Genomic DNA, 143082 nt, shown 5'->3' on the forward strand with positions numbered 1-143082 from the left:
AGGGTGAGTCAGCTATGGGCTGTTTCAGAGACATTGTGCCTACCTGTTCAATTTCCTTATTGCTGAAATATCCTCCTGGTGATTTTACCATTCTATGTACATTGGCACCTAAAGAGTGAAAGAAAGAAAGAAAGAAAGAAAGAAAGAAAGAAAGAAAGAAAGAAAGAAAGAAAGAAAGAAAGAACAATCAGGCTATATGTAGTTGTTTCTCTTCTTTGGAGACCCAGTGGATGCGTGCGTAAAACCTTGCGTAAATCGCGTAAATACGTACCCATTCTTTCTGCGATCTCTGCAACGCGCTCTCCCCAGATTCCGTTGATGGCCACGAGCACGCTCTCCCCGGGCTCCACCGTGTTGAACACAGCACACTCCATGGCTGCGTGCCCGGAGCCGCTCATAGATATAGTCATGTTGTTCTCTGTCTGAAAGGCGTACTGGATCCCTTTTTTGATGTCATTCATAATCTATGAAACACAATGAAAGCGTGATGACCACAGCACCGTCTCCAAGAATTTAGGTTTATATACTCTGAACAGAATCCAGACAGCGAGTACGTTTGTCCGCCCAACACTTTAGAAATATTCAAATATATGTATGTACATTACGTTTGTGATGTAAAGTTTAAGCCAAATTTGTCAGATATTGATTTCAGCGGGTGGGTAGAACTCGACCTGTGCGCAATTACGCACAAACTGTTCTGATCTGTGACCCCATACAAATATTGATATTTTCTTAGTATGAAAATAACAGAAAATTGAATTATTAACATGAATGGTTACAGCATTTTTAATTTGAAATTGGTCCCATTAAACCTTTCAGTGGTGGGAAAATTGCTTTACCAATTTTACCTAAGCAAAAGGAAAATTACCACAGAGCGTATTTTAGGATTTACTGACACTCAATGGACCTGGGCCTCCAAACTGTACTAAAGTTAAGAAAAAGTATTTTTCCACCTGAAAGAAGCTTAACTGGAGGGAAATATAAAAAAGCAACTAGCCCGACTTTACCTCATACATTTCCGGGTGCAGGTGACCAATTATCGGCCTGCCCCCTGCGGCTAAGACGCGTGGAGGAACGTTTGAGGGTCCCGGTCCGAACAGGTAACGCAGCGGAGCCTCCAGCGGCTTGAGCATGCATGCGGGCGGCGGGATGGTGACGGAGGACATGGAGCGGTCCAGTCGCTGCAGCAGGGGCGCGCACCTCCCCGCCAGCGGACTGTCGAGGGCCACTGCTGCCTGTTGGGCGAGCTGCGCGCTCCGGCTGAACAAAGCCCGCTGCATCACGGCTGCTGTCCTGGTTCCCGAGAAGCCTGCACCGAGTGAGACGGAGAAACTGAGCCTGGCTGTGAGGTTTGGGTGAAGATTTAAAACAAACAGGTCTTTGACCTGTTGGCCACGGGACGGTGTGCCTCCCCTTATTGCCAACCCTGCCCCTGACTTCAGGGCAATAACGGACACAGTAGCATATCAACTTATTATAGTAAATGATAAGAAAAGGTGTTTGTAACAGTAGATTTTTGGTTAACTTCTGTAAATGGCACCAGCATTTTAAGTTTTAAACTTATGAAACTTTCAATACTGGTAAAGTACTCAAATAGAGTCTGAGCAGCTGGTTATCGAGACACGTTTCCCATTTGGATCAGCCTTTAAGTGGAAATATACAACACAAATCATGGGCATTATTATATATGGTCCAGCCTATACAGTGTCCAGACTTCTGATATCTATGTGAAAAAGAAACTTTTTAAACAAAATATCTTTACCAGGGCTGTATTTACATTTACAGAAAGTGCCTCCAGTGCAAAGACTCGCAGTGTTGGCACTTTTGTTACAGTCTGGATCCACCAGGACTGATTACTGTGACTCCTTAAAGCACCTTAAGGACTCTTGAACTCTTGTAGAGAGGTGAAGACCTGAACTTGGCAGCCTTGAACCAGCTTAGGTTAGTTTGTGGGTGGTTTGTTGGTTTTGTCTGCCGCCACATGTCACACAGCAGCATTGGGTTTGTGAAGAGGAGTCTCCTCTCAGGGAGCCAATCTGCTCCCTCAGAGGAGGAAGGGGGGGCAGGCACATGTACAGCCCCACACTCACAAACAAAACACACACACACGCACACACACTACTGTTTCAAATGTTTTTCAAATGAAACGTCACACATTGGTCCAGTTTCACCCTCAGAATAAGTGAGTAGAATAGAAAATGATTCAACTTTAGTTAGAGACAATGGGCACTTCACACACACACATACATCTCCAATGTGATTTTATCTGTGCAAAGTGTAGTACATTCAAGCCTTAAAAAAAATCATTTTCCAGGTGAAATTAAAAATACAAGATTGGTTCCTTACAATGAAAAGAATGTGAAATTAAAACCACGTCCTCCATGTTTCACATCAGTCGTTTTCACATGTTTGGTAGTATCTGTGTGGGATAACATCAATATCACATCTCTATTTTTAGCTTGAATTTTGTTTCACTCCAGATTTGTATGTACAGAGTTGTCCAACCCCTTGTAGAGAGGCCGTATTGTTAATGGAGAGAGAGTTGTTGTGGCTTATAATTGTGGCACTGTCTATGGAAACAGCTTACCATTAACACATCAGTGTCAAACATTTACTTTATCATTTTAATGTTATGTTAAAGATTTATTCCATTCAAGTGGCATTTTGCTTTATCTTATAAATGACAAGAAAGGAAACAAAAGTTGAATTTAGCTACACGAATTAGAGAGATGATGTTTGTTTTTCTGCCTTTTGTCAGGAATTGAGTAGAATATCTGAAACTGTTTTGTAACAGCGAACAGGCCCCTCTCTGAGTCAGACTGGGTAAATAATTACACCACTGGTAAATACATGGGACTCTCTCTCAGCGGCCTTTGAACTGGACTGCACCTTCAAAATCTGCCCAAACAGAGCGGGAGGAGGAGCTCGGGAGGGATGGACACAAAGAGAGAGACAGCTGTGTTTATATGCAAGATCATCCATAGAGGGCATCATAACAGTGTCAGTACTGAGGACATTAACATCCAAAATGGGATATTACGCACACGGTCCCAGGTTAAATTTGATTTCTAAACACCAAATATAAGTAGGCAGTGCGTTATCTGAAATTCTGATTATTACTGTCCACATGGTGACCCTGATGCTTCGGGAATGGGAGCCATGGAGTAAAACCTAGTATGTTGTAGTTTGTGGTAATTTAACTCAAAACATTTGTATTGTGGGTAAAGCTTTACCTGAGCACAATCTGAATTGAAATAATTAAACTCGGCATTTTAACACAACTAATCTTTGCAAGGCCTCAAAGTTAGTGAATAACACTGGACCCTGTAAAGGTCCACTGAATGGGCCCACCCCTAATCTGCTCCTACTAAAAATATGTGTTGTGCTCTCTCGCGCTCCCTCTAACATTAACACCTGCAGAACATTTGAGCTTGATAGTTAATCAGAAGAGGAAGATCTTCACTGACTAACTTTTTATGCCTAAACAAACTAAATAAATCAACTCTTTCTTTTCATGACTGAATACACTGAACACAGTTTTATACTGTTTTACTTTGTTTATGTGTGGCGGACCCTGCCACCTTTCTAGCCTCAAACAGTGGTCTGGGGACCTTATTTTCTTGTTTATTCAGTTGTGGAAAAAATAAATATTTCTGAGTTAATTACTCATCATTAATGAGTCATTACTCATCATTAGTATTCTAAACTTTATTCTGAGTATGAATTTCTTCTCCAAAACTTCATAGTGCCCCTTTAAACATGTTGATCATTACATTATTATGTGGACCTATTTTGGGTCAGTTTCCCTCTTTTTCTTCTCTTTTCTGGCAATCCCGATTTATGTGCAGGTCCTGGCATGGCAAGGAAATGTCCTCCTACATTAGTTTAGATCAGTACATTTCTCAGGTCTTGTGGCCAGCTGCCGTTGGTCCACCTTTGACATTTCGATGTTATGTAAAAGAAAACAAAACCAGATACAACATTTAGCTTTTGCCTTCCATACAGTCATGGTTCACTACATGCTGCTTTAGTTTGACCCTCTGAGACAGGTGGTTCACAGCTGATGTGACAGATGTGTGATGGCAGCTGTGGGTCATTTTCTCCAGTCTTTCTCCTGTCTAGTCTCACTCTGAACCTCTAGTCTCCTATTTTCACCCATATATTGTCACTCTGGGTGCTCTTATCCATCCCTCCACCTCCCCCCTCCTCCTCCTGTGGTGCCTCTGTGCTGCATCGCTGTGCCTCATGGCTGCCGATGATGCTGATGCTGATGTCATCACTGCCTCCCAGCATCCCTGGCTGACATGCCACAGCAGCACCGCCATTTTCCCTCGGTTCAGACTGACTGACGGACCGACGGACAGCCTGACGTCGCGCGGCTGGAGCATCCCGCATCCATCCTCCTGTTTATTCATCCGGCCGTCGCTCCTCCCTCCTCCTCCTCCCTCCTCCTGTCTCCTCCTGTCTCCCACTCCTCGCCTCTAATTGACGCACCGCTCCGGCAGCAGCCCACCCAGCGCCGCTGCTGAAGCCGAGGCTCACGTCCCCCTTTCTCTCTCTCGCTCTCCGGCGGATTCTCCATGTATGGATGCGTCAAGGAAAGGGATGCTGTAGGCTGACGACAGGAAGAGAGGAAGACAGAAAAAATAATTCAGGCTGCTGAGGAGATTGAAGAAAGGAGGGAGCGGAGGATTCCTGCTTTTGAATGGGCAGAGGATTCACCCTCTGCGGTCGTCGACGCTGAGCTGCTGAGGTAAGAAACGGCTCCTTTGAGGTGTTTTTCGCGGCACAGCATCGCAGCTGATGGGTGTCACGCCTCGGCGAGGACGGTGCGTGTGCGTGTTGTTGATTTCGAGGCCTTTTGGGTAAATAAGGACGCTGCGTCAGGAGGTTTGATGTCAACAATTGTCTTTAAAAAAAACAAACATATGAGCACAGATGACACCACCTGCAGCCTGAGTGAAATAGATGAACACACGAGCTAATAGAGGATGTAAATGTGTTTACAGCTCTGACCTCCTTTCTGACGCAGTGGTAGATGATGTGGAGTCTGTGGCGTTTGTGTTTACGCGGCCTGTGTTTGAGGTGCGGCAGGCAGAGCAAGATGGAGGAGGCAATATTTACATGGCAGATGAATATTCGCTGTCTTTACGCGCAAATGTCCCCTCAGGATGAGTGTCCTTCAGCTCATTGTAAAGATGTTCAGGAGGAATTGTGTTTGGCATCGATCCGAGGCTGAGTTGATGGATGTGCGCCGCGCAAAATACGCAAATAAACCGTTAAAAAAAAATTCACTAAATCTCCTGGTGATGAGCAGAGAAAACATAAAAGCCACCTTAAAAAGATTCAACACAAGTGAGAAGCAAATTACTGCAGAGATGCTGTGAAAAAAACATCACAGCTGATCCCAGACATTTATGAATGTGTGTTATTTTCTGTGAGGCAGAGAGGGGATCCAGTTTCATCACAAGGCCTCCAGCCTTCAGTGATGGATGAGGCCAGGGGATGATGATGATGATGATGATGCCGGGAAGAATAAGCAGCCATTTTATTGTGGAATAACAGGGATGCTGAGGATCTTCCTGCCAAATAATGACCCAGCGTTTTAGTCAGCGTGTTTTAGGGAGCTGACTGAAGCCAAACGGACTGATTCAGGGCCTGGAAATGGAGGACCAGTCGTAGTCTGAGCTGTGTGCTGAAGCTAACAAGGCCCCTGTCCTGAATGTTGAATTATAATAACAACAACAGACCTCAGATAAATAATTTAAATTACCCCAAAACAACAGGGAAGCCCTGTTTCCATCCGACACGTCTCTGCTTGCGTTGGTTTTTTAACCCCTCTCATCATCTACCTGTGCAGGTTCCAGCTGTGTGTCATCAGCTCTTCTCCTCGCTCAAACACCCACCTGCAACATGGCGGGGGCTTCAGTGAAGGTGGCGGTGAGGGTCCGACCCTTCAACTCCAGAGAGATGTCGAAGGACAGCAAGTGCATCATTCAGATGTCAGGAAACACAACAAGTGAGTTCAAATCTGAGTCGTTCTTTGAGTTGAGCTGAGGTGATGTGGCCGTAACCACCAACTCTGATGCATCTGACGTTTGTGGCTATGTGCTGCATATTATGACCACACTTTAATGGCAGCAAGATAAGTGCATGTCAGTCTTGGGGACAGATTTCAATTATTATACTTTCATATTTTTCCTATTTTGGTTAAAGCCACAAGTGGTGGCTTTAACCAGTGGTGTTGAAAGTCCCTCATACACTTCAGTCCCTTCACTTGGATGTTTGTTTTTTTAATTGCAGAAAGATTTTAGTTGCAGATTTTGACACAAGAAGGCTGTTTTCACATCCACCTACTAAAGAGGGAAAGTCTCTCTGCGCTCGCCGTGGATCTGAGTTTAACATGTGGGACTGCAGCTAATGATGACTGTTATGATGAATGAATGAATGATTATCCTTTTAATCTGCCGATCATTTTCTCAATCAGTTGATTCATCTTTTTTCTCTGTGAAATGCCAGAGAATAGTGGAAAATGGCTAGTATTATTTTCCAGGACCTGGGCTGACATCTTCAGATTGTTTGTTGTATCTGATCCACTGTGCAAAACCCAAAGATATTCAACTCGTTATTCAACCAAGACAAAAAAAGCAGCATATTTACAGATTTAAGAAGCTTGAACCAGTAAATAATTGGAATTCTTGCTTGGAAAAAGATTTGATGGATTATCAAAATAGTTGCCACTTAATTCTCTGTGAATCGACTCTGAAAAAGACTCTGACAAAGTGACTTTATTTTAAAAAACTGAGAAAACCAATGACCTCAAAATGGCCATCATTTTTAAGCTGTTAAAACTTTTTAGCTCGTACAACTTAACCCATCTCTGCAACTACAAGGTCTATTTGAATAATCAAGGTATCATAATAAAGGGAACACTTGAAATATGTGTTCAGATGTGCAAGTATAAGTATATATGTCACTGGGTCTGAGTAAATTAAGTTGGCACACAGCATAAATGAAAGATTTTTAAAACAAATTTCCTTTCCCCCCCCTTATATGTTACCATAGGTGCTCAAAATATAGCCAAATTGGGCTCCGCTCGGGCTTAACAGGTTAAATATAATAGTCTGCTTTACTTGGTAATTCTGAGGTAATCTTTTAAAAGTAAAATCAACTTTTAAAGTTTAGTGTCTCTTAAAGCCTCAGTTGCAAAGACACTAAGAGTGGACTTGTCAGTGAAGCAGGAGAAATCTTTTTTTCAGCACTTAGACTTTTGAAATGTAACATATTTACATATTCATAGATGCTGTTTGTTTTCTAATGAGGGAGAAGGAGTAGATGTAATCTTAGGAAGGTCTAACTGGTTAATTGAACTTCTTTTAAGGGGTCAACCAACGTGTTTTTTTCAATATACAGATACCGATACTGATTATTAGTAGTCAAGGAGACCAATAAACAATAATTCGAACTGATACACATTTGCAGTAAAAATTTAAATCTTAGTGTCAAAGTTGAGAATAACCAGTGATGGAATGTATAACGAACTTCAATTGACTCAAGTGTTTTACTTTTACAATTTTGAGGTACTTTACTGAAGTATATCCATTTTCTGCTACTTTAAACTTCCAATCCACAAAATGTAGTTAATAACTTTAGGCGCTAGTTACTAATAAGATATAACTTGTGATGGCGAAAGGATGTTGCATCAGAGCCAAAGTAGTGCTTCCTAAATTAATTAATTGTATCGGCAATAGGGCCCAATAATTGACCAAGCTGATAATCAGTCTACCCCTATTTCTTTTTAGTAAAACCTGAGCTGAAGAGTATTTATATATTTTATAACATGTCGGATGGGGGCTTTAAAAAAAGAAAATAATCTCGGGGATTAGTAGGCTAAAAGCGATGTATAAACACCAACTTTAACCCGGATTATCTGTTCTTTTTGCAAACAAAAATGTATGTTGTCAGAAAACAATGAAAATTAGGAGGAATCATCAGGAAATAAGATATGATACATATCAGATACATAAAATATACCATGCATGCATACTGTATATAATCTGTAAAATGAATTTGCAGTGATATGTTCCTTCCTCTTCTTTAGAAATATTACTCTAACTGTATTCTTTGATACTATCCTTTGTCTTTACTCCCTAAAAGAGATGAATATAACTGACTGAAAAATGTAACTGAAACGTTGAATACTTCATGTTAGCTGACAGGAAGCCTCCAAAGAAAAAAGGCTCTTTAGTAATTTTCCACTCCGCTTCACAACACATTCATGTGAATAATTGAGACAGTCTGATCGAGCAGCTCTAAGGTCACGTATGTTTTTAATGTCTCGCTCGTGATTTCAGGGTGTGAAACACAGAAGCGCAGCGACCTTCATGCTCCTGTTTTGATCTAATTCCTGTGACCTACATCGAGACAAGTTTAGCTTTTTCACCTCCAGTTATTTATCTTGTAGACAGCTTTGCCCTCCGGTAACAAGAGAGTGGGCAGGGAGGCATGCAGCATCTTGGCAGCTCGAGAACGAAACAAAAGCTTCAGTCAGGCCTGAAGCCTGTCGGTGTGTGTGTGTGTGTGTGTGTGTGTGTGTGTGTGTGTGTGTGTGTGTGTGTAGGATGTAGTGACCGCCGCAGCTCTCCTCTCATCATACGAGCTGCAGGGACCAAAAAGACCTCGTTGTTCTGGTCGGGGCCAGACGAGGGGTCAGCTGATGCAAGTGTGTGTATGTGGAAGAGAAAGAGGGAGTGTGTCAGAGCCTATTGTGGCTGTGTGTGTTTGTAATGACCTCATTAGAGCCAAACTTTCATTATTCTATCTGAGTAACTTCTCTGACCGCTGAATGTGAGGGCTCATGCTTTCCAACAGTTGTCCTCTTATATTTTTCTGCTTTGTGATCACACTGCTCCCCGTTATCTGCTAATGGATGGATGGATGGATGGATGGATGGTCACGCTGTGTTGTTTTTGGCTGAGTGCATGTTTCAGCAGGACCTTGCTGCTGCTGCTGCTGCTGTAATGAACTTGTCCACAGGGGGCGATGCAGTGGATTCAGTCTGCAGCCAAAAGGACAGCTGCTCTGGCTCAGTTCTTGTTTCATATTCTGCTCCCTCCTCTTCCCCTCCTCTCTTTGAAAAGGATGAGTGATGCATTTAAAAACTGCTGCTTTTGACCCGCACTGTAGTGTCTCTGGTCAGATTACTTCAAAGTGTGGGCCTCATCTCTATGTTGATGCAGTTTTGACACTTTAAATGCTGGTAAATCTGCTTTAACTCGAAGGCATGCTTTCATTTAGCCACAGTAGTATTGCATTACTGTGTATATATTTTGTTCTAATCATGATTTGCTGTTATTTGGTGGTTGAAAAAAAAAAGTAATGGGACATAGTGACAACAAACATCACAACTTGGAATCAAACCTTGCCCACTGTGATCACAGTTCAGACAGATTAAATGCATTTTAGCTACCAGTCAACTATCTGTAGCTCCTCTATTTATATGTGTTGGTGGTTCAAGATCGATTATTTTCCTTTAGAAATAAGCACATAAAGGGGCAATGCGTTTTTCTCCACTGACATCAAATGCAATCACCGAACTCTTAATGATTTTAGATAAGACGTTCGCTTCCCAACTCATAAGCAGAGGGGAAACAGTGATTGAATGACAGATAAAATATGAAATAAGACAAAGGAAATAAAGAGTGAATGTAATTATAATAAGGCAATATACACTCTATTCAATACATTTAGATTTATGCTTCTTTTCAAGACATTTAACACAATTATAGACACTGAACACAGTTTGAATGAGAGTCTTCCCCTAAAATGATCAGTCTTGTTCTCAATGAAGAGACTGAAGCACCCAGTGATTTCTCTACTTGCACAATTTAAACCCAATATTGCATTACAAATCGTTCTTTTTTGGCACAAGCTTATCATCTGTCATGCGAGCTAAAGCTCAATCAGTAGATTGTGGACGCCTTCAAGATCCATCACAATCTACAATGTTACAGAATTTTCTTTTTTAGAGACCAGTAAATGATTTTGACTGTTGTACTAAGAGTTTTGAGAACACGGAACGTTTTGGAGCATTTGGCAAATAGAAACAGAGTTTTCGCAGTCACTTTTCCCTCAAAACGGTGCCTCTGTTTCCAACAATTGCATCAAAACAACCAAGAAAAGCTGTTTGTAATCAAGATGACACTGCATAAATGAATGAATTGATCATGACGGAAAATATTTGTTAATTTATATTGAATTTGTGTGTGTTAGACGATAAAGGTACTGCGATGGTGCAACGAGACGAATGAGAGTGTTTTGAATTGAAAGGTTTTTGACTTAAATGTTTCCACAGTTTGCAGTCTGCAGGTTACGTAAAACGGACAGTAAAAAGACCGAAAGGAAACAATGTTAAGATTGTTAGAGTGACTCTGTTTCGGATGCCTCTAACTGATCTGTCTTCTTCTATTTTAGCGATCCTGAACCCCAAACAGCCGAAAGAAAACAAGAGTTTCAACTTTGACTATTCTTACTGGTCACACACCACGGTGAGTTTCACTGCATCACTAGTCAGAGAAGAAATGTACTCATTTGCTCTTAAACAAACCAAGTATTTAACTGGGGAAGAAACGCATTTGATTGAGCAACAAGCGTGTTTTGATGTCAGAGAGACATCAAAGCACTAAGACCGAGCACATATTCATGCTGTGAAAAATGCTAACCCGCCGCCTCTCTCATCTTTTTGCCTTTATTCTCTCTGTCTGCAGCCTGAGGACATCAACTATGCGTCCCAGTTGCAGGTGTACAAGGACATCGGAGAGGAGATGCTGCTTCATGCCTTTGAAGGCTACAACGTGTGCATATTTGCATACGGCCAGACAGGAGCGGGCAAAAGCTACACCATGATGGGCCGACAGGAGAAGGACCAGCAAGGAATCATACCTCTGGTAATACAGAATACACGGCCGGTCTATAATTAAACACAAAATACAAAAGGATTTACGTATTCCTGCTGACAGAGAAGCAAATATCTTCTCGTCTTTAATCTTTAATGAGACCACAGCAGTGAAAATCTGTTCTACATCTGTTCTTTGTAGCTGTGCGAGGACCTATTCACCAAGTTCAATGGCAGCAATAATGACAACAGCATGTCTTACTCTGTGGAGGTGAGTGATGTCAAACTTTAATGTTCACGTGTGCTATTTTTCACATTTCCGGCTCTTGGAGGCTTTTCTGGGCACAATTTGTCTCAATCATGAAACAAGTCTGTACAAACCCGAACATCTAAGACTATAAAAGTATTGAATTAAGTTCTGATGTCTTAGAGCATAAATAAATACATATTTGTTGTATCAGATAATCAGAGGCTAATTCAATTGATTTGCAGTCTTTTATTGCCACGGAGCCACCAACTAGTATTGATCACCAGTTAAAAACTCATACAAAACGTTGTATAACTCAACCAGCTCTTTGGCGGTGATGGAATGTAACTAAATATATTACAAGTTAAGTTAAGTACAATCTCAGCTACTTGTACTTTACTCGAGTATTTCCATTTTCTGCTACTTTATACTTCCACTCCACGACATTTATTTGACAACTTTAGTTACTAGTTACTAGTATTTTAAATCAATTTATTTTATTGGTAGTTATTGAATTCAGGTCAATCACTGAACTCAGCACTCACCAGAGACTCCAGTCCTCTCTCTTCTTCTCCCCCCTCTCTTCTCCGTAATGTTACGTTCATGAAGTAAAGTACATTTCCCCTCCAGCTCCAGTCCACGGTCAACATTTCATTTCACAAACACCCGACAACGGAGGTCACCTCCGCTGGTCACTGCTACAGTCAGGTTGATAAACAGGAGTGAAGCTCCGGATCAGAGCAGAATCTGATGTGACTTTGGGTGTTTATTCCTCCAGGAGGTCTGGCTCTGCGCCCCAATCTTTTCTCTAGAGCTGGCTGGCTCCACTTTGTTATGATAGAGAGACTCTTTGCGCCAGAACTGACATATTGTGCATTTAACTTAGTTTAATATCAGATACTTTAAGACTTCTACTATTCGTATCGGTGACTGTCACTTTTACCAAAGTAATATTTTAACACAATATCTTTACTTTTATTTAAGTATGACTTTTGGGCACTATTTAAAACTGCTCTTTGCCTTCTGCAGGTGAGTTACATGGAGATCTACTGTGAGCGTGTGCGTGACCTGCTGAATCCCAAGAACAAAGGAAACCTGCGTGTCAGAGAGCACCCTCTGATGGGACCCTACGTCGAAGATCTGTCCAAGCTCGCCGTCACTTCATACAACGACATCCAGGACCTGATGGACTCTGGAAACAAGGCCAGGTAAAAGAACGAGACTGAATGGACTGTGGAAAACATGAGGCATTCAGTGGCTGGAACAAATGATGGATAGAGCAGATAATGAGTCAGTAATACGCATTGAATGCAGCGTTTTTCCTTTTTTTCAGGACTGTGGCTGCGACCAACATGAATGAGACCAGCAGCCGCTCCCACGCCGTCTTCAACATCATCTTCACGCAGAAGAAACACGACATGGATTCGGAGAACACATCAGAAAAGGTGCTGACAACAAGCTCAGCTCAGTCAAATCTCCCTGTATGACAGAAATAAATGATGTTTTTCTGCCTCTCAGACAAATAAATCAATAAGAGGAGGAGTTTTCTTTTTCTGAACCTTGTTTCACCACAGCAGCCTCAGAAGAGATTAATAATTTTATTACCTTTAATGACCCGAGTGGAGGCCGTCTGTGGCGTTGTTATCTGATGATTGTGTTGTTGTATTGATTGATAACCACGTATGATGCTCCCCAGCCAGCTCTCTCGGTGCATTTACAAGTGAAATATGTATGCTGCGGTGGATGTTTTATCTCCTTCATCTTATTTTGAAAATATTTTGTATCGTCACAGGTCAGCAAGATCAGTCTGGTGGACTTGGCCGGCAGCGAGAGGGCCGACTCCACCGGTGCTAAAGGAACCAGACTGAAGGTGAGAGGCAGCTGATGTTTAAGGTTGCTTTAATGGTGTTACTGCACACTCGGAGGACACAGAAACATTATTAAAGATTGTTTGATAGCAGTATTTCTAATTTAAAATGTTCTCGTGAATAGATGGAAAAAAACTTGATAAAACTGACTTTTACTTCTTTGTATTTGCAGGAAGGAGCAAACATCAACAAATCTCTAACTACACTGGGGAAAGTTATTTCAGCTCTTGCTGAAGTGGTATGTTTTTTTGTTTTTTTTTAACACTTCATAAAAATACTCTGGTACAAACTCGTATTTAATGTTGTTTAACAAACGTTGGCATCTCTCTTCCATTTTTTCAGGACTCAGCACCAAACAAGGTGAGTAATACCAACTATCACAGATTTTAAACAGCAAATACAAAAAATTCAATATTTTTTTAAGCACTTTTCTGGTGTGATCAGCGGAGATATTGTGTTTATTTTGTTTGCAGAACAAGAAAAAGAAGAAGGTGGAGAGTTTCATCCCCTACAGAGATTCAGTCCTGACTTGGCTGCTGAGGGAGAATCTGGGTAAACACATCTTACATAAACCTCAGCTTTGAACACGATAAAATAATTTTGCTATCTAAATTATTGCATTGTCAAATGTTCTTGTCATTCAGGAGGAAATTCTCGCACAGCCATGGTGGCCGCCCTCAGCCCCGCTGATATTAACTACGATGAGACCCTCAGCACCCTCCGGTGAGGGAAAATATCAATGAATGCTCTTTTTAAAGATCATTGAAATCAGATGCTTCTTTTCTCCGTGAATAACATTTTGACGATAATGTCACGTGTAGAACAGATGAACTGGTTAGATTTTGAGCATTTTGCTGGATACATTTGCATATTAGTGAGGAAAATGGGTTAACCCTAACCCTTTCCAGGTTTATTTCTATCTATATTTGAAAGGATTTTATAGGATTTGTTCATATATCATTTATAATCTTGGCAACATTCGATTATTTATGGCTGTTGACAATATTCTCTGATTTAGGAGCGATGGAGATATTCACGGTGGTATCTATTAACATAGTGTCTCCCCTTAAGCTCATATTGTCATTAATTAGTCCTTGTTACTCAGTATGCAGATGCCAAGGCATCATGTTTCATAGCCTAATGGTTACATGTCCGCCACGACCTCCGTCCCTGCAGGTATGCTGATCGCGCCAAACAGATCCGCTGCAACGCTGTGATCAACGAGGACCCCAACAACCGTCTGGTACGTGAGCTGAAGGAGGAGGTGGCTCGCCTCAAAGACCTGCTGTTTGCACAGGGCCTGGGAGACATCATCGAGAGTGAGTGTCCCTCAAACAAAACACTCGTATATCCACATACACGCGCAACCTGAATTTAGATTTTTTGTGTGCAGTTTATCTTCTGACTGTACGTGTCAGACAGAGGATGATGGTTTAACTTGGAGTGTGGGTGTCGCTCACGCTCATTCTCTTCTCTCCTCTGTCCTATCAGCGTATCGCTGCACCGGCCCCGACATCACTGGTTTGAAATGTGTGTATAACTCGAGCAAGCCTGCGCTTTGCAACTAATAGAAATGAATCCCGAGCCGGCCTTCTTCCTCTCTTACCACACCAGAGACCGAACTAACAAAGACTATAAATGACGACATTCAGACAAGACGTGAATCAAGTGAAAGATATTTAAAACCAACATGATTATTTAGAGCAACACAAACAATAATCAGAGTTTAAACCTTGTTGCTGTAAGTGACTTTTATCAGGAATTCTGCAAAATGGCCTCCTCTTTTCTTTCCTTTAGTTCTGGTTTCCATGGCAAGATGTGTTTTTTCTCTCTCAGCCTCTAAAAACTTTCATCCTCAATAAAGCAAAAAATCTAAATTGGCTGATCCTGTGGTTCATTAAGAATCTGAAAGCAGACAGAGTCAAAGCCAGCTGATCAGTGATCATGGAAGAAAGGACTGACTGGGAGGACGCCATTTTGGTTCTCTGTGTGTGGAGCTGATTGGAGCTATGAGTCAGGTGCTTAGAGGCTGTGCTGAACAGTTGGAAAACAAAAGGACATGCAACACATAAGACAAAAGACAACAAATCAGGCTGTATTTGATCTTCATGCATTGTAGTGATGAATATATTGTTGATTTTCTTTCTCAAAACATTCTCATGCTTGCGAGCTTGTCGTCCACGTGTATTTCACTGTCAGAGAAAAATTTGGCATTTTGTGCCCGCTCTCAGTTTGAGTTGCTCTTTTGTCTCTGTCTGCGATGGCTTTGGTAAGCAAATGACCTCTGCTTCTTTGATCCATTATTTGAGCTTTCTCTTCTTTTTTTTGTACTCCTCCCCGTTGTTCCCTTGTTGTTTTTTTTCCTCCTTCTTATCTGTTTCTCCGCGTGTTCCTCTCAATCCCTGATGTCTCTCCTTAATTACCCGGCGTCTGCTCCTACCTTCCGTCCGTCCGTCCTTCCTTTCTTCTTTCCTTGCTCACTTCCCATGCGACGCCTCTCTCTCTGGCAGACCTGTGCGATTACAAGAATTTTGTGAATAATCGCCAGGCTGTCAATCAAAGGGGTGATCTCTCCGCAGTGTCCAATGCCATGACAGGAATGAGCCCCTCGCCCTCGCTCTCGGCCCTGTCCAGTCGCGCCGGGTCCATCGCCAACCTCCAGGACCGCATCTTTAGCCCGGCCAGCGAGGAGGCCATCGAGAGGCTCAAGGTAGGAAGGGTGATGGTGAAACTGTTAAGTGTGTGGGGAGGTTCGATATGTGCTTGCAGACAGAAGTGAGGTGAGTTTGGATGAGAAAATCAAAAGAAATGTGGTGGAAAGGCTCTTAAAAATCCATGATTGAGCAAAGTTAATAATTCCAATTTGAGTGTGCTGAAGTTTAAATCTTAAAATTGCCAACAGGAAACGGAGAAAATCATCGCAGAGCTCAATGAGACATGGGAGGAGAAGCTGCGACGAACTGAGGCCATCCGTATGGACAGGTAAGTCAAACATAATCATGCATGAGTCATGGTGTCATTGCGTGATCAGAATAATCTCCTCCAAGAAATTTACAATATGTTTAGCCTTTTAAAACTCCCAACAGCCTCATCTGTAGTTGTGTCGTTAATGGGCTAATTAGCAAATGTTAGCATTCTAAAATGCTAAACTAGGATGTTGAACATGATAAATATTACACCTGCTCAATATCAGTGTGTTAGCATTGTCATGCTGAGTATGTTAGCATGCAAATTAGCATTGAACTCAATCTACGGCTCTGTCAAAGTACAGCCTCAGTGAGCTGTTAGCATGACTGCAGGTTTCAGTTGTGTTTTCTTTGGTTAATTCTAACAGCAGGGCTTTTTTTATGAAAATTACCATAGTCTAATAATCTATTGACGCATTAATTGCATTTTTATATTCAACTTTTCATAGAAGCAGCAGTCCATAAATGAGTGACATAGGCCGAGTATCTTGTGAATTGAACAGTGGGTGTTAAAATTAACAAGGGTAGAAGTAAAGTCAAAGGCAAAATATCCTTAAATTATACCTTTTGAACTATTTTTACCTTATTCTGTAAATTATATGTTCTGGTGTTAACTGTGTGATTGCCTCCTGCAGAGAGGCCCTGCTGGCTGAAATGGGTGTCGCCATGAGAGAAGATGGAGGCACTGTGGGCGTCTTCTCCCCGAAAAAGGTGAGATGCTTTTCACTGTTGCACAATATTTACATTTATCTAACCTCACACAAACACTCAACCATATTTGTCACGGTCGCCCTTTTAGACCCCTCATCTGGTGAACCTGAACGAAGACCCGCTGATGTCAGAGTGTCTGCTGTACTACATCAAAGACGGCACCACCAAGTAAGGTTTTAAATTTTGAGATCTAATCTAGATATTGTGCTGTTTCCTGAGACTCAAATGGATTATCTTCCCTCAGGGTTGGCCGTGAGAATGCCAAGACTCGCCAAGACATTGTTCTCAGTGGCCATTTTATCAAAGATGAACACTGCACCTTCAGCAGCACCACAGGCCCTCAGGGAGAAGGTAAAGGATGCCAGTGCCAAATGACAGTGTTACATAAACAGAACATATATGTATACATGTTGAACAATAAGAAAGCCATGGTTTATATTGTATATTTATCAAATACTTTGTTGTAATAGCTGTATAATCTTGTCCTAAACAGGATGTGTCATCCTGGAGCCATGTGAGGGGACAGAGACGTACGTCAACGGGAAGAGAGTGACCTCTCCTATTGTTTTGCGGTCTGGTATGTTTGACGCTTTATATTAGTTTGTTAGAGAACAGAAAGTAATTGTATCCAGAGGCAAAGCAGAAAATACACAACACAAAAAAGGAAAACACAAAATCATCAATACCAACGTTTAATCAGGTCTAGTCTGTAGTTTAGTTTTTTATGCCATAGCATTTGAACTTTTCCATTTGACTTTCTAGGGAACCGCATCATCATGGGGAAGAGCCACGTGTTCCGCTTCAATGATCCAGAGCAGGCTCGTCTGGAGCGAGAGAGGACGCCGTGCGCTGAGACGCCAGTGGAGCCGGTTGACTGGGCCTTCGCTCAGAGGGAGCTGCTGGAGAAACAAGGCATCGACATGAAGCAGGAGATGGAGCAGAGGTGTGTGGAGAAGAAACTGAGTTGATGATGATGATTGGGCTCACTGTATTACGTTACTATTCACTGATCTTTGGTCATATTACTGTTTTAACTTATAGTTTTGAATCCCTTTCAGGCTTCAGGAGCTCGAAGATCAGTACCGCAAAGAAAGAGAAGAAGCCAGTAACCTGCTGGAACAGCAGAGGCTGGTGAGTGCGAGCTGCATTTAATAAAGAAGTTCATTTTATTTACCAGTTCTAACACGCCCATTCTTGATCTGAATCTTGTGTCTCCTTTCAGGACTACGAGAGTAAACTGGAAGCTCTTCAGAGACAAGTCGACTCTCGGTACCTGGAGTCTCCTGAGGAAGAAGAGGAGCCTGAGGAGGAAGGTGATACTGTCACTTTTACTGTCACAATTATCATTATTATCTGAATCAGGCGGCTCTTTTCTTTTCTGGTCAAAATGTATTCACCCATGGCTTGTGTCGTGCCCTCCAGTGCCGTGGACGGAGCGTGAGACTGAGTTGGCTCTGTGGGCGTTCAGAAAGTGGCGTTTCTACCAGTTCACCTCTCTCAGGGATCTACTTTGGGGCAACGCCATCTTCCTCAAAGAGGCTAATGCCATCAGTGTGGAGCTGAAGAAAAAGGTAACGCAGCACTGTGAGATTATGTTTTAGATAAACAGAAAACAGATTTTTCCTACTTCCATTTTGTTGTAAAAGCCTTAAGATTGTCTAAAACCTGTCCTTTGTTGTTTCCTTGGTGTTATCCCTCTTTAAAATCACAATATCTAGATGAGAATAATCTTTTTTTTTTAAGTCAGAGTGCAGATTTCTCACCATTTTCATGAAGAGTTAGCTCTTCAGTCCAGACTGCAGGCAGAGTGCTGATTAAAAAGTGTCTGTCAGTGGCCATTGACAAAACTGAGATTAACTGGATTTGCATCAGAGTGAGTCTGTCTCACTTGATTGTCTTCCAGTGAGTCATCATAATGTAATACACGGCGCTGCATACTGAATATAAAATTGCTGCGGCAGAAGGCAGAAATGACAAAGCATAATTTTGACTTGTTTTAGGCCAAAATTAACTTTCACTGCTTCATGTCTCACTCAGTTTTTGATGAGCCCTCCAAGCTGCTTGTATTACAAGGAGCAGAAGATCAAGCTCTTACCTTAATGCTGGATATTTTCTGTTTATTGAAGGAAGATGTTACAACGTCAGACCTGCTCTTTCTCCTCTCTTTGAGACAGGATGCAGGAGGATATGAAACAAGCAGTCCCTAATGTCTTGTTTCTCATGTCGTCCACAGGTGCAGTTCCAGTTCGTCCTGTTGACCGACACTCTCTACTCTCCCCTGCCCCCCGACCTGCTGCCACCCTGTGTGGCCAAAGAGAGGGAGAGACGACCTTTCCCTCGAACCATCGTAGCCGTTGAAGTGCAAGATCAAAAGAACGGAGCCACACATTACTGGACTCTAGAGAAACTCAGGTACAGTGGTTTTGTCAGTTATGATATGTGTTTTTATTTCAGCTCTGTCTCTATATCTAGTTTTGATCCATGCATCAGCACATACACTTAAGATATGTTGGCCCTTAGTTAGTTTTTTCCTCTTGTTATACTGCCCCCTGCAGGCAGAGGCTGGACCTGATGAGAGAAATGTACGACCGTGCTGCAGAGCTCCCCAGCAGTGCTGTGGAGGACTGTGACCACGCTCTGACTGGAGGCGACCCCTTCTACGACCGCTTCCCCTGGTTCCGTCTGGTCGGCAGGTTCGTCACCGACTAAACACCAGCGAATGATATTGATTTTGATTTAAATCCGGCTCTTTCATCGCTCAATAGTCGCTTTGATCACATCCTCCTTCTCCCTCAGGGCTTTTGTGTACCTGAGTAACCTGCTGTACCCGGTGCCCCTGGTACATCGCGTGGCCATCGTCAGTGAGAAAGGAGAGGTGAAAGGCTTCCTCAGAGTGGCTGTGCAGGCCATCTCAGGTACAAGTAGTCTTATCATGGCATTGGCGCTGCTCTTTTGACTTATTATGTATTTAGAATGATTGTGAAGCTGGTTTAACATCTCGTCCTCTTGTTTTGTCTCACTTCAGCCGATGAAGAGGCCCCTGATTATGGCTCCGGTGTGAGGCAGTCAGGCACTGCCAAGATCTCCTTTGAAGACAAACAGTTTGAGAAGGTACGACTGGGCCAGTGATTTGTACTGGTATCAGTTATGACCACTAAAAGTCAGATATAAATGATCGGGTTAAATAATCTGAATTTCTTAAATGTTCGTGTTTGATGTGAACAAATAGATAAAAGTTTCTCTCTAATCATAAAGCTGACTGTTTTACCGTCTTACTTCAGTTCCAGACCGAGTCGTGTCCTGGTGGTCTCTCACACTCCAACACCTCCCAGGAGGAGCTGCGAATCGTGGAGGGAGAAGGACAGACCGCAGACATTGGAATCTCTGCCGATGAAGTCAACAACAACACCTGTCCAGGTGAGGAGACAGAAAGCGGCAACATCCAAGGCGAGTCAATCCCCATAGACCCCCATGTTAAAATGCACAGCAGAAATAATGTTGTTTAAAGTCTGGTATAAGGGGTGATTTATTTATATAACTCACTCGTTTAAATTATATCAACTTTTCATGATTAAGGGCACGGCCACTTTAAGTGACAGCTAGCCTTGAATAAAGAGGATGGAGGAGTTAAATGGAAAAGTTAAAAGTACATTTTGAAGTTGACCCAGCTAAAGTTAATGGTACACCAGTGTTGAACTAAATCCTTAAATGAATAGGATAATTATCTAAATTAGCATTTTTTTTCTTCCATGAAGCCATCGAGGCTCCGCAAAGCCCAGTCAAGAGTACAGGTCTGGGTCTGGATCTTCCTCTGGACCTCTCCCCAGAGAAAGCTCTGTCGCACCTGAAGATCGGCAGCACCTTCACCTTCAGAGTCACTGTCCTGCAGGCCTCCAGCATCTCGGCCGAGTACGCCGACATCTTCTGCCAGTTCAAGTGAGTTCAAGCACCAAAGTGCTGTATAATGTTATTTTGAGACACAGTTCCAGTCCTTGTTTTCGTCAGAAATCTCTTGTGAAACATCTAATAAATCCAATCCAATACAAAAAAATACAATAAAAATGATACATCACTTTAAATTCAGTAAAAATTATTCATCCAGTTCAACTTTCTACTCTTAGATAAAAATGGCATATTTACACCTCTTAATGACATTATGTTGCTATTAAAAGCTCATATCAAATTGTTTCAGCACAAGATTAGCTGCAACACAAGATTGACTCAATTTTCTAATTTACATCAGTATGTATTAAAATGTTGGCTGATTTAATGGAGTCACCTTTTTCAGCTTCATCCACCGCCATGACGAAGCTTTCTCCACCGAGCCGCTGAAGAACACAGGAAGAGGACCTCCGCTGGGCTTCTACCATGTTCAAAATGTAAACACTAAACTGCATATTTAGACCCATTATCAACAAATAATAATGATTACTGCTACTGAAATATTTGTACTTGTCTTTTAAAGTATTTCCTCTCTTCTCTGTTAGATCACAGTGGAGGTGACAAAGTCCTTCGTGGAGTACATCAAGACTCAGCCCATCGTCTTCGAGGTGTTTGGTCACTATCAGAAACAGCCCTTCCCTCCGCTCTGCAAAGACCTGATCAGGTCAGGGAGAAATTTAACCTTTAATTTCCTCCAATTGATAATTTTGAGGTGTCAGTTTCAGATGATAAAAAACTTTCCTAACGTTTTTGTTTCTCTGTCTTTTAGTCCACTGAGACCTTCCAGGAGGCAGTTCCCCAGGGTGATGCCCTTATCCAAACCAGGTTAGCACTGACATTCAGTGTGTCTGACATTTAACCACACATTTAACCACCTTTGAGCTCAGTCTCATTTAGTCTGTCACTCATTCATCTGTTCACTCTTCTTTCCTCCAGTGCCGGCCACAAAGCTCAGCACCCTGACTCGCTCCACCGCAGGACCTTGTCACGCCAAATACGACCTCATGGTCTTCTTTGAGATCTGCGAGCTGGAAGCTAACGGAGAGTGAGTCAGTGTTTCCACTTTGTATCACAAAGCGAGGCACGCGGATGATCATGTGCACAAAAAAACTTTGTCTGTTTCTGCAGTTAATCTAAAGGTCATCTCAGTTAAAGAATTTAAAATTATTATTAATGTGCTGATTGTTTCCCTGTTTCTAGCTACATCCCAGCTGTTGTTGACCACAGAGGCGGGATGCCCTGCCACGGCACGTTCCTCTTACATCAGGTCTGACCATTTAACACCATCATGTTTCCAGATGTTTCTTGTGTCTGTGTTGTAGTTTAATATATTTTTATCTTCACCACCGGAACAAAAAGGTTTTTCTTCCCGTCTTCTCTCTCGACTCCACAGGGCATTCAGAGGAGGATCACAGTCACCATCGCTCATGAAACAGGAAATGATATCGAGTGGAAAGAGGTGAAGGAGCTGGTTATCGGTGAGTAATAAAGACGTTTCGAACACATCTCTGGCCAAGATGGTTTGACTTCAGTGGGAAGAAATCTTTAGAAGGATATTTTCTCTCTTATCGTGACTTGTTTGTCTTCAGGTCGCATTCGAAACACACCAGAGGCCGATGAGACCATCATAGACCCAAACATCCTGTCCCTCAACATCCTGTCTTCTGGATACTTCTGGCCAAAACACAACGACAAGTATGACTCTGAGACTGAGTATTAATTTACTTCTCTGTCTGTTTGTTTACTACTTGATATTCAACAACAGCTGTCTTCTTTCAATGTGTTCACAAACCTGTGTAGGGAAATCTGTATGGAGGACCAAAACTGCCCATATTAAAAATCACTAACTAAATGAATAAATTAATTAATATGCCATTAAATAAGCCAAAAATAATATTTTAAAAAATAATATAGGCATGAATTAATTTCTAAAATCTTACACAGATTGATATTTTTGTTTTAAAAGCTTCTGCATTTATTTGCCGTTATATTAATTACCTTATTTATTTACTTTCCCATTTGATTTGAAATTTTCAATATTAATTTATTGATTTTTTAAATGTATGTATTTATTTATTTATTTATTAATTATTTTCTTCTTTGCGGTACCCCCTAATTTTTTTATTTTTTTTTACCACAAACATATTTATTTCTGTGTTTTTTTGTTTAGTTTTTTACATTGCTTTTATGCATTTCTGCTTCATTATGATATATCAGTTGCTTTGTTTAGTAATTTAACATTGCTTCAATGTGCTTTTTATAGTCGAATATAGTTTGCCTTTAATCAGGGCTGGGCAATATGTTGTATATATGATATATTATATTGTTAGTGAGTTAAAAGTGTTGTTGTTCTTATCTTAGTCTCTACCCACTTAGTCATTATATCGACATTACTGAGGATTATTCATCAAATATCTCATTGTGTTAGTATTTTATGAACGTACCATTAGTCCTCCATACAATACTGTCGCAACATCCATATCAAGGTATTTGGTCGCCTAGTCCTGCCATTTATAAAATTCTTTATAAGAGATTTTTAAAATATCTACATCTATATCGTGTATCCAGACCTTGCCTATGGATAACATAATATTTTATTTTCAGGCCATATTGCCCAGCCTTACCTTCAATGCCTTTTTCTGCTTGCACTGATCAGTATTATTTGCTGAGTTCAAACTTTTAACAGCTGCAGTTAAAAGTTTCTAACTCGTGTCCTGTTTCTCTTTATTCTTTGTTAACGGCAGCGTCTCCTTGGGAGTTGATCATAGGTATAAAATGACAATCACTTTTTGTCTCTTCAATATTTATTTCTGAGAACAACATGTCCATTTGCTCTTAGGATTTTCATAAAGTTGACTCTTCTCTTCTTCTAAAAATCATGCAGATAGATGATGACATTTTTGTTTGTCACGCTGCAGAACTTTCTACCGTTTTGAGGCAGCGTGGGACAGCTCGATGCACAACTCTCTGCTGCTGAACAGAGTCACTCCCTATGGAGAGAAGATCTACATCACCCTCTCTGCTTATCTAGAGGTACTGGAGACAACAAGTAATGCTAGTGACTCATTTTACTTAATTTGTTGTTTGTAGAATTAGCCGTAGAAATTCATCTCCATCATAATCAGATACTTGGCGGGCTGATTTGTCACTGTCTGATGTATTTTAACTAGATGGAGAACTGCACTCAGCCAACAGTGATCACCAAAGACTTCTGCATGGTGTTTTATTCCCGTGACGCGAAGCTGCCGGCCTCTCGCTCCATCAGAAACCTCTTCAGCACCGGCTGCCTCCGGCCCTCTGAGAGGTACAGATTTATGGATTCACACAGTCAGAAATGTGTTGGTAGTTTCATTAATTACGTCTCACTTCTCAACACTTTTGAAATGTTTTTCCTTCTCAGTAACCGCGTCACTGGAGTCTATGAAGTCACCCTCTGCCACGTGGCGGACAATGGAAGTCCAGGTGAGACTGAAATCAAAGAAAATAATCAGTAAAAATAACAAATACTTTCCTTTGTTTGTATTTTTTAACGCATTTTATAAAAATCTTTCTTATTTTTACTTTTGTCCAGGCATGCAGCGTCGTCGCAGACGTGTGCTGGACACCTCTGTGGCGTACGTCCGAGGAGAGGAGAACCTGGCTGGATGGAGGCCTCGCAGTGACAGCCTCATCCTGGACCACCAGTGGGAGCTGGAGAAACTCAGTTTACTGCAGGAGGTGATCTAATCTAATAATCTTCTCTAAAACCTACTTGAAATGTCAACAGTCCAAATGAATCTCCCTTCAAGCCTTTTCGGACCACAACAGCTGATGTGAAATTTGTACCTGCTGGTGTTTTTAGGTGGAGAAGACCAGGCACTACCTGCTGCTGAGGGAGAAGCTGGAGGCGACTCTGCAGGCAGGACAGGACGCGCTCTACAAGAGCAGCGACATCAGCGACTTTGCAAAGAGCCCTGTCCTCAGCCACAGTCCTGGCAGCAGCCCTGCCCTCGACAGCCCCAACCAGAGGCAGAGGGAGCTGGCTGCCAAGGTGACCGCTGCTCTCTGAGGCCTCCAACGCTTCATCTCACTTTAACTATTCGTTCTGAAATTGTTTTGATCCGATACAGACTTTATTTAACATTGTCTGAAAAGGTCTTTCACTTTCTTCTTTCCAGTGTCTGCGTCTTCTGATGCACACCTTCAACAGGGAGTACAGCCAGGTGAGCAGCAGTGCCAGTGAGAGCAAGGTGAGCCCCAGCCTAGGCCCTCTAACCCGGCCCGTTAATCCTTCTGAACCTTTACCGCAAAAATATTAAAGCCCCGCACTTCAACCATTCTCTTCGTTCATTATTCTATCATTTTTCCTGCACAGATTCCTCTATTTTTTTTTACATTTCATTCTTCCTTGTCCCATCTTCTGTCTTCTGTCATATTAACCACTCAGTAGACATGAGTCAAATATTATTCCTAGACTTCGTTTGAACCGGCTGGATGAGAGACAATATTGACTCAGGTCTACTGCTTCACTCTGTCTGCCACAACCAATGCATCCATATCTCATACCTTAAATTGATTTAGCTTCTCTTTTGCTCCTTTACCCACCCTCATCCCTCCACTTTAGACCCTGCGAGGCTTCCACTAACCCAATGTTACTCCTGCATGTCCTCTTTAACATGTTAATCAGCGAGGGGCTCTTAGATAATGAGGATTTATATTATAATGGTACAGGAATGGTTCTACATTACATTGCTAGAAAATGACAAATTGTCTGATTGAACTGTTCTCTGAATGCATGTCTGTGTCGTACGTGCTTAATTGTGTGCCGGTTTGTTTTGTCTGTATCTGTATTCGTCCCTCTGGTCTTGTGTGTGTGTGTGCGTGCTACTCCACGCACGGTTTGTCGTGAATGTGTCTCTGTGTGTGGTTGTGTGTGTTTTAGCTTTCTGAGATGTCGGCGTCGCTAATGAGAGACTCCTCCTCGTCTCTGAGCACGCTCACTCCATCCTCTACCTGCCCCTCACTGGTCGAGGGACATTATGACATCAGGTATGTGATGCTAATGCTGCTACTCATCGCAGTATCACTGTAATACAACGTATAGATCTGTCAGGTTTAAGATACCTCGCTTCACTGTGCTTCAGGAGATGAATAAAATGTAGGTTCTTCTTTGTTATAATCATGTTACATTAGATAGTCTGCACGTCTGTTGATTACAGTGCCTTCTTCGGTGACACAGTAGATGATTTTTGCTTGACTGTCCCAAAACACTGCATCTAAGCTTCGATTTTCCTACGTTTACTCTGAACAAACCATTGTTGTTGCTGCCTCTGTCAGTTTCTTTCCAGGAAAAGTAGGATGCCGTCATAGGTGTATAGAAAATGCTTCTGATGTGCTAAATGACTCATGAATGATTCCAATTGGTGATATCATCACAAAACAAACACGAGAAGTTGGCCGTGGTGCAAGTAATTCAAATATTTACTTAAGTAGCAATATCACAATGTAAAAATGCTTTATGTGTGAAGGTTCTGCATTCAAAATCTTACTTAAGTGAAAGTACAAAAGTATGATCAGCAAATATACTTGAGATATCAAATTACACAGATTAGCTTCTTTCAGAGTGTTAATATGATGTAAAACTCCATTATTATCCTAAAAAAACAAAAAACAAAACAACCAAATGTTAATGAAGTCACCATTAATAAAACTGGTAAAGTTAGACGACTAACCTACTTTGATATTCAGAAGAACATATCTTGGCATATTTATACTTGTGACAAAACTTAGTTAAAGATGTAATCATTGACAAATCACTTATTAAATAAACCCAATTATATGTAATCCATTTAACCACAATCCTGCCAGTAACTGAAGCCTTTAACTGAATGCAGTCAAGTATGTTCCTTTTGTCACATTATAAACACTTTATTCATGTTGTGTAGACACACTGAACCCAGTTCAGGAGCTTCAACACCAGATCTGGACCCGTACAGCCCAGTGGACAGAAAGAAAGCTCTCAGAGGATGCACCTTTGTTCCTGACATCCAGGAGATTCGTGTCAGGTCAGACCACACACAATTATTAATCCTGAGTCACTGTGGTTGAACATTTTATTAATAACCTGCAAACTGTTTTCCTGTGGGGAACAGGAATTAAGAAAAGTTGTTTCAGTTTTTCTTAACATTACGATTTCTTTATCTGAATGCAGCCCCATTGTGTCAAAGAAAGGCTACCTGCACTTCCTGGAGCCCCACACCAGCGGCTGGGTGAAGCGTTACGTGGTGGTGCGCCGGCCCTACGTCTACCTGTACCGCAGCGAGAGGGACAGCGTTGAGAGAGCCGTCATCAACCTGTCGTCTGCGAAGGTGGAATACAGTGAAGACAAACAGACCTTACTGCGGGTACGACCCAGCTTCGGTTCAATAATAACACTTCTTTTTAAATAAATGACCCGATTGAACTTATTTTTCTATTTCATATCTCCAGACTCCCAACACGTTTGCTGTGTGCACTGAGCATCGTGGGATACTGCTTCAAGCCACCAATGATAAAGAGATGCACGACTGGCTGTACGCTTTTAACCCACTGTTAGCTGGCACCATCAGGTAAAGATAGAAGATGATACAGAGGAACTGTAGAGGGGTAATCCAACATAACACAATGTAATCACACATAAATTTATTAGTGGCATAATAAAAACACCATTAAAATGTTTATTTTGCTTGATTCAAAGAAAAAGGTTTAGTCTTTAGTCTTCTGTCTTTGATCTCCTCTCCTCAGGTCAAAGCTCTCCCGGAGAAAGTCGGTCCAGTCGGCCCCCGCTGCTCAGAGGATGTGAGAAGTGAACCGGTCCGATGGAAAACAAGCAAACAAACAAAACAATACAATCTAAAAGCTCCACTTACCATCCTGCTCTAATGAACATAGACCATATAAACATTATACAACTCATTTAAATAACCTTCTATATGATGACTGTCCCAGTCCCAAACATCACTCGATCGCTCATCCCAAAACCCAACGAAACCGTCTTTTCTCTGTTTTTGCAGCCGCCACCTGAAAACCCTGCATGGTGTGATTCCCCCTGACCTTTAGAAGAAACCTAAGACAAACTAACCACCTAAACCTGTTAATTAACTTACCTGTGCTGGGCATTGGGACTAGTTTTGATTAGTTTTCATGTAGAAATCTGCGAGGCTACTAGTTCCCTGTGTATAGTTACCAGAAGGTCAAGTCCCTTCTTCATCATAGTAGCTGAAAAGTAAGTCCCCAGTTTGAATCAGCCATTCACGTATTTCTAAATAACGCCGTCAGATGAGGAGGAAAAATGACAATAGCTCCACATGTATCCATCATATACTGTGCATTACCTCAGTTTGGATTGGCTTGGTGCTCTACAGCATAGAGTATTTGTTTCACTGCAGAGGTTTCAGATAAAGAACAGATCAGTCGTTTCAACTTTGAAGTAGCATGAGGGATTTGTTAGGACAAAAGGGTGAGTTGTTGTTAGTGTCGTTTCCTTTTCTAAATGAGTTTGTTGACTACACTGAGGCAAAATAATCCATTATCAGGAGAGATGGCTCGTGTCCTTGCCTTTTTTTAACATGATCCCTTGTGCTTAGAACCACAAAGAATATCGTTATTTATCGTTGCTATCGTAGGTTCTCTGCACTGTTATTTATTGTGACAGGACCACTGACCACTTATGTTGCATGGCACTTTATTGTCTTTATTGAGTTGATGTGTTGTATCATTCACACATTTGTTCTTACCAAAGCTTTATTTTATTGTTTTAAATCTTTCAAATCATTGTCCACTTGTACAGTTGCATTAACAGATATTTGGGATGTTAAATGAATAGTTTGACATTTTGGGAAATAAACGTATTCGCTTTCTTTCCGGGCGGTAGGAAATGAGAAGATTGACACGATGCTGTATGGTAAGTATAAAGCTACAGCAAGAAGCCGGTTGGGTTAGCTTAGCATAATGACTGGAAACAAGGGGAAACGGCTAGCCTGGTTCTGTCCACAGGTAACAATACCGGCCTACCAGCACCACTAACAGGGCAGTAATTATAATGTAAATTAAAATATGCTCGCAACGTTTCCCTTAATATATAATATAAAATTATGAATTATAAAATGTGCCATGCCATGACAGACACCCGCGCAACGCAGTCCGAAGTAATCATTCGCAAATGTAATCATATACATGCAGTAAATAAACTTACAGTGTACTGCAGTTCTGTGTGTGGTTTGTCCAAGTGGTGTTGCCGTACCCCAGAAAAAAGCTGCTGCACCAAAGTTAACTTGTAAATATGTAAATAAAAAGGACAATTTGCTCAACCTTGGTAACAATACCTGCATCCCTAAGCTCTAATCTTTACCATTATGTACAATGAAACAAGAAAAGGGAAAAAGGAACAACAGCAATGTAATACACTACAATCCACTATTCGACATTAATGTAAAAACAACAATAATAATAATTACAAAAAGTTGATCCAATGTGTAAATGACTTTTATTTTTTTTGTAAATGGCAACAAAGTTAGATTTCTTGTCTCGGGAACCCCCCCCCCCATTGCAAATTGGGGCCCCCCAATTTTGACTCCAATTTCTACGGCCTTGTCGTCTAAAGCTCACTTAAAAAAATGTATATATCAATTTTTTTGCCTAGCTTTCACCATCTCCAGTCGTTATGCTAGACTAAATCACTTCAGCACAAACACCAAAGCGTAGTATCCTTGTAAAGACACAGTCCCGTTACTGATGTGTTGCACTAACTTTTCCTCCCTCGGGGAACACTGGTTATATGCGTAACCTCCACCTGTACCCTTTGGCAAGAATGCGAAGAAGCCTACTGTATTTCCCAAACTGTTTCTACAAACTTATCAATGACACCTAAATTGACCTAAGATGTTTTACATGATAAATACACCAGGAGGACAGCTGTACTGTAGATTGGTGGTTTTACTTTAAACAAATGAGCGCTTGTTCTGTCCGTTATGGGTCAGTCGAGTTGCTGCATTAAAGTTTACTTTTAAAGTCTCGTCTAGTAGCTAAATAGAAAGTTGTAACTGACCATGGACCTGTAATCTGTCGAAGGCAGTTGCTTTGAGCGGGCAAGAGCGTTGTCCATGCACCAGATAGTGCCTCCCTTTCTTCACCTCTTTTTCGTCTCTCCCTCCTTCATCGTTGTCACTGAAGTTAGTCACATGTGTCCAGGATTAAGCTTTTATGTAGAGTTAAACTAGATGCTTTTTTTCATATCGATGATCTATGTTAATGTTTTGGAGAGTGAATATTATCAATGATGCTATTATAGTATGTTGGTACAGCCTGTAACAGTAGAGTACAGCGTATATCTCATTATCATTGACCGTAAATGTTGCATTTACAGTAAAAGCAATGCCCCCCCTCTTAGCTCTTAGCTTTTGTACTGTAGCTGCTAGATATTTGACAGCCTGATGCTTGTGTCGGAAACCAGTACAGTATGTTGAGCTTGGTGCTGACTTTTATGTTCAGGGATGGTTTCTAGTTTATTTTACCTGCAATATGTTATTTTCCACTATACCAAGATGACCCCAAGTGTTAGTTAATGTTGGTAAATGAATAACATGCCAACCTGCTGAATTTGTGTTGTACTATCTGCATTTAAGGGGATATCATCTATATCTGAAGAACATCCTCTATCAAAGACGTGGTCAGCCAACCATTTTGTCTTTACCATTTTCCTCTTGTCAACTATCAGCCTGACGTATAATCAGTCAACAGAAAGTATTGAGGAGTCTGTACGCCACGGGCCAGCCAACCTGTTGAGCAATGCAGCCTGATACTTTCAAAATTTTGTGATTTTATTTCACATTTCACTTCAGATTTGTTGGTACTTTGTGCTTCTGTGATTTTTAGAATTATATTCTGTCTGTTAGCAAAGCATTTAATGGGATTGTGGCATTTATTTCTGAATATTTTGGGTCATCTTGGTATAATCAACTTAAATTGTTTTGTAAAAAACTCAAAGATATATACTGTGTGTTGTCTGCTGGAACAGAAGACAAAGGAAAGTTTTATTTATAAAGTTTTGAAGGATGGATTATGTTATTATATTATTATGTTATAATATATTGCACTCATGCACAAAGCATCTTTATTTGCTATGATTTTCTATGATGATGTTTTTAAGAATGTATGGAAAAGACTGGCTTGTGTTTAAAAAACATTTTACAGCCCTGTCCTGACGGGAGAAGAAGGTTATATATCTGATACTGTGTCATTTTTGCTTCAGCAATCAAACCACCAACAAACCGCTGCACCAAATTGCATTGATTTGTTTTAGTTTAAAACTGGCGGATGACTTGCAATGCTTCCAGCCCTCATAGTTCAGGGTATCATGTTAAGGAATAAACACTTTGTGAGACAGTTTTAGTGCACCGGCCAATAATCGTTGAAAGGTAAATGAGTTGATTATTTTATATTTGGCCGCTTTTTAACTGTCATAGCTCTGGATCGATGCATGCAGGTCCACTTATCTTCTGCTGTACTCTGTCCCTCTCTCCTGCCTTACCCCTTTGCTAATGACAACAGCTTATCTCCCCCCTAAAGTGCTTCTTGTAAAGTATTGTCATTCATGATCCTTGTAATGACTAACTGGAAACCTTCCTCTTGGCTCTGTCTTGTATATAAATGGAGATTTTCTGTGTTGGGTCTCATCACACAGATGATATTAACTCTCTCTTCCTCTGTATACCATGATGAATAAGAATAACTAGGCCTGCTGCTTCGTCAAGTGTCACCTCAGAGTAAAGAGAGCTGATCTGGGATCAGTTTTTGCACATTTCAGCTCAGTGTGGGTGAGGTGGCCGTCGTGGACCGGGTTGAATATCCCAAGGTCTGCTCTTTTGCTCGGAGCTGCTTGACAGAGGCAGAAACAGGTCCAAGCCTGTGATGAAGTCTTTATCTCAGTGCTCACGTTTATCTTTTGAGTGTTCTGGAGTTCTTTCTCATGTCTGTGGACACGTAACAAAAGTTGTCAAGAAAAAAATAAGGTGAATAAATAAATGAGTGTTGAAACTTATGAAACGTGTTAGTGTGATGTGTATTATTGTCGTCTTTATCAATTTTTGTTCACATTTCTAATTACACACCATGTGCAGTAAACCTTATATTATCGGAGATGGACGAGTCAATGTTTGCGTTAACTTCTGTGATGATTATAATTTTGCATCACTATTGTGCACGGTATCAGTCAACTTGTGGGACTGCTGTTTCCTTATATTGTCCTAACAAGCTGCAGATACATCTTGACATCTACAAGACAAAAGCCATGAATGGCTTAGTCAATTTCTTTAAAATTTTACAACTGTAGGAATCTTTTTCCACAATAATTTTAATCTTATTCACTATCAAATTTAATTTTCAAGTCCATTTGACTTGTCTGCGCAATATCAAGCATGGCCTGACTTTGCAATAACAGAATTAGACCAACAGATATTGAATTCCTAAATCCAGATCTGAGGCTGCTTTTATTCCTCCCTTTCAACAAGAAAACATTATCGTCCATAAGCAACTGGAATGGTAACATGGCATCATAAAGTGAATATGTCTTACCCAGTAAGTTTACAAAATCTATTCAACACTTCTAAATATCTCAAATAAACATGTGAAGTGTTCAAATGAAAAGTGTTTTTTTTTACATGCATAGGAGCTTGTTGAACCACTGAGTCCTGCAAATTTTCCCTCCATAGCACAATTATATTGCCTCTCCTTAATGTGTTTTGCTCATTGTTACTTCAATATGATTTTCACTACTCAGATAATGCATGCAGCTAACAAGTATTTTTATGTCTTTAAAGATGTTGGGAGGGGATCTTTATATCTTGATCTTCTAGGTTTTTTTTTTAACCTATTCCTAAACAGCCTTTACTCAGTTAAAAGTGACCAAAAAAAGGTGCATTTTTCATCCTGAGTTGGTGTGACTACTTCTGTGCAGCACAGTATGTTTCTCAGTTGATGTAGCAATGTCCATCATCTCATCATGTTTACCACGTAAAGAGAGAAAAAAACATGACCCTGACAAGGCAGTGTTCCTGCTGACCAAGCACCTGGATAAATGGATAACAAAACATAACGGTCTCCTCATGTCTGTTGCATAACAGTTTGTACTTTCGCTGAGGGTGAACACATGTGCATGTGCCTGTGTGAGACTGTCCTTCTGCGTTTGTGCAGCCTTCCATTATTGATTATGTACTCACCATGTGCTCAGCTGCAACAAGGCCAGTCAGACTAATCCCCTAATAACAGAGGCAGAAATACTGGGCTAGACACAAAGGCCCTGGACTGAGTGAGGGGCAGCTGCCTCCCATCAGGCACTGAGGTTACAGTAGACTATTGATGAACAGTGAGTTTGGTTAGATAAATGAAGGTCTTTTCTATGGAATGAATGTTGAATATTTAACTATGTGCTGCGCTTCTCTTTCTATACTTCTGTCTCGCTGTCATCCTGATGTCACAATGTTTGTACCAGGTACTAGACCAGCTCTCTGTTATAAAACTAGGTCCCTAAACCTTCAAGGTGTTATTTTAGTATTGATTTAAATAGGGACTGCTTAAGCTGGTAGCGAGGAGACTCACCTAGCTTCTCACTGCCTACGTCCAAACGTCTACCCTGCTACCTCTGGCTTGGCACCTGACTTGAATAGCCTTTAAATCAGACCGACCACCAGCCACGCCGGTTAACGACAGCTCTCCTCTAAATGATCTGAGCACTTGGTATGGTGCTAGGATGAATTTTAGGGGCTTTTTGTAAACCCCTATGGGACTGTTTCAATTCGGTAGGCTGGAGTAACCTTTCAGAACCTTTAAGATATTTTGCACACTTATCACCTAACTTTTTACTTCCATCAACGAGACATAAAATCAGTGTCCACACCTTCTACTTCAACTACAGTTGAAGGTTTATTACAAAGTTTTAGCAAGGGCAAAGCATATAGCTCAATCTTATTTCAATTACTATCAATCATTATCAAGAATACCTATTGATAAAGATCACAATTCAGTATATAATAAAGATTAGTCTAAAAGAGCTGACTAACTGGAGGGGTGTTGGCTGGCTCTCCAGAACATTGAGTCCACGTAAGAAATAGCCTATAGCACGCTAAATTTATAATCATACACTATTTCATGTATGTAATAGCCCTGTTTACTGTGAGCCCAAGAGTACATAACAGTTAGCATAGATTAGAATATTAGCAACACATTTTAGCCAGAGATAGCAAGGCTAGCTAGGATAGCAGTAAGTTGATAACAAATAAACAACCACAAAAAAAAACTATATTAAAATGAGTTCTAAAAGATAGTATAACAACAAGGCCATTTATGAGGAGTAGATAAATTATGTGTGTCTGTGGCTGTGTCCGAAATCACTCACTTCTCCCTATATAGTGCACTACATAGGGAGTACGCCATTTTGTAGTGCTGTCCGAATGTCTAGTGGGAATTATTATACCCTATATAGTGGACTCAAAGTATCCCACAATGCATCGCGAAAGGTAGTGTGCAACCGATGGTCACTAACCAAGCAATATTTACCATCATGCATTGCGTTGAGAGAAAAATGGCAGACGAACGCTAGTCCACAACCAGCGTTGATGTACGACGTTTCAACTGTGCGCTAGCAGTGACGTAATTAACGGCGCCTGAGTAGTGTCCGAAAGTGCTTTTTTCTTTCTGCTGATGAGCTCCCTATATAGTCCGCTATGTTGGACTCCCTATGTAGTGACTAGGGAGTAGGAAATGAGTGAGTGATTTCAGACACAGCCAATGTTTGCTTGGCCACAAAATGGTGGATATAACAGCGTTAGCTTAGCTGCTATGGAACTGTGCCAGTAGGGGTTGCTATAGCAACTGAAGGCTGCAGCTGGCGGCAGAATCAGCTGAAGTAATTAAATTACAAAACCACAAGTTGCTCCAAAGCCAAATCTCTGCGCCCCAAGAGGTCAATAACTCGTGCTACACGAAGCCACGGTCAAGCAGCCGTGGATATAGTGTTCCTGTCATCTTGTGTCATAAGTGTGACACACACACCATCTGAGCTCCTGAGGAGGTGTCCAAACACGAGCACACACTCCTGCCTCACCAGGGTACAGTATGTTACTCCTACATACATTCACTGAGCTATTGTCCTATACTTCCAGGTGCAGGTCACCCTATCCCACTTCTTTAATTATGCACACTAAGAAGGGCCCCCATCTGAGGTTTGGGTCCAGGCGGCGCTGCTCCTTGGTCTTACTGTGTAGTGGCTGCCCGAGAGGAAAGAGGTCTCTGGACTTTCTACATTGCTATTAGTCTTTTTTTCCATAATTATTTTATTTTTCCAGCATTTTTTCCCTAGCATTCATCCACTGTCAGATTGTCTTTAATTCCACAGTTTCTGGACCATATTGTAAGTACTGCATGCATTCTTAAAGCATTTAGATTATTACTATGAAAGAAATCCATAGGCTGCAACAACTAATTATGTGAGATTGAATGAAAATTTGTAACATCTTAAACTCAAGGGAAAAAAGGTGAAATATTGGCATGTGACAATAGGATTTTGAATGTGAGGTCAAACTTTTCTTGAACACAAATAATTATCTAATTTGTATTTTGGATGGATGGCATTGTAAGTTGACCTTTCTTTAAGCAGTAAATTGAGTAAAGATAAAATGTCTTCTTCAAGGGGGTCCTAGCTAAAATGGACAGCAATAGCAATGAGTTGCAGGTAAACAACACAAGACAAACAATTCAGTGTTTTAGTTGCAGGTATATTGATAACCATTGCCAGTTATAGGTGGAATAAAAACACTGGATTGGTTAATGCACTCAATAGAAAGTATATAGTATAAAAACATCAAATATCTTACAAGCTTAAGGTAATGTATGCTGTATAAAACATCTTCAAAGCCACTAATGAGGCATACAACTTCTTACAAGGCATCTAACGAGAAACATCGTAATTGCTCGTGTAGTATTGAGACTATTGTTGCTTGTGAATCGGTAGATTACCTGAAGCAGGATATCATGTCTCTCCAAACTCCAACACGCTTTCTCCTGCACTCTGTGTGGGCTACGCTACTTTCACTGACCGGGGTCCTGTTTCACCACGTCTTGTTTTTGTTCCAAGTACTACAAGCTGTGGCCTGTGTTCTTTACATTGAGCATGTGTGTGTGTGTGTTCGTGTGCGTGTCATCAAGGGGGTCTCAGTCTCTTAGAGGATTACTCTGGAATCGTTTAAACCTTGTGATGCTCTGTGTCACGTTTCTCTCCTGGACAGGTCTTTCTTTTTCTGCTCACTTTACCTGGTTGCTGTTACTGTATATTGCCGTCATTCTTCTTGTTGTTTTTTTAAGAAAGAGGAGCTCCTGCTGGTTTGAAACCCCCGACTGTGAATGAGCAGAGAACAACATGGAGAACAGCAAGGTGACCACTCATTAGTGCAGGGACTGATATAACGGGAGGAGACTTTAACCCGTCGCACACAGCACAGGTGTCATTAATAACGTTACTAACTACTGGAAAGGAGCCATGATTGATAATAACAGCTACACCTGGGCTTTTCCTGAAATGACAGGTCAAAAATAAAGTATGCAAGACCAAAATGTATCCATCAACAACAGGAAATGCTTGTGAAAAGAAGAGACCAACTGTAACAATATAACTGTTACTGTAACTATACAAAAATAATAAGAAGTTGTGATACAGTATGTATGTGATGTGTAAGTGTAAGAAAATCACAAAACATCAGCAGGTGAAGAAAAGCTCTTTGTGAGAAAAAATGTGGACCTGTCCCTTTAAGCGTGGCTCACCCCTGCTGTGTGTGTGTGTGTCCCCAGCAGCCAGTGAAGGAGGTGCTCCCCCTGCCTCGCCACCCTTCTCCACTTCCTGTGACCTCTTCCTCTCTGACCCCTGCTGCCATTTCAAAGAAACCCTCCCCGGGCTCCATCCAGCATGTCCAGGTGGCCTCCTCAGGTGATCAACAGACAGAGAGCACATATTTGCATTTCATTATGAACATATTATTTATGAATTTGGTTACAATCATTATACACTGAAGGTAAAAAAAAAAAAATACGCTCTGTAGTCAGCCATGTTATTTTGTTATTGTCTATTTATTCATATGTTATATGATTGAATATATACTGGAAGCGTCTTGCTTTTTTCTGATTATTTGTATTAGAGGCAGGCAACATCAACAGCAACAGTGACACTAAAATGAGCAAACAATGCCCACAATGTTCAAAAAACACATGAAATGTATTTAACACATACCTGGTATTAAAATACTGACAAATTAAAAAAATTAATGGTTGACCTTTGGTCTTTGTTACAGTTGTGACATCGTTCCACCATCTGAAGCCTCCAGAGAGGGATCTCACCCTCATGTCCCACATGAAGTCTATGAAGTCTCTGAGGCACGCTGGATTCACTGCAGTCTTCACGGGACAAACGGTGAGCTGGCTGACCATAGAGATAAAAATAAACCCTGTATAAAGTAAAATAAAACACAAAAAAAACCCCATAAAGGGTGAAGATATGGGTTGAAAAAAAATAATGTTCTAGTTTGTCTAGCAATTTCCACTTATTCTGGTTAGTAAAGCATTTTTATAGACCCCTTGTCAAGCTAGCTAATTAAAGCTAAATCTGTGTTGAAAACGCAGTTGAGTTGAAAACTCCATCTTCAGCTGACCTTTTTTTTAAAACGAACATTGATATAAATGTTTAAGATATATTCAGACCTTCTGGGTTTGAAAAGTGAAGCTGGTGCAGAAGTGCTTTAAAAATGCAGTCTTTCTAATGGCCAGCAGGGGTCGACTCCACTGGTTGCAAAAAGAAGTCCGATTGTATGTAAGCTTATGTGAAAATGACCCCACTTCTCACTTGATTTATAACTTCAGTAAATAGTTTCATAATGAGTTTATGTTCTCAATTGCTTTCTTCAATACAGCATGATGCTCAGTTTGTCAATTAAGGTCCCGTAAAGTATGCATGAACAAAGGTATTAAGGGCGTGGCTACCTTGTGATTGACAAGTTGCTACCGTGGCCTATCCTCCCCAGCTCCACCCTTTTGTCCAAATATGGTAATTTCTAGCTGCCGAAAACCAAAACTGTGACAGCCATAATGCCAAACTCAAGGCTTCAGAACAGTAGTCCACAAACCAATGGGTGACGTCACAGTGGGTTTACACTTGGCTGGGGACTATGTGAGGTCACCTGACAGGTCCATCAAAGCTAACAGGACAAAGTCAGTCAAGGGCAGTTTGTACATGGTAGGTCTAGCTAGGCAAAATAAGTGACAACATAACAGTGTGGATGGACCATGGTTTTTTAGGGCCTCTGAATTCATGCTGTTTTGTAATAAACATACGGTATATATTTAGTTAATTTTGCATGACATTTAGGACCCACTGGTGCGCAGCTATTAATCATAGAGTTATTCCTTCAGAGAACAAAATAAAAATAACGTATAAAGATCATCAGAAAATTGACTTCTGTAAAATGTTTATGATGGTATGATAAAGATGTTATTCCCTCAAATGCGGCTCCAAACTCACAGTTTAGCAGTGACACTCCGACTGTCGTGTGTTGAACGCTGACAGAAGCTTGACAGTGAGGAGCTGTTGGAGGAGGTACCCATCGTCGATGTGATCCTCGCTGACATCGACTCCCTGGTGCCCACTCACGATGAAGCCGGCTGCCCCATAGCTGAGTGGAAACGACAGGTGATGGTGCGGCAGCTGCAGGTCAGGCTGCAGGATGAGGAGGAACAGAGGAGACAGGTACTTATCTGTGCTATTGTATTGTTCTGGTCTGGATGTGCTATGCATGAGCCTGTAGGGCTGTATACAAGTGTATTTTAATGCATTTTAACGTCATATGTACTGTATATGTTTTATTGTTTTTACAAAAAGATGTTTTTGTGTAGACACATTTGTAGAAGGAATAGTTTGACATTTTGAGAAACAGACTTATTTGCCTTCTCGCCAAGATTTAGGTATGAAAACTGATACCACTGCCATGTTTGTCTGTTCAGTATGAAACCCCAGTTAGAAGCCGGTTAGCTTAGCTTAGCATTCTCGTCCCTTCCATTATCTGCCTGTTACTGTTTTCAAAATCCCTGGAAACAACAACAGCAACTTCCGAGCCAGCAACCTACACGCTGAAAATGGCAAGTTACCCTCATCCTTACTTTGGCAACACTAATGGTATGAACCTAAACAAGCTAGCAGCTCTGAACTTTTTCCCCTGAAACAATTTTGCAGGGGCACCATCGCCGTCCTTGGTTTAGCGCCACCCAAGACAACTGGGATTGGTTCACAGAAAAACAAACCAGTCAAAGCATGTTTTCTCCAGCCTGACACAGCACTGTGAAGATAGGCCTGGCTATGCAAGACTAAAAGATCACTAATTAAGTTACACAATGTTTGTTTGACTTTTAGAAAAGCCAAGTGTAAAAATGTCACGTTGTGGTTTTGTAGGTGGCTATTTCTTGGCTGGGAGCAGTAATTTCCAGCCTCATGATGATGACACAACCTCAGGAAGTCAGCTCTCCCAGCCAAGAAAAAGCACAGAACACTGTAACAACGTGCCTCCTCATCTATCTCTTGGCTTATTTACCAAAATGTTTCACAAAATAATCTCTCCGGATTGTTTTGTAAAATCTCATTTTCCCTCTAACAGGACACGGCTAATGGCTGCACACCAGTGGATGGCTGGAAGTACTCACAAACCCACAACGCAGTCCTGGGGCCCTTTGGCGAGCTCCTAACAGATGATGACCTGGTTTACCTGCAGCAGCAGATCGAGACTGTTTCACTGCAGAAGCGCTGCCAGGCCTATGAGCTGGAGCTGACCAGGCTGACCGAGGAGCTGAGGTCAATTTTACCAGATCCGATCGTCAACATCTCGCTTAACAAAGAGGTCCTACAACAGATGGATGCAGAGGGGAAAATCCAGTTCACTTTGCCAGTGTGGTGCAGTCGTGTCTCGGAGATCGTTAAGAGTATGTCACTGCTGGTGGCTAATCTGACCCAAACCACAGAGGAAGGGGGTGAGAGGAGGATAGTGGAAGGCATGATGGAGGGGATGAAGGGTTTGCATGGGGTCAGAGATAGTTTAGGAACTGATTTAGGCCAGGAATTGGGCCAAGAGATGGTGACAGCACATGGTGAGACCTCTAGTGGATGTAGGATTCCTCTTATAGGGATGGCTTCAGCCTTTAGCCATCGTCTAGAGACCAACAGCTACAGCAGAGCACGGAGGGAGAGGGTGGAGAGGGAGATCCAACAGTCTGGGGTGTCTGTCAGAAACCTCAGATCCAACTTTGAAGGTCAGATTGGTGCAATCTATCCCTTCGCTGGGGTTGTAAAAGGAGGCCCAGTAATGTTTGGAGCCTCGGGAGTGAACAACCAGAACGCCAACACAAGCCTCAACTGTGGTTCGAACAACTGTGATCCTCCAAAAACACGTATACCTGTGATGGAGACTACCAGCTTACGGAAAGAGCGAATAGTGGTCCTTTTCCTGAGCCACTGGAAGAAATCTGCATATGCTATTTCAGTGAGAGCGGCGAGGCAGAGACAGGGACAGGAAACAGTGTCAGGGAGAGTGACAGGAGCGTCGCCCCCACAGAGAATCACTTCCATGTTTCAATTCTGCCAACAACGAGGTGCTGTGGACAAGATGCTAAACTCCTGGAGGAATAAACTAGAGCTCAAAGATGTGCAAAAGTCATCATTGTCCTTCTCTAACTCTTCACAAAATCCACCTCCTCAAGAAGCCTACTCCCCGGAACAATTCCTGCCAGACGTGGATGGTGTCGCAGTGAGCCACGATAGCTTGACCCTCGACCTCTTCATGTTGGGATACTTTCACATCTTAGAGCAGGAGCTGTCACCTGAGGAGAGGAAGATGAGGCACCTCCTCTGCTTCGAAGTCTTCGACCATGTCGGCAGTTTCCCCTGGGAGGTGGTGAGGGACTTCCACAAGGCTGTTCTCCAGGAGATCCGGGCTGGCAGCCGACAGTGGAGCGACGGCTTCGAGGACATCAAAGTTCGCTTCTTCGGGGACTCAAGACCGTGCCGCTGTCCGTCACCATCGCCGTCATCATTGTTGTCAGACTCCAGACTCGTGCCCAAAGTTATAGTTCAAACTGCTACTCCAGATGAGTGTGGCAGTGACACAGACTTCTCCTGTTTCAACAACGAAGACATTTGTAAATACATCGACCGCAGCTTTGCTTTCTGGAAAGAGAAGGAGGCCGAGCTGTTTGATTTTGAACATTAGTGAGGTTAAGGTTTTTGACATTTTTGCAAAAAATCATGGTAATGTTAGTGTGTTTATTTTGGCTGACTGACAGGAGTTGAATAAAATTCTGCTCAGAAGCATTTTTGATGCATCATTCTTGTAAACTTAAGTTACTGTATCCAATTAATCCCAGTCAGTGACACACATCTAATCTTTCTTCACAAACAGTTTTTAGAATGAAAATAATGTCTGTAATTTCCATTTAAAAACAACAACAAAACTTTACAATTGTATACTTTAAATCTAAATCCACTATTCTCATAGTGTGGCTCCTTTTTACAAGCTTCCTCTAGTGGTACGCATACAGGAATCCCAGATATGTTCTTTGAAAATCGAAAGTTAGTTTAAAAACATATCAAAATCCATTGCCACTTAAAGGACCACTCCACTGATTTTACATGTCAAAGTCAATTTTCTAATCATATTAGGTACTAAACGTGTAAAAACACAGTGTGTCTGTGGCTCTGGAGGAGGCTTGCAACTCTAGTTGGACATGACATCCCTTAAGTAAGCATATGTTTCCCTGCATTACAGTTTAAAATCTAATGAAAGATGCAGTTGCATTAAGGGAAGTGAAGCATCCAGAGTTTTCCAGAAGTTTGACTAACACTAGGGCGTAAAATCAGGATTTCTCTGCCTCGGCTGCATCAATTTCTACCACTCTTCTTTTAATCTGCCTCCCCCAAATTAAAGTCCTGTGGAGTCAGTTTAAAAGTTGCAGTGTTTTTGTAGTTGAGTAAAAAAAAGTATATGAACACTATCAGAAGTAAAAGTACTCGAGTAGAATTGTGTCTTTCAGAGATTTATATCTCTATGTTATAATTTTGAATTTACAATAAAAATAACTGATTAAAAAGGACTAATCTGTTTGTTATTTTAAATGCTTTATATAGTATTGGGCACTAATACATCATATTTTATAGGATCATTTGAAATCCGTAAATTCACAATACCTCCCAAATCAATATAGTGGAGTAAAAAGTATGTTTATCTTATAAATGGAGTCAAGTAGAAGGTAGCAATAACTAAAAATGAGTTACTCAAGTAGGCCTCAGCTACCGTTGACTTTAAGTGTACAGCATTTGAGTAAATCTACTTAGTTACTTTTACCTCATAAAGGCTACTTTCACTGTAATTGACCAAATTATTTTACCTTTATGTAACACACATGCACACTGTTATCTAAGACATGAGAGACTTGAGTTTTGTCTTAGGTCCAACCCAAAGGTGATGATTCAAATAGGTGAGGTCGCGCATGCGCACAAGCTCCCCGAAATTGACAGGAGGATGCTGAGCTGCATTCCCATCATTCTGTGAGGAGAGGAGGATCCCCCCTGCGCACCCACGACGGAGGAGACGCCGAGCGATAAGAACATATATAAAATAATACAAGTTGAGCTCTTTATCTGCCACCATGTCAGCCGGAGGAGATTTGGGGAACCCCCTGAGGAAATTTAAACTCGTGTTTTTGGGAGAGCAGAGCGGTGAGTCAGTCCTTCTCGGGTGGTGGGGAAAGGTTTGGGCTACTCTTCCCTGATATGCGTATATGCTTGAAGGCCATGTATGTAATCCGTGTTGGTTTTTTTAGTGGAAAGTTTCATCTGAAATCGAGAGGATGTTGCTGGCTGGCTTTGGATGGATTTGACGCCCAATGTGCGACTGAGGAAAAAATCTGATTAACCGATGAAGGAAAAAAAAAACAAGAAAAGAAAAAAAAAAAAACCGCATGCATGTAAAAATGATGAAGTCTCACCTTTTAATGATAAATGAAAAATAACAGAATTGTTATGAATATCCTCGAGGATGCTTTAGTTGCAGCAAATCGCTTTAAAATCGCATCCAAGCAGGCGATATGAACTGGGATGTTTTGATATGCTGCAGTGACCGACAAAATATGCTCAGCCTGTTTTCAGCTTTATTTCAGCCACATCTCTTATTTCTAACACGAACACACCTTTGTGAAGCGACATGACAGTGTTTCATATTGCCTCCATCACTCGTGTTTTTCCCTCTATAGAGGAGATAATAAACAGTCCCCCATGTGTCAGTTCGGGACACACCCTAGGCTGGCGATGTCTGTAGCATCTCTTAAACCTCGCAGTCTCCCGGTTCGGTCCCCATGAATAATCAAATAAAAACGGACCTGACAGCGCCACAACGTTATACCTTTTATTCAATAATCCATCTATTCCTGGTGGGAACGACTGTGTGTGTGATTTGATGTGATGTTGCACAGATTCGGGAGGTGCTGATCGATAATGGTCCAGCCTGAATACGTGTTCAGACATCAGACATCCAGAGTGGCAGCAGAGGAGCTCTTATATCCCATAAAATACAGCAGCACAATACACAGAATCAGGCCTAATGTGACAGCAGGCTGACCGGTGTTTGTGTTGCATTGTGATGCTTCAGTGTGTGTGTGTGTGTTTGTGTGGCCTGTACTGCAATGTTGCTGTCCACGGTGCTGAATCGAGGCCTGGTGTGGCCACTGCCCATCGCTGGCTTCAGAGGTACTGCTGTCTGCATGAGAGCCCGGGGCCTGCTGGAGAAGTCCTGTCCTCGCTCATGTGTGGATCTGATGTAAAATGGAGCTAAAGATGGTGCTGGGTGGGATGTAAATAAAAATTCCTGCTCACGAGGCTCACCTTCATCCTGTGAGAAGTCACCAGCGAGCTTATGTGCACTGATAAATATCTAATGTGTTTTCTGTCTCCGTCTGCCTAACGATGGCCTTGTGCATTTTTAGGACACAACTTCTCTGCTGGTAATTAACAGCATTCGTCGTCACAGTAAAATAGAGAGTAGAACTGAAACAGTTAGCCCACTGATGGATCAGTTAGTCGACAGAAAATCAATCCACAGTGATTTTATGATTGTATTTTTATTAAAGTTTATATTTATAGGGGACAAGTGTATATATAGCATGGATCAATGGCACATGCCGCATCATTTCTAACCAAAGGCAACATCGGCATTTATACAGTAACACAAAACTCAACAGGAAAATATAAACAAAACAGAACAAAACACATAACATATCAAGGAAATATATACAAAACAGAGCAAAACACATAACATATCAAGGAAATATAGACAAAACAGAACAAAACACATACTGTTACAAGAAAAATAGACAAAACAGAACAGAACACATAACATATCAAGGAAATATATGCAAAAAAGCATAAAACACTTTACTAAACAAGATAATACAATATATACAAAACAGAGCAAAACACATACTTAACAAGAAAACATATCTAAAACAGCACAGAACACATTACTCAACAAGAAAATATAAACAAAACAGCACAAATATCATAATATCATGCAATGATATTCATGATAATAAAATAAACTGTTCAAATCATTATATTGATCAGATCTGTCACCTATTCAGGGGATGCAGCTTCTTCAGTGTGAGGATTTACCTCTTTTCTCTGTTCTGTATCCCTGTAAACGTCATATCTTTTGGATTTTTATCACAGTCGATCAAACGAAACGAGGCATTTGAAGTTATCAACTCGGACTTTAACAAATTGCAGCAGGCGTTTTCTTAACTTTTTGACATTTCATGGACTCATTTGGTTAATCCACTATCCACTCCCTAATTTCTCAACCCTTAAACAGAATGAAATGTCATTCTTATGTGCTTTAGTTTCGCATTATTGACATTATTTATACTGTGCATTTCTTTGATATTTTGACATTTTCATCCGTGTAAAAAATTAGGGTGTTTTGGCAATAAGTTCATTAAATTGACTAAATCTGTGTCAGATACTGATACAGATAATTTTAGTCAAATTTTACAACGTTTAAGTCTGTCTTTTAAACCGCCTGATCTTTCTTTTGAGAACAGAAATGTCACCTAATTATCACGTGTTACCATTAGAGAAATTACCTCTAGAGAAGCAAAACTGTGAGAATATATCCGAAGATTTTAGGGTTGTTTTCTTTCGTATTTGGAAAAAGGACAGCTGTGAAGGCTGCGATGATTTATCAGGCAGATTTTGTTCTCAGGTACATGAGCTGGCTCGTCTTTTATTAGTTTCTACTCTTCATATCGTAATCTAATGTTGAAATTCTTGCCTAATTGTTAATTTGGTAGTGATGATTACAGTGGCAGTGGTTGAATGTCTACATGTACATTGTCATGGAGGAAAACAATGGACAACCATATTCAGGGAATCGTGTTTTTCATGTGTTTGGAGATTCTGTGAGATTCTGTATGATCTGATCTAATGCTGATCTGCCTCTGTTCTCTGTTCTTCCAGTGGGGAAAACATCTCTCATCACTAGATTCATGTATGACAGTTTCGACAACACATATCAGGTGAGACCCAGAGCCAAAAAGATCAGTAAAGATAAGAAACTTTAGTATATTGTAATGCATGATATACTGTCTGCCTATGGTTAATAACTGTACTTAAGACAGGATAGTGAGGGATTTCTCCTTATATCAGCTCTATTACCACTTTTCTTGTTATATTTTTTAAACAAATTCTCTACCAGTCCTCCTACAGTGATGAACAATGGGACTAATCACACTGTAGGTCTCATATATATTTAGCCTGTATTGTACAATAGTGACTGATTAACAACTGAATGATATTACAGTGAAACGCCTGCTTGATATACAAATTGCAGTCAGGTTCCATGTAACATGAGTTTGCATAAATTATTTTATTATGTGAATGCTGTCAGTCATCAGATGTGAATGTTAGTCGAGCAATATTCTTAACAAGAAAATACAAATGATACTTTCCATTATAGAAGTCAGGTACATAACAGGTCTGAATGATTGAGCCCTGAGGGCAGAACAAATGAAATTAGTTTTTCAGTCTGATTCAATTTCTGTACTTATCGGCTCTTTTTTTTCCTGAACGGCTTTTTGTATTTTTCCTTCATTTAAACGACGGTCAGTCTTGCCAGCAACAACAGATGGTGCAGGGAGACATTTAGCCTTTAAAGTCTGATGATTTTTCCCCCCTCTTTTGTTCTTTCCTCACCACAGGCGACCATTGGAATAGACTTCCTATCAAAGACGATGTACCTGGAAGACCGAACAGTAGGAAAACCTTTATATTCTCCTTTTAAAACTCACACGTTAAGACAAATTCATGTATGTGCCCTTTCATTTTAGCCAGTCAAGATCCAAGTTAGAAATGTCCCAATTTCCACTCTGTTTTCACTAATCCTTGATTTGATTTGCTTAATTACTGCTCTCTTCACAGACTAACACGATTACCCTAAGGTTATTTCTGGTAGCTTTGGCGCTTTGGCTTTTCCAGCCATAAGAAGTCAAAGCCTTTCCCATGGATCATCTACTTTAGCTAGTATTAATACTAGGTCTTTGTCAGGATATTATGCTCTGTCAGCCTGCACACGCTCTGATACTGGCTTATCCCGTTGGATGCATACTTACAAAGCCCTTACATCTGTGTAGTCTGCGTGTAGTGTGATGGTTAATGTTGAGACAGCTTCAGGAGGTGTGTTTGTGTGTGTGTGTCAATGCAGGTAAGGCTGCAGCTGTGGGACACTGCTGGACAGGAGCGTTTCAGGAGCCTCATCCCCAGCTACATACGAGACTCTACAGTAGCTGTGGTCGTCTATGACATCACAAGTGAGCATAAACCTGCTAATTGCACTGTTTTGAAACAAAAAAGACTGGATGAAATAATAAAATAAGAGTCTTCTCTCCACAGATGTGAATTCATTTCAGCAGACCTGCAAATGGATTGATGATGTCAGGACAGAGAGAGGAAGTGATGTCATCATCATGCTAGTCGGCAACAAAACAGATCTGGAGGAGAAGAGGTGAGTATGTTTGCATTCAGCTGCAGTCAATGTTTTCTTAACCGAAAGCATCAACCTGTCAGCGCTGAATAAATTAGCCGTCGACGGCGTGATGCTGAAGTCTGGCCCCGATTTTCCCTGCAGGCAAATCATGATCGAGGAAGGAGAGCAGAGAGCCAAAGAGCTGAACGTCATGTTCATCGAGACCAGTGCCAAGACGGGCTGCAATGTCAAACAGGTGATCCCTGCAGTTTCACCATATTTCGCAGCATTTTGGGCGGCAGTTGCTCTCAGCATTTCTGCCACTGCTGCGTCCCTCCAAGGTGATCGAGTCACCAACGGGGATAAATCAAATTAAATATAAATATGTGGAGGAGTGTGTTAGATAGGGTGCACATCCGACCCTAGTGAATGCGGGACGAAAGGAGCAAGCGCACACTTGAGATCATTAACTCATTTACAAGTACACGATTGAGGTACTTGTACTTTACATATGTTAAATTATTCTTCTATTTCACTACAATTAGGTTTTTTTTTTAATTCCAATACATTTATCCAACAGCTACAGTTACTAGTTATTTTATATTTACAGATTTTACATAGAAAACAGATGATATGGATATGAAATATGATTAATTTAGCTATTTGCAGACAATACTTTTGCCTACGTAGTACATGTATAATGAATGCAGGACTTTTTACTTGTAATGGAGTATTTTTACAGTGTGGTTTTGCTGCTTTTATTAGAGTAAATAACCACTTCCCTTCCCTTCCTTTTCCTTCTCTCTGTGCATCTTCTTTTCTCCTCTCCTCCCTCCTCTCCTCTCCTTCTAGCTGTTTCGTCGGGTGGCAGCAGCCCTACCTGGAATGGAAAGCTTGGACGATGCAAATCCTGAAGGCAGTATCCTTTACAGCCGCTGTGACTCACTGTGTCGACAGCAAAAAGAGCCAAGAAAGAGGCAGCTTATTTTTAATCTCTTAGTGGTTGTTGGCGCTGGTACAAACAGACCGCCCAGCCTACTGTCTGCTGAGGCATTAGCCATTAAACCTTTTCTGCTTAATAGGGAGGAAATGCACAGAGCCAGGAAGATTGTGTGGATGCACAGGTGTAGCACCACGTAGTGGCTGTCTGGGAAGTGACATGCACTGAAGACATGATGGATGTTACGTAAAAGAAAGCGAGGGATTGAAAAAAGAGATTCTCACAATTACACATGAAACTTACTTAACGTGTTCCTCATCTGTAGAAATATATACACAGCCAGCACTTGGCTTTGGATTACAGTCTGAAATTACAGTATAAATATTTAGTTCATATGGTATCAATAAAACACGTACTGGGTACCTTTTCTGCGACAAATATGTACAAGGACAGGAGGGAATAAAGAGGTAACATCCTTGTGTTAAAAAGGACTATAAATAAATAACACTGTGCAGAAAGTTTTTTTTTAATTATTGAGAATGTATTTATTATTTACAGGTCACAGTTATATGATTACATGGGAACAAACAGAATAGGTGAACAGTGTTAACATTGCAATTAAAAACGGAGCATTATTGTTGCTTCAGATCAAAACATTATGCTGAGCTGTGGCTTTAAAATGGTGAAATCAGGAAAAACAGTTGTCTCTAAGGCTATGGACTTCTTTGTCCTGTATATCAGATTATTAAAGGGAAATTCCGTCGATTTTACATTTGCATTAAAGTCCGTTTACAGGTCTTTGGGAGTTGGTTGGGGCTGGAAAAAAAAATCTGAAGGTGTGGATTTAGAAAGAAGTGAGTTTACCAGAGCTTTGTAGCTCACTACTTATCTGTGCTTGAGGCTAAAGGCTGCTAAATCGTTGAAATACTCTTTTAAGGAGCTTATACATATTATGAACAAACTTATCTGTGTTTAAGAGACAAAATACACAAACTGTGAGGTGAGCTATTCCCCATTTTAGGGACAATGAAAGACAATATAGTATATTTTATAAGTAGTTATAAATGCCCTGTAAGTATTCCAATGGTACACTGTATGTACAAATACATAATAATAATAAGCATAGCAACAACAACGACAACTACTACTACTACTACTACTAAGGTGAATAATGTACTTGTTACCCGACTTAATTTATTTGATAACTTTATTTTCTAGTTATCCATCAGATATATTATATAAAGTTGTTAAAATAAGCTCCACCTTTACCAGCTACAACATTAAAGTGATGATCACATACTCCAATAACAATACTATATGATATTTCATTATTCTGAAGTGGGTTATCCTAGTACTTTTATCCCTGTTTATTTGACAGTGTAAGGTCATAGAATTTGACTTTTTCCTCGACCACCTGACTTTTCCTTAACCGGACAATTCCCAGTGATCGACATCAAGCTGGACAAACCGGCAGAACCTACTGTCCCCGAGGGCGGGTGCTCATGTTAATGCAGAGCTGAAATCGGACAGCTCCCTTCACACCATAGGCTTGTTGTGTTGCTTACTACTGGTTAGCTTCCAGTTGACTTCTCTAATTGGATATAGGATGCGGGCCTTGTATCTGATTGGACAAATCAAATGTTATCTTTCAGTCTTGTTCAGTTGTAAAATATTGTATACTTTGTCAATATGTAAGTGACTGGAGGAGAAAAGGGAAAAAAAAAAACAACAAAAACAAATGTTGAAATGAAAACGAACAAAAAACAGTTTTGGAAAAATGATAAAGGGGGAAAAACGGGACAACCAACGGAATTCTTTTCGCTGTTATGTTTTGTATTTTTTATATATAAAAAGGGAAAGCACCAAAAATGATGCCTAAACATAGAAGGAGAAATAGTGGAGGGGTCGGCCATTTTTCTAGATGGCCGACCACGTCTGAATGTCTGCAGCACGCATGCACGCTGATCTGATCTTTGACCTTTGACCTTTGACCTTTGGCCTGCCCTCCAGGGTCTCCGCACTCTGGAAGGAGGTTGACTATCTTAGAATGTTTTATAGCATCTCTCTATAGCATCTCATGACAAAATGTAACTCATTTGATATTCCCACAAGAGTCAACTTCCAGTAGGTTCACCTAACAGTAGCTGTGAAAAATGTGGCACTCTATCTCTCTATGGGTTTAACTTTTATAGAACAAACTGTACTGTGGTTAAAAAAAAAAAAAAAGAAGTAATAAAAAGACAACTTACTATCACAACTCCCCCTCCCTCCAACCACTCCTCTGCTTTCCTGTCCCTTCTTTCCTCTTTAACCTCTCTCCTCTCCTGTCTCCCCCTCCCTCCATCCCGGTAATACACATATAACGATCCACTGTAATGCACTGCACTGTATATAATAATGTAATATGTATGTTGTGAACGTCCCTCTGTAGAAGTGGTCCTTGTTCACCAGTATGAATAATGTAATAATGTTTAATGATTAATAAATTACAGATTAAAGGGCTTCACTCTCCTAACCATCCACATTTACCTGGTAGCAAAATGATCTTCTACTTGATGTTGGATTATATTTCCGGTTTGAATCTTAAAAATTTAAGTGTTGTACATCCATGTTTCTTTTACAATCAACAAAGTGAAATAGAGGATGGCAGGTTTTTTGTGATATTTCACACAAGAAGGTATTTATGCTTTCAATCACACCCTATCTTCACGTTTTACAATGCTAAAATAGGGTTTCTCATATTGGAATAGGATTTTTAATGTGAAATATATCTAACATAGGCTTTAATTATCTTAACACCTCATTTAAATAGCCTGCATCTTAGCTAACATTAGTAAAACGAGGGATAACCAACACACCATCCTGCTACTGATGGCTAACGTTGACTAGCTTAATTCGTTAGCAGAGTTAGCTACTTTCTTTGACTGAAATATATTTTATCTTAGAGTGAGAAAAGGCATAATCAACAAGCCATTCAATGAATCAATTAATTGTTTACAGTGATCATTTCTGCCCGCCTGTTGCAAAATTCCTGAACTCCCTGTGGAGTCTGTGTCTGAAAACCTGATAGTTAAGGGGAAGTTGAAGTGGAAAGAACCTTTTAAGAAGGAAACTGTCACTGTGACGTGTCAGGTCGCTTGCACTCAGCTCTCCCTGATGTAAGAGGACAGGTATTCCCCTGGACGGACAGCACGTCATTCGATCCCCCTGAGGGGTCAACAGGCGGACGGAGGCAGTTAGTGCTGTTGGTGGACGGATGAACTCCGCAGAGACAAGAGGTCAAGGGTGGCCTCGCTTAAAGGGTGAAACCTTCATTGTGAAGTTTGTGAAACTCCCAGTACATATGCATTAGTGTTATATTTATTTAAACATGGACTAAAATAAGAAACACAGGAAGATATGGAAGAAGACCTGAAAGATTGTTTTAAACACATGAGTCAAGATGTCCCACATATTAGTCAGCATGAATGGTGCACCTGTACTGTATTTCCTTCATTGAGATGGACACACCTCTTCCATCCAAAACACCACTGGTATGATCTCAGGTGCTCTCAGGTCCGAGTCACTTTGAATCTTATTTACACCCAAAGCACATCATGTCCAGAGTGGAAGCTTTTAGGGACACAAACCTTCGCTCTCTACTGAGGGAGCTGCGGACTGATATTGCCATGGCTGTAGACGACCCTTTCCCTCTCGTCTATGGTCTGGCGGACAAAAACATCATCACTGACCAACTACTGAAGGTAAGTAGATATGAAACTTTTTAGTTTGTTTGCTTTTTAAACTAATCACAAGCATTTGCATTAATAGATTGGATCTTTTTTGTCTACAAAGTAAGTCAGATGGATTTGTCCCATTTGAAGGCAGTGTTGGCCATCTCTATTTGATCCTGGAATGCTTTCTTAGATTATAACATATATTTGAAGGAACAGAATTCATTTATCTTGTGATTTTTTTCACAGGACACTTTGGAAAGGGAGGGCAGAGAAGGGATCCACAAGGCCATGTACTCTCTCCTGTCCTGGTTGTTGGAGCAGAGCAGATCCACCATCCAGGCTTTCTGGAGCAACTTGTCCAAAGACTACAACCTGGACAGCTACCCCAAACTGCAGACGCTGCTCACTAAACTGCACTCGAGTATGTCATGTTCAAGTTTCACCTAAATATTTCTCTGTCCAAATGACTGAACTGGGTCTTTGAGGTAGGACTTGAGTGGGGTATTTTTCATCTACTTATATACTTTTGGATATAATCTCTTATCTAACTGATTTTTCAGCCCTGTTGAGCCAAATTCACTTGTGTCTGTTTGTCGGTTGGTTGGTTTGCTTTGTCATTTCCACGAAACTTGGATGGAGGATGAGTCTCGGCCCAGAATAGACCCCATTAACTTTCGGTGCAGATGCTTATAAAGCCATAGATCTAGGATGTTTTTCTCACTTTCTTTAACATCGCGAGATTGGATGTTTTCTGACATTTTCGTTAATGTCTCAGTGAATAATGCATGGAACAGAATACAATTTAGTTTCAAAGTACAGTTCCTGTTATTTAGATATGTTACATTTTCCAAACAGTTGAAGAATTTGTAGGAAGTAGAAACTATCATTTTCCACCACAGCCCTGATCTATCCTCCCTGACAGAGTTCTGACTATCAGAGATATCAGAAGACATTTAAAACAATTTTTATTTTGAGCTATTATTTATTTATCATTTCTGACTTTTTGTTGACAGGACGGGATGCTGCAGGTTCTAGAGGTGAGAAGAGATCCTCTGGAGGCCATAAAACACCTCACAACAAGAAGAGGAGCCACGATGATAGAGTGACAAACTCACACGATCAGCAACCGCAGTATCATGCCAAGACAAGCGACGGACCAGGTTTTATTTCTCATCACACATCTCTTCTCACTCTGTCTTCTAACCCTATCACAGTGGCTACTACAGCCCGTTCGACAGATCTTTATGCCCTACAAGTTGCTAAAAACGAATGAAATATAAAATGGCAAACAACTTGTTTTTTGATAGTGAATAAAAAATATGTTGTAATGTTTTCTCCAGGTGGTAAAGTGAAGCTCTACAGGGTGAAGAGTGAAGCTCCAGCCCCACAGCCAACATCTGGAAATAGTAATTATAAATCAAACATGTTTTCAAATATAGACAGATGGTGGCTGAATACTACAAACACATTTAACTTTTGTTCAGGTGTTCAGCCGGTGTCCTCCTCAGTACAGATACCAGTCAATCCATCTTCCTCCTCCTCGTCCTCGTCCTCGTCCTCCTCTTCCTCAGCTAAGCTGCCTGTCAGTCATGAAGCCAGAGAGAAGCTTCTTATCAAACAGGTGTTTGGCTCAGATGATAAGTCACTGGGTGAGTATCTGTGTTTTTAATTGGTCACAAATGTTGATAAAACTGTCCTGTGTTATCAGGTCATTACAAAAGTCTTTGTCATTCAACAGGATGTGCCAGAAAGTGCATAAAAGTCGGTGGGGAGTTTTACTCCTGTCGTCAATCAGAGGAGATAAATGAAGCGTCCAAGTCCAAAGCTGCTAAGAACACGTTTCACCACAGGGGGGAGACAACCACAGACATGGTAGACGATCCACTCATTCACAGCCGCCTGATTTTGAACATGTGTGTGTTTGCTTTTTGTCTTATATGTTCTACATTATCTACACGTTGAGGTTCATTATAATGATGATGAGTGTGCGGTGTGTAAGGACGGAGGGGAGCTGATCTGTTGTGATGGCTGTCCTCGAGCTTTTCATCTGACCTGCCTGGACCCTCCACTCATATCCATACCAAGGTATCCATCTATCTGTCTGTGTAATTTTGTCAGTATATACTGTAGGCTGAGGGGTCGGTTTATACAATGATAATGACGTCAAGTACAGTCAACAACAGCAAGGAGATTAAGAGAGAGAGAAATCCCCCAGACTCCCTTATAAAATCGCTTACTTTTGTGAGTTGTTAAGTTAGGGGAAACTATATAAACTTTGTGAAGAGCTGTTTCTCAGAAATGTTTCATTATTTGGTCCTTCTTGTAAATTCGACATATGTTATAGCATCGTTTATGGGGGTGCTCCTAGTTCCTGCATCCATGATTGTAGGCTTGTGTGTGTGTGTTCAGGGACGCAATGTTTTTTTAAAACTATTTTCTCTGAAAAGAAGGTTTCAATGTCACATTTATAACCTTCAGTGGTCCTTGGCAGTGTGAGTGGTGCCGTGGCAACAGAGTGAAAACAGAGTCAGCCCAACTACCTTTACAAGTAAGTATATGAAGGATACAATATAATACTGGTCATGCTGAATATGTACATGTATATTTTTGTATTTCATTTCCATTTTTGAATGAAAATCTCTGCACGCCATCACTGAATATTTTCAAATTAAAATGCCTTTTTTGATGGTAGTATTAGAGTGATGAAAATAGCTGTGAACGATCTGTTTCCTGACATAAACCTGTCATCTCTTGTAATTTTTTTATTTTATGCAAATGATGGTGGATGTTGCTCCCCTTGTGATACAATTTAAATGTGCTACAAGGAATCTGATCTGAAAAGCTTATTTTCTGGCATAATATAGTCATAATATTTTATATTTCAGCCACTCATTGCCCAGTCTCAGCAAACAAACACGAACTCCAGTGACTCCATCACAGAAGTCTCTTTCTTCTCCTCGCTGTCATCCTCGTCTCTCACCGGCGTCACACCTTCTATAAATGGGACCAGCGGCAGAAACCAGGTACAGACTCAAGACTGTTTTTCTTATCTTTGTGATAGCCGACAACCTTTGCACATTTTCCATTTTGTAATTTTGTGTCACAAAACAGTCCTGTTTGCTGAAATCTATAAAAATGTTTAATGTAGTGCTCAGGCGGAGAGCTGGTCAGCGTGAGGGAGGTGTGTGGTGTTTGTCACCTCGCAGGAGGAGACCTGACTCACTGTCTTCAGTGTCTGGGGCGTTTCCACGCACACTGCCACTTCTCCAAGTAAGACATCCAGCCTTCTCTACGACTGCTGTAGACCCTTAATGAAAACAACGTGTATTCTTTCCACTAGCTTGGCAAATCCTAATCTCAGCCTCAAAGTGATGCTCATCAGTGTGTTCCTACTGGCAAAGAACTTCCTGTGGATTCCTGTTTGTGTTTGTATTGATCAACAATGTGCATTAAGGGTGTGTGCTTACGGTGATAATTATGCAGCTAATGGTGACTAATGGATTGTAGATGGACATCTGCAGCAGGGTATACAGTATAATGTGTACTGTAAATGAAGATCAATGATTTTACAAAATGCAAAAAAGGAGATACAGATGACAAATCAAACCAATGCAAATCCATCCATCCACTTCTTTTAAGCCTTTTCAGTGTTTTATAAAAGTTGCGTGATCTAAAAAATAAAGTCCTTGGATACTGGTAATGTAGCCCCATGTCACATCTAAACAGTTTGGTTTTCTGTCTGAAATGGTCTGAACCGCTTCCTCTGTAATCCCCCAGAGTGTTTGAAGTCACATATTGATTGACAGTAACATTACACACCACAGAAAACAGTCTGACTCACTCACAGTATCCCTGTGTTTGCTAGAGGCAGATCCATCTGCTTGTCCTGCTCCAGGCCTTGGGGCGGCTCTGCGGAGAAGGAGGCTGAATCCAGAAGCTTACAGGTGGGTCTGCAAATGTTGAAAACAAAACCTGTGTATATACAGATAATATATACATTATTATACGTCATTATGTTAATAGTAATCTATGTAATCTTTGCTGTGTGTCCAGCTCGCCCCAGTGCTTCAAAATACACTCGGCCATGATCAGAGCTCTTCAGTGCCCGAGCCCGTCCTCCATAAAGATGAACTGGACTCCATCCTGGGAGACGTGAGTGAGGCTCAGTTACATGTCGATACCACAGACATGATATGAATATGACCAGAAGCATGCCAGACACAAGATGGCTGCATTTCTTATCAGACGGAGAACGAGTTGTCATGGTAAAATGCAGCCATGAAGACCAAACAATAACTGATCAGGAGTGTGTTTGTGTTGTTGTCTAGTTTGAGTCTTCTGTGAGAGAAATCTGTGTACACACATTAAGGAACTTTCTTGTTTTATTTTGTGGGTTTTTTTATTTTTGTAGTTTTCACATTAGTATAATTATTATTGATGATTAATATATACATATTTTTACATATCCTGTACTCGGATGTAGATGAATTTAGAGCAAATAAATAGGAAGAGGTAGCTAATGTAACAAATGTACTTTCTGCTATGTACAGTTTGTCTAGATGTGAGAGGAAATAAGGATTGATTGGAATATAATACTTTGCAAGAGGCTAGATTGATTTATAAAATGTGAAATGTTAAGTATTTATTTATTTATTTTACCATCAACGCACCTGCTTCTTGGTTGGTAAAGGGCTTTTTGCTCTCAAAGTGGACATGTATGATCCTACGGAGCAGACTGATTAGGGCTTCATTTTTACCTCATCCTTGTTATCAGTTTCAGATTTACACTTTACACAGAGGAAATGTGGCTGTGCTGACAGAGTGACCTAAAAATTAAAATTGTTCCCCCAAACTGCAAACATAACCCGATATGATTCGATAACTGCTGTAATCTGGTAAAGATTGTTGCTATGTGATATCACTGTTGTCACTGACATCATACACATCTGCCAGATGATGTCACCAGGACTCTGATCCTACTATTTTTTTTTTTTCACACAGCAGGGCTCCATCGATGGCATCTTACAGTGGGCTTTCCACAACATCTCTCGGCCTCTTCCAGACTCTCAAGGATGCTACCAGTGACAGAGGGACGATCGGTCCCGCACTCATGCATGAGCTCAGACATAGCTAATTAAACAGAGACCCCTGAATAAAGTGGAGATTATTTTCTTGTTTAAATTAAATGTCTAGTAGTGATTGGTATTAGATTGAACATGGAATTATTTATTTTCATTTATTCATTCATTTCATTTATTTATTTTCAAGTGAAAAAATTGCAAATTAAAGGATGTTAAGGTATTAAAGGATGTTCTCGGGTTGTTGTGAGTTCATGTACAAACTTAAAAATATACTGCAACTGAACTTGTTATGACTATCATTCACAAATGATTGTACACTGAAACACACCATAATGGCAAATAAAGTTACCATTAGATTTGTTTTGAATTAAATCTGTGATTTTTTTTGCTTTTTAAAAAAATATTATTGTACAAATTCATGCACAGCTGAGTTGTGTACAATGTCTCTATACGTCTAGTGGGCATACTTATGTCATGTTGTCGACATAAACTAAAGAGTGTCTATTTCACTGTCACACGTGGCTGGATTAACTTGTTACGGGTCACCATGGAAAAAAATCTTCTGACCTTTCATCACCCTTCCCGCATGTGCAACGCACCCTATTGCCTCAAGGTCCCCATTAAGCCCAGTGCAACCAGCCCTCTTATATGCTGGAATTATGCTTTGTTAGTCTTCCAGAATTTGAGCAATGTATTTGCTAAAAAATAAAGCTCTTTTAACTAGATTTCAAGATCAGGCCGTCTACAACACATGGCCACTGACGATGCAAGACATGCTTTAGTTGATATTGCACCTAAGTGGTACAAATTTGTCATTTATCCAATTAAATAAACAACTGACATGCAGTGATCGAGGGGTCCCTGATGATCTGGGTTTGTCTCATCCAGTTGGTGATACATATAGCTGTACATATTTTTTAGTAGGATGTTGTCTTTGAACAAAGGACATTGCAAAGTTGGAGCAACTTAAGGTTTTTCTGATCATCCTTGTGACCCCAGTGTGTGTGTGTGTGTGTGTGTGAATCATCACACCATAATTGTGTAGGACATGGGGTCAGCACTGATGTGGGAGAGCTGGCAGCGAGCCTTCTCTGCTCAGGCCAAACTTTTGCTAACTTGGCCAAACAAACTGCACGCTGTGTTTTCATGTGTGTGAATGTGTGTGTGTGGAGAAAAACTGGGTAATAATAATAATAAAAACAGCTATAAACTTTATGTGTACAGCACTCAGAACAAAGTTACAAAGTGCTTTACATGCTGAACCAAGATTAAAACATCTCAGGACTGCGATGAGGCAAATAAGATGAAAACGGTAAAAATTATAAAAAAAAGAGATGTTGGACATATAACAGTGTCCTAGTGTTAATAGAAATAAGATAAGTTCACAGAAGACTGTCACCAGGTCACCTTTAGTGTTGAACCAGGAGTTAGGAATAATTTAAAAATGAACTGGTAACCAGTGAGGAGAGGCTGAAACAGGACTGATGTGATCTTAAAAGCCAAGCAGCTGCGTTTTGTAACAGCTAAATGCTTGAGATTGTTTTTGGCTTTGCCCTGAGTAAACTGAGTAACAGTAATACAACCAAGATGATATAAAAGCTTGAATGACCTTCTTGAGATCAGGTCAAAGGAGAGAAAGGACCTCGTTTTGGAGATGCTCCTCTTATTTTTAAATAAAAGGTAACTGTCAAATACTACACCCAGGTTTCTGGCTGCAGGTTTCACATTTGCAGACAGGCAGCCAAGATGTTTCTGTAAAATAAAGTTGGGCTTTGGAAGACCAAGATGAGCAATGACTTCAGATTGGTTTCCCGTGAGCTGGAGAAAGATTTAGCACTGTCATTTCTGAAAGACATGCACACATATGTGCATACATCTACAGTGGTATGAACAAGACAATGCAATCTCCCATGTGCGCACGAAGACGAAGAAATGTCTCTCTCGCTGTGTGGGACCTGCAGGAGGATTCACATTCACACGTTACACCAGATGGTTTCAATATGATGAGGTTTGCATGCTGAGAAATGCCTCTGTTTAACAGGAATTCCTTGAAGACTATCACTTAGATGTGGAATGTTGTTTTTGTCATGGGATTCGAGAGTTTAAGCATGACTGCCAGAGGGATGGAGCTCGGCCAGGCAGCACACGGATTCTTCTCCCCTCGGTATTCGGTTGCCATGGCTCTCAGCTCCTATACAGACCCAAAACAGAGGATGAGAAACATGCACGTTCCAGTGTGTGTGTGTGTGTGTGTGTGTGTGTGTGTGTGTGTGTGTGCATGTGCATGTGCATGTGTGTCCCTCTGTTTGTTTATGAATCCCACTTTCTAAATGGTTCATGAAACATCCTGCATACTTGAGGGCTCTGTGTCCTTGCAGGGAAAGCAACATCACTGACAGAGAGACAACAGTTTTCTTTGAAAATGTGCCAAAGATGAGAGGAAGAAAATCAAACAATGTTTAAGGCAATGAGTTAATAAATTGGACATTAATTTGGGTCAAAGAGTGTAAAAAGTAAGTTAGCACTGCTACATTGTGTCCAACTTGCAGTCCTAATGATTTTTCTCTTCCTCCCGTCAGATATTTTGCACAAAAATCAGCTTATATTATTATTTTTTTACGGTGTAGGTCTCAATCGTGACACTTGCTTTACTATCACAAAACTTTCTCCTGGTTCTAGTTGCATACCATATGAGAGACCACATGGAAAAACTGATAAATTATCCCAACAGCCCCCTCTTTTCTCAAAAGGAAGAAAACCCAAACACGTTCCCACCACTAGGTGGCATCCGTCTGTGACTGATTTAGTAAACCTGTCAGATTGATCACAATGTGACAGGAGAAGTATTTCCTTTAACAAAACAATGCTTGTGTTTGTAGAAAGGTGGGAATTACCCAGATTTCATCAGAACAAAAGAAACTATTTCCAACACAAATAAACTGTATAACACAAAAACTATATTGAGCATGAAGACAATGAGTTTTTATTATCTTTAAAAGGACAAGTGTTGGCAAGTAACTAAGTATATTTACTCAGTAATGTTCACTGAAGTACAATTTTCAGAAATGTTATGCTAATTTATGCCTCTACATTATGTAGAGACACTTTGAGAACAAATAAAGTGAGACACGTTCTGCTGTCGCACTGGTTGGCAGAGTACTACTCGTATCTCGGTGGAAGAAATGAGCAGAACCTTTATTCTAACAGAACCAGTCAGAAGTAAAAAAGAAAGTATGAATACAAATAAACTGCAGCTCACTACCCCAGCAAACTCTTCTCCCTCCAGGAATTTTCGTGAATGAGCCAGCAGAAGTATGTTTTTCTTCTCTATCTTCTATTAAAATAAAATCATGACTGACATTTACTACTAAAAGATCTTGACACATCTTCTGACACGGACTACACCTCACATATGTCTCTTATGAATATTTATCTATTCAGATAAAAGCAGTTATCTATAGCGTTATCTAGCATTTACTGATCTGAGAGCAAAAAGGATTAAAAGCTTAGACTTTAGACACTGTCAGGTAGACATGTGGTGGTATGTATTTCACAGCATTCCATGTATGATTCTCAGTTCATCACCCCTGTTGCAGCATCTTTTCTCTTATCTTTGTTATCTTATTTCCTGCTGCGCTGCATTCCTATATGATGTCTAATGAGGCGGAAATGTCACAGAGATTATCAACAGTATGAGCAGAGTATTGTCTAAGGTCTCTGTAATCACATAGGCACTTTCATCTAACACTGTTTTAAAGATTTAGCTCAACATCTTGGGCAATGTGTTTGTACCCCCGTATATCATCAAGAGGGTTGATCAAACACTCACATGTACAGTAAATAAATGCACAGTTAGCTTGGCTTAGCACAAAGACTGGAAACAGGAGAAACAGCTGGTCTGCCTATGCCCAAGCGGCCTACGGCACCTAAAAAACTCACTAATTAACGTGTTTCTTGTTAAATCCATACAAATACCTCACATTAAAAATGACAACTTGGTGTATTGGTGAGTAACTTCTAGTAACTTCCTGGTTGCGGCCAAGAAATAGTCTGGCTCATAACCCTCCCCCCATAAAATGCTGAACTATTCCTATAAATAATTTGAATGTAGTGAATTATGAAACACATTCATCATGCTTAGTCAAAATCTGTTGACCTGTACATTTCTAGTGCATGAACAGGCTGATGAATAAACATTTTTGAATGTATTTTCAGAGTGTTTCTCAGATGTGTGAGAAATGAGTGAGGAAAATGGAAAAACATAATAATATTGTTAGTAAGACACATATATACACCCACGTTTCTGTGTCAGTGTGAAAAGGTTAAATTCTTCATACACACACACACAAACACACATCCTGTTACGCCTCCGTTGGTCACAGGCCTGGAATTCTTTGGAAAAATATGATAGGTGAAATTCCCACGCTTTGGGCATCCTCTCCTCACATTTTTTGGCACTCCATAAGTGTGGGCAGCTCTCCAGTTTGCGTCCCTGCGGGGGCCACCGATGGTCTGAGGGTTTCTGGAGAGGTGACTTCCAGTCAGGACCCTTCACTCTTTGTTCATACTATTGTTGTGGACAGGAAACTGCGAGAGGCCCTCCTTTATCTTGGCACAAGGTTTCAGAGCAGAAAGTGTCACTTCTCTGAACCACTGAGTAATAACTGCACGGCACCGAAAGAGAATTTGGAAGCTGTTTGTATCACTAATCATTTCTCAGTTCCCCTTTAAAGATATAATATGTAATTCTACGCTAAAATGTCCCTCAGGAAAACAGTGCGGTTAGGGTTACCTAAGTAACCCATGTTACGTTATGTAAGTCACTTTACAACGATAGTAAGTTAAAAGAACTCACTGTTGACTTTCAGGAACAAGAACAGCGGCCTCTTGAATTAAACTCCTTTTGCTTGTTTAACCCAACCGTCAATCCCCCGACCTCCTCCCTAAACAGGCTTATCGCTCTTTTTACTACTTTACCTGACTTGATCCTTTGAGCTACTTTGTTGCAGCCACTGGAGGTCGCCACCTAAAAACAAACTTAAATATGAGTCGTAATTAGCTGCTTTCATTTTCGGCCTGGTCGTTTTCTTGATGAGGACAAAACAGTTGGATTACCTGACTGTACATTAGTTGTAAGCTTGTGGGCAACAGCACACAACAAGGCTATGTGTGTCTGTGTGTTTGCATTCAGGTCAACCTCTCGCGTCAACTAGGCACTCATCAGAGACTCCAGTTCTCTCTCCTCTCTGTAATGTTGCATTAATGAAAGAAAAGAACATTTCCCCTCGCTGCTGCAGCCAGCTTGACAAACAGGAGTGAAGATAAATGCACGAGTCCAAAAGTTAAAGATTAATCTCTGAGCTCTCCTCATGTTGGTAAACGGCTCTGGATCAGGGCAGAATCAGGAGTGACTCCAGGTGTTTATTCCTCCAGGGGGTCTGGCTCTGCACCTGACTCACTCCTCCTGAGCCAGCAGCTTCCATCGTCTTTCGACAGAGACACCCCGAGCAGCATAAATTGTATACTATGCATTTTAGAAACTTTTTCACCACTGCTAAAGGGGATCAAAATCCAAACAAAGTACAAGGGGAGAAAAGATAACATGATCTCTCTGCAAAATAAACTAAATCAATAACTAAACGTTTGAAATTTCAAAGGTATGCGTCTCTAATTTTCCTGCTATACATCTGAGAGGCGATACCTCCGTCTCCTTTGTAGCATTTTGGTTGGCTGAGATGGTCCAGACCCAACATTCCTGCGTTACATAAGAGTGGACTGAAGTCAATAAAGGTCTGAGTTCTTATTTGCGTTCCTGATCTCACTGAGGTAGATCAGAACATACTGTTAGCTGGGGGTGAATACACTGCCAACACACACACACACATACACACATACACACACACACACACACACACACACACACACACCACCACCACCACCAACACAGCTGTGTCACATGCTTTTCCCACTCTGCCAAGAAACATTTACTCTCTTCTCTCTCCTGAACTGAAGTTTCCACATTTTAGTAAAGTGTCAAGGTAGGTTTTCCTTCCTGGTTTGAGTGATGCTCCGTCTGTAACCTGACACAGAGCTGAAGTCAAAAACAATGATCTCTGTGCTCGGCTTTACAATCGATTAATGCCTTTTCTTTTTCACCGTGCGGTCAAGAACCATCACATTGAGTAAAAGGCAACACAACAAGATTAATCTGAGAAGACAGCGGCTCCCGGCATCTAGCTATTTGTCTAGACGTCTCCCTAATTTGAAGTGGTTTAGAGCAATTTATTAAAACTCATGAAGTCACTGTCTGTGGTCGCTCTCTTGTCTCTGCCTTTCCCTCGCTGTTTAGAGTAATATGGTCAGCTCTGAAGACAAACATCTAAACCTCTGGTTAGAAAACTCCTCTAACTCTCTCCGTTTGTGTGTGTGTCCCCTGAGGAGGCCAGATAATGATACGCTGGCAGGGCAGATTGCAGGGTTGCCATTGGTCTGGAACTGTAAACACAGCGGAGAAGGCTCGTTAGGACATTCCAGAAAGGTCCTCAACTGGGAATTCTTGGAAGAGCTTCTCGTGTGTTTGCATTCTTCCCTTTGGGGCAGCAGCGCTAACAGCGTCTGCTGTGATCACTGCCCTGTCCCGAGCGAGAATTATATGAGGACAAATGAAGGCCAGCAGATTTGAGCATTCCTCTGCAAACTGTGAACTGGACAGTGGTGACGCAGGTACAGCCGATCATTTCACTGCGGTCAATGTTTTTCCTTCTTTTTCCACGCTGAAAATCTAATTTTATACAAGATTAATCCAGTTACGTTTCTTCAAAGAACACATTTCATGTGAGGCTAACTGTTGGACTGCAGCCACAAGTGACAATCAGGTCGAATGCTTAAAGCTGAACCAGTGCTTGACATTCAGTTAGCATGCTATCATAGGAGTCGCACATTACCTTGTTTTAGCTAACACAATTATATATGTTTGAGAGGAAGAATGTGTCATTTCTTCTCTCATAAGTTAAATATCACCACTTTAAAGCTGAAATAATGACAAATGGGTCAAACGACAACTTGGTGAGTAAAAGGGGACACTCACAGTAACAAACTCAGTTGATTTATCCCCAATTATCACAACTCTAATCTTTCAAATTTTTGTTTAAAAGGCCTGCAATGTTATTTTGGGTTCAGTGTCACTCGTCTCATCGACCTCCAGCAGTTGTCATTAAAAAAAGTTAGAAAAACCCACAGTGCACTACTTCCCAGCGGGAAACGCCTGTCAGACAGAGTTAGCGACTAGCTTGTGAACATATGGAGCGTTTAGCAGCCTAAAAGCCAGATATGTCCCCAGTGAGTTGGTGGAGACTAAAATAAAGCTAAAAGAGAGTGAATATGGGACCAAAACTCATCAGGCGTAAACTCAACTCCGAAAGCCGACCTGAACTGATGTAAGATTCCCATTCTGACTTATCATCCCAGTCCTCCACTGGTTGAGATGTTCACCTTATCATCTTCACGAGGCGATGACATGACTGGGTTGTGCTCTCATCTTTTTCCACTGGCCCTAAGTGGGAAAATAATGTATGTCTGCTTTTAATCTCCAAAATTTTACCCGGCAAAATAGACTATAAAAAAATGACATCAAAATGTCAATAAAGTCAGAATGTGGATCACGGTTAAACATGAAATCCTCTAGATTCTTATCACAGATTTCATGTCTTTGCATCAGGATGAATCAAATCACACGCCCAGGCTTCCAAAAATGTGTTTTTGTTAAGCTAAAGTGAGGTCATCTCAGCACAAAGGTGACCTCAGTGTCACATGTAGTGATACTGTAATATATACCAGGGTCATTTCTTCACATTGATTTGTTCTGAGGAAATTCAAGCAAGCGAACTGCCGTATGACATAACTGAAGCTGCGTCACTATGCTGGCATTTCAAAAAGTAGATCAGATAACTCGTAAGAAATCCTCTCAAGTGTCATTCAGCATTAAAAATAATCACTTGTTAGTTGTTATTCAGTCAAACAGCCGACTGTGTTTTCATTTTTTATCTCAGTCAGGCTCAAATAAGATCTTGACATGATTACAGATTTGTTTATGGTCAAATGATAATACCAGATCAGTGACGGACATTACAAATAAGTGGATAACAGACAGAGAGACGTTCTGTCAACTTTAGAAACATGCTACTGATTCTGCTTGTTTTCCAAGAACATTAACTACACAGCTGATCCTCTGACAGCTTTATCTATCTGGGTCAAAGCACAATGTGACTTTTCATCAACTTAAAGAGATTCAAATTATTTTTTTCCCCCCCAGTTGGTATTGTTGGCCATTTGAATACATCTCAGAATAGATCATTTTCCCTCTGGCCTTTCCCCCCCCCCAGCCTTAAAAATAGACAGTCTGTGTAAAATAAGACAATGAGCTTCTTTTAGTCGACACAATAGAGTCTCTGTTTGTCAGCAGACACGTCCAGGCCTTGAGTCGCAACCATTAACATATCTCACAGCTGAATCATCATCACTTACTGGTAGTAACACCGAAGTTCGAAGTCATCCGGAAAATAATGAATATTTCCAGTTGACAGTTTAAGAAATCGTTTGATTTGAACAATAGGCTTACAGCAAGCCAAGCAGACAAATAAGCAGCGAGACAGGGACTTAACTGTTTGATAAATGATGTTCTGGTTTGTGTTAAAAGGTGTCACAACACATGACTGATTGTTTTACACTGGGAAGAAGTTGTTGGGTAAATAAATAGTAAATTTATAGTTAATCAAACCTGATTTGCAACTGATGTTTACAATGCTTACTGTAAAGAAGAACAGTGTAGTTTGTCTATGAACAATATTTGGATGGCCACTGGTTGCAATTGATGTTTAGAAATCCTTAACAAATGCTTAATAAATGGTTTATTAACAGTGAAATAACAGATTAGTCAACTGTAAACTTACCATTTAGTTATAGAATTTTACCCAACAGCTTTTCCCAGTGTAAAACAATCAAGTTGAGGTAATGTCTGTTCGTGAAAATAAAAGATATATAGAGCATCTAAAAACATAATAGTGAAATGGATAGTTTAAGCAATCCAAATAAAAAAAAAAACATAAGTTAAGAAAGATAGAATATAATGTGACGTCTGAAACAGACTTATTGTTACGACATGAATTCATAAATAGACCACTCATCTTAGAAGGAATGAGACGCGAGCCTGACGAAACACTGGACCGTCTGTGTCGATACCAATGTTGATATTTGAGAATCTCATTGGAAATCTGATGATGGTGCACCAGCCACAAATGTTTTTTGGACATAGACTTCCTTGACAAGGATGCCTCCCACTGAAGACAACATCAGTCCATAGTATTGGTTTTCAAACTTTTCATGGCAAGCCAAAATCTCAATCGACACGTGCAAAACACCTTTTAAAACTTGTTATCTAATCACTCTGTACACATTTATTTTTTGGTTCCCTGGAATTTTTTAAGATATTGAATTTTCCTTTGTATTAGGAAATGAATGTGTACAAATGGCTGATTTAGTAAATTCAAAACTAAGTCATTACTCTATTAATACTCTATTTTCAAGGTAAAATCCCATTGTACTGGGATGTGTGCTGCGTCACACCATTTGAGGACCACTAGTCTACAGCATCAGCTAAGCCAATGTGTTGATTGAGCTCCACTACAAAAAAAAGCTTTTAAAACAAAAGTCAGTAATAATATAAACTAAATATCAGCGTATCTGTTATTATATTATAATGTTGATGTATTATAAAGCACTATGGCACAACAGACACAGTCTAAAATGCTTCTCTAAAGCTTAAAAAAAGAAAAAATGGCTCCGCACAGCTCATCTGGCGTAATCCAATTCTCCGGAGGCCACTTTCCGTCAGCATGGGGTGAGTAGATAATGAATGAATTTTCGATTTTGTATGAACTTATCCTTCCATCTGTCCAAAACCTTTCAAAGAAGTTCAGTTTGGTTGACATTTGGTGCCTGTGAAGGCCATAGCATCGTCACTTACATCAGTTCAATCCTCAAGTAATATAGTATAAAGTAAAAATGCTGTCATTTTTGTAGTTGAAGTCAAGAATGTGGAGTATGTCTAATGGCAGTACAGAGTTTGAAGCTTGTTGCACAATATAACCATGTGGTGTTGCACAATGCCATTTAATGAACACTGTTATTGCACAATATCAGCCTGGCAGTTGTGGGAGTGCAAATAGCAGAGTAGTGACTAAGTCAAGTCATACCACTGGATAGATCCCTGTTTGTTTCACCTGCAGGCTGAATGTAAACTCTCTCGTTAAAAGATAATTAAACTTTCACCGTATCATACAGAGAGAATATGTGGTAACACTTCAAACTGTTGCATCATAATTACATTTCTCTCTCGAATTTTTAATCCTTACATCACCTCTCGAAGATAACCTACCTGCTCACCCTCTCTCCTCACCCTTAACTGAACCCTCACACACACCCCCATCACGCCCCCCCCGCCTCCCACCATCCCAGCCCACATTCCCCTCATTGCTTCTGGACCATGGAAAGCCCCTGGTACATTTTCAGAGCTGCTGAGCACCCTATACAGACACAGAGCCCTCTCTCTCTTTCCACCGAGCCGCCGGCCAAAGCCAGCCATCAGATCACATGCTATGTGCAGCCTCAGCAGCAGAGGAGCGCAGCTATTTGCTGGGGGCACACATGCTGGGGCCCGAATGAATGACTGGCATTCTGGTGACCTCCCAGGATGGCAGCCGACCGCTGGGATGGAAGGCTGTTTTAGGACAGGGTGTCATGGCTTGTTGCTGTGTCATTCGTCTGTGGTAGAGGCATGTTGTCTCCGAGGCAGAAGGCAGCAAAATATTTTCACACCTCTAAAGGACAGCTTGGGCTGGTATTTATAAAGGGCCTCAGAGCTATGCAGCAGAGTGGTGCGGTTTTGCCCTGAAGATGGGGATGACTGAGGCTTTAAAAGGATCTCTTTTGTGATTCAAGAACATTTTTTTCTATTTTGAGACACTAATAAATCTGGGCTATTAGCCACAGCTAAGCTTAGCTTCTTGCACAATAATGTGGCCTTCTTAAAAACTGAAAATGTTTGTTTGTCTGGCTGCTAGCCCCTGGTAGATTAGCTTTCATTATACAACTTTATGGCTTGTTTTCCATCTTGACACTTGACCTGACTTGAGATTCCTGTCACATACCAGAAGTACAGTTACTTTAGGCGAAGCAGATGTGTGCAGCTCTGCGTTTACTCAAAGAGGAGCGAAAGAAAAGAGGCGGCAGAAAATAGGGGATGGGAAGAAAAATGGAAAAGGGAACATCATTACAGTGACACTCAGCTATTTGCCCTCAGCGCTGTATGAGTAATACGTCTGAGAGCAGAGGCCAAATATTCAGAGTGTTTTGAGACAGTAAAGTTGCCATAGTGATGTCAACATGTAAATCTCATGTGTTAAAGGTGTGACATGTAAGCCTTTTATTACCCAATAGCAGAAAATTCCCATAAAATCTATGTTGAATTGGGTTGCTGGTGAATACCTCAACTATTAGTTCACCAGGTTGAGAAGAATTTGTGTTTTGCAGGAATTTCTTCCGAAGCTGCTCTAATTAGCTTGCTCACTCCTGTCTCTGTTGTACAGCTGTTTTGTCACCGTCTCCCAAAATGACAGTATGCTTGGTGGGTTAATGTTACGGTCATCCACCTGCCAACAGATCTCAATAAAAGCTTCTCACAGCAGTGTAAAGTGAAAGCTTCCAGTCAAACGGTTTATTTTAGCCCTCCTTTCACTTTTGAATGCTGGTAATTTCCACGCAGCAAAGCACAACACAAAGGAAGACTTCTCAGATATCATGACTGAGGAGAAAAATGTGGATTTTCCAGTTCTGCAGACAGATGGGGTTGGTTGGGTGCATGTGGTCTCTTTGAAAACACACCTGAACATCACAGATACTGAAAAAAAACAGAAATTTAAATCCTGATATTGAATTTGTTATATCCTCCACTGTAAGATGTTTGCAGTGGTACATTGCAATATTGCTGAGTCAAATTAAATCATTAATGTTAGAAAATGGGCTTATGTGCCTTCTTGCTGAGAGTTAGATGAGAAGATCCACGCCGCTCGTAGAGTCTGTTCACACTTGGTGTCAACATCCGTCCTGAGTGATCCAATCACAGGTGGACAGATAAGTCTAAGTTAAGGTGCGAACACCCATAAGACGCGTTGAGGACGCATTTGAGATCAGATCACATTCAGAGGTGGTCTGGGCCACACATGACCACATGTAGCACATGTGTGCTGGGCCACATTAAAGGACTGCCTACTCCACTGACGTCCTCCACGAAACAAGAAGAGGAAGAAGAAGAAGCCACAACAACAGGCAGGATGGATTACACACTGTCTGATATCCATGTGATTCACAGTAATGCAAAATATGTGTCTGGGCTCTTCTATCCTGCCAATGTTAGGAGCAGACATTTGTGAACACACTGTTTCAACTAACAATTGAACTAGTAACCGCAACGTCCCCAGACTCCCTTACAAATCTTGTGATTTAAAGAGTTGTTGAGTGACGAGAAACTTCAGTATTGTTGTTAAATGGCTACACGAAAATCATTCATTCAAAATCATTCATGACTTCTTGTAAGTTGGGCATAAAATTTAATACTTTAAGTTGTTTCTTCCTGTGCCAATATAGCCAACTGCTTTGATGCCAGTCTCCCTTAAAAAAACGCTATATTTTGAGACTTGTGTCAGGAGAAACTTCATTAGCTTTGTGAAATACTCTCTACAACAAAAGGCCCTATTTGGGCCTTTTTGTAAAATTGGCAAAAGTTTTACATGAAGATATTTCTTTATTTGTGTATGAAATCTGTTTGTTCCATTGATGTAAGTGTCGATGAGCATGTTAATGCCATGTGTGAACTGATGGGCGTAAAACGGTTCTCTTGAAAACTTGAACACAACGCAAAGACTACAGCTGATAGCCAACTAGCTTCTGTGCCTGCGTGAGAGGAAGAAACTCACCATACCACCAGGTGGCGGTAGTTTGTATTCGTCATTCAAAAAGGGAAGTCTTTGGACTGCTCTCTCACCGATGAGCTACGCTGTTGACAAGGGCCAACTAGTGCCAATGACGCAGGACCAACCAGAAAAACTATGGCCACAGGCACTCACAAATGGCCTCGACATTGATGGTGCGTCAGGGCCCTCAAACATTGTGATTTCATGAGAACTTTGACACATTATATCTCCTAGAGTGACTGAAGTATGAAAAGGTATAAGTTGTGGTTTTCCTCTGATTCCAGACTTTATGCTATGCTAAGCTAAGCTAACCAGCTGCTGCCTGTAGCTTTCAGTTTTACTGTACAGACATGAGATCGGTATGGATCTTCTCATATAAGTCTTGACAAAAAACAAATAAGTGTAATGCCCAAAATACCTAAATTCTAGGCAACATCTTGTGCACAGAAGTTGATTGACTACTCTCATCTCCTTTCAATCAGCTGTTCGAGGTCAATGCAACAAACCTGCCATGTCTCCGACTGCCCCACACATCTGTTTTGTCATCTTTGCACACTTAACAGATTCATCTCTTGTGAGTCACGTCTGAAGTCTGTTTGTTGTAAATGTCTGGAAATTCCCTTGAACGCAGCTCAACTTGCCGCAGCATGCAGCGATTCCTCCACTCTTCGCTTTAAATAAATAACTCACCATTAGCCACTTTCTTTTCCTTTTATATTTCTCTACAGGTGTCTGAAAGGAATGAGGTCACATCATGCCCGCCTGCTTGCCTCAACATAATTTTCATCGGGCATCACAATCCGAGCCGTTGCGAAATACGAATACATGGGAAGCTCGTCGTCAGTGGTTTCCTGAGAACAGGATACCACTTGAGCGCAGCGCACCTTGTCCTTGTCTATTGTGTACTGTGTGAACGAGGAAGCCGTCCATGGATGTGAGAGCCGAGGAGAGGAATCCATCCCGCTCCTTCCAACGCTATCAGTTACATTCCTGACCAATCCTGCCATATCAGATGACCTTGTCTGCTATTCTGTGTCATTCTTTCCCACACAGGCCGACACTGCAACATGCATCCTGTTCTATCCGGTTCCTTTGACTCGTTCTCAAGCCGGATACAGACATCGTAGTCTCTGATCATCCATGAGTTCAAAGCAATCTACAAACTTCAAGATAAAGCTAGAGACTAAGAGTCACACATCTCATTGTTGTGTCTTTAATTTAGCGCAAATCTCTCCTCATATAATCAGTTATTTAAAGTTTGACGAGGGAAACAGCCTTCAGCCTATATATTGTGACCCGATATGATCTTAATTACAGGGTGATGCAGGCCTTATGTATTACAAGGCTGTTGAGTAGTCGACTCCACACTGTTCTGAAGATGGTTTGTTTACAACTGAAAGGAAAGTAACGGCTCTCTTCATTATGTACTGTATATATTTAAACACGTGAAGCCTCATTTGCAAAAAAACAATATTTTTGAAATTCATTAAACACAACAGGATTGGTTGAAGATAAAGGTGGATGAAGTGGGTTACAATAACAGTACATTTTTCAAGTTGAGCTCTTCAAAGCAACAAAATATAACTTCTTGAGAAAGACAGCAGAGTCTCATCTCCAAATTGTCAAATACTGAAGCTATGGATTGGCAGCTCAGGGGGTCATGAGTCAAATTAAATAATTAATTTGACATATTCGAAATTGGGCTCATCTGCTTTCTTGCTGAGAATCAGATGAGAAGATCCACGCCGCTCTTTGAGTCTGTTCACACTTGGTATCAACATCCGTCCTGAGTGATCCAATCACAGGTGGACAGATAAGTCTAAGTTAAGGTGCGAACACCCACAAGACGCGTTGAGGACGCACAGAGGTGGTCTGGGCCACATATGACCACATGTAGCACATGTGTGCTGGGCCACATTAAAGGACTGCCTACTCCACTGACGTCCTCCACGAAACAAGAAGAGGAAGAAGAAGAAGCCACAACAACAGGCAGATGGATTACACACTGTCTGATATCCATGTGATTCACAGTAATGCAAACTATGTGTCGGGGCTCTACTATCCTGCAGATGTTAGGTGCAGACATTTGTGAACACACTGTTTCAACTAGCAATTTAACAAGTAACCGCAATATCCCCAGACTCCCTTACAAATCTTGTGATTTTAAGAGTTGTTGAGTGACGAGACACTACGGTAAATTCTAAATCATTTATGCCTTCTTGTAAGTTCAGCATTAATTCAATAGCTTTAGATGTGTCTTTCCTTGTGTGAGGCGTCAGTTTGTCACTGCAACATAATACCAGCCTGTCTGTTTTCGTGTCTAATGTGCAAGAAGATGCAGATTGTCAAATACTAAAGCTTTGGATTGGCAGCTCGGGTCAGACGCCAACTGAAAGACAGTTTGGAAAACACTAAAAACTTCTTCAGATTGAACATTTTCCAGTAATTCTCTTTTACCAATGTACAACATTTGCTCACATTTCATTACATAGTACGTACTTGCCATGTAATTGGGTCAGAGCAGCTGCTCCTGGGTTCAGACTTATTTGCCAGAAGGTAAATTAATCTGCCTTTCATTTAAGACTTTACAGGTTTACTGTGCAAACACGCTGTGAATTTATAACTGAAACTTAATCCAGACATGTGGCTGATGATGCGTTCAGCTGATACTTTAATGGTGCTGATTGCTGTGAGCAAATGGTTTTGAAATATTGTATGCAAATTAAATGAAACATGAAAAATAGAGTTGGGATAAACTGGTTTTGCTGTGAAGTTTGTAAAACAGATATTGTATGTTGGCATTTGACAGTCAGTGTGAAGTATTTCATGTGTTGCTTGTTTCTGTTGACAGCAACTGTACATACAGGATATAAAAGTATTTCAGTGCCACTTTTTCTTTCCAAATCAATCCATTAATTAGTTACTAAAAATGAATCAATTCATTAATTAAGCCATTTCGCAATGTGTGTTGAGAGATGGTTTGGATTCTGGGCTAGGCAGGATGTGTTTGTTCCTGTTCAGTGGGTCTGAAAAATCTATTTCTGTATTAAGGAAATAGAAAAATGCAAGTCTGAACACGAGCAGTGAGTTCATTATTTAGGACGGGGAGAAAAAGACCCGGGAGCCTTTTGGGAAACAGCCAAATTGACTGAACTGAATAAAAAGTGAAACCTATAAACAAGAAAAACTCATCTTTGTCCTCTTTTCTCTGTATTTACTGAAAATTCACATAATAGCAGAAAAAAAAATTGTGTAATAAATTAACTATAGGCTACATGTAGTCTAACGTTGGTGTATGAACGATACTGAAACAAAGTTTATCATAGTACAGTTATTAATCTTACATAGCCACAAGTAGATACAACATCTGAACAGCTGTGTTTAAAAAGAAAAATAGTATTAAAAATATGTTTTGTCTTTCTTTCAGTCGCTTTCAAAACAAATGCACACGCTAGTCAGATCAAGTTATTGAAGATGGTGGTGCTAATACCACTTTTGCCCACAGGGGCTGCCAGAATCAACAAAAAACTAATGTTTTGTGGCTCCTTTACATTCTGAAAATGTTATATGATAGTGGCTTGATATGAGTTTTCTTAGAGAGAAGTTTATTATATATTATAAAGGAAACAAAGACGGTTAGCATTCAGCTGTGTTAAGTTTTGCCAACATAGTTTGCTGGTGTGATATTGTAATATTTTAGAGCTGTTAGGTTGGATGTTTGGAATATAAGTACATATTGCTTTTACGTTACAAACTAAAACTGCAGTAGACGTACAATGTTTGCGCCTTATATTGCATCATTATGTTCTCGATTTAAACCTTGTACTGGACACACAGCAATGAATTTGAAATGAATGTAGTTGCATAAGAGTTAATGAAAGAGCTTATTTACAGTAACAGAAGTAGTAGTTTGTGTCTTTAAGAGCCCCCCTCTGTTGACACACACACAGATTCTGTCTTCCTGCCTCCTCCCTTTGACAAAGGCATTTTTATACTGACTTTAACACACAGCTCAGATGAGTAAATTTAGAGTCAGACTGTTTCCAATTGTGTAACTGGTAGTTTGACTACACTCACTGTTGCCTCATTTGTGCTCATGTTTCCACTAAAACCTCAAGAGCAATATGGTTTTACTGTGCAGAGCAGCAACACAATTGTGTTTTATTTATTCCTCACTGCCACTCTTCTTTGCACAAATTACTCATGACATTGGGAGTTTTTTGTCTGCTTCAGGGCCTCAGACAGTTCGAACATTTGTGGCACGCCATTTTAGATGCTCATCTCCTGTAATGACTTTTTGAAAAAGCGTCCATAATTTTTCAAAGGGTCAGCCCTGCATTCCTCTGGAAGTTCACAGGAAGTGTGGCACAATGGAGGACAAAATGGCCAGAGGCGTTGTCCACCAACAGAGACACACACATGCTGACACACACACACACACACTCACACACACAGGGAGGGAGCAGAGGAAGTCGTGAGGTGGTGTTAAATGACATGACCAGACTTTTAAAAAGGTGGAGACTGCGCTGCTTCACAGTGTGGATCTGAAATGCAAACATGTTCCACTTTGCTGACCAGTCGCCTCCCTGTTAGTGCCGCCCACAGAGACGCAGTGTCTGCATGTTTTTTTTAAAAAAAGAGCCCGTTTAAGAATATGCAGCATCTGAGACATGACGGGAATGTTTGTGCGTGCGTGTGTGTGTGTGTGAAAGAGCCAGAGAGATGATTGTGTACACATACCATCAGCCAGTCAATACAAACTAATTCGGCCTATAGATTTTTAGGTCTGATGAGATAATCAGCCTGAGGCCAGTGGCTGCATACTGTAAAAAAAAGAAATCAATCACAGCTGCCTGCTGTGTTTTGATTGCACACATTTCTTTACGGACTCAGCTCGGGTGTGCATGTGCTTTCTCTGCTATGTTCGTTTGGAGGGAAAATGTGGTTTATGCAGAAGCAGCTCCCTGCTCCTGTCTTTCTCTCCCTCCACTGCCCAAAGACATGATCAGTCTGCTATGACTGAAATGTCAGCTATTTAAAGGGCCCACAGTAAAAGTCAAAGTCTGACTAAAGTCCTCGATATAGTGGCAATAAATAGCTCTGTCTTGTCTTTTGGCTTGCACAGAAATAAAGCCTGTCATAAAGATTTGTTTTCTCCCTCGAGGCGGGAAGTTTATCTCATCGAGGAGACAAAGAGTAGACACGTGTCAAACAGTGTTGTGGTCTATCAATTGCAGAAAATGCATCATTTGACCAATTAAATGACCTAATCTGCGGATGGAAGGAGGGTAAATACTCCGTGACTCTGTGCGCGACCTCGTCTCCGCGGGAGGACGACCCCTGCATGTTTGAGATCTGAACCTGTAAATCAGCAGGAGGAGCGGTGCCCATGTGTGGCATTCTGCAGGCTCTGTTCTGCATCATGTAGTGTGATGCTGGGTACAAAGGGCCACTGTGTTTGTAGTAATGGGGCATGCACGGACCTCAGATTCCAGGGGACAGCTGCCACAGACACACACACACACACACACACACACACACACACACACACACACACTCACACACACACACACACAAGTGTGAAGGCATGCACAGCCTCAACACACTTGCACAGACAAGAATTTTTACTTATCCAGAGTGTCCTGCTGTGAATGCCAAGAGCTTGAATTCTTATACAGACTTACACACAGGCCAGTTCTCCTGTTTTATTGTGGATGTTTGGATATCATGTTTTATTATGTTGTGTTTATTTACGGCTGCTACCTTAGTCAAGATCTTCATCTTAGTAGGATTTCCTGGTCAAATAAAGGTGAAATAAATAGAAAATACAAATGAAATGACTCAAGTTATACACTCAAGTAAAACTTTGAGGTGCTTTACTTGAGTTTTGACATGTTATGGTGACTCCTGCTAGTCTTCAAAGAAAAATACTCCACCTCATTTATCAACAGTTATAGTTGCTGCTTGTCAGATTAGGATTTTATATGCAAAACATGTGTTTAGCTAATAAAATGTGAAGTATTGCAATAGATTAAACATCTCAACAGTTTAGAGAATAGACAGGATGATGAGAAATGTGAAATGACTCCATAGACATGTAAACAATAAAAAAAATTAATATATAGTATGAGGGATACGGCTTCAAATTATAACTAACCAACAAAACTGAATCAAAACTAAAAGATAATGTTACTACTTCCTAGTTGTGTACATCTACTAACCTACTGTACTTAAATACTATTTTGAGAAAACTGTACTCTAAGGTCAGTTTATGCTACTTTATACTCGAGCACAGAGAAATTAGTTTACTTTAATACTCCACTCCACTATTTTGCATGCAAAACACATAACCAGCCTATAAAATATGATTTTGCATACCGAATACTTTTACTTTTGTAAGTCCAGGTGTGTTTTGTTACTCACTCTTCTGTACTTTCACTTAAATGCAAGACTTGTACATGTTACTGAGTATTTTTACGTGTGATATTCCAACTTACTTACTGAAAGGGGCCCGGTGTAGTGTTGAAAAATAGGGGTCCGCCACATATAAACAAAGTAAAACAGTATGACACTGTGTTGTTTATAAGGACAGTTTGTTTATTGAGTTTATTCACAATAGTTTGTTTAGGCATAAAAAATAAGATCCTTTCCCCAAAACTACATAGTGCACCTTTAATTAAATGCTGTGGATACAAACACAGCGCTGCCTCTGAAAGCTTCTCTAAAGTCTCGTTGGAAGGAGATTTTTTTTGCCACAAACTGCTCATCCACTGTGCGTAAAGGCTTTTATTCTCCAAACACATTCACCCAAAGCTCAAATATCCAATCCTATAGCTCTTTTTAACTCTTCATTGGTAAGCCTGCTCCCTCCTCCCCCTCCTCCCGTGTGGTTTTACGCTTTTGATCCCAGAGGGACCTCGCGTTTTACATTCCTGGCATTCCGACCTCAGTCCCTCCTCGGTTACTTATTATCGCCGCCTGCTCTCTCCACAATCATTTCACAGCAAGAGAGGACCGCGGCAGCCCGTCCGGGGGGAGGAAGATGAGACACGTTTGACTCGAAAGAAACCTCATGGAAACGTTGGATTTACTCTGAACCTTTTACTTTTACGAGAGATCGAGAACAACGCCGTGCTACAATGAGAACGTGAGCTGGTAAGAAGAGCGTCTGTTTTTTTTCTGCCTTTAACAAAAAGAGAAACACGAGCGCTAAAATTAATAAAAGTCGCACATTTTAACTTCTAGTCGACAGTCGTGATAGTGGGTTGTGTTGTGAGGGGGGTTTAAGGCTGTTTTAAAGCTGATAAATGCACTCTAAGGCGAAAGATGAAGTTATTTTCCAGCGCGGTTTTTGTGCGCTTTTGCTCCCCCGTGAGATTGGAATTTTTGGCGCATGCATTTTGTGCCTGCTGTGGAAAATGTCTCCACATCTCTGTGTTGTCGCTGTTGGTAACTACACTCAAGGCTGCACTGTTTTTCAAACAATAACTCTGACTAAAACATTGATCAGAGAGCCTTGTGGAGTTTACATAAGAGGAAGTGTGTTTACATGATGTTAAAGTCTGTGTTGTTATTCATGCCTCAAACTTTTCTTCTGCATTCAAAGTATGTTAATGTGGCCCCTGAGACTGATTGTGCTCTATTCTCTCCTTCTGCACTGTTCCAGGTTCACAGCTGATTTATTTAAATACTTTCAAAACAAGAAAGAGCTCAACTTGTCTTAGAAGATAACAACCAACACAAAGCGACATGGCGTCCACTGAAGAGCCGTCTGGCACGGTCCTGCACCGGCTCATCCAGGAGCAGCTCCGCTATGGAAACCCCACAGACACTCGCACCTTATTAGCCATCCAGCAGCAGGCCCTGCGTGGAGGCAGTGGCAGCAACAGTGGACCCAGCAGTGGAGGCGACATGGGCAGGAGCCCACGATCCTCCCTGGAGAGTCTCACCCAGGAGGACCCTCCGTTCCCTCAGCTCTCTGCCAGGCAGGAGCCCCAGGGCCAGGAGCACCAGGGGGACTACCACCACTCAGAGAGTGGCTACCAGCTCTACCAGCTGCACGGGGAAGAGCTGCCCACTTATGAGCAGGCCAAGGCACACTCCCAGTATCTGGCCTCACACTGGGCCCCTACAGGCCCCATCAGGCAGCTCCACGAGGGGACGCTCCTGCACGAGGGGGCCTTCCACGAAGAGGCAGATCTGATGGAGCTGAAGTGCAGCCATGTGCGGTCGCTCAGCGAGCATCGCATGCAGATATCTCTGGAAAGGAACGATGCAGCTGCTAAAGCAGAGGCTATCAAGAGCACCTCGCACAGCTACCCCGAGCTTCCTTACTACACGCCGCAGAGCACGGGCCACAGCCTGGACAAGCGCTGCCCACCCCCGGAGTACTCAGCCCCCATCCAGGGCCAAGGATTTATCCCTCACCAGGTCCAGGAGCCGATGCAGGCCCAGCAGCACAGGTACAAAGACAACCTCGAAGGATGTGATCATGTTTGCATGTTTTTAAAATTATTTGAACATGACATCATACTCTGTGGTGTAGTTTTTGTACAAGAGCCAGCCTTGCAATCACCTTCCAGGACTCATCATTGTGTTTCACATGCGTAAACACATACTTATCAATGTGAGTCACACATAGCCTGCGTACGGCTTCACATTTCCTTCTAAATACTTAGAGGAGAGCAAGTCCAGCCCTGTAGGTGTTTGTAATGCCTGGCATACTGGAACAGGATAGTTTCACATGCTTGTGTGGCCTTGGATGCTTTTTTACCAAAGTATGTTCCTCATATAGGCTTTTACATTCTTCACAGCCGCACTGGAGTCAGCCTGTCTGCTTGCTGGTAGACAGGAGTGATATTTCAGATGCCTCACACTTTTAAATGTAGCTGGCTGCACCCAAACATTTAGATTCAGCTGAAGCAGCCACAAATTCAGACACATCATTTAAGATGTGAGATTGATCTCTACTTAACATTTCTGTCACAGGTATGTCCAGTCCAGTCAGCCAGAAGAAGTTCCCTGCTACAGCACATTTAACAGCCTGCCACCTGCTGGTTTGGAGGAGCCCAACCAGGTGGAGCTGCTGCTGATGGAGAATGAGAGGCTGAGGCAAGAGCTGGAAGCGCACAGGGAGAAGACCAGCCGTATTCAGAAGGTAAGAGAAGGAAATCAGTGAGAGAAAATCTTATATTTGAAGCAGCTGACGTCTCTTGTAGGTCTCGTCAAAGGTGTGTCAAATGATTCACCAGCTGTTTTGATAATAGATTAATCAGATCAGGAAAAATAGGTCACAATTTTCTGATTCTAGCTTCTTGAATGTGAATATTTTCTGGTTTCTTTACTCCTCTTTGACAAAACAAGATATTGGAGGATGTAATTTTGGGGCTTTGGGACACACTTATCAACAATTTTCACCATATTCTGACATTTTATAGACAAAACAACTAATCTAATGAATCAACTATGAAAATGTTCATTAGTTGCAGCCCAACAAAAGAGTAAGAACACCCAAACGCAAACAGTCTGTAAACGTGCACTGTGTTGTTTTGGGCCATCATTTTTAATTAGAAGAGGAAGCCAAACTTATTTTCCTCTGAGAACGGCTTGTTTATTCAGTTATGAGTTCACTGACATAGTAAACATTACAATTCTGAGTTTTTAAACTACACAGTGACTGTGTAGTTCAAGCCAAGGATTAAAAATTTAAATTCATAGGGAAAGCCAGATAACATCCTCCATCCCAGCCACCTGTCTATGAAACACAACCCCAGCCAACAGTTGTCATCCCACTCCCTCATCTGGATGGGACAGATGAGATCAGCAGCTGCTACCTTCCATACCACAGAGGCACAAGCAGAGGTCACAGCCTGCTACTGTGTTTACACACTCCTTTCATTGTGGAGCTGACCTGGTGGAGGCCAGAAAGTGTGTGTGTGTGTGTGTGTGCTTTAGTTCCACGGAGGCCATAGATTTTCAGCCTAATCTAGGGCTTGTCAGGCAGCAGTCGATTGGGTTGTGACCTGCATACACAGCTGATGGGGGTGGGGGTGGGCGTCCACAGCAGGTGGTCGGCTGGTGGGTAGAAAGTGAAAGGTCGCTTTTGTTTTCACCTTCTCACTTTTTTTTTTTTACTTTTCATGATTGACTCTACCTAAACAGAGCCTAAAAAAGTCAGAGATTTTCTTGTTCAACATGGTGGAAACAGCCTCAGAGACATTTAACACCTCATCCAATCTTTGTCAAATCCACTTAGCCCTCTGCTGGAGTTATGTCACATGGTCCTCGCCTTGTCTCAGCCTTAAAGAATGATAATTGCCGGGGTTGGAAAGTTTTCTCCGTCAGGCCGCAGCCCTGGGTAAACATGCCTGTGTGACTGCTATAATGGTGGGTTTCTCTTTGCCGTTTCCACAACCCAGGCACAGGCATGCACACCTTCCCTCTGCTGGCAGCCTTCCCAGACCTCTGTGTGTGTGTGATTGTGTGTGTGTGTACGCGAACTTGTGCTTTGCGGTGTGTTGTGTAAATGCGCGCTCCTGTGCGCTCACACACCTGGAGCTAGAGCTATCAGCCCTCAGGAATGTAGATATAAATCAGTCTCACAGGGAGTGGTGCAGGCTTGAATTCCTTCTCTGAGTTATACCACACACACACACACACACACACACACTGAGTGTACTGTATACACACAGTCGCATATGTATATCGTGCCTATATCTATGTACTGTAACAACATGAATCAACATTCCAGCTCCTCCCTGGCATGTGAAGTAGGTTAACCATAAATTCCTCTTCTCCACCTTCTTCCTTTCTTCTTCTTCTTCTCCAATCCTCACCCCATCCTTTCCTCCTCCTCTTTTTTTGCCCTTTTCCTCCTTTTTTTTCAGTTGGAGCAGGAGATCCAGCGTATCTCGGAGGCCTATGAGACACTGATGCAGGGCAGCAGTAAGAGGGAAAACCTGGAGCAGACACTGAGGAGGAGGCTAGTGGCTGAGATCAGGAGGCTGCAGGATTTCAACAGAGACCTTAGAGGTACGGACCCAGGACAGAAAACAGCATAGAAGAACTTCACCATAACATGAGATCAAGTCTGATTTTAAAACATTTGCATTACAGAGAACTTGGAAAATGCAAGAACGCACGTCGCAAAAGAAGTCGAAGCAGCCGACCATAACCAGCACATCATGGCGAAACTGCTCGAACAAAGTAAGTAGTTTCCTCTCTCTGTTTCCTCCTTTCCTCCATCCTCCTTTGTAATCAACATGCTCGATTGGATTGGGGCCCTTTTTTGTAGCGCAGGGCATCCTGCACGCAGGAATTTCACTTGCATAACCTCAGCCTATTTGGTGAGAAGGCCTTAATAATAGGAAATTCAATCCACACACCTCTTTGCAAAGGGAAACGAGCTTTCCTCTAAATCAGAGGGCAGCAGTGGAAGTGGTGGAAATGAGGTCCCCCACCTGTTGTTAGTGTGATTTATGTTGTCTGTTTAAGGAACTGGACTCAGGCAGGGTGCTGGTGTTTGTATGGCCTTGATGAGGAATGCTCTGTGCTATGTGGGTCAAAGGGATAGGGCGGCTTTCTCCCCCTTCCTCCTCCTCCTTCCTCCTCTCAGCATTCCAGGAGTGCTTCGCTAAATGAGGAACACTGGCCACCATGTAGCTGGGACTTATTACTGGGGTTGGATTCAGGACGGAGAATGAGCAAGAACCTCATGCTGATTTGTAATGATTTAATCTCATAGCTCTCGTGTCTTCTACCCAAAGTACCAATAAGATCATCAAATTAATCGTCCACTTGTTCTTTTTTTCAGATGAGGAGCAGAACTTTGAGCGGGAACGTGTCGAGCGGGAGCTGGAGCGGTTGCGAACCACAGCGGAGGAGCAGAGCGCCAGGGCCAAACGGCTCGAGGAGGCTTTGGACGCAGCTCGCGGACGAGGTCGCCAGCTTGAGGAGGAGCTAAGGAGGAAGAGGGCGTACGTGGAGAAGGTGGAGAGGCTCCAGAGCGCGCTGGCTCAGCTGCAGTCCACCTGCGAGAAGAGGGAGAGCCTGGAGATGAAGCTGAGGACGCGGCTGGAGCAGGAGCTGAGGAGTCTGAGGGCGCAACAGGTAAATATCCTGACGCAGGAGAACCAAAATGCTAATGCTACTAATTCATTTTAGTATTTCTGTTTTAACACTCTCTCTCTCCACTTCAGAGGCAGTCCCAGCCGCCAGGAGTGACCATGGGCTCTCTCCAAGAGCGCCTGCGGGAACGCGAGGAGAGAATCCTGGCCCTCGAGGCCGACATGGTCCGCTGGGAGCAGAAGTATTTGGAAGAGAGCACTATGAGGCAGTTTGCAATGGAGGTGGCTGCCACCGCCGCTGCACAGAGGTAAAGATCGCCGGAGCTGTTGCAGGGACATGCATATTTTGTCCAGCTCGTTTGAATTTGAGTTAAACTTAAGATTTTGTTTTTTCCTCTGCAGAGACACAACCATCATTAACCACTCGCCCTGCCACTCTTCGAACAACAGCTTCAACGAGGACCTGCCAGTCGCTGACTACAGGAATCAGGAGATGGAGAACAGGTGCATACCAAGAATTAAACTCCTTTGTTTACAGAGAATCCCCTTTACAAACTTTTCCATTCATCTATCTGCTTTCTGACACGTTTCTCTTTTTCTGTTTTGCATCAGGATCCGTGCTCTTTACGCTCAGATCTTAGAAAAGGACGCCGTGATCAAGATCCTGAACCAGCGGCTGCACCACGACCAGGGGCGAAAGGATGAACAAAGTCCCCGCACGAACCTCCTGAACATGGCAGCGGCGTCTCTCCGACCCGCCTCCTCCACCCCCTCCATCAGCACCACCACCAGCACCACAAAGAGTCGAGGTGAGGAGCATAATGTTGCAAGCTGCTAAAACGTGTGCAAAGATTTCCTGTAAATAAAGTCTTCGTAAGTTGAAAGCACTGCTGACTTTTTTTTTTGTGATCTTCTAGGTAAGAGTCTTTCAGATGATCAGACTTTGCCATGCCGTCAGTTCTCCGCTCAGTCTGAACCTGGAACGCTAGAACGGCAGGTGGAGAGAACCAAAGCCAAAGAGGCTGCCAGCACCACTAAGCTCAACAGTGGTGAGTGATCTATCATACTTGAATGAGTTTGTTTGTTTACGAGAAGAAAATCCAATAACTCTCTCGTTATAAAACCTGAACGATAAATGATTCATGTGTAAGCACACTCTTCATGGATGCTCACATTGATTAACCACGCTGCCGCTTAGCCAGCCAATCAGATACGATCTGTCCAGGTCATGGTTCATAATGCGGGCCTGGAGGAATGTGCATGTGTTAGGAAATAATGTGGATCTGTTGACTGAGCACATTTACCAAAGTGCTCTGTTTGACTGTGGAAAATCTCTGTTAACCTTTAGTCAGTGATAGCTGAGCTATATCCGGGACATTTTTCCACTGTTTTCGCCTTAAAGCATTTATTTACCCTCTCTTCATTATTCTTTCTGTTTTTTTTCCAGACAAGACAGCGCCGAAGAAGTTGCTATTAAACCCCTTCAGAGGCCTGGAGGAGCTGGAGTCAGAGGCAGTGGAAATCTTCATTTAGAGAACTGAGAGATGGACTTTGAATGAGAAAACCATTCTGAGAATCTGTGAAGAGTGCAAGTCTTTGGATTAAATATTGGATGCAAGAATGTCGTGGAAAGAGGCCAATGCACGAAGAAGAAAAAAAAGGACTGTTTTCACATTTTTAGAGGCAGAGCTGTGCTCCGACTCACTTACTCTCACTAAGCTTGGACAGCTGCAGGCAGTTTGCCCGACTGAAAGAGAAAAGATGAATCTTCTGAGGTACTCGGACAGTATTGTGGATTGTAATAGGGCAACATGTTCTCAGAGAGTGTATGCCAAAATATTTATATAAATATATATATATAATTGCTGCTTTTTCTCCCCCTTATTTGCCCTTTATCTACTTCCCAATCCAGTAAATTAAGTAGCTACATATTTATCTTATCTGGTTTCCACATTCCCCAAATATTAACTTAAACCTCATGCTCTTCTAGATAAATATTCAATGAAAGGTTATCTACGTGACCTTCTCCCCTCCCCCCACAAACAAATGTGGCGTCCATCTGAGTAACCTCATTCCCATCACATGGATCTTATCTGTTTGGAAGACTTCCCTTTTGTCCAATAATTTAAGCTGACATGAAACACTGCTGATTTAAATGCTCTCGCTGTCCATGTGTCTTTAGCCCGAGTAGCTGGTTCTGCAGAGGCTTAGAGGTGTGTGAACAGTGAGATGCAACATAAATATATTAAAAGACAATTTGGTGTTTTGTTTTTTTTTGCCAAACTGACACAAACCTGGTGTTGTTTGTAATTTTGGGAGGGTGTTGCATCATGGTGTTGATTTCATCATCTGTTGCTTTCTCTGATAACTTCTCAAAGTATGTTTGCATGTGTGATTTCAGTATGTGAGTGTGTTTCCTGACGTGGTGATGCCGCTGGTCCGGTCACCACTGTGGGATAAAAGTTGAAAACTACACCGTGTTTGGTTTTTTGTTTTGTTTACTGTGAGCTTTGAACTAACAAACAGGTTAATTATTATTATTATTATTATTATTATTATATATTTTATACAGATGTTTGTATTGTTATTTTAGATATGATAGTGCTTTGAGCCGGATGCCAAAGAGTTTATGTATGTTTGTTGTAAGTTATGTGCCGACAATCACGGTCATGTCAAGCTGTACACAACCAACCGAGTGTTGACTTCAAACAGACATTTCTGTGAACTTCAAACAATATGCAACATTTCATAAAGCAATAAAATATTCTAATATACATTAATGGGCTCCTTGACTTGTGGATTGTGACATTTAATTAGTTTTTTACCCTTGAGTTGCAACTAGCGATTACTTCAATTCTCAAATAGAGTAGAGCACATTCACACGGCGGCCGTTCTCCTCTGACAGTAGGAGGCTAAAATATTGTACCATTGTGTCCCAGGCTGCAAGTCCTATAAATGTAAGGACTCTAACAAATTGTTGAAATTTCACCACTTCCTGATTGATCAGCAACTGAAAGTAAGTAGGGTAGTGAAAATCCAGAGAGACATCAGGCCACTTTGGAAGGTGAAACAACTTATTTGATAACCACTTCTGTTAGACAACAGCTGAGTTGGCATTCAATACACGATATGATAGAAAAGGTGTAAACTAACTCTAAAATATCAACACACATCTTTTTTTTCCCAAGCCTTAAAGTGAAATGCACTGGACGTAAACAACAATAATGTTAACTAGGAGGTGGTTGAATGGCAATGTTAAAAAAATGGGTTATCAGATATGTTACTTTACCTCGATCGATGTCACTCCAGATTTTTTCTATGATTTGTCAGATTCCCTACGTTTAAACGACTTGTAACATGGACCACAGCAGCGAAACATTATCCCTGCATTCTAGCTTCCCAACCCAAGTGTGACATCAAAGGAAAATGGCCGCCATGTGAATATGGTCTACTGCATTCAGCAGGGCCCAACAGTCCCCTTTATTTCAATCAAGCCTAATCCAATATCAATTAAAACATATTTATATGGATCAAGACTTTTATTTGGATCTGCATCAAATTGTACTCACTCAAAGATACCAGCCACCAAAATCCACCTGATGTTTTTCATCAAGATTCATGCATTATTTCCTGAGAAATTAATAAAAATATCAAAATGATTTTTTTTTTTAAAAAGCAAAAAAAATTCCTGGATCCACACCAAAAGTTGATGGGGTCTATTCTCGGCCAAGACCCATCCTCCATCCAACTTTGATGAACATCTGTCTGGCAGTTTTTGTGTAATCCTGCTTACAAACCAACAGGAAGCATAAACGTAACCTCCTCGGCACAGGTAAGTATTCTGCCATATATAAATATAGATATAAATATTATCTCAAATATATGTTCATAAATAATTCAGGTAACGTTGTGAATCTTCTCCTGTTTCTCTCCCTCTTCGCTCTCTCATTGTCACCCTATCTCCTCGTTCCTGCCCTCTCGTTCCACCACAGAGACGAGTGCTCTTCATTAATGAATACCAGAGCTGCATTCTTTCGGGTTCAACTTTCTCGGGTGGCCTGCTTTCTTGTTCTCTTCTTGCCGTGAAGAGCGTGCTTGACATAGATCACATTCTCATCGGGACACGTAACCCTAGATGTGACAAAGACAGGTTTCTCCCGGATTAGCCGCTGTTGCCGTTTGAAATTCCTGCGTGCCGCCTTCAACCTCTGCTAACATGTGCTGCATTCCTAAATGCTTTTTATTTCCTCCGATTTAATCACACCCAGGGGTGTTTATGGACTATTTCAGGAGGTGCCCCTGGATATGAGGATGAGAGAATGGAGAGCTCTGTTATGTGGTATCTGTTTCAGGGTAGATCTTTCTCTCTCACACACATACACACATGTGCATGAACGCACACACACAGACACACAAACACACACAGAAATCGACTTGTACCAGTTTCGGGCGGTTGAGCAGCGATAACAATGGGACTTTACAATGCAGTAGGACAATGACAATGACAATGAACGGTATGGTGTCATTTGTGTCCTCGCACATGATTCTCCAGTCATCCTACTGCGTACAGCATGTGTGTGAACTATAAAATATGACTGCTGCAGAGAAGATTTCAAACATTTCAAGTGATAAATCTGGAGATGGGTGGGGAAATAAGTGAGACTGGAGTAGCTGGGATAAATATTTGGTTTGGTGTGTTAAAATGAAAACATATAACACTAAACTTCTGTTTCAGACTTTCTAGAAAATACACAGTATGTCCCCATGTTCCCATGTAAATACCCATGTTAAACCTACACAAATGTCCATGTGAAGTGTATGAGATTACATGTGAAACCTACGGGATTACATGTGAAACCTATGAGATCATATGTGATACCTACAGGATTACATGTGAGACCTATGAGATGAAAGTACTCATGTTAAACCCATACAAATGTCCATTTGAAACCTATGAGATTACATGTGAAACACATGAAAGTACCCAGGTTAAACCAATAAAAATGTCCATTTGAAACCAATGACATTGCATGTGAAATCTACTGGATTACATGTGAAACCTATGAGATCACACTTGAAACCTATCAAAAAAATTTCACATAAAGTGTGAAGAAATACATTGTTAATGTTTCTACATTCAGAATCGTTTTTTATCCGTTTTTTGTGTGCTTATCTAGTAACATTTGATTAAAAACCTTTGTTTTCATTTTTTAAATGTATGACACAATTCAAATACTTATATCAATTATTATGGTTGATTGACTTGCGTAACCTTTTAGCTTAGATTGTACAGATTTTAGGGATAAAATGCACCCTCAACAAATTATTAATCATCATTTTGTGTGGCAGCTTTGAAATTTTGCCCAAGCCTTGCCTAACTCTCTGAATAAGCAAAGATAGAATGTATCCTGCTGCAGCGTGCACGTTTAATAACTGGATGGGGAATATGTTTAAACACCTAAGCATGCCTGGACCTGGGCAGAGAGGATATGAGCTGGAGAGATAGCACGGATGCTTCTGACAGAGAGGCTCACATGGGAAAACACAGAGCAGGAACTGGTGGAATGCGATGCCATCAATCTTATTTATGAACTGAGAGCTCTTACCTTGGCGTACTGACTGACAACATTGTGAAGACTCGCCAACATTCCTCCGCGAATGTGAAAGGCAGCTGACATGTTTCGACTGTGGCTCTTTTTCCCAGAATTGATATGATGAAGGAGGATAGAACGTAAATGGGAGTCAGGGGTCAAATTCCATTGTGCTCAGACATCCAAGAAAAATTACATTTTCTACACATTTTCGAGCAGTTTTCCCTCCTCTCTCTGGCGCAGTCACATGGGAACTTCATATTGACCGCGATCGCCATGAAAGGAATGGGTTTGTTGCTGTGTAAACCGTGGAAATGATCTTCTCACGCTGTGTGTTTGTGTGCACTGTCGGGTTTATTGCCCCGTCCTAATGTTTACAGTTTAACAGCACATTCCTACCAAGCTTCAGCCTTTGAAGTTTCAGCACATTCAGCAAATATGCTGATGGTGGCTGATTATATCAAAGTAAAAGAGTAAAGACAGGAATGCAGATTGTCCTTGACTCACATCGGCATGGTATTTAAAATGGCATTTATCTTACTTCTGAATCAGGCCAAACGATCATTAAGAAAGCAATAATAATTTGAATTTGTGAGACTTAAACACACAAATAAAAGCTGCTGTATGTGCACATTTCACATGCATGGATGCAAATGCAAACAAACACAGGAAAACAAATGGCTGTTGCAGCTGAGTCAGATGAGAGATTGATGGACTGCCCTCCTCAGGGGCAGATATATATTTCTAATTTGTCAGATACCTAGCAAGCAGACATCCTCAAAACACCCTGCGGGGAAATAAGTAAATCCACACAGCCCTATATAATTTCTTTCTCTTGCCATAAAACCCCATAGCATGTTTGTGGACATTGGTAATACACGTATCGTGCCCAGAGGGACACAGGAGTTGAGTAACTTGTCACCACCTGCTACACAAGCCTGCTGCTGTGAACGCCATTCCTGTTTGTTCAGGGGCCATGAGCCCATATTTCAGCCACGCGTCCCTGCTGTGGATTTAAAGGGTAACTCCACCAATTTTACACATTAAAGTGTGTCTACAGGTCTTGGGGAGCACTACTGCATATGTGGGGGAAAATGGTATAAAGCATTTTTTGGCACCAGAGGAAGCTGCATGTAAGCTGATAAGCAGCCTCAAGTGCTGTTGCATTGTGGGTAATGTATGCACCAGGTCTAGTGTCGCACTTCTATAACACTGTTGGACTCATTATGGACAGTTTTAAAGCAACACAATGGTTACAGCAGAACCAGAGATATCACCCTTTTCTTCTTCCTTTTCAAAACCTGCCGCCTACATTACCCACAATGCAACTTGGACACGGAGTGACGCCACTGGAGGCAATTTATGAGATCGAATGCAGCTTCCTCTGAAACCACAAAAGGCTTTTTACTACTTTATTAACATATGCAGTTGTACTCCCCAAAATCTGTAAACGCACTTTATGCTGAAATATTGGTGGAGTTGCCCTTTAAGTGAAAATGATAATATGCACACTTTCACAGGGCCATAATGTTAATAATGATTTTTGAAAGCATGTGTCCTAAAGGCTCTCAGAGGTGTTGCACAAAAATGCTTTTTGAAGGTTATAAAATCTCTTCAAAGTGGAGGCAACTTATGAAATTTTTGGTATTCTTAACAAGTTGCTCATCTGTTGAAAATATTCTGAATCAAAACATAAGAAACTTAGTGAGACATGTGTCAACACATGGGACAGACGTTAAATAGTTAAAATACAGAATGTAGTCACTCGTGAGTATTACTTACACTTACAGATCCTCTGAGACACAAAACAGTGAGGTATGCACTGTAGCTACAGTATGTGCTCCACCTCCTGGAAAACATGTGTTCTTTGACTTCAGGGATAAGATCTGTTAATTGCTTTAAGCTACACACACACACACACACACACACACACACACACACACACACACACACACGGGTCATCCTCTGGTAATGTATGACCTGACAACAGACTAGTAGACTTTAGGTTACAACTGCTTCTGGTGTTAGGTGATACCAACCTAACATCTAACTCAAAGACATTACTTTCAAAATCCACAGTACGGTGTACTCAAAGTATTTTAGGCAACATGCTTTGTTGTTAAATGTACTTGTTTTCACTGAGTGATGTCTATTTTATTGCATTCTGTTTTGATATTCCAATTTATGTTATTGTTTTTCAGTATTTTGTATTATATTTGTATTATCATATTTGTATTATTATATTTGTATTATTTGTATTATTGTATTATTATTATTATAAGTCTTCATCTCACAGCAGGAATTCCCTCATTAAATAAATTAAATTAAATCAAACTTTTCATATGTGCGCATTATTCAAGATTTCATAGTTTGATATATAAGGTTATATGAACATTAACAAAAGCAAACAAAGAAAGTTAGTTCAAAGTGAGAGGTGGATTTACTAGCAATATACCATTAAAGGTGCACTATGTGTTTTTGGTTAAGAAGTTTTAATCAGAACAAACAAAACTAACTAACTAAACAAAGTCTCTTTGCTTTTGTGACTGAATAAACTGAATAAACAAACTGACCTTGAGCCACAACACAGTTTTACTTTGTTTATATGTGGCGGACCCTGCCACCGTTCTAGCTTCCAACAGTGTTCTGGTGACCTTATTTTAATCTGAGAGCAGCTTGTTTATTCAGTTATGGAAAAAATAAATATTTTCTGAGTAAATATTAGAATTCAGAGTTTGATTTGTTTCTCCACAACTTCATGGTGCCCCTTAAAAAAAACGACCAAACAAAAAAAACCTACTGGCAACATTCAAGATCATGATACAAAACTTTTGAAGCAGAGCAGCGCCACCTGCTGGAAACCTCACAGACCTGCACTTGGACATTATCAGTCTTTTATCAAACTTTCATGGGACTAAAAGCTGGTTTTGTTTCTCATGTTTTCTGGTCAGTAGCTGCCACATAATTCAGATTAATGATGAGTCTGCTCAAAAACCATCAAATCATCATATATATAAATCATCATATCATCATACATATATGATATGTTTTTTGTGCTCTGCAGGGCCTGCCGAAAAGTGACTGCACCCTGTAACTCTGGATTGGGAGGGGTTACATTCTCTGTCTTTTCAGCATTAATAGTAGAGGAAACCAGGTGCATGTACAGTGAATTTGGTCAATATCACTCCTTGCAATCCAGAGTTACAGGGTGCAGTCACTTTTCGGCAGGGCTTGCCGAAAAGTGACTGCACCCTGTAACTCTGGATTGGGAGGGGTTACATTCTCTGTATTTTCAGCATTAATAGTTGAGGAAACCAGGTGCATGTACAGTGAATTTGGTCAATATCACTCCTTGCAATAAGGACTTACAGGGTGCAGTCACTTTCCGGCAGGCCCTGCCGAAAAGTGACTGCACCCTGTAACTCTGGATTGGGAGGGGTGACATTCTCTGTCTTTTCAGCATTAATAGTAGAGGAAACCAGGTGCATGTACAGGGAATTTGGTCAATATCACTCCTTGCAATAAGGACTTACAGGGTGCAGTCACTTTTCGGCAGGGCCTGCCGAAAAGTGACTGCACCCTGTAACTCTGGATTGGGAGGGGTTACATTCTCTGTCTTTTCAGCATTAATAGTAGAGGAAACCAGGTGCATGTACAGTGAATTTGGTCAATATCACTCCTTGCAATAAGGACTTACAGGGTGCAGTCACTTTTCGGCAGGGCCTGCCGAAAAGTGACTGCACCCTGTAACTCTGGATTGGGAGGGGTTACATTCTCTGTCTTTTCAGCATTAATAGTAGAGGAAACCAGGTGCATGTACAGTGAATTTGGTCAATATCACTCCTTGCAATAAGGACTTACAGGGTGCAGTCACTTTTCGGCAGGGCCTGCCGAAAAGTGACTGCACCCTGTAACTCTGGATTGGGAGGGGTTACATTCTCTGTCTTTTCAGCATTAATAGTAGAGGAAACCAGGTGCATGTACAGTGAATTTGGTCAATATCACTCCTTGCAATAAGGACTTACAGGGTGCAGTCACTTTTCGGCAGGCCCTCTGATAGCACTTACTAATTTCTCAGTATGTGTTATATGATTGCTATCTAATGTGACGTGGAAACACTCCTGCATTCTTTTCTGCATTGATTTCCTAATCCTCGTTATAAAATCACTGAAACAGGGATATTGAATTATGACTTTATTTATAGATCAAAGCGGTGTAAAATCACATTGCAACAACGATAACAACAACAACAACAATAAAAGTGGCAAGGTAAAGCATCTACCCTCATCAATTGTTGACAACTAGCCTACATTATGGAAACATCAGGTTGCTTTTTTTTATCTGCGCCGTTCTTGTTCCGTAGCCTCTTCACTTGGGCTACAGGACTGCACAGTAAAAAAAACCTTTCTCTCGGTGCTGCGTCTGCCAGCTGACCCGTAGTAGACCTACGCCCACTTCCTCTGAACTGATGCGCGTTCCCGTCGGGGGCAGTCGTTTTTCGGCACTACACCTGGATACGCCTGATTCCAAACCAAGCGAACCCCAACCCGAAGCCCCGCCCATTCCGCCGCCAACTCTGCCAACCATTGCAACTAACAAATATAGCTAGCCGCTAGCTCGTGTGTATTTGGGACACTGGGGTAGTAAACACTGATACAATTAGAGGTAGTACGTGTTGATTTTTAACACTTTTGAAACTGGACCAAACTTAAATCCAGGATGTGCTCGGTCGTCGGGTGTCACTCCGGACGTCGCAGCGTTCAGCCTCAGCGGTTCAGGCTACCGGAGGATCCGGAGAGGAGGCTGGAGTGGGTTCAGTTTCTCGCTACAGTCAACAAACAGCGCTTTAAAGAGTCGTCCTGGACTGACATCGCAATCTGTATCGACCACTTTAAAGATGACTGCTTTGAAAACGTGACACCGGGACACTCGGGCATGATCGGCAGGGTCCAGCTGAAGCCCGGTGCTGTCCCGTCACTGAGTCTCCAGTCTGGGTCGGACCAGCCCGAGCCTCGTCCGAAGAGCCCAGCATGTGTGGTGAGTCTGCTCTGACAGCTGGAAACAAACACACTAACTGCATTTGTTGTGTAATAATGAAGTTTTGTTGCCTCTTCAGTCTACACAACGCATCTCCCGCGCTACGTTTATGCTACATCTCACATTAGATAGCATTTTCTGTAGGGTTTGTTTGTTTTATACACCAAGCCGACTAAGTGGGCGGGGTTAATTCTCACTATGAATACTATGATTGATAGATAGATAGATAGATAGATAGATAGATAGATAGATAGATAGATAGATAGATAGATAGCTTTATTAATCTTCAAGGGGAAATTATGTTACCATAGCAGCTGGTACATTCAAGTACAAATACAGTACAAATATAGAAACAATAAGAGCAATAAAGTACAATATACAAAAGAACAATAAAGTACTGTATACAATATACAAAAAACAATAAAGTACTGTATACAATATACAAAAAACAATAAAGTACTATATACTATAAAATGCTTAGGTAGTTAAAAAAAAATACTGAGGTAAATAAAATAAAATGGTATTGAGGAGTAAAGTGGAACATAAGGTGCAAGAGAATAAGGTGCAGTTTTAACAGCACCCCAGGACACCACAGCGAAGAAGATGGTGCTCGCAACAACAGACTGATAAAACATCTGGAGCATCCGGTTGCAGACATTAAGGACCTGAGCCTCCTCAGGAAGTAAAGCGGGCTCAGGCCCTTTTTGTAGACTGCCTCCGTGTTTGAAGACCACTCTAGTTTATTTTCCAGCACCACACCCAGATATTTGTATGAGTCCACAATGTCAACATCTGTCCCACCGATGCAGACAGGAGAGGGCGGGGGCTTGTTCCTCCTGAAGTCCACCACCATCTCTTTCGTCTTCGCCACGTTCAGCTGCAGGTGGTTCTCCCCACACCACTTAACAAAATTGCCGACCAGGTCCCTGTACTCACCCTCCCTCCCGCCCTCTACACGCCCCACAATGGCCGTGTCATTAGAGAATTTCTTCAGATGACACGACTCAGTGCGGTACTTAAAGTCTGCAGTGTAAGTGGTGAAGTGGAAGGGAGACAGCACAGTTCCCTGGGGGGCGCCGATGTTGCCGATCAGACGGTCAGACAAACAGTTCTGTAATCTCACAAACTGTGGTCTGCCCGTCAGATAGTCATCGACCCATGTGACGAGGGGAGAATCCACCTGCATGTTCTCCAGTTTGGCCTTCAGCAGCCTGGGCTGGATGGTGTTGAAGGCGCTGGACATCATATCTATAGGCCTTGGTTGCCCTGGAGACAGAGACGGTGTTATCAGGACAGCTCCCCCTCACCACTCGTCCTGGGAGACTGGGGCATTTTACCGTTGGCCTTCACACTCAGCAACAGAAATTTATTGTCCTCTCCTTTCACCCAAAATGTTCTCAATATGCACATCCACATTTTTTTCATAAACAAACTAACCAACAGTGCTCATCCACATCTTGTGTTCTTGGTAAGTATACACTTTGTAAAGTCAGTGCACACATAAGGGTTTTATACATTTTCTGATGAGATCAAAAGTTAGTTAAACATTGTCCGAGCACAGTTTTTAATGTATCGTATGTTGCCATTCGTTGACTAAAATCTTTTTGTTGTTTTGTGTAGGAGCCAGTGGAAGCCGCAGAAGTTGCTAGCAGACTTCAGACATGTGACGGGCCAACTTCCTCTTCTGAAGAGTCAAGACTGACTCTCTTAGGTAAAAAAAAAAATCGTATGTTTTATCACAAATGACGTAAAATGAAAAATCTTCTCTAATACACTTTGAACTTAATTTTGCAGCTGCCCAAGGAAGCGCAGCCCGGCGCGGCGTCTCAACTGTTACAGATGCTGTTATATCTGTATATGATCAGATGCATCCAAAAAATGTGAATGCTGATTTGACCAGAGAAAAGTAAGTTTTCTTTAAGTCTACGCTTAATTTTTTCACTTTTACTGCAGGTTGGTGTTTTAATGTTTCTATTAACTTAGAATAGAATAGAATAGATAGAATAGAATAGATATACTTTATTGATCCCAAGCTGGGAAATTAAGGAATTGTTCTTTTTTTTTTTTTTTTTTTTTTTTTTTTTATAGAGCTGAACTTCTACAGAAGAAAGGGAAGTATGTCGTGAATGAAAAACGCCTCCTCCAGTTGTTTAGCTGCAAATGCCCGTTATGTGGTTCTGAGATCAAGGTGGAGAAGTCCACCTATGGGGTGCTCATCATCTTGAACCAACAGTGCCTCAAGTGTGAGTACAGAAACCAGTGGAAAAGCCAGGTCAATGCCAGTGTCCCAACAGCTGATGATCCACCCTTGACAGGAGGCACAGATGTAACTGCACTGATCGGACAGGTAGGACTTGAGTAGTCAGGCAAACTGCGACATAGAGTGAGAATTTTGCATCTAAAAAAAGAGAATTTTCTTTAAATTTGGCACATATGACCACTTGAACTGAAGGATGAACTAACCTTTGGTGATCAAAGGTCAAGGTCACCGTGACTTCACAAAACACTTTTATGGCTCTTAACTCAAGAATTCATACGCTTATTATAACAAAACATCAAAGGCCGTCATGAAATAATATTTAAATCAGTCTGCTGTACAAACTCAAACTCTTTTTAATTTTACCCACATCCATTCCTGTCATTGTACTACAGGCAGCGCCAACAGATGACACTAACAGCAGCGCCACAGGGATCCCTGAGATCGTTGCTGTCGTTAACGAGGAGAGTGATCCCATGGCTGACTCGGAGATATCAGGCGAAGAAGGCAACGTCGAGTCAGATGAGGACTGGAAGCCACAGAGGCATTTTTTGCGGGTTGGCCTGCCTCAACAGGAAGCAGAGGACAAATCTGACAAAGAAGTAGAAGAAAATGATGATCTTCCTCCACCTGTCCCCATTAACAGCCAGCTCTGCACAGATTGTGGGGTGTTTTTCAATAAACTGAGGCCTCACACGTGTGAGCACAAAATCAAACCCTATTCTTGCAATATTTGTGGTAAGAGATGTGTTAGTGAGGTCGCGCTAAATGCCCACAGCAGAATCCATGATGAAAACTATGAGTTTCGGTGCAAATACTGCAACGTTTCATTCAAAACAAAGGTGGACAAATTCAATCACGAGCAGATCCACTCAACTGAAGGAAAACCCTACAAATGTCCCGACTGCTCTGAGACATTTCCCACAAATAAGGAACGCAGAATCCACCTGGAGGATCACAGAGGCCCCCGCCAGACAAAATGTCACATCTGTGCGATTGAATTCTTCACGCCGCTTTATCTTCAGAGACACTTACCCGTGCACACCGGAGAGAGGCCGTTTAAATGTTCTGTGTGCCAACGTGGCTTCAACCAGCCAGGTCACCTGAAGTCCCACATGCGTCTGCACACAGGGGAGAGGCCTTACAAGTGTCAGCATTGTGACAAGTGCTTCAATCACAACGTGAGCTTGAAGAGCCACGTCCAGCGTTACCACGCGTCCAACTCTGGAGGTGAACAGAATAAAGAAAAGATAAAAGAAGTGAACGTGGAAATAGAAGAAGACGACACTGGTGAAGCTGAGGGGAACTGGAACAAGAGAGGTGAAGACTCTGAGTTAGAAGACGAAGACACAGAGGAAGAGTTGCCAAAAAGTAGTAAGAGGAGCACAGGTAGACCCATAGGAAGGCCAAAGAGGAATGAATCAGACAACTTGGTTCTGAAAGTGCAAGTGGAACGCCTGTGTTTAAAACGTAAGACTGGAAAACAACAGGCGAAGAAGTTAAAAGATAAAACACAGCACGTCGATGAAGAAAGTGAGGATGAGCAGAGTGACAACGACACATTTGCCGCTTCAGCAGAGGAGGAAGAGGAGAGGAGTGAGACCGAGACATCGAGCACGAGCAGATCAAGAAGAAGGGCAAGAGATTCTGAAAGTGACTCTGATTTTGAGCCCGAAGATAAAAAGAAAAAGAGTTACAGCAGCCAGAAAAGTGGCAAAAGTTCAGGGAAGCGCAGGGGAAGACCAAGGAAAAAACTAGTGGTGAAATGATTCTTGAAATACACGGAAGTAAAGAATTCATTTGGTTCAAACAGTTGTAAAGATAAAGGAGTCAAAAGTGGTTCATATGGATCTGGACTGTGTTTCTAGAACGTTACATAACATCTCAACATAACAAATCATGTCAAGAGTCAAGATTGAATTTCAGTGACTTTTACTTTGATTTCAAAATGTTTTTAATCTTGTTACCTAACGTGTATACTTGTGAATAAAAGTGTATGAAACAGGGCTGATGTTGAGTGCCTGCGTTAGCTTCTGATGTCCGATATTTAATTCTACTTAATTCTATCGTATGTACTTGTGATTGACCTGTAAACTGGTTCACTTTCTGCTGAGAGGAGAGCTGGGAACGTCCACTTTTGGAGGAGCAAAATGACTGGCAATGAATGGCATAACTCATTGACTCTGAATACACATAAATTAAAGCTTGTGACTTTTTAGCTTCTTAACTCTGACCCATACGGAAAATAACACCAGTGACAATGTTCATGAAAAATGCATTGTACAAAATGGCTGCTAAAAGGCATCAATCCACATGTTGTCATCAATCATGTAAAACTCACTAAAATATGCAACTCAGTCCATTTTTATTCTACTTTTTTACAATTCCCTACTTATAAAGTAGGTCACACCAGTGACGTCAGTTAAAAGCTTCATATGAAATCTGGAGATAAATGTGAAACTTTCCCATAACTGAAAAGAGACAGTGGACTCAACCGTGTCATTTCTTTACAGTTCTTCAGAAAATAGGTCAAAGGAAGTAAAGTGATGCCATCAGTGTGATTTTTATTCCAAAATAATAGACTTTTGTCACATGGTAACACCAGTGACGTGACTCCAGGGGACGATTACTGTCATTATATATTTTATAATATTTATTTGGATTTTTTAAATGTAATTTCTATGATATATTTGATGCATACTTTATTGCATTTTAAATAGTATTAAAACATGGTTTTGAGCTCAAAATACGGGGACAAGTAGTTCTATGGTGCTATCGTTTTATTATGAAATATGAAAATAATTTAATCCTCAAGTGTTTTCCAGGTGTAACTTTTCTGTGAAGGCTAGGGGCAGAAAAATGGACGTTTCCACGGAGTGACCCTTTAAGCAATCTCACGCATTGACCCTCAGCCGGGATACGCCTCACATCAAACCACGCGAACCCCGCCACCAAACCCCGCCCATTCCGTCGCTAACTTTGCCCGCCAGCGCTGCTGCAGCGACAGCTAGCTGTTAGCTTAGCTCATGTGCTGTTTGTTGTGTTGGGATGTGAGCGGACACGGGGGGTCTCTCCTCCAGCCCTCGTACACGGTAACTACGACACCGTCCGCACCGGACCGAGCTTAAAATCCAGGATGTGCTCCGTCGTCGGATGCGATTCGTGGCGTCGCAGTGCGCAGCGGTACAAGTTACCGGAGGATCCAGAGAGCAGACTGGAGTGGGTTCAGTTCCTGTTCGAAGTCAATGGACAGCGACTGAAGGAGTCGTCCTGGACTGATATCACCATCTGCTCTGAACACTTCACTCACGACTGCTTTGATAACATCATTTCGTTATCTGGCACGTTCCAGCTGACGTCCAGTGCCGTCCCATCTCTGTGTATCAAATCAGAGCCAGAGGAGCACGAGCTACCTGAGCACCCCGAGTCATACCAGGTGAGCTGACAACGTGAGGGGATGTTGCTCTGAGACACACACACACACACACACACACACACACACACACACTGTTAAGTTACTCATCCCTGCCTCTTCAGCATATTAAAACATATATTCCCCCCCCCAGAATCTCTCCCATTCAGTGATTTAAGAAAAATCAAATAAATATACAATATATAATCTCAAATACACGACTGGAACAGAATGATTTATGTTGCATACACTTGTTAATTGTTTGTTATTGATGAGCAATGCATAATACATTTGTGTTACTGCTATACAAGAGCTACAGATTACTTTTGACAACATATTTTGTTTGTTATGACACAAACCCCTCGGTGGATGTTCATTTATACTTTGTCTTGCACACTGTTGTTATTGACAAAAGTGCTTTAAAAGGCGATTAATTCTTTTTAATTTAATACCTAATTGAAATGATTCACTCGACAATAGGCTTTAAAGATCACTTTCTAGAAAAAGGTTTAAACTACACACCACTTATAAGTCATGTTTTCAGGTTTTCAAGTTGGATCTGGGGCACATTGCACAATGCTGCAGATTATATAATATAATAATAATAATAACTTCTGCATGAAGTATGAATAGGTTGTAAACAGCATTTGATTATTCTGTGGAAACAAATGTATTTCTCCTGCTTTTATATGATCTAAAATGAATCTTCTAGGGGTTTTTTGTAATTGCATTCAACTGAAATAAAGTTTGATGTTACAGTGTGGATCATCTTGTATAAAGCGGTAGACAGCCTAATGATGTGTTTTTATCTTTGAAGGCGAGTGACGCTGTCGTTTGTAAAGAGGAAAGTGACGGCAGCGTGAGTGAGGGCGTCCCTGAGAGCTATGGACGCGTGAGCAAAGAATGGGACGGGGAAGAAAACCCTGTGGATTATTTGCCGTTCCACAGTTTGGATTACGCAGCAAAGGTGAGGATCAAGACTGCTGGACGACCAACTCCACTGATAACCGTGAACAAAAATGTTACACCTGCTCAGCAGAAAGTCTCCCAGCTGACAAAGGTCTGATATGAGAGATATTCTTGGCTAATGGGCGGTCTAAACACTTGTATTGTTGACAAGGAGAAATGTTTTAGAGGGCATGGGGATATAAAGCTGACAAGTATAAAACAACATCATACCGTGGGTTAGTTTTCCTCCTGTCCTCCCCAGTATTTTGAGTCGCCAACAATATATAGAAACACTTCACATCTAAATATTTTCATTGACTCAGACTATCGCGCATGTGCACATGTGCAATGTCAATGGTGAGACGATATATTGTGCAGCCCTTCTGTCATGGAAAACTCAGCCTAACACGACTTTTAGTGTATTGAATCTAGCTTTTGTTTGTACAGCTCGTTGTTGGTCTATGCTGCTACAACTCCAGCTTTTATTTCTTGTGTTGCTGTGTAGGAGGAGCCTGTGGAAACATCAGACGCTGCTTCTCAGTATGATCAGCATGTAACATACGATACTCCATCTTCAGATTCTGAAGAGTCAGAACCAGCTTCACCGGGTAAGAAACTTGATAATTTTATGAGTTAGTAAGAATGGAGTGGGTGTTCTTGCAAATGTTTTCTCTTTCTGTGAATATTAAAGTTTAAATTTAATTTGCAGCTGCCCAAGAAAGCCCGGCGCCAAGTGATGCTTCAGATGATTTCATGTCTGATTATCGTCAGGTGCTACAAAAAGTTGCGAACCTTGATATAATCAGGGAAAAGTAAGTGATCTTTTGTAGCAGTTGTACTTTCGTTACAGAAGGCAGGTTTTTTTAAACCTGTATCTCGTTTTTTTTTTTTTTCAGAGCTGCACTTCTACAAATGAAAGGAAAGTATGTTGTGAATGAAAACCGCCTCCTCCAGTTGTTCAGCTGCAAATGCCCGTCATGTGGTTCTCAGATGAAGGTGGAGAAGTTCACCTATGGGCTGCTCATCGTCTTGAACCAGCAGTGCCTCCAGTGTGAGTACAGAAACCAGTGGAAAAGCCAGGTCAATGCCAGTGTCCCAACACCTGAAGACCAACACCTGACAGGAGGCACAGATGTAACTCCGCTGATCAGACAGGTAGGGCGTGAATAGTAACAGATGTACTGCAACATATCCACCGCTATCTTATTAGTTTGTGCATCTAAGAAAGTTTTTTAAACTAAAATTATACCAATCTACACTGTCCAATATTAAGACACTTCCATGATTATACATGTCTTATATTATTTATATTTTTTACTCTTTGGTGCTGTTAATGTTTGTGCAGGCTCTTGTTAAATGAACAGGTATAGCTGCAACGATTAGTCGATTAATTGTTTAGTTGACAGAGAAATGATCGACTATTTAAATAATCGATTCATTGTTTAAGTCATTTATGGAGCAAAAATAGTGGGAAAAAAAGCTACAATTTCTCAGCTTCTTTGAGATTTTGCTGCTTCTCTTTGTTATCTTTGGATACAAGACATTTGGTGACACAGCTTGACTCTTGATAGTTGCAATTTTTTATTTATTTATTTTTATTTACATATTTATTTAGCAAATTAATTGATAATGGTCAAAGGTCAATTAGTATAAAAGCACCCTAATGCTTCTTTGCTTGCAGCTCTCTGTTTGGCTGTAACATTCATCCTGACATACACTTTTTGAAATTTTTACACATTACCTATCCCCTTTTTTGTCATCATATCTTTCACAGATAGAATCAACAGATGAAAAGCGCCGCACTACCACGGGTGTCTCTGAGATGGTTGCTGTTATCGATGAGGAGAGCGATCCCATGGATGAGGTATCGGGCGATGAAGACGACACGGATTCAGACGAAGATTGGGATCCAACGAATTTGCCGGTTGACAAGCTTCTTAATGATGAATCTAATGAGGAGAGCACAGATGATGATGAAGATGACGACGACGATGATGATGATGATGATGATCTAGTTGCAGGCAAACACACTGAGCTCTGCACAGATTGCGGAAAGTTTTTCCATAAACAGAAGCGTCACACGTGTGAGCACAAAGTTAAACCCTATTCTTGCAATATTTGTGGGAAGAGATGTGTAACTGAGGCCGCTCTGAGTTCTCACAGCAGAGTCCATGATGAAAACTATGAGCATCGCTGCAAATACTGCCATGGTCCATTCAAAACAAAGGTGGACAAAATCACTCATGAACAGACTCACCAAACCGAAGGAAAGCCCTACAAATGTCCCGACTGTTCAGAGACATTTGCGACAAATAAGGAGCGCAGAGTCCACATGGAGGTTCACGGAGGTCCGAAACAGTTAAAATGTCACATCTGTGGGTTACAATTTTACCGTAAGCGTGCTCTCGCAAGACACTTACTTGTGCACACAGGTGAGAGGGCGTTTAAATGTTCAGTGTGCCAGCGTGACTTTAACCAGCCAAGCCACCTGAAGTCCCACATGCGTCTGCACACAGGGGAGAGGCCGTACAAGTGTCAGCATTGTGACAAATGCTTCAATCACAACGTGAGCTTGAAGAGCCATGTCCAGCGTTACCACACATCCAATTCTGACAACGTAGAAGATAAAGAAGAGACGGGGCAGAAGGGAACAGATAGGCAAAAACGTAAAAGGAGGAGCACAGGGAGACCAAAAGGAAGACCGAAGAGAAATGCAGCTGGCAACTTGGTTTCAGAGGAAACGCAAGGACAGTGTTTAAACACTAAGACTGTCAAATTAAAAGCACGGAAGTTAAAGAAAACACGTTGCAGCGATGAAGAGAGTGAGGACGAGCCGCCCGAAAGCGACATATCCTTTGACTCGGCAGAGGAGGAAGAGGAGGGGAGGAAGAAAGTGACATCGAGCACAAGTAGATCGAGAGGAAGGGCAAAACATTCTGACAGCGATTTTGACCAAGAAGACTTGAAGAAAAAGAGGCACAGCGGCTCAGGGAAATGTGTGGGACGACCAAGAAAGAATAAAGCTGTAGAAGACACATAGAAATACATTGAGCTGCACATGCAACACATTAGATGGAAGCAAGGGACTTGAATCCTGTTGACTGATGTGTATAGCATTGGCTCAGACTGGGCAAAATAACAATAAACTGTTTTTCCCTGGTTTCTTCTTCTTCTGTGTTTTAAATGATTAATAATTCTATAATCTACTACAGTGTATGTGAACATTAGATGTGTTAATTGCTGAAAAGAGTCTCATCATGTACATTTCTTACAAGAGTTGGTTTTTATTTTGACAATTGTGAGGCAACAAAGCTGAATTTTAAAATGATTTTGTAGTAACTTGATTATGGAGGATTGAACCTGCCAAAATAAAAATAATAATAAATGGCTCATTAAATTAATTAATATGTCATTAATTCCCCGGTCAGTGCTTACACCCAAGGACCTTATATTAAAACATGGATACAGTGTCGTGGACGTTCTGATCTTTACCATGATCTTCCAGTTTAGCGCCCGGCTAACTTGAATAGATATAAAATGATTTATCTTGCGGCTCTTCTAGACTTTACAAGTTTTATTGGACTGAATGGCTCAAATTATGTTAATAATTTATCCACCATTTTAAAGCCACTTCTTTCACAATGTAAGCTCACAGGAAAAAGTCTTTTCGCATCACATAATTACACGCTATGGCCATTATGACAGTTGGCTTCAAAGCCTGGCGCTCTTCCCGGTGGCTTAACAAACTGAAGCTGCTGTTAGCCGTTTAGCTTGGTTAGCCATTCGTATAGCCATTCGGAGCTTGATACGGAAGCCTTAAAGAGCCATGCATTCATACATTTTATTTCCTCCGTTTTCCTGTGATAACAAGTTAATTTCATTCGTTTTCTCGAGATCTCGAGTTATTATCTCGAAATAACAACTGCCGTTTTCCCGAGATAACGGGATAATTTTCTCGAGATAACGAGATAATGAAACTTTGTTTTCCCGAGATAACAATATAATTAATTCGAGATCTTGAGAAAACAAAACGATAGTGTAGTATATTAAATCATTGCAGGAAACATCATTCAGTGTAGCAATGTCAGAGGAGCAGGAGCATATCGATCACCGCGTCACATATCTTTTCAATCAAGGCCTGACACAGGCTGAAATAGCATTATGCCTTGCTATTACAGATAATATACACATTAGTGTGCATAATCTAAAAAGATGGCTAGCAAGGCTTCAGCTATATCGGCGGCATAATCTAAGTGAGCCTGATGTCGTCGTTAACTACATAGCTGACCAGCTACGAGGTCCCAGGCGTCTCCATAATCTCAGGCCTATCATATCACAGTCATTATCTCGAGATCTCGAATTAATTATATCGTTATCTCGGAAAAACAAAGTTTCGTTATCTCGAGATCTCGAGAAGATTATCCTGTTATCTCGGGAAAACGGCAGTTGTTATTTCGAGATAATAATTCGAGATCTCGAGAAAACAAATGAAATTAACTCGTTATCACGGGACAACAGAGGAAATAAAATGTATGAATGCATGGCCCTTTAGGGCTTCCGTAGCTTGGAGCACCAGAGGTATGTTTGTGTTTATGCTGCTAGCACAGGAGCTTTGGACTGGGGCTAAGTGGTTAGCAACAACATCACAAAACACAGACATCATAACTTCAAAATTGTTATTTCTTCATTATCTGTTCATGATTTAAGTTCATTTTTTTATGTTTTCAAGTGGAATTCTTACATAATGCACCTTTAAAGACAGTCTTTTCATATATTGAACGTACCGCCGGGATACGCCTGATATAAAACCAGGTGCACCCGGCCGTAGAGCTCCGCCCATTCCGTTACCATCACAGCTACTAGCAAAAGCAGCTAGCTGTTAGCTCGCCACTGTTGATGGCGCTGGAAACCAGTGGACCCCGAAGCTTTCACTACATTAAATATTAAACTTCAACGATATCGGGAACTGGAGAGACACGACTTAAATCCAGGATGTGCTCCGTCGTCGGATGTGATTCGTGGCGTCGCAGTGCGCAGCGGTTCAAGTTACCGGAGGATCCAGAGAGCAGACTGGAGTGGGTTCAGTTCCTGTTCGAAGTCAATGGACAGCGACTGAAGGAGTCGTCCTGGACTGATATCACTATTTGCACTGAGCACTTTACTGACGACTGCTTTATAAAGCTGACTGCGGCGACTGGCGCGGCCCGGCTAAAGTTTGACGCTGTCCCGTCACTGTGCATCAAGTCAGAGCCAGAGGAACCAGAGGAACCTCTGGAGAGCCCACATGTGGTGAGTCTGCCCGACAGCTGTGGTGAAGCTTTGTGGTCATTCAGCGTTTCACACAAGCAGCACACTGTGAACACATGAACCCATAAGTGAAGTGATAATAAAGGAATGATAAAATGTCTGTCAATTGGAGGAGTTTTTGCATTTGAGTCAGTCAATAATAGCACAGATGAACAAGAGTGTAAGTATGGTGTTTAAATACTTTATTCCATGTGATTGTATCACCATGTCAGAGAGGGTCTCCTCTCTGTGCACTCAAACAATCAAACAAACTATAATCACATCTTCCTTTTATACAACATAAACTACAGACATATTCAACTGGTGGCCCGTGACCCAATTGTGGCCCTTTAACAACCTCATTCTGGCCCTTTAAACCAAACTGACAACCTACTTCTAAGATGATAAAGGTACTTTTTAACTTCCTGTACTGTACTGTACTACTTATACCTCCTGTAGATATAAAATTTAAATAAAACAAATAAAAAAAGTCAGAAAAAAGTGCATTGTTTTTATGCAACCAAAGTCAGACATAGATGTAAATTATGTAAAAGTCCTGCACCTTAGTTGTTAACTCTTTTAAAAAATCTGGTAGTCGAATAGGCCTGATGTAGCATATGCTCAGTAAATCATATGCTAGCCCACATCTTGTGTTTCCATGTGCAGGCCAGGTTGGATGCTGCGACTAATGATTGTTTTCATCGTCAGTTATTCTGTAGATTGTTTCCTCGATTGATCAATTAGTTGTATCATCTATAAAATGTCAGAAAATTGTGAAAAATGTCCGTCAGTTTCTCCCAAAGCCCCAAGATGATCCACAACCCAAAGTCGTTCAGTTTAATGTCGCAGAGGATAAAGAAACCAGGAAATATTCACATTTAAGAAGCTGGTTTTGAAAAAAATTACTCAAACCAATTCAGCTATTGTCTGAATAGTTGGCAATTATTTTAATCGCTGATGACTAATAATTGCAGCTCTAATCGAAATGTCAACCAAACACAATTTTAGTGAATTGTATGTAGCTTTTGTTTAACTACAAGCTCGTACTTTTGTCCTTTTGTGCAGGAGCTTGATCAAACTGTGGATGGTGCTCATCAGTGGGATGCCAGTCCTGAATCAAGTGCAGTGTCGCATTCACCGGATGCTTCAAATGCATCTGGTTTTGACCAGATGCAGCGAAAAATCACGCTTGATTTGAACAAGGAAAGGTGAGTTACACTTTCTCGACTCCTTTGCTCTCTTTCTGTTCAGCATTAAGTTGACTTTTAAAATCTTCTTTTTCGTTTATTCTCAGAGACGCGCTTCTGCAGATGAAAGGAAAGGTTGCTGTGAACGAAAGCTGCCTCTTCCAGTTGTTTCGCCGCAAGTGCCCGTCGTGCAGCTTCAAACTTCAGATGGAGAAGGTCACCTGTGGGCTGCTCATCATCCTGAACCTACGGTGCCTCAAGTGTGACTACAGCTTCCAGTGGAAAAGCCAAGTCAATGCCATTGTCCCAGAAGCTGAAGATCAACAGGTAGGACTTTAATAGTAAGGCATGCTGTACTTCTAAATCTACTCTATGCTAATAATCATGCTATTATTATTGTATTTTTCACAGGAAATGCCAACAGATGATGACCCCAGTGGCACAGTTTTCTCTGAGATTGTTACTTTTAGTGATGAAGACAGTGATCCCGAGGATCACCCAGAGGAAGGCGAGGAAGCTGATGACGGAAAGGTGAGCTCAGACGGCGAGTGGTGTCCAACTGAGGATATTCTGCTGGCTGAAGAGCTCACAAAGGCGGCTGAAGAGTACAGCGAAGATGAAAGCGAAGGAGAGGAAGAAGAAGAGTTGGATTCCGCGGGAGGCCTCAAAATCAACGAGCTCTGCACAGAGTGTGGCCGTTTTTTCAACATCCTGAAGCCTCACCAGTGTGAGCACAAAATAAAGCCCTTTTCCTGCAATATATGCGGCAAAAGATGCGTCACCCAAATGTCTCTGCATGCTCATAGCAAAATCCACGATGAAACCTATGAGCATCCTTGCAAATACTGCCACATTACCTTCAAAACGAGGGTGGACAAATGTAAACACGAGCAGACGCACCAAGGCTGCAAAGATCCGTATCAATGCCCGGACTGTCCAAAGACATTTGCAACCCGTAAACAGCGCAGCATCCACCTGGCAGATCACAGAGCCCCGAAGGAGTTCAAATGCGGAGTTTGCGAGATTGAATTTAAAGATGTGCATCATCTTCGGAGACACTCTGTGGTGCACACGGGATTGAAACCGTACAAGTGCTCAGTGTGCGAGCGTCGCTTCAACCAGTCAAGCCATCTCAAATCCCACATGCGTCTGCACACAGGGGAGAGGCCGTACAAGTGTCCGCATTGTGACTATAGATTCAATCACAACGTCAGCCTGAAGAGTCACGTCCAGCGTTACCACTCTGGAGGTGCACGGAAGAAAGAAAAGACAAAGGAAAGTGCGAGCGACACTGGTGATGCTGAGGACGATGGGAATATGAAAGGCACAGATTCTGAGTTTGACAATGTAGAAGAAGAACCAGACACAGAAGAGGAGGTGCAGACGGAGGGGACAGATGAGGCGAAAAGTAAAAAGAGGAGCACAGGTAGACCCATAGGAAGACCGAAGAGGAATGCAGCAGGAAAATTGGTTCTGGCAGGCAAAAAAACAGGCCGGAGTTCAAACTCCAAGACCGGAAAATCAAAGGCACAGAAGAAGAGAAAAGGTTCCAGCGAGGAGGCAAGCGAGGACGAGCAATCAGACAGCGACGTTTCCTTTGACTCAGCAGAAGAGGAAGAAGAAGAAGAGATGGAGACGGTGAAGAAGAGCACAGGGAGAACAAAAGGAAGAGCAAAAAATGACAGTGACTCTGATTTTGACCCAGGAGAAGAAACAAAGAAAAAGAAGTACAGCAGCCAGAGCGCAGGGAAACGTCGAGGCAGACCAAAGAAGAATCCGGAGGTCTGAAAAATTCTTCACACGCGGCTGAAGAGTTAATTAACATCCACATAGTCCACCGTCTATCTGACTTAAACTTACTGTGAAAAGTGCACCATGTAGTTTTGGGGAAAAAATATAAAAAATCAGAAAGGTAATATTCACAACATTAATGAGGTAAAAATACAAACTCGGAAGTATTTATTTTTTAAAATGTTTGAAGCCAGAGAGGTGGCAACTTAAAGAGGTCCAGCAAATATAAACAAAGTAAAGTTTGTTTATCATTATTATTTTTATTTTTTTTATCATTATTATTAATAAATATAGTCATGAAAAACAATCATTTAAGATTTTCTCTTCTGATTAAAATTTCTTCTCCAAAACTACAGTGTGCAACTTTAAGACATCGAAGTTTGGTTTTCAAATTCTTGATGGATTAACCGAGTTAAATGCTGAGTCTGAGTTCCTTTGCAAGAAAAAAAAACGAGTGAGCGTTTGTTCAAAATCGATGTGAAGCTAATGTAAGGAGCTGCTTAGCTTGATAAACAGCCTTGCTAACTTTCACCAGTAAAACAACCACCTCCGATAATTTGATGTCACTGAAATGAATAGACGTGAAGTAATGGAGGATCGGTAAGTAAATCACGAGTTTGGGAAAAGCTCTGTATTCATATAATGTAATAATAATGACAGTTTCAAGCTAAAAAAAATACATTTATACTTCACTACAAAGCTGCATATTTACTGTATGTAAACATACTGCGTAGTTGTTTGGTATTTCCACTTGATTGTAAATAAAAGCTGTGAGTTCTCCTCTGAAACCTGAGCTTCAGTTATGATCAGTGTATGCTCAGAGATTTATGAAGGAATATTTCACTTGCGGTTTTGTTTCGTCTGCTCCATTAGTTACAAATTGATGTAAGTTCATATTTGTACTGACCATTTAGTATTTATCTGCTTCTTTCCTGGTAGAAATTGGTTTAAGTTTTTATTGAGTACGCTACAAGACAGTCATCTCACTGAGGCTTGAAATTAGTTTGAGATACAGTACGTGAGTCATCACAGTGAACAGAGGTTAGTTATGGTTCTGTAAAGGCTCTGATGATTATAGATTTCTTAAACTCACCTTCTTGGAACGTTCAATGTTTTAATGCAGCAAATGACCCAAACACACAGTCAGTGTTCCTGTTGTCAATGTTAGATCACGTTTCCTCTTTAGGATTTCAGTTCTCCGATAAATCAGTGCATTGTTTCTGTGACAAATGAAATCAGTTGTCAGACCTCAGAGCGTCCCTGAATGCACCACTGAGGAAAGCTTTGGAAATTGTCCCTGCTTTGTTTCTTTAAGTATTTAAGAAAGTAAAATACAAGTTAAGAAAGAAATGGATGAATACATAGTGTTTTTAAAGGTGTTATTTGTAAGAAAAGTTGATTTTTGAGTCTCATTCCCAACTCGTCAAATAATGACGCTTTGTGATGGCGGCTGACCCGTCCTATGCATTAGTTTTTGATGAGTTGGGAATGAGACTCAGAAATCAACATTTCTCACAAATAGCACCTTTAAATATATTGCGATACTGCACAGAGCTAGAAAAATGGTTGCAAGTAATACTAATTATATGCAATGTTATAATATGCAGTATGGGCCTTTAAGGGATTGCAGATTTTTACATAAAAAATGTAAAAATGAACGTAGCAAACAGCCAGTTCGAGAGTTTGTCCTCTCAGCTTGTCCATTAGCTTATATTCTGTATCTGTATTCACATAAAATGTCTGGCCAACTCCAGTGGAGCTGCTGTGAGTATGTGAGTATCTTGCCAAAGGAATTAGATTTTTTCCCGACCTTACAGTTGTTGAATTTAAAAGTACGGGCTGATCTGGGTTCAGAGTTCCCACTTTGATCACAAACCCTGAATGATTCCCCCCGTGTAACATGTTTATCCTCTTTCTTCGTCTGTGTGTGTGTCAGAGCTTAAGCTTGCTTCAAGGCCCATTTAGTTCTTTCTTTTTTTTTTCTGAATGTTGGAGAAACTTTCTCAGCTTTTATCTCTGGGAGAGTCAGCCTGTTGCCGGGTAAGACCAAGTACGGTTTGCAGATCTAAACATAGAGTAATGTTTGGAGAGCTGAAGTAAAAAGGAATTGAGTTTGTACCTATGAATATCAGAGCAACGATTGAGTGTGTAGCCTGTGTGCATAAGAGGCAGACGCGTCTTCTCAAAGCCTCTCAGTTAACCAGCTGTGTAAATCAGATACTTGATGCAGTTTATTGAAGTCATTTAGTGGTGCAAAATCAGTCACACATAATTAATTTGAGACTGTAGTTTCATAAGTTTAATCTGGTTTCTAAAAAAATAAAATAAACTGTGAGTAATGTCACGATTACCAAGTCGAAAGTGACACCTTCGCAGACCTGGTGTTTTCCAACCAACAGTCCAAGCCTCTAAATTATTTTTAAAAAAAATCAAAATAATTAAAAGGATCTTAAAAAATGACTACATTTAAATAGCCATTTGATTTTCTGTCACTTGACTAATAAATTAATAGTTTCAGTTGTATATATTGATGGGTAGTTTTATAAACCCTTCTTATGTTTTGTGTGCAAAAACCTTGAATTGTAAAGAAACTTAAAATAATAATCTTGAAGATTTTCATGTAAAAAAAATATCTGTTAAGTCACTATCTATCGCCGAATGAGGGAACTCAATGATGATCGAGCCTATGGCCCAATGATGAAAGCCCTTGCATTTGTTGTAATACCAAAGATGTACACTGGGTGTCGGAGCGACTTTCCCCGGAAAATATCACCAGCGGCGTACAGTTAGCGACGCGTTCGCCAAGCGGTGGTTGGTCGGCCAGAGAGAGTAGGTGGTTCGCACGCAGCATAACAGTTTTATTTGTCCTGGTCTCTGCTGGCGTTGAGAGTAAACGGTTAACGTTGCTGTTAATGGTCATGGCCGATCAAACAAAGAAAAGACCGATAACAGCACATGATGAACATTTTAAAAAAAGGTGCAAGTTGCTTTCATGTGGTGTTGTTATGGAGGCGTAGCAAAGCTGCAAACTGACGTCACACAGGCGACACTGGATCTCCGGGAAGCAGTGAGGTCCAAAAATACACCTGCAATTGCAGCTTATAGTAAAAAAACATTTCCATCTGGTCCAGGCTTCCATCACCATGGTGATAAGTTCCCTGCTAGTCACAGGGCGACCACTAGATGTCCTCCTTGTGCCGCGAATACTGACTCACTTTGCCCTGAGTGAGAGCGCAGCCGTCTCTGAAGCACAATTACTATGGTAACTGTTATTTCTGCTGCTGAGTCGGCCTGTTGAACGAGTCGATGTCTCCTTTCACCTATCTTCTTTTCCTCCTCTTCCTCTTTTCCTCTTCTTGCTGTCTTTTCTCTCCATGGGAGCCGGTGTAGAAAGCATGCATACAGTATAGGCTGTGTCGGTGACCCTGCTGGGCTTATATTTCTGTATATCCTAAATCCCAAACCCCTCAGAGAGTATATAAATATTAACTAGGAGCTAAGACGCCCCCCACAGAGCCAGCTGCTGAGGCTTGCAAAATTGATGTCATCCACCAGCGTCAGGACATCATTGTACAGCTATTTTCTTTACTTTTTTCATCATGGCTGTGTTATTTTCCTCCCTTATTATACTCTTTTCATCCTGAGGCTCTCTTTCTGTTGGTATAACTCTCCCTCCCTCCCTCTCTCGGGTCTGGTGATTTGAAGCCGGTCTTTTAAAGATGTCTGTTAAATAATCTGCGCTGCTCTCTGTTGACAGAAGACCAGATTGATGCTTTGAGACTCGAGATGAAGAGTGCATCAGATAATAACTGCTGTGGCGTGAGCCAGCAAAGATAATATTTATTTGGCACCGTAAATTCACTCAGTGAGATACAGCGGAGATCGCTTGTGTTTCTGTCCATTTGTGCCAGTCAGAGAGGCAGGAACATCAGTGGTGGAACAACATGAGGGGAGAGTAAGAAGCAGGGAGGATACGCTTGAGCAGCTGAGCCACGAGGAAACTATTTCGCTTTTATGGTTTTATATATTTAGGAAATCAGTTTTGAAAATGGGTTTCCCACTTGGAAACTGAAAATGTCTACCAAATGTCATAAATCAAACAGACACAAATCCACCTGGACCAAACTGACATTTTTCTCCATTACCATTTCCCAGGTGACATCACTTGGATGTGTAGTGAAATAGACTTTGGACTGTTCTCATTATCACTGTGTTCATTATTTGACCCCATTTAAAACTGATGTCCGACTAGAATGGCATCCAGTCGAGTGCAAACCTCCACCAAGGCCAAACAGTCCCCATTTGTACTCACTCAGAGATAGCAGCCACCTAAATATGTCTGATTTTGATACGTCTGAAGTCTCTTTCAATGCAGCACGATGTTCATTTTGTAAATTACGGTCCTATTTGGAGTAAAATATACAATAAAGCAGTCGCTACCATGGTGTGTCCTTGGATTCTCAGTCAGATCCAGTCAGGATATCCTCTCCAGCTCCACTCTCTTGTCCAAATATGGTCACCTCTTAATGAATGAATGAATGACTTTATTTCAAACCACAAATTAAAATAACATAATAAACAAACAAACAAAACAAAAGCAGCAGTGTCCTAAAAGGAGTTGGTAGAAGTAAATGCCGTAATGCCAAACTTGACGCTTCAAAAGCGTAGTGCGCCTACCCATGGGTGACGTCACACTGGGTTAACACTGCAGCTGCGCCAGCCTGGCTGTTTCCCCTTGTTTCTAGTCGTTATGCTAAGCTAAGCTAACAAGTGATGGCGGTAGTTTTATATCTAATCCACAGTAATGAGAGTGGGATCAATTGCCTCATCTAACTTGACATAAAAAGCAGAAAAAGTCTCTTTCCCCAAATGTCAAACTAATCCTTTAATGGGAGGATTATCCACCTGAACTGTTGAAAGATCCAATTATGTGAAAAAATGTTCTGCTGTCTAGCTTTAAAGATTTTTTGCGAAGATATTTCTCCCTATCTCTTCCTCTGCGGTAGTTTTCATTGTCACTCCCTGATTTAGCACGACCTCCTCTTCCGCTGACTCTCACGGGGGAGATGGCGTGCTGTCATACAGTATTTATCAATCACACAGCATTTGTATTCTGTTATTTACCGTAACCCCCCCCCGTGCAAAATTACCCCCATCAATGGTGCAATCACTTGTCTCCTGCCATCCAGCCTCGTTGACTGGCAAGTATTAGTTTGCACCCTCTGTCACAGTGCGGCATCGTCAATCCAGAACAGCAGGGACTGAGTAGTATGTCAAGGATGTCAGCAAGTTTTCTCCCCGAGTTCGGAGACGTGTTAGATCTTAGTCAGAGACGAGCATAAATTTGATGGGAGAGGGGGCAAAAAATCCATACTGTTGTCAGTTCTGAATTTAAATCCACATATGAAAGTCACAGTCTGAAACCTCTCATTGCATCTGTGTGAGTATCAAATAGTCAGTTTTACAGCAGAGATACACATACGTTAATGTACATGCCTCGTGCACTCATTCTCATCAAGTGAATGAACCTTAAGGGTTTTATATGCAGTAATGAAACATTCACGAAAGTGCTCTTCAGAACAGCTCACAGACTAAACACCAACAACATAGCAGGAAGTATTGGGAACCACCAGCGGTCAACAGCAACTGACAGATTTTAATGTTGCTGTTAGAAGTTTTCTGCTTAAATAAACTGCGCATTTGAATTTCACGTGGTCCGCTGAAGAGTCGCTGTTCTTGGTCTGTAAGTCTCCAGTGTAAAGCCAATAATACCTGACAGTATCAAGAGACAGGATCTCCAACATATTGCATTCATTCAGCATCTCACTGCCTCTTGCTCTCCTCGGCATGATAAAACCCTCAGACTCTGGCAGATAAGGAAATCCAGCGATAGAGAAGTACGCTGCCTTCGAATCATTTCCTGACATATTCATAATAAAGGAACAGTTAGCTCCTGAGTGGCTTGCATACTAATGTACTCTGATAAGTGAAACAGAAAAAGAGACGGTACATAATGTAAGTCTTGTTTAAAGGTGCAATATGTAAGAATTGAGCACATGTCATAATTATACTTCAAACGAATAGGGGGCAGAATATCACGAGAGAAACTGCTGCTAACTCAAGCCAGTTAGCTCAGTTAGCAGTGCAGCCAGTTAGCAGTGCAGCTAGCTGTTACTTCATCACATTCAGTTGATAATTTTAGTTATTTTTTTATTCTTACATATTGCACCTTTAATACAAGGTGCATAATGACGGCAAAACTGGTGATGTCAGTCAAATAAACCACATTTTCAATGTCATTATTTCAGGTTTGTCAGATTCTTAAAGGTCCCACATTATGTTATATTAAATGAGATTTTCATGTCTTTTTTTTAAATAAAAAAGAAGGTTTAGAGTCTGTATAAATGCTGTTTAAATATCTAAACACTCAATCCTTAGAGGAATGCATGTGGGCGGTGCCTGCTCAGGCCTGTGGGAGCTGACCAATCAGAGCAGACTGGGCCTTTCAGGTGGGGGTGCATTAAAGAGACAGGCACTAAAAGAATTATGAATTCACTAGAATAAATGTTGGCAATGTGCGTTTTTGCCAAACCTCGAATATGTTGAAGCTTAAGGTTTGTTAAGGTTAAGTTTTCTATTTCATGCTGTGACAACACTGTGCTCATGATGTGGGTAGCTTCAGGCACAAAAACACCACAAACATGGCAGGAGACTTCCCGACCTCTCTCCAAAAAAGTCTTGTTTTTGTCGCCCCAAACACAGTCGGAAAACATCCAGTGGTTTCACACTTACCGATGTTGAAACTCGATCTGCAGTCTTGACAGCCTTCTCACCTGTGACTCTACCACCATCCCCTCCACCTCCTGATATGGAACTAGGGTCACAAACATGTGATGTGACACTTTCTTCGCAATGTCAGTTTAGTTCGCAGGCCTATGACGTACAAATGTAAATGAATCAGTGGTTTGCAGAAGCGGGAACTCCCAACAGTTTTTAGTTCCACAAAATGTGAGAATTTGGGAGCAAAGCAGCTAAAACTCAAATAGTAAAATACCTTTGATCATTCCCTGACCTTCTTTCTCACTTCAGCTTTTATCTCACTGGAGGGAGACTTGGATGTGGGAGGATGAAGAGAGAGAGACACAGAGAAGCAGTTCATGTTTGTGAGATCTGACATCTGCTTCCTGTTCCCCTCCCAACGCTGAGTTACAGTCATTTGAATCAAAAATTTTAATCAACCTCTTAAATGTTAATCACTCTGTTGCTTACAAGTACACACATGCAGAATGGCTGTCTGTGGAAAATCAGAGGTGACACAAACCCCCAAGTGGCTGTGACACAGCCAGGCTGAGACGGAGACAGTTATCTGTGCAAGGCTACTGTGTTCCTCCAAATCGACACAGGCATATTACATTTCCACTCACTGCCTCACAGCAGATTAATACGTCCCTCCAGGAGCCACATGCGCACAGACACTGTCACTTTGTTTTAAAATATTAATAAACCTGAGACAATTCAGGTACCATTATACATACGTCACACTGCCAGTGTTGTGCATGTGTCACACAGAGGAAACAGCACACTGCCACTTGTATATTTGTGTTGTTTTTAGCTGTGTTGGAACAGCTATTGAATGGATTGCCTTTAAATTAGGTACAGAAAGTCGCTTTACTCTGTGTGTTAATAATACAACTTTAAACTCTCAAACTGCGTGCAGGTGATTCGCCAATCCTTCGCATTAAGTCCTATGGAAAACAGATGCGTCTGAAAACCACACGTAAAAAATGTCAGGGGACAACAACAAACACAGGACATTCAACCAGGGGGGCAAGTGTTTGTGTCCTGTCCAAAACCAAAAGTCAACATTGTCTTGTTTTAATTTATGTCTGTAAGCTAACGGTGAATTTATAGCCTAACGTTGGCTTTTTATTTCTCGCATTTGCATTTATGCTTCAAAAATCATTCAGGTAGGGTTTGATTGTGAAGATTATCTTATTTTCTGCAATAATCCCAAAAAATCCAATGGAAAAGTCAAGTCAACATGCTAAGCAGTGATGGCGAACATGGTAAACATTATACTAGATACATGTCAGTATGTTATCGTGCATGCTAACATGCTTACATTAGCATTTAGCTCAAGGCACCACTGCATGAAGCCTCACAGAGGTGCTAGCATGGCTATATCCCTAAACCCCATTCAGCCTGGATGTGTTTATCGAGGGGATGTGGGGTGATTTCAGCATTACCTGCTCTGGTCCACAATTTCAATCCGTTGCGCATGTGGGTAATGTTTCACCTCCACCACTATTACCTCTGTTTTTCAGCAATCCAGCTTGCCCCCCTGTAATTTCAAATCAGAATCAGAATCAGAATCAGAATCAGAATCAGCTTTATTGGCCAAGTATGTGAAACACAAACAGGGAATTTGACTTGGTTTTTTCTTCGCACACAATGTACATAGACATAGACATGAACATAAACAAACATAACAACATTCAACTAGAAGGAACAAGAACAACAAAGAACAGTGAGTTAAAAGGTGTTCAGAAGTCCGGACTATTATAAATATATAAATATATATTTAAGTATATTTATATTATATTATTTACAGTGTGGATATATGTTGTTCAATTATGTACAGGTAGAAATATATATATATATCTATATATATATATATATATATATATATATATATATATATATATATATATATATATATATATACATATAAAGTGCAATTTGGTCTGTGAATGTAAAGACTATGAGTGGATGGTTTTTGGAGTCAGGGGGGTCACTGACACTGGGTGACTGATCAAGTGTTCATCAGTGCGACGGCCTGGGGGAAGAAACTGTTCTTATGTCTGGTTGTTTTGGCGAACAGTGTTCTGTAGCGCCTGCCGGAGGGGAGAAGTTCGAACAGATTGTGTCCAGGGTGTGATGGGTCTGCAGAGATGTTTCCTGCCCGTTTCCTGACTCTGGATGAGTATAGGGCCTGGATCCTGCCCAGAGCTCCAACCTCGCAATTCAAAGTGGATTTCCGACTTTATTTTATCAGCTTGGTGTGAAATTTGACTTTCGTGTTGAAGTTGAATATGTCTTTGCTGGTTGTAATTTTTGTAATGGTTAAAATGCTGTCAAGGAATCTGAATTACAGTGGAGCACGGAGAGCATTTTATCTTGAGTCGTGAGTAAACTGAAGCACCTCTACTCTAAAACACACAAAAACTGCACCGTCTTTATAGATTCAGTTCTGTTTACAGGCCAGTGAGCAGCTCCTTGTTTGAGTCGACCTTTCCCTCTTATCCTGTGGAAGTGTAAAATATTCAGTTACAGTTGTTTTCCTGAAGCGCTGCCTGCGTTGCATTCACGAGTTTCCCTCGGACGATCAGAAACAATCTAATGGCAGCAGAACTGCCGTCATCTCAGCTATAATCTATACCTCTGCCAACCTTGGTTTCCTCTCTAATATCTTCATCAATTCCCTTCTCTTGTCCTCTATTTTACAATATTATAAAATGCAAATGGGCACTTTACAGCACTGTACACTTTTATTGTTCCTCACCTCCATCCCTCTGCGTGTCACCTCTGTGCTCACCCAGTTAACATCCAGTTCCTCACCGTCTCTTCAGATTTATTCCCGTCCTTGTTTCCTTCGTCTTTTATTGTATAATGATGCTTGTCCTCTTTGTTCTTTCCTTTACCTGTTTTTTTCCCACGCATCCCCTTTGCCACATCCATTCTATAATTTTCTCTCTGGATTTACCTTTTTATCTATCCATCATCCCTCATCTCCTGCGTCTCTGCTTCAAGTCCTTCTTTCCATACCACTGCTTTACAAACCACACAAGAAGTAATTGGATTTGACTGAAAAAACAGACATTTGTTGGCTTCAGTGCTCCAAGTCGGCACGTTCTTCAGATCAAGGCTTTATGTCTCTGTGTGTGTGTGTGTGTTTGAGACTAAACTCACTGCAGATGAGTTAGTCATTCCAAGGTCACGGGAGGGATACACCATGGGAATCATGAATATGTATAAAATATCATTCCCTTTCAAAGAAGGGGGCTGTCAGGCTAAATACCACCGCTGAGTACAGATAACAGTGAAGAAAGTGATAGGGTTATCTCTCCATCTCAAATACACGCTGTGCATGTTAACTTACACAAATAAAACAGTTTTACTGCTGCTGTCACTCTGCCACCAGTATTTCTACTCTATTCTCATTCTCATAATGGAGGGCAATGGTGTTCATCTGCTGCCTGCAAAAATGCACCACGACTGCTCAGTTAAAACCAATCGGCAGACTTAATGTTTCTTCATGTTGCAACTTTATGTTTCTTCACGATGAAATTTTCAATTTTATGTCAAGTCGACACTGTCACAAATCATGCTTTTATTATCTCCTCCAGTTTGTATTTCAAGCTATACAAGGAGTTTTTAACTGGCTATGACACAGTCTCAATTTCGATAATTTTATTTTTAACATTACATTTTGTGGTTCTGAAAATTGAAACACTTTTGTCCACAGGGGCCTGCAAAATCAACAAAATATCAAAGTTCCTTGTTACAGCTTTAAACTATTAACATTTTTTTTTTCTGTCTTATTTTATCTTAATATGACTAATTGGTCTGTGTATCTTTTGGTCTTTTTATTTTCTTTTCAGAAAGGTGTATAAAAAACAGGAGAGTGGTTGTATTACAACATTTTAAAATCGAATACACAGTGTTTTTCTTTTTCATGGTCAAAAGAGGGAAATAAAAAAAAGGTTTGATTTTTTCTTTTTGTATAACAAAAATTACAAAACACAAGTAAACAACATACTGTTTTTTTAAATACCAGTTTGTGAAAAGAAAATCGAATGACCAAAACACAAAAGTTTTGTTATGCAACTAATTGCTCTTACTGCTGAGCTGACAATTCAAGTCGAGACTTTCTTATCTATACAGCCCAAAATCACAAATCACATCGCCTCATTGGGTTTTACAATCTGTGCCGTGTACGACACCCTCCTCAGACTCTTGTTTCGATTCAGGAAAAACTCCCCCAAAACCCTTTTATCAGGGAGGAAAAGACACTTTAGGAAGAGCCACAGAGGAGGGATCCCGCTCCAAGGACGGACAAACCAGCTACAGAGTATACATAACACAGTGACAAGATATCTGACACAAGATTATAGAATATATGTGAAGAGTGTGGATCCAGATGGACGACTGAGCAGGTCGAGGAGTCGCCAAATGGTGCCAGAGCCACACAACCACCTCTCCAACATGGTGATCTGGGGGATGACAGGGGACACAAGATAATTAGTGGAAAAATACCAGAATGTCTAAAGATCTTAGCACAAACAGCAACTGTTCTGTTGACCTGTTTTCTCATCCAACACATTTCATTGTACTGTTGAAACGAACAATTCTCTGAAGAATTAAGACTCTTCTTTGCAATATGACTGTGAATGATACTCTGAGTATTGCAGAACAGACACGTATGGTACAAAATATATTCTTTTGAGTGTCAAAACTGCCTCCTAACATTGTGTAAATCATGTCCTGAAGGTTTGTAGAAATCGTGAGTGATGCACAGCGCTTAAACATTATTTACTTTCAAATGACACCTCTTCAAGGTCTATGGGTCATTTCCTCGCGGTGAACCCTGCAGTGAAGTCACGGTGACGACCTTACAGCATTCATACTGCTGCTCGACTGCGAGGAGGATGAGAGGAGGGGAATATGATCCGTCAGGCACATTATGGTGTCTGTAGCAGCGACTCTATCAACTTATACTGCCATTAAACCAAGGACAAAGTGGACATCCTCCTCAGTGAAGTCCATTCACAGATCATATAAAAGGATATATGGTGTGTGTAATGGTGTTTGATAAGCGCTCTAAAATGATTATCATTGGCCCTGAGTGACCTTGTTGGCATAACACCGCTTTTCCATTGCACAGCTCTCAGATGAACTTGTACTGTAGGGCTGCATTTTGGTTTAAAAGTAAGAATACAAGTTAGAAGTATTTATAATGCACTGCTGCCCAAGTGAGAGCAAGTTCAGAGGTTGTGAAGATTTTTTTCCTATGCCATACATACTGTATGAACTGCGGGTTTACAAAGAAAATCCATGTTTTCTTCTCGCAGTTTTCTTTACTGTTGCAGGCGATGTTATGCTTGAGTGTGTTGCATAAACAGCACGCAGCTCCCAGTGGCATAAAGTGCACTTAAATCCACATCTGTTCAACAGTAAATAAACTAGTTAAGTCAAGATATAGCAAGATATAGACAATAAAGCCTCAGCCACTCTGGAGCTTTTTATGACCTGGAGATGTGTTTGAAAAACAGAAAGTGAGCGAGTTCAGATTTCTAAGGTCAAGAATGACCTGTCAGGATGAAATGTACTGTAAGCACATTAATTGAATCTCAGTAAGTTATTGAACTGCTGCCTTCCTGAAATCAGTAGGTTTCTGCATATTTCCACAGTATCATAATATTTTATACAGTTTCAAACCAACACATAATGGTGAGGAAATCCAGATAGTCATCGCAAACCTGCAACATTTACCAACATGTGATGTTATACTCACAAGACCTTAATGCTTAATATTTCACCATGACGTGGCGCTGACAACATTAACTTCTGGGTTGTGAACTGGTAGTGTGATATCTGGGCTTCACTTATTATTTCACTGATTTACTCGATGGCATTGCACAATATTTTGTTTTGACACTCAGGGCTCCCAGATAATGTTTCCTACTGACTTTGTTGATCCCCTGACTTCTCTTCTGGCACCACCAGACTCTTGGCTGTATTCAGACCAAATCAGGCATTGGGGCGATTAGCACAGGGTTGTGCAGTGGTGTGGGAGGATATAACGTTTCATTGTTTGGTCCACAAACTGCCTGGATAGCACCCGGTTTCCAGCTCCTGGCTTGGAAGCAACAACTCCAGAGAGGCTTTTTTCCAGAGAGTATTTCTCCTCCCCTGCCGCTCCGTCTCCTTGCAGCACAATGAGCAATTTGGCAGATCTCTGAATGTTGAAATTGTCTGTTTCACCCTGACATCAAACATGCCATGTCCAACAGTGCTCATCATCAGTTTCATAGTTGTAGGCTATTTTTATAGTGCCATTTTCTATATTAAATACAAACGGCTTGAACAACAACACTATTGACAGGTTACCTTCTCCAAAAGTTGGTCAGGTTTCAACTTTTCTCTGCAGCCCCAGCAGACTAAAGTGCCGAAATTGCCTGTTTTGAGTCCCAATGCATTAAATACGGCAGCCTGTCAGTCACCATTTGCTTCTAAGTTTGACATTGTAGTTACCCCACCAGCACTACATCTAGAGGCTGGACAAAACGCAGTTGAAAAACAGAAAAATAGAGTCCGTATACTCCTTTTCCTAAACCTCAGCAAGCATTTTTTAGGCCTAAACCTAACCAAGTATTTTTTTTGTGCCCAAACCTAACCAAGTAGTAATCTTTAGAACAGTCCAAAACTCATAATTTGTCACAATATGTGAACTGTTTGTCAGCGAGTTTTATTTTGAAAGTCTAACCAGACATTACATATGTATTTTTGCTAATCTGACCGCAGAGTCGTCACTAGAGAGTTGAGAAAAATGTCATACTTTGAAGCTTAAGGCCACTGACCAAGCAGCTGTATTCGACAAGTTGGGAGTTGGAACACCTTAACGCACCATCCACGCTCAAAATGAATGTGCAGGCTGGCGCTTTCGCTGTAACCTTCGTCTTGTTCGCTGTCAGGGAAACTCACTCTCAATACTAAAGATTTTAATATCTAAAAGTCCATTGGAGACGTCCATTATTAATGTGCTTGAACTTTAATTAATCAATCTGAGGGTTTAAAACATGAATGATTGATTGGCTAGAACGGGAGAGAATACATTGATGAGTGATGTAACACAACGCAACACCCTGAGTTAACATATTGCAACACCCTGAGTCTTTGAAAAACACTTACATATGCAATCACTCTCACATTCTTTAAAAAAAAACCTGTTTATTATGCATGTGTGAACCTAATGTACATCAGCACTTCAGCGTTAAGGGACAAGGAGCAAAAATATTTCACATCTTATTCTCACTCTTATTCTCACTTCTGTCTTTTTCCGGGGGAGACAGTTCAATACATCACAGCCTGTAAACAAGACAAAAACAAGCTGTTACATGCACACTTACAGTCCTGTCATAAGTATTGCGTCAAATCGGATGTCCCATTTGGCATGTGAGTGTTACATCAATTCCTCCAGCCTCATCCTCTGCAACACCAGAGTATGAATTCGACTTCGGGCTGGAGAGGTGAGAGCAGGGGAGGAGGGGGAGAGGGTGGGGGGTGATGTTTGAGAACAACTGAGTGGGAAGAAGGGAGGAGGGGAGGAGGCAAGAGAGGGGGGATAAATGGAAGCAATGTTTGAAATTATAATTTAGTTCTCTCCACACATCGCGTCTTCTCGCCTGGAGCTCAGTGCAGCTCACAGTTTGCTATTTGTTACTCTCCCTCTCTGTCTCTCTTATTACGGGGCTCTTATGGTAAATCCTGAAGGTAAATCCCTGTCTATTAAAGCGGCCTCTAAAGCTCTTCATGAAACCCTGCGTGTGTCGCATTTATACATGTGCACATGCACGGTGTACCTGTACATGTGTGTGTGTGAATGTGAACTGTTAATTATCTTGTTTTGACAGTTTATTTTCGCTCGTCTCTCACTAGAGGGTAGACATTTTCGATAAGAGGCATGTTTTTGCAAGTTTAGATTATGCACGTTGTTGGGGGCGGAGTGAATGATCCCTGACAAGTTGAAAACTACTGCTGGGGTTTTTTTAAACTGACAAAAAAAAACAACTGGTAAGTGGATTAAGAGCTTGTTATCGTCAAGGAGGAGAGAGCAGACAGGCAAAATTAATTCATTTTTAAAATTCTGCTTGGATTCAGTTTTTTCCCACGGACTCAGGTTGGAAAATAAAGTCTATGTTTCTCCTCGCTCACTTTTTAAACCCTGTCTTTGGCTGCGGCACATCCTGCAGGAATATCTAAGATTTACCTTCAGCTGCTGCCCACAGCGAAGCATTAACTGTATAGGATGTTGTCCGTCAGTCAGAGAGAGAAAAGGTTACAGGCTTGTCTGTGGGGAAAGGTGTCAGAGAGTAAGGATGAAGGAGGGATGAGAAAGAGAAAGAGTCTAAGCCTCATCTCCATTACATCCCATTATCTTCCCTTTAGCAGACGGTCCCTCCAGGACACGCACACACTTGCACCCACAAATACAGATACCGTACTGTAGTGTCACTGCTACTGGACAGGCAGCTGGACACTAAGATTGATGGGCTCCTTTCTAAATTCAAAGGAGGTGCCAGGGGCGTTAGGACATACATACTCTCTGTATCTCTGTCACATGCACTCTCAAACTGTGCTCCATTACCTTAATGGTGATACAGCTCCGAGGAGAGCTGAGAGTAGGGAGACGGTGAGGAGCGAGGCAAATAGAAGTAAAAGAGGAGAAGCAAGGTCAGTCCTCACCATGTTTCATGATTACTGTGTTTCCTTCAGAGAGTGACGGAGCTTATCAGCACCTCAGGTCACATGTCTAAGTGCCTGACAAGTTGATCATGGGGCAAATGTGACACTCAAAGGGTGGCTTCACCCTCATGTAGCCAGAGTAAGTGAGTATGTGCTGCAGCCTTTAGACATCATCTGCAAAGTCAAATAATGACAGACAGCGAGAGCCTCAAGAGATGGTATGTTATAGCTGATATTCATTTCATCCTGGTTGGTTTAACTCAGTCGAGGAAGGGGTGCCATTCCTCTTGTTAGCAAAATGCACCCCGTTAGTAACGTATTTTATATTTTTCTTGTTTGCTGTCCCATTACAATAATCACCCTGACTCACAACCTCTTCGTTTATCATACATTTCTTTATACCAGGGCAATCGGGGTATGATTTTTCTAGCCAGTAGCCCGAAGAGATACATTTTCTAACTAACTGAAATCATCTCAAAATCCTCTTAGTTTCATTTGGCAACTCCATATTTTGAAATCACTAGTTTAACTGAGGAGTGAAGTCAAGATATGTGATATTAATGTTGAATCAATAACTTTTCTTTATAATCTTAAATAGGCTGGTATGAATATCCTATAATAATATATTATATTGCAGAAATGCAATATAAGCTTTTTCAGTTCAAATATGAAATCATATATACACATACCACTTCAATCGCAAGAATTGTATTACAAAACCTATATAAGCATGTATTTTAAGAATTTAACAAAATAAAAGTATTTTACAGAGGAAATCAGAGGTAAACGTTCTTGTATAACGGGCATTTTTTCTTTCAATCCTATTTGTTCCTGTGTTTTCTGCCTAATCACAAATATCTTTACACACATGTCCTGCTACCTGCACAGCTGCCTGTGGTACTCTTTACGCCTGATTAGGAATCACTGATATGTAGCATAGTACAGCAGTTCATCATCACTTATGCTTTATGCTTTGTTGCATACACAATTGAGCCATAATTAAGGGGAGACGAAGAAGATAAAAACAAGCAGCTAAATTTAAACTGTCGTCCGCATCCGTCCATTGTGTCCCTGGTGAGGACGATCATCCCAAAAATGGAGGAAAAAAGGATTACAACCCAAAACAGTCTGACAGTGCTGCACTGCAAAAACATGAGCTCTCAAAAATCGAAAAAAGTCACAGCAAACTATAAAAAAAACTATAATAACATCAGTCAGAAAACTTTGATGTGCCAGGGACATTCGGAGCAGATTTCTCTTTCTGCAGGCGGCCGTTTGTTCTACAGGAAGTTCATTACTGTCCTATCAGCCACATAACAGATCAATAGCTGTCTGGAAACACTTTCGCTCTCTCTGTCTGAGCATGTGCGCATGACAGAGTGTATGTAGGCGAGGGTGCTTATGTGTGTGTGTGTGTGTGTGTGTGTTTCTCAAGTGAGAGAGACAGAAAGAGGGTGTCAGTTTGCACGACACGGCGTTAACCGTCACACCACTCAGAGCTGTGGCTCGAGATGGGTGGGAAAAAGGGACGGATGCAAGGAGAGATGGACGGATGAATGACAGGAGGGAGAAGGACAGGGGGGTATGCTTTCATGATCAGAGCTTTGACATCTGTAAATTTAATTAAAGCCTGTGTGTGTGTGTGTGAGGGAGAGTGAGAGACAGTGTGTATTTCTGTGTCAGTGTGTGTTCCCCTCTCTGGCTGCCTGCAGGCACGGCTCTGCCTCTGTCGATGGTTTGTCCTTCATCAGACGGCCCAAGGTTGACTAATTAGGACTGTGACACAAGCACATTTCCTCTTTTCCCACTCGCTTCCTCTCTAACTCAAATTTCCTCATTTATCTTCATTTTGACATCTCTCTTCGATTCCTGCTTTTCTCCCTTTTGTTGCACATTTGCAGCAGATATTCAATTTTTTCATGATATACTGTATAACGACAGCACTCACTCTCAATTACAGCTTGTAATGATCCCCTCTGGACCATTAGGGGGCACTCTGAATATCCATAACAGAGCCAGACCTGCTAACCAGTATTTGAAACTATAAGGGTAGATTTTGAACTCACAGAAAATTGTTTCATGTCAGCATGAGTCGTGCCGGAGTCCTCCTAAGTGCTAAGTGGAGAAGTCTAATAGAGTAAACACATTTATACTTTCCTCATATAACATTTATTTTCAAGTGCGAAAAAGCAGATGGTTTAAATAACCTTTAACATCATCAGTATGAAACGTGGAGAGCGTCCTTTCATGCTGGGACAAAATGAGACCTGTCATCATTCAAACAGAAACATGTCCTGCTTATTTAGGTCAAGGTCTCATCAAAGTACCACATTTTTAAAATTCTTGCTTTCTGTGTGGTTAAAGTAAGGGAGAGATTATAGGTATTTCAATTAAATATGGTTAAAAGAGGCACTCTTAACTCTGAAGTCCAATTTACTCATCATAAGGAGTGCAACTGGTCATGGCAACGAGGTCGCAGCGGCCGGTAGTTCCTTCAAATTGTCTACATTTTAGTTTTTCCGAAACACGTACTACCTGTGACAAAATGAATTCATCAGCATTGGAGAGGAAAGAACTGGTGCTGGAGATGATCACTGCCCACAGCGTCATGTCCGGTCGCAGGGGAATTAAATGGACAAATGGGACTCTGGCTGAGCAATGGGAAATCAGAGACAGTTGTGGGTATGTCTTTACAAAAGACCCGTCTCCACCATCACATCCCAGATCAAGCTGTTACACTCAATGGGTGAGCTTATTTTATTTTATTTTTTTTGCTTTATTGCTGACACACCTATGGCAGAAATAGCTTCATCAGCATTGGAGAAGAAAGCAGGTCTTTTGGATTAAGAGCAGCTGACTATGAGATCATCAATGCCCACGGCATCTTTCAACCATCCAACCTGAACACTTGGACCACCCCAAGGAGGAGAGGAAGACACTCAGGATAAGAACCATGCATCCAAATCTGGGTGTGTAAGTGTTTATGTATAGGTCTTTGTAGCCGAAATCACCGATGGACTTGAAAAAACATGCAGTATCACAACTTTTCTGCGCCCCACAAACCTAAACAATGGTAGATATGTTCTTGGTTTGTGTAGTATGAAGGCGTTACAAACTTTAATTTCGTTATGCAACCCTGTGTTGTACAATGAAAAATAAATCACCTTGAACCATGAAAGTTAAACAACTCAACCTGTGACTTTCATGATATCCTTGGTGGCACAAAAGCAAGCTTTACAAAGTTTTTTAAAAAAGTATTAAATCATCTGCTCGGTATTGAGGCTTACATCTCTGAACAGAAGTCCTTTTCAAAAATCATCACAAAATTGGGTTGTAGGTTTTGAAAGAAGTGGGCATTTCAGAGGCAGAGGTCGAATGAAAGAATTTAACTGCACTATGGGAAAAGAAAAAAAAAAACAGGGACTAAAAGTCTGAATATCTCACCGGGAGCTTCAAGTCTTGACGTTTCACCTCGCTACATTTAAGGAGCAAGTTGGCACTAAAATTAGAATTGCAGGGAAATCATGTGGCGTAGAATCATCCAATATGGACCCAATTCCTGAGGATACTGGGCTGACTGGATTATTCAGCCCATCTGAGAAATCCCTCCAGTTTGTCCAGGGTCTGCACAGGCCAGTCAGTCATACTTCTGTGTGCTGCCAGTGAAAAGAGCCGCGGATGCAGCCTCATGAGGAGCTCCAATCACCTGAACTGGCTCCTCTCACCTGAAGAGGATAAGTGGATTGACTGTGAGGTTCTCACAGATAACGAAGCCTTTTAAACTGTCAAGAGTGAGCCCAGTCCCCCTGAGGTATAGCCTTGTTTTGGTTAATTTCACCAGCAATTAAATGTCATTTATTACCCAAAATATGTGATCATAGATGACCTGCTGGTCAATCCCAAAACCCTTTTAACTAAACCAAGAGAAACCTGAACTTGTCCACCTAAATGGGTCAATTTGTCGTTGGAGAGACAGATGAGCAAGTACTACACAACCGAATGAAAACGAAGGCTGTTCAGCTAAATGTAATCAGTCACATTCACATAAAAAATTATCAAAAAAAAACTGTATTTCTGTCTCGTAAACAGCTGTTATCTCTTCACCTCGGATAGATCTGATACAGCGTGATTTACCAGCTTACAGACTTCTTTGTGGTTCATATACGGACACAGGAGCAGAGCTTGGACATTTCCCAATGGACTCCCAGATTGCCACGGTGGACTAGTGTCAGCCTCCGACACCGGTGTGTGGAAATTATCAATGGCAGTTGCGTAAACCTCATTCAACATCGTACCTTTGGTTTTCCCCAGGGGGGCAGAGGTGAAACGTTCCGCATGACTTCCCTGCTCTTTGATGGCCTACATGAAAGTTACTTCAGACTCCGAGTAACTGAGTGCAGAGAGTGTGAAATTCGTATTTGCAGTTGCTGGGCTGGTGGTGAGAACAACCCAGCAGCTGAAACATCCATCTCAGCTGCCAACAGTGGGGAAAAAAGTCTGTGTTTCCCTGTTAAAATAAAAGTTTGAGGAGATCCATATAGAGGTTCTGCATCTGCTCACTGGATATTTCTCCAGCTCCAACCTTCATGTTTGTCAGCGAAGTTGCACAGCTATTAGAGAAACATTTTAACTCAAAGCACTCGGTTTATGTGGCAGCTTGTTATATTCTAATTACATCTAAAGTGCCGAGCTGCTGTTGGTTTACGCTGCTGCTGCACTCGGCTGCACTCACTGCCTTCATATATAATTTTTATCCGTATACTGACGGTGATCAACACTACATGACACTTCGTAAGAGACTGTCTGCTCCCAGCCATGAGTTCTTGCGGGATTTAAAGCAGCTCTAATTAGTGTTTTTATTTTAACAATGGATCAAATGACTTCATGCAATATTAAAGGTGTTACTCAGACAGAAACCCACGCACAGGACTATCACCTAACTGTTGACTTTCCCCTCAGCTCTTCAAAGCGGAGAGCTCCACAGTTTAAAAAAAAAAAAAGTTTCTTTTGTAAGTGTTTCTTTTAAGTCATTGAGTTTGTTACATTAGGTAGTTATTGGCAGGTTAAGTACTTGTATCTACAAATGAATGTACACCTTACAATAAACTAATAAAGTTCCTGAAATTAAAAAAGTGTCTGTCCCTCACAAAAGATGGTGCTCTCTGGATATGATCTTACGCTCGTCTGAGGTGTGCATTATGGAAGAAAGACCTACGATGATCTGCCAGGGAGGATTCTGAGCTCATCCATACTTACTCTTTTCTCTCCAGTCTGAGGACATGCAGGTCAGGTGAACTGCTTGTCCAAATCATTCATAGTTATGAGTCTGAGTGATTGTCTATTTAATTATAAATATTTATGTTAGCTCCATGATGGACTCGTGACCAGGATGTTTCTTCAGCCTCTCCTCTTCCCTCACTGTACCTGCCTTAGGCCGCAGCCCTGCAGCCCCCCTATGGCCCTGAAAAGAAGGCACGAATGAATTTTTAATGGCTGTGTTTTAAATTCAAACCGCAGGTCTGCAGAGGTAGAGGATCAATGACAGCTTCCACAAATTGGACGGATATCTTTATTCAGGACGTATCCTTTGGAATAGTCTTTTTATGATGAAATATCACACTGGAAATTGTCTTAAACGAGTAAAACTTACTTACTGTATCTACTGACTACTTCAAATTCTAGCGTGTGTGTGACTGAGTGTGTGAATCTGTGTGTCAGCTAGCTTATGTGCACTGCTCTGACACTAATGCAAATAGCCACCTCAAGGGCAACATACAGTAGGAGGGCGGAGATATGTCATCGCTGATAAAAGGCCTGTGCACACACACACACACACACAAGTTAACACTGATGCCACCCAGCAGCCAAGTGTCCAAATTAATTACAGCCGTCCCACGTGAGAACAGAGGGTCTGGCACGGGCCTTGACTGCTGCTCCTCCCCACCACTCAGCTCTTCCTCTCCACTCTCTCTCTCCTGGCTCACACTTCACTTCCAGACTGAGAGTGTTCGACACCGTTTTAATCACTGCTTCTCCAAAAAACACAGTTCTTAAGAGTTTCAATCCTCCACATTTTAGCCTTTGAAAAATCCATAAAGGGTGCGGACACGCATCTTTCAAAGTTCACACTGTGGAGGGTTTGATTTTGATTGAATCCATTTTAATCCTCCTCTTTCATCTCATCAGACACCTATTTGTTCGACACATAAAGATGCTCAAGGTGTTTCTTAATTTACCTTAATTTAGTCCATTTAAAATCTGCATGTGTGGTTTTACAGTAGTATGTTGCCAAGAGTGCACTCCATCAATCTGCTATGTTCACGGAAGCGGAGCCAAAGTCTCCCTCTGATTTCTTGATTGTTACCCTGTCTCGTCTCGTCTTCACGCAGTGACAGGTTCTGTAGGCAGCAGCTATAAAAAGAGTTGGGCTATTATAACCGTCATCATTATGAGCTGCTGTCTCCTCGTCAATACACTGCAGGTTTTGAACTTTAGCTGGCTTTATGTGTGGTCAATAGCTGAAGGAAACTGTAAATCTAAGACTAAAAAATAATAAAGAGAAGCTTTTTTTATTAAATGAAAAGTTGAAGTCATAAGCAATAAAGTGCAGCCTGTGTTTAATACACTCTGGGGTTTTGCTGCTACAGTTTTTGCAAAGACATCTGGATCGTTTTTGATCTTCCTCAGAGTAGCAACTACCAACAACATGGGATAAAAAATAGTAATTTATTTAGTGGAGACATGAAAGCAGATAAAAAATGGTGCCAGCAGATTGTGTTATTATTCTGTAGCCATTACACTGTACAATCATCATTTACTTAATAATGACAAGGTACACAAGAATCCTGTCTATTCACAGTTTTAACAGATGCTGTGTACCTGATAATACTCTGCTGGCACATTCACTCCTGTTTATAATGATGAGTTAGACATTTTAGTGTGTCACAAATAAACATTTCAATGGTTTTATCGCAAAAGTAAAACAGGTAGTACAGTCAGAAATTAATGGAAATGCAATGTGCCATTGTGCTGTAATTCCCTCTCAGATGCACAGATCCAACAGAGACTCCAAGAAGTTCGCCAACCAAGATAGTCCAGCATGCAATCCCCCATGAAATGTCAAATTGTGTTTAAACTTTAGTTTATATATGATTTACACAAGAGCATATAATGTATAAATGGTTTGGTGAGTGATGTAGATGTACTAGTGGGATGATTTTTTTTACCTTTAGACAGAGCCAGACTTGCTGTTTCACCCCATTCAAGGTCGTTGTACTAAGCTAAGCTAACCAGCTGCTGGCTACATTTTTATTGAGCCCTACAGACATGTGAGTTACACTGACCTTCTCATCTAACTTTTGTCAAAAGCTTACAGAAGTATTTCCCAAAAAAGAAAAAAAAATATATATATATCTTCCTTGAAGCTTCACTGTACTGATGAAGAACATCTGGACTTTTTCCATCTTGTTAAAAACATCATCACCAGCTATTAAAAATGAAATAAAAGCTCCATGAGCACCAAGACTAAGATCCTTCACTTTCTCATATGTGACACTTGTTAGAGTTTCAGTCATGTGAAAAATATAATCCAGTTGACCTTGTCCTGCCGAGTGTGTTGGTCCCGTAGGTTTGTTGCTTTGAGAGGGGTACATGCGACCAAACAGAGCTCACACATCCACACGGTCAGCCACCGCTGAGTGGAAAAAGCCCTCTGGCATTACACGATGGCGGCAGAAATCCCTGCTGTTCTCTTCAACACTGAGAGGCAACACAACACCGCTGGAATCAGAGTGGCTGTTAGATCTCAGTTTCAGTTCAGCGCTCCCTGAAAATAACAACTCCTGACTAGAAAACAATTTTCACGAACAATACTGCAAAATACTGTAACTTCAAATATGGAATTTTATATTTTTGCTATTCCTTTGCGATTATCATATTTAGGTAAGAAGGAAACTTGCATGTCATTTAGAATACTCTGGTATGCAAGTGACGTTCACAATACACACCTCAGCACACTGCAGCCAGGTTAGATGCTCATTTGCATGCTCAAAGTTTTATATTACCTCCCACCATCTGTTACATTAAAATACAGCCACCCTCCTCACTTTATTTCCTGCTTACTTATCTGATTCTCTGTAACAAGCTATAAAAATCAGGTTTGCCTATCAGATTTGCACATCCTTGTGCGTTTCTTTACTAATTACGGAGGCAGACAAATTGCTGCATTCTCAGGAGATGAATCTTCAGTCAGCACTCCAGCAGAAATGCAAATCATGTCAAGTTGGCTCAAATCTGCTGTGAAGTGTATACTGATTTCTCCATTATTTGCACACTATGAACAGAGTGTTGTCACTTTGCGGTGATCAAAAGGGTGTGTTGTTTGACGTGTGTGTGGTCGGATGGTGTTCAAAGCTGAAAGTACAGTACAGTCCCCTTCTGGATTCCTCTAACAAATTATTTATCCATCATCAAAAGGTTCACTGCTGATAATCAGACATGATGACGGACTCTATACGAGAGGAGACAAACAACTTAAAGCGTTTTGAACAAAGATAGCGGTTGTACATAATGACACATATCCTGCCCCTATGGATTCTGCACATGCATAGTGGAAGCATTTTAAACCTTATTTTGGGGAAAAGTCACTAAACCTTTCAAGCGTTTTTCAGAGTTGTCTTGTGATTCTATACGCCTACATGCAGTTTTTATGGTCAGGGGACCATTGACAGTGAAGTTATGGCTCTCTCCCCATTTATTTAGATCGGGACCCGGTCTTGTTAGCCCAAAATAACTGCCTGGGGGTATTTTCCTCTGCGTCAGGCTTAAATGAATAGTTAACATTTTGGAAAAAGACTTTTTTCTCTATTGCCGATCAGGAGGTCGATACTTCTCTTAAGACTGTGGATGTGGAGCCAGGAGATGATTAGCTCAGCTTAGCACAAAGACTGGAAACAGAGGGAAACAGTTAGCCAGCATCTGTCAGAGCTCACGCATGAACACATTGTGTCTTGTTTATTTAATCTGTTCAAACACATAAATGTAAAAAGAACAAATTGGATTACGTGAAGTTGGCCTTCGTGTTCAACTGAGTTATCTTTCCCATTTTAGAGAGACTGAAGGGTCTTGAATATGTATAATAACGTTTGTGTTAGCCTTGAAGTTAGCCTCTGTGCTGTGACTGTTTCTTTGCGACCTAGCAGTTGGGTGCTGTGTCTTCAGTCTTCTCATCTAATAAGCATAATTCCCAAAATGTTGAGCCAGTCCAAGAGATCAAACAACTTGTGGCAGACAACATAGAGGAAGTACAAAAATAAGCTTGTTATGGTCTCCCTTAAATCAGTTTTTGCAACTTGAAATATCCGTCAGACTTGTAGGAACACCAGGGTGCATTGTTGTTTTTCCCTGGCTACAGTTTAGAGGAAATGAAGAAGTGACCAGTAAAAAGAAACTCTTGTGAAACTCCTGTCTGGAAAAATAAATCAAATAGTCCGTCAGTGTGCTGTTGCTGTTGGCGCTCTTATTAATTCATAGTTGGGTGCCGTTCCATCCCCGGCGCTCCTGGATATCCTCCTCTGCTCGATCAACCATCATCGCCGACACACATAATGGGAAGCTGGGATTTTTGGAGGTGTGAACATTAGCTCCCCTGTGAGCGTCTGTGTGCTACACTTACCCAAACAACCCATCTCCCTCTGTCCATAACTGAACCACATAAGCCTGTTTCAGCCTGTACACATCAGTTGGTAAAGGTTGCCGCCTTGCCTACAGCCTTCGCAGCCCACCAAACCTCCATTATACCATCCTCAGTTATTGAAGTGTTGATCTTTTGTAACAGTGATACCTCTTAACTGCAGCATCAGTATTAATTACAGCCAAATTATCTGCTCTATCAGGAGATGTCAAGTATTCACGATCATGTGTCTAATCTCCAAAAACCTGCTGCTTCTTCTTCTTCCCTGACTGTTCCTGCACAGAAGCTCCACTTTACTCTGTGAAATGATATGCTAATCCTATTGGAGCTGAGGTGTACGTGCTTGTGCGCGTGTGTGTGCCTCCATGCTGACACCACTACATGCGTGCCTGTCATTAGAGAGAGTGTGTGTAGTTGTGTGTGTGTGTGTGTGTGTGTGTGTGTGTGTGTGTGTGTGTGTGTGTGATTATATGCAAGATTGTCTGCTGAACCCAGTATGTGATAAATGAAATGAACTAATTGCCTGATAAAGCTGAAGAAAAATGAAACAGACTCTGCAGAAAACTTTGTGACACTGTTTCCCTCCACATTTTCCATGAATACATTTCTGGGATGGTTCCACTTGTTATTGCTTTGTGACTGAGAAGAAGTAGATGCGTTTGTGTTCAAGTGATTAAAAGTTATGAAACCTGTTTTGAATTTAACTGGTGTCTCCTCCCAAAGGATAATATGAGGACTGTCGTACTAAAATATTGTTCTAAAGAAAATAATAATAAAAAGAACTAATGCAAGCCTGAGTACCATGATATAGAGTACAGTGGTATCTTTATTCTTCCTTCTGTTTCATAACAACGTAAAATACCTTTGTTTCTGCTTCATACTTCCAGACACTATCATTATTTCTGTCTGCAACCATGTGAAAACATTGCTGTCTAAACGTTTCATACTATTTCCCTTTGCAATTGCAATTGTGCATTTAAAATCTATGTCTGCAGGAGCCGTAATACCGGGAAGATTCTTCTAGAAGGTAATCCTTTTCACCATTAACGAACAACACTTGATAATAAGCTACTCCAGGGGACGTTATCGAAAAGGGATGTGTGTTTTTCTATTTTTCTAATCTTGTGATATTTGTATCTATTGTTGTTAGTCAGAGTGCTTTAATTTCCTGTGAATATGACCGTTAACAAGTTCACTTCCCTAATTGTGAACCCGGCATACATGCAGTTGATTGCCCCCTCTCCATTTTCCCAGCCTGTGCTGCATCCTAATTAGGGGAGGTTATTTAGGATGTGAGTCTCTGAATTGTTTGACTCTGATGAAGATGCACACAGCATTGAAACGTATACTATATATAATAAAGACACTTTGAACTTCTCCCCATGTTTCTCCTGATAATAAATAACTCTTGTTTGTGAAGTTGTGTTTCACTACTTTCAGGTACACATGAACTTGTCCTTGTCCTTTGTTGAAATTGTCTTGACTCATTTCTGGAGGCCCACACACCGTCAATGATGAACACAATCCTAAGATTCTTTGCTCACAATCGTTTTGAAGGCCAACATCTATCAAAGTATTGATGTGATGACCCTTCTGTCTGCCACAAACTGAACATGTGTGTTTTATGAGGGTAATAAAATACAGAAACAGGCTTGGGGAGTAACGGAATACATTTAACAGGGATTTGTAATTAGGATACAGAAGAAGTAACTGTATTGCCCGAGAGTTACAGAAAAAAATATGTAATTAGATTACAGATGCATTTAGAAGATGGGGGGATTACTAACTGGATTGCAATTTTGAAATAAAGTACATAAATACATTACATTACTCTGTACTCGAATGAAACAAAGGTAATGATAGAAAGTAATCGAGTTACATTACTGACTACATTTAATTTACTACATTTAAGTTGACTGACTACATTTGGTTTTTAGTTTATTAGTTGGAATATATTCTCAAGTTTCAAGTTTTCTTCCTCCAGGCAGTCTGGGCATCTTCACTCTCCTCTACCTCAATACTGACCATACTGAACAGTTCACTGTAAACCTCTTTCACTGACGCTGTAACTTAGTTTTGGGTTTAAAAGCATTAATAATGCCCCTCGTCCATTTATCCATGTCAGTATAATGGGGACATTGTGTTGCTCATGCTGGCTCACTGATATTGGCAAAATGGAAAAGAGCCATCTCTAATGTTATTAGTTGCACCTGTTGTTTTTCCTGCTTTGTAAATTCAAAATGTCAGCTGTGGATGAGGTCTGTACTATTTTTTCTGGTTTATTGTTTTGTCTCTAATTGCTTCTCTGCCTCCTTTCGAGTATAATTGATCTATTTATCCACCTTCTCTGACAGATTATGTCAGTTTTAGGAGAGGTCTTTGTGCAAAACCAATGATTTCCCATGTCATTGCACATTTAGCGTTTAAATAATGGTTACTGTTTAATGCAGTGAACAGATTAAGACCCTTTCCATTTCTATTGTAATATGGTGAAGTGATGCATATATTTACCTCAAACTAATTGACCCACAGTCAAGGGAACAGGGAGTTTTGTTGCATTAGGGCAGTTGCTTACTTTGCAGCCACTCAAAGTTACTCCTCCAAACCTTCCTCTATCACTGTACATGTAATATTTCTATTGTTGCATTGACATTTATTGTGACATTATAAATTTGGTTCTGGAAATTCAATGGGTAAACCTCCTTTTATGGCTAATCCAGACAGTGACATAACTGAAAATTCCTCACAAATGGTGAAAAAATCCTACCAATTCAATTTTGCCATAAAGCAGTCCTGTTTAGTGACTTAATACTAAAGATATTAAAGGGATTGATACCTCTGCATATAAAGTACAGAAAAATTGGTTACAGTAGCACATCACCTAATCCCATTGAAGGGATTTGGCTCATATCTAGGACTGAGTCTAGGATTATTCTGAACACTGTCTGTGAGAGCCCTGTTTGCTTTAATCTGGTGTAAAAGGCCACCTTTTTTTCTTTTTTTTTTTGTCTTTATAGTCACCAATCTTGAAAAATCATCTCACTTGACTGACTATTACAGTTCCTTTATTCTGGGTTTATCCACAAGTCAATCATCTGCCTCCAGCTGATCCAGAACACGCTGTTAGGCTTTTTATCTAATTTCAGGAGACAGGACACTTATTACACCCGCAGTTTCCTCACTGTCTCCCTGTGAGTTTAATATGATGTTGCTGATAACATTTAAGCCACTGAACTTTTGGGTTACATTCGAGATGAGCTGCATCTTAAAAGAACAACCGCACAGCCTTCAGTTTTCTGTCCAAGCCTGTCAGTTTAAGGACCTTCTGCCTTTTCAATTTTTCTTTCAATAAAAGGGCAGATATTTCACTTCACTTTTGGGGGGACAATAAACAGAAACATTTCTCAATAGCCATTCCTGAAGGTGCCTTCAAAAGGTAGACTACTGTGGTACTAAATGTATATAGAGGAAGCACTGACTACTAGGCCTACTATTAAAATAAACTGAATAATGACAGCTAAATAATGTCAGGGCTGAACCAGCATGTTACTGCTAAGTACCAAGATTTTGGCCACAGGAGGCACAGGATTCAACTGTGAAAAATGTCTTGCCCAGTATCATATTGGCATTCCCACAAAACATTGATACTGGAGAAGGCCTGAGGGTTGAAATTTCATCTGATGAAAGAGAAATGCATATGGAGCAGGAGTGTGCGACACAATTCCCACAAATCGTGTCATATCACCTTCACATTAAATGTTAATCAACTGACTTTCACGTTTGGTGGTGGATATTTCTGACGAGGGACTGCTGTGTTTCAACCAGTGGATATTTTTAAGTAGAACGTCCAACACTTTCTAGTTGTATTTGGGGCGACAAAACCAGGTGTTTGTAACGAGACCTCGGGACATCTACAGCGGTGTGATTGGCAACCCAAACTGTTAACTACTTTAAGCCATTTTTAGCATCTTTTGTTTTAAGTTAACTTCTACAAAGTAGCTACTCACTATCGTCACCACCAGCACCACCACCACCACGCTGCCTGCTCCACACACACTCATACTGAGCATTAATGTGTGTGCAGGTTCAGGTTGATTGCCAGTGAGTGCCACTCAGCCTTGCTGCCAATCTGGCCTGGTGGCCACTCGTGATATTGCAACCCAAAAAACATTTTCCCTATTGACCATTATTTTAAAAAGACTGTTGACAGGACATCAAGAACTGCAAACAAGGTAGATTAAGACTCTTTCTATTATGAATTTTGGTGTTATATTTGTAAAACTTCCAATAAGCAGAGAAAAGTGATTTAAAAATCTGTGATGTCATCACAATGTAAAGTCTATGGGCCGAGCAGGAACTCGCGGGATAACCAGGAAGTAAACGCGGAAGCGAAAAACCTTTTTTGCTGTGTACGCTAGGTGAGCAGTTCCCATTGGTTTGAATGGGTGCCATCTTTCCATCTGGTATCTAGTTCTTCATATAAATCTATGAAGGAGCCCAGCTGCCGGGTTAAATTGTTGGTGGCTAACATTTCTGCCAACCACTGACCCTTTCCAAGTTGTTTTGGTTTCCTAAACCTAACCAAGCAGAGCGAGGTCACAAAAGTGTCAACATATCAGAATGTTTGGCTTTCTTTCAGTTTTATCAGGTCGTTTTTTTAACATTGTTTATAATGTTTTGCTGTCATTCCTTCCTTATTATTTTGCGGCTTTGTTATTTAAAGTAAATTGTTTTTGTTTTCATCCACATAATCATCATCACAATTGTTACAACCCCTTACATCAGTGCCCGTAACCCATGTTTGAAACCAGGAGATTGAAATATAAAAATCAGGCTGTCACAGTGGAGGAGGTTCTCTTTATCTGACAACACAATTCTCATTAGTGTGAAGAAAATACAGTTTTTTATTTGCGAGACACTTGACGCCGGCAGCAGCTCGGCTCTGAATCCATCTCAGTTTGCTTGGCCTTTGATGAGATTGGAAACTATTTGTTTTTATCATCTGCATGCAGAAGCGCTTGTTTACTGTCTCCAGCGTGGCGAGTGAGCATTTGAAATCTCAAAGCAAGCAAAGCAGCAATAACAGCTGTTGTTTGGACATCTCTTCACTGCTCACAAAACTGGAAAAAAACACCAACCTGTGTATCATCAATCCTGCCGTATTACGATTGTGACAGAATAATGACGAGTGATTTTAATACTTCCCCGTGTTAAAGTGATAAAATAAAGCTCTTCTGCAGTTAAAGGGAACAGAAAAGGAAAGAGATCTCTTGTCATTTTAGAATAAATTTAACAAGTCAGAGGAATTTGGATGTTCACTTCCAATTAAACGATACCAATATCAGGAGAAATCAGCTGCTTTTTGACCCTCTTTGTTCTGCTATTTGTAAATGTAGTGCAGGTGTTCTCGGAGCCTCCTGACAATAGAGACTGCAGCGTGCCGTACACCACTAAACAAGTTACTGTATTGAAAGACGAAGTGCTGTAATCTCCTCTGGGTATACTGAGAGCCTTTAATTATTCATAGATTAATAGACTGTAAAAATGTGTGTGTCCCTAGATGGCCACTTTATGTCCTATAACTCTAACTAGCTATTTTTCTTCAGCTGTGCACTGGAAAATAGTCTCTTTCAGAGGGTGAGTATTTTCATCAGTGGGATTTATTCACTCTCCCATTAATGTTTATTGGACGTTTACATTAATATTTATGATATGCCGTTTATAACTGCAGTAGAAGTGACTTGTCTGAAGACAAAGATCAGACAGAAGCCCTTGCAGAGAAACATTATTAAGAGGTTCAAACACACACACACAGAGACCACAGGAAGCAAAAGGACAGGTTCTCTTGCTGAAATATCTTTTGGTAATTATCAGTGAATTTTAACAATGCTTTCATAGTAAAAAGGGATAAATCATGAATGGCTGGTACGTGGGACTCAGCAAGTTGCCGAGGTCTCCTGCTAGAGTTATGCGACCAAAGAGGCAGTTTGTTAGGGATTTTAGTGTTTTTTGATCTGGTGTTTTTCTATCGACCGGATGATTCTTTTGTCGGTCAGTACGTTTCCATACACACTTAAGTCGAGCTACGGTCATAGCTCGATCAGGGCCATTCAACTGGACTACTGCCATTGTTCCAGTATACAAGCACCAGCGGAGAATCAATTTATTGACAAAAGTATGTCCGACTACACCACGGTAGGTGGTTTCAGCTAGTTGCTACTGGACCTTCATCCATCTATTATGTCACATACCAAACAGGTTAAGAAGCAGCAAATGGACTGCACAGTGAACAGTGAAAACATGGATGACTTTACAGCACTGTACGTTACATAATATACATTGTATTAATCCCTTCTTCGTCGTCTTCTTCTTTTGTTTTTCCAAGCTTCCTGTTGCATATTTATGCCATGGACGACTTCCGGGTCAATGCCCGGCGCAGGGATTGTGTTAGTTTGGCTTCAAAACACCATTGGGCAGCGTTAATAGGAATGAACGGGGCTCCACATTCAACACTATGTCCAGTAATGAAACGTCCTTGGATAGATGCATCCAAAATTCCTTCTTTATTTACGAGCCACCACCGGATATAGATAATGCGTCATCACTTCGCGCAGCAGAATTAATTAAAATAGCAATTAATGAAAATAGCATTATCAGCGGGTCTTACATTTAGATCCAAGACGAGGTGAGGTGAGGTGATAAAAACCCGGGTCTACTGCAGAGTCAGTTGACCCGGGTGTAAATGCAGAGTTTACGCATTCTCACTGCTAACAAAAAGCCGATCTTAGCGGGTTTAAGTGGGATTTTTGACCAGTGGAAAAGGGTTATTAGTCTCCTTCAATTCATCCACAAGCTCATTTACTTCTCATACCGGGTCTGTGAGCTTTAAACTAGCTGGTAAATTTAACACAACGCAGAGTAACATTAGCTGCTACTTCATTGCAATACATGCTAATTCCGCTAGCGTGCTAATGCGCTAATCACACTTAGCATCTCCTTTTTATCACACTACATCTCGCCGAAGCAGTAAAAACATACACACAAAAGTATTTACCTTATGTCTGCTTCTTAATATCCGTTACTTGTCGGAAAAAACTCTGCATCCACCAAAATATTGGACTTAATTACTCTTGGCAGCTTCACACTTGTCTGTGAGTTGTTATCGTCTCATTAGCGCCATTGAACCCCGCCCCTCTACCTTTCTGATTGGGCTGACAAGATCGTAACAACCAATGCAATTAACAAAAAGTACAGATGGACAACTTAACGCCCTGAGGTTAGGTTGACCACGCTACTCTTCTGTGCACTGTAAACAACCCTGTTTGAATTTCAATTAACTTTATTAACACAATGACAAAGATTTATTAGTCTGCTACAGCTCTGTTTTTAATCCATAATGAACTGTTTTTAACACTTATATGAACCCATTTTAATGTCACATTTATCTCTTTATAAACATTTATTTGTATCATTTGTCAGTCTGAAATTACATTTTAACATATTTATTAGTCTGAAATGACCTATTTTACACTGGGCTACACACTAAGTCTAAAAGTAAGAATGAACAACCTTGAATTGCCATCAGCTGCCTGGAAGTCATGTGCTAGATCCATTCAACCAACACAACTTGCTGTAAAAACAGTTTGTGTCCATCTTTATACAATATCACCTGACATCTTTCAGGCTTTCCGGCAGACAACTTCTCATAATCCCCCCCACCCCACCCCAAACAGTCTTACAAGGCAGACTATGACTTTACATGCACAGTCAGGTCAAATACACAAATTGTGGAAAAACAAATTATACTCAGAGCACTGGCTGAGAAGGTCACAAAGCTCGCCAAAGCCTGCACTGCTATGTCCTGTAGCAGTTTTGGCGTTTTTAGCAGTTTTTAGTGAGACCCTGCAAAAATCAGGATGCAGCTCCCAACAATAAATGTTCATTTAATCAAGTGGAGGCTCTTCTGCAACAATAAACACACAAGAACAATACAGAATTTGCATAATTTAATCACATAATGTGTCCAGTGTCACATTACTTTGATGAAAGAGTCTTATATTGCTCTCTTGCCAAAAGTTAGCTGAGAAAATCAGAGCCACTCTCATGTCTGCACGGTCAAAATGAAGCTAAAGCCAGCAGCCTGTTAGCTTAGCTTAGCATAAAGTCTGGAAACAGGGTGGAACAGCTAGCCTGGCTCTGTCCAAAGGATGCAAAACTCACCTACCAGCAGCTGTAAAGCAAAATAATTAACATTTTAACAGCAGTTGGATTTTGTTACTTTTTGGCAGAGTGAGGTGAGTCGTTTCCCTTCCAGTATTTATGCTAAGCTAACCAGCAAATTACCTCAGCAGTTTGCATGTATTGAACTTCTCATCAAAGTCAGCAAGAAAGTGAATGCCTGTTTCTTCAAAGATGAGGTGAGTAATTCTGGAAAACGATAGTGGTTTGTTGAGCTTAATGCTTCAAATACTGACTCTTCGGTTTGAGGCTCGCAACTATTGTGTTTTGTTGATTCTCATTCCCAGGTCATCAAGTACAGACAACCTGGGAATGAGACTCAAAAATCAACTACCTTTCTCCAGAATTACTCACCTCGCCTGTAAGGCAGAAAACCACTCAGTTGGTTTTTGGGAAAATCATGGTTAAAGGGGAACTGCTGTGATTTTACACATCAAAGTCTGTTTACAGGTCTTGGGGAGCAATACAGATTATGTGAAAAAAAAGTTAAAGGCTTCAGAGGGAGTGCTAAATCGCCTACAGTGATGTCACTTGAGTCAGCGTTGGCTGGGTTTGAGGACTACGAGTTTGAAAATCTGATTGTTAAGGTTTGCAGAAATGGTGAGGACCCAAATGCAGACACACAGAGGCAGAAAGGTAAAAGAACAAAAAGTGAGCTTAAATGATAAGCTGTTGGTCCAAAATCCAAACAACAAAAGGCAGGCAAAGGAAAGTCCAAAGAAAAAACAAACGAGAAATCCAAAACTGAAGACAAACCAGAAGCCGTGGAGATCAAAGTGGGAACACTGAGGACAGACGAGAACTTTGGGGACCAATCCAAGATTTCCAGTGGGCCCCCCCTATAAAAAATGTCTGGGGGCGCCCCAGTAAACCAATGTTATAGGAATGCATCGATAAATCAGTGGAGCTATCTTCTTAAAGAAAACCAAAATGATGTAATTGTCAGATTATTTTGTACACCAAGAAGCCTCCACAACAGGTGTCGCCTGTAACAACTTCACACTGGCATGTTTCCTTCTATTACAGAGTTACTTGACTGTGATGGCTAAAAGTAAACAAAGCTTGTTTCAGCCATATGAACAAACAATACTTTTTGAGATTCCAGCAAGAAAAGTCTCTGCTGCAATGTTTATTTGAAAGTAATCTGCGGTTAGTTTTCCTTTGCTCAACTCCACAACAGCAAAAGTAAAGCATTATATGCCTGGCGTATAGAGTAAAACAAATTACCATTCAAGATGGATTCTCTGAATAGAAATGCACCTTTTCCTGATGCAGATGTTGCGCTTCTGACTGTCTTGTCATCATTACGGGCATCATTATGGCATGCAGAAATCCTCAATGCATGCTAATCCTCGACATCAGCACACGGCCTGCTCTCAAAGTAAACAACAGGTGCTGATGAGCAAATATTAACTTTTTGTGACGAATTAGTCACCAGAAGTGAGGACCTGTGGATTTTTACCATAGAGAACATCAGAAAATAAACAATGCATCCTCGTCTCGTCATCCTCATCTATAGTGTAGTGTCTTGAGTGTAGAGTATGAAAAGGTTTTTCTCTGTTATCAGAGAGAAGAGTTTCTACTCCTCTTGCTGAGTGTGTTGTACCATACGTATTCTTCCAGGGACTGAGACATTTCTCGGCCTTTATGATACCTGTGGCAAGCTCCAAGGAGACGGCATGCATCTGTTTTTGAGGGTTTTTTTTTCCTGCAGACCAAAAATGAAATCCAATTATTTTCAGTGAGCTCTCTCCTCTGGCACATCACTAAGCTGCTCAGAAAGGCATTCATGTTGCCTTCGAGACTTTTCCTCTCCAATATGTTTCCTGATATTCTCTCTTTCCCTCACTCACTCACAATCGCACACACGTATCAAGCACACAACACACATCTGCAGACAGCGGGGACGTGTCCAACAGCCCTGCTTGTCCAATCAACCTGACTGATCAAATTACTGCACATGGAGCATGAAGGATGTGATCAGTTTTAGTGGTTTAGTGTCAAAAAAAAGGGGGCATGATTTTCTTGCTTTTAAACATTTTAGCCTGCACAGGATGTGTTTTTGTTGTTTTAGCTGTTTTAGCTGTCTTTTTCTTGGTCTTCTTCTATGCCCTCTCATTCATATTGACCATCATCCATCCCTCTTGAAACTCTCATCTGTGTCTCTTTCCCTCCTCCCCTAAACTGTTCCTGTGCTCCAATCAAAATTTCAGCTACTTCTATCATTTTTTCTTCCATCTGCTCCTTTGATTTCTCCCCTCAAATCTTTCACCCTCTTCCCAATATCTTGTTCTTCTTGATCCTTGATTTCCCTTTTTCTTCTTCTTGTTTACTGTCTTCTCCTTTCTCTCCTTTATCGAGTTGTGCTTCTTGTTTCTTGTCAAAAAATATCTGTTTCATGTCACCTCAAACACGGTCTCCATCAAAATATCCAGTGGTGTCACGGTTACAAATGTTGAAACGAAGTCTCAAAACTGTGGTCGCTGGCTTGGATGCCTCCTCCACTGTAACTCCACCATCGCCCCCACCACCTCGTGACATAAAGTCAGGTCATAACCG

General features: G+C 41.1%; 9 protein-coding genes across 10 annotated transcripts in view; 8 read left to right on the forward strand and 1 right to left on the reverse strand.

The window, feature by feature from the left end:
• agxtb (alanine--glyoxylate and serine--pyruvate aminotransferase b) overlaps positions 1-1335 on the reverse strand; it is a 4044-nt gene extending 2709 nt beyond the window's left edge. The window contains exons 1-3 of the mRNA XM_073492026.1: positions 1008-1335; positions 272-464; positions 44-108 (exon numbers count right to left, since the gene is read on the reverse strand). Of these exons, the coding sequence (XP_073348127.1) occupies positions 44-108; positions 272-464; positions 1008-1280 (531 nt within the window). The 5' untranslated portion in view covers positions 1281-1335. The remainder of the gene's footprint in view (positions 1-43; positions 109-271; positions 465-1007) is intronic.
• Positions 1336-5913: 4578 nt separating this feature from the next.
• kif1ab (kinesin family member 1Ab) lies at positions 5914-27528 on the forward strand. The gene is made up of 48 exons (XM_073490925.1): positions 5914-6019; positions 10474-10547; positions 10767-10946; positions 11097-11165; positions 12171-12349; positions 12475-12586; positions 12934-13011; positions 13182-13247; positions 13352-13369; positions 13483-13561; positions 13654-13732; positions 14186-14328; positions 14501-14539; positions 15520-15719; positions 15912-15991; positions 16611-16686; positions 16775-16854; positions 16931-17037; positions 17180-17263; positions 17449-17629; positions 17745-17817; positions 17909-17999; positions 18109-18257; positions 18920-19098; positions 19242-19379; positions 19483-19601; positions 19712-19797; positions 19968-20137; positions 20473-20622; positions 20975-21065; positions 21174-21292; positions 21398-21453; positions 21565-21673; positions 21829-21895; positions 22022-22106; positions 22218-22323; positions 23373-23396; positions 23547-23661; positions 23799-23932; positions 24029-24090; positions 24200-24345; positions 24470-24658; positions 24786-24857; positions 25550-25656; positions 26553-26672; positions 26819-27011; positions 27097-27215; positions 27391-27528. Exons 1-48 carry the CDS (start codon positions 5914-5916, stop codon positions 27446-27448), a joined length of 5157 nt encoding a protein of 1718 aa, XP_073347026.1. The 3' UTR covers positions 27449-27528.
• An 8527-nt stretch (positions 27529-36055) lies between these two features.
• Positions 36056-40934, forward strand: espnlb (espin like b). Its single transcript, XM_073491674.1, has 6 exons — positions 36056-36070; positions 36484-36619; positions 36981-37135; positions 38279-38428; positions 39330-39713; positions 39822-40934. The coding sequence occupies exons 1-6, from the start codon at positions 36056-36058 to the stop codon at positions 40932-40934; spliced, it is 1953 nt and encodes a 650-aa protein (XP_073347775.1).
• Positions 40935-42369: 1435 nt separating this feature from the next.
• rab6bb (RAB6B, member RAS oncogene family b) lies at positions 42370-49182 on the forward strand. Of its 2 annotated transcripts, XM_073491738.1 has the most exons (8): positions 42370-42439; positions 45230-45288; positions 45970-46023; positions 46473-46578; positions 46661-46772; positions 46896-46989; positions 47586-47652; positions 49118-49182. In XM_073491738.1, the coding sequence occupies exons 1-8, from the start codon at positions 42370-42372 to the stop codon at positions 49180-49182; spliced, it is 627 nt and encodes a 208-aa protein (XP_073347839.1). The 2 variants fall into 2 exon arrangements, with proteins under 2 accessions (XP_073347839.1, XP_073347840.1); XM_073491739.1 differs by lacking the exons at positions 46473-46578; positions 46661-46772; positions 46896-46989.
• A 2087-nt stretch (positions 49183-51269) lies between these two features.
• Positions 51270-56474, forward strand: aire (autoimmune regulator). Its single transcript, XM_073490583.1, has 13 exons — positions 51270-51416; positions 51636-51810; positions 52403-52549; positions 52730-52795; positions 52874-53012; positions 53111-53306; positions 53353-53474; positions 53868-53937; positions 54275-54412; positions 54538-54659; positions 55255-55333; positions 55443-55541; positions 56391-56474. The coding sequence occupies exons 1-13, from the start codon at positions 51270-51272 to the stop codon at positions 56472-56474; spliced, it is 1584 nt and encodes a 527-aa protein (XP_073346684.1).
• Positions 56475-76456: 19982 nt separating this feature from the next.
• Positions 76457-84340, forward strand: amotl2b (angiomotin like 2b). The gene is made up of 11 exons (XM_073490906.1): positions 76457-76650; positions 77162-77957; positions 78484-78652; positions 80382-80526; positions 80611-80700; positions 81308-81603; positions 81693-81868; positions 81963-82064; positions 82173-82369; positions 82478-82609; positions 83008-84340. The coding sequence occupies exons 2-11, from the start codon at positions 77245-77247 to the stop codon at positions 83091-83093; spliced, it is 2106 nt and encodes a 701-aa protein (XP_073347007.1). The 5' UTR covers positions 76457-76650; positions 77162-77244; the 3' UTR covers positions 83094-84340.
• A 7378-nt stretch (positions 84341-91718) lies between these two features.
• LOC141016248 (uncharacterized) lies at positions 91719-96451 on the forward strand. Its single transcript, XM_073490506.1, has 5 exons — positions 91719-92188; positions 93809-93899; positions 93983-94094; positions 94277-94535; positions 94841-96451. The coding sequence occupies exons 1-5, from the start codon at positions 91871-91873 to the stop codon at positions 96212-96214; spliced, it is 2154 nt and encodes a 717-aa protein (XP_073346607.1). The 5' UTR covers positions 91719-91870; the 3' UTR covers positions 96215-96451.
• Positions 96452-97469: 1018 nt separating this feature from the next.
• LOC141016855 (uncharacterized) lies at positions 97470-101917 on the forward strand. The gene is made up of 6 exons (XM_073491419.1): positions 97470-97881; positions 98675-98824; positions 99311-99413; positions 99515-99617; positions 99702-99960; positions 100580-101917. The coding sequence occupies exons 1-6, from the start codon at positions 97582-97584 to the stop codon at positions 101843-101845; spliced, it is 2181 nt and encodes a 726-aa protein (XP_073347520.1). The 5' UTR covers positions 97470-97581; the 3' UTR covers positions 101846-101917.
• A 1756-nt stretch (positions 101918-103673) lies between these two features.
• LOC141016657 (uncharacterized) lies at positions 103674-107857 on the forward strand. Its single transcript, XM_073491154.1, has 4 exons — positions 103674-104094; positions 105157-105299; positions 105386-105605; positions 105690-107857. The coding sequence occupies exons 1-4, from the start codon at positions 103798-103800 to the stop codon at positions 107064-107066; spliced, it is 2037 nt and encodes a 678-aa protein (XP_073347255.1). The 5' UTR covers positions 103674-103797; the 3' UTR covers positions 107067-107857.
• The last annotated feature ends 35225 nt before the right edge of the window (positions 107858-143082 follow it).

This window comes from Pagrus major, chromosome 21, assembly GCF_040436345.1.
Source record: "Pagrus major chromosome 21, Pma_NU_1.0".
NCBI classification, from domain to species: Eukaryota; Metazoa; Chordata; class Actinopteri; order Spariformes; family Sparidae; genus Pagrus; species Pagrus major.

What these genes read in the sequence shown, in the direction of transcription:
- kif1ab (XM_073490925.1), top strand. Translation starts at nt 5,914, where the DNA reads ATGGCGGGGGCTTCAGTGAAGGTGGCGGTGAGGGTCCGACCCTTCAAC. An exon ending in GACTCTGGAAACAAGGCCAG is followed by an intron (nt 12,350 to 12,474) that starts GTAAAAGAACGA and finishes CCTTTTTTTCAG; the next exon opens with GACTGTGGCTGCGACCAACA. An exon ending in TCCTTGGGAGTTGATCATAG is followed by an intron (nt 23,397 to 23,546) that starts GTATAAAATGAC and finishes GTCACGCTGCAG; the next exon opens with AACTTTCTACCGTTTTGAGG.
- espnlb (XM_073491674.1), top strand. An exon ending in TGTCCAGGTGGCCTCCTCAG is followed by an intron (nt 36,620 to 36,980) that starts GTGATCAACAGA and finishes TCTTTGTTACAG; the next exon opens with TTGTGACATCGTTCCACCAT. An exon ending in AAGGGGGTGAGAGGAGGATA is followed by an intron (nt 39,714 to 39,821) that starts GTGGAAGGCATG and finishes GCACATGGTGAG; the next exon opens with ACCTCTAGTGGATGTAGGAT.
- rab6bb (XM_073491738.1), top strand. Translation starts at nt 42,370, where the DNA reads ATGTCAGCCGGAGGAGATTTGGGGAACCCCCTGAGGAAATTTAAACTC. An exon ending in GTTTTTGGGAGAGCAGAGCG is followed by an intron (nt 42,440 to 45,229) that starts GTGAGTCAGTCC and finishes CTGTTCTTCCAG; the next exon opens with TGGGGAAAACATCTCTCATC. An exon ending in GTTTCGACAACACATATCAG is followed by an intron (nt 45,289 to 45,969) that starts GTGAGACCCAGA and finishes TCCTCACCACAG; the next exon opens with GCGACCATTGGAATAGACTT.
- aire (XM_073490583.1), top strand. Translation starts at nt 51,270, where the DNA reads ATGTCCAGAGTGGAAGCTTTTAGGGACACAAACCTTCGCTCTCTACTG. An exon ending in CAGCCCAACTACCTTTACAA is followed by an intron (nt 53,938 to 54,274) that starts GTAAGTATATGA and finishes TTTATATTTCAG; the next exon opens with CCACTCATTGCCCAGTCTCA. An exon ending in TGGACTCCATCCTGGGAGAC is followed by an intron (nt 55,542 to 56,390) that starts GTGAGTGAGGCT and finishes TTTTTCACACAG; the next exon opens with CAGGGCTCCATCGATGGCAT.
- amotl2b (XM_073490906.1), top strand. Translation starts at nt 77,245, where the DNA reads ATGGCGTCCACTGAAGAGCCGTCTGGCACGGTCCTGCACCGGCTCATC. An exon ending in GCCACCGCCGCTGCACAGAG is followed by an intron (nt 81,869 to 81,962) that starts GTAAAGATCGCC and finishes TTTCCTCTGCAG; the next exon opens with AGACACAACCATCATTAACC. An exon ending in CAGCACCACAAAGAGTCGAG is followed by an intron (nt 82,370 to 82,477) that starts GTGAGGAGCATA and finishes GTGATCTTCTAG; the next exon opens with GTAAGAGTCTTTCAGATGAT.
- LOC141016248 (XM_073490506.1), top strand. Translation starts at nt 91,871, where the DNA reads ATGTGCTCGGTCGTCGGGTGTCACTCCGGACGTCGCAGCGTTCAGCCT. An exon ending in GTCAAGACTGACTCTCTTAG is followed by an intron (nt 93,900 to 93,982) that starts GTAAAAAAAAAA and finishes TTAATTTTGCAG; the next exon opens with CTGCCCAAGGAAGCGCAGCC. An exon ending in TAACTGCACTGATCGGACAG is followed by an intron (nt 94,536 to 94,840) that starts GTAGGACTTGAG and finishes ATTGTACTACAG; the next exon opens with GCAGCGCCAACAGATGACAC.
- LOC141016855 (XM_073491419.1), top strand. Translation starts at nt 97,582, where the DNA reads ATGTGCTCCGTCGTCGGATGCGATTCGTGGCGTCGCAGTGCGCAGCGG. An exon ending in GTCAGAACCAGCTTCACCGG is followed by an intron (nt 99,414 to 99,514) that starts GTAAGAAACTTG and finishes TTTAATTTGCAG; the next exon opens with CTGCCCAAGAAAGCCCGGCG. An exon ending in TAACTCCGCTGATCAGACAG is followed by an intron (nt 99,961 to 100,579) that starts GTAGGGCGTGAA and finishes TATCTTTCACAG; the next exon opens with ATAGAATCAACAGATGAAAA.
- LOC141016657 (XM_073491154.1), top strand. Translation starts at nt 103,798, where the DNA reads ATGTGCTCCGTCGTCGGATGTGATTCGTGGCGTCGCAGTGCGCAGCGG. An exon ending in CTTGATTTGAACAAGGAAAG is followed by an intron (nt 105,300 to 105,385) that starts GTGAGTTACACT and finishes GTTTATTCTCAG; the next exon opens with AGACGCGCTTCTGCAGATGA. An exon ending in CAGAAGCTGAAGATCAACAG is followed by an intron (nt 105,606 to 105,689) that starts GTAGGACTTTAA and finishes TATTTTTCACAG; the next exon opens with GAAATGCCAACAGATGATGA.